Here is a 137,431-nt window from a genome sequence, read left to right on the forward strand (position 1 = left end):
TTAAGCTTATTTTTATTTATTTTGAGAGAGAGAGAGATGGAGAAAGCAGGGCAGGGACAGAGAGAGAGGGGGGCGGAGAAAGAGAACCCCACGCAGGCTCCACACTGTCAGGAAAGAGCCCAACGTAGGGCTCGAACCCACCAAACGTTAGCAGACCTGAGCATGACCTGAGCAGAAGAGCCACTTAATTGACTGAGCCACCCAGGCGCCCAGGAGATGTAGCATTTAAAATAAACGTTTTATTTTGTGAGGCCCCTGGGCCATTGCCCTTGTTGCTACAGCATAACCTAGTCTCCCTACACAGAGGGGGTCTTTTCTTTACATTTATTTTATTATAAACTATTTCTATATAAAAGGTGTTCAGAACAAGGGGTACCTGGGTGGCTCAGTCGGGTACGCGTCTGACTCTTGATTTTGGCTCAGGTCATGACATTCGTGGGATTGAGCTCCGCCCAGGCTCTGTGCTGGCAGAGCAGAGACTGCTAAGGATTCTCTCTCTCCCCCCACCGCTGTCCCTCCCCCCTGCTCCATTTCTCTGTCTCTCAAAATAAATAAACCTCAAAAAATTTTTTTAAAGTAAAAAAATAAAAATAAAAATTTTCTAATTGATTCTGTAATTTCAGTCTAACCTCTTTTTTTTTCTTCTCCCCTTTTTATATTTGTATACATTGATACATGCAGTCTAGTTATTGCTGGTATCAGTGCTGGTATGATATCCCACTGAGGACAATGTCATGTTACATTTATTCGTTCTCCTATTGGTGGACATTGGGCTGGTTCCAAATTTTTATTATTATAAACAGTACTGCCATGTGCATTCTTGCTTGCATGTCCTTGACACCCAAAAGAGAGCTTTCTCTATATTATGCAACTGGGAGTTGAATTTCTGGATCAAAAACTGTTACCACGTTCGGCCACTCTCCTCACTTTGGTTGCTATCAGTCACTTGCTTTTGTAACACCCCACCACTAACTACCTGGGAGCTCTTCAGATCATTTAACCAGTGCTTTCTCCAGTGTGGTTTCACGAACCCTGGCATTTCTGCCTCCGTGGGCCCCTTCGTTTCAAAAACTATATTTAAAATGATATTTTGTGACTGGGTTGGTGTAAAGATGAACATAAGCCAGGCTGGATTACATTTCTGATTTCAACATTAACATATTTTTCATGGGCACCCAAATTGTCATGGGCCCTAGGCACTGTGTGTACCTGCTGTGTCTAATGAGAAGGGCAGTCCATTCTGTTTTCTCGCTTGTAAAGCAAACATAACATAGTAGTACTTATTTAACAGCTAAGTGCTGGGTGCTCTGCTGATCAAATGAGTCATTATATGTAAAGTGTCTTGCAACACAAAGTAGGCACTATGTATTATCTATAATTACTACTGACTTCCACTTCCACCAGCTATGAATGGGAGCTCATGTTGCTTGAAATCTTTACTAATATTTGATAGTCAAACTTAAATTTTTGCCAATCTGATGGGTGTAACATGGTTTCTCATTGAAATTCCTTTTATTAAATGAGATAATTCATGATACAGCGTCTAACACAGAGCTCATCCCTGTTGTCCTTTCTCATGGGTGGGGTCCATTTCATCTCTGCACCCTCAGAGAGAAGACATATACGTGCCTCAGTGAATGTTTGGTGAATGAATGAACAAATGGATGAATGAATGAGTAGCTAAATTAATGGAGATAGAAGAATTTATGTATCAGAGCTTGAGAGAATTAAATGTTTGGAGAGGAGACAGTAGTTCAGTGAGATGAACATAAACTTTCAAGTTGGACAAACCTGGGTTCATATCCATGCATCCATTTGCCATGCAACTTTGGGCAAATGATGTCCCTTCTCAGGGTCCAGTTGTCATCTACAAAGTGGGCAGCATATTGCTACTTGGCAGGACTGTATTGAGAACACCATAGGTGGAGAATGCTACGGGTCTAGCGTAATTCCTGGAATGAACTGGTGCTCAGTTCACGTGGGTTCCTTGCCTTTTCCCCATGTGCCTCTGAATCCATCAGAGCCTGGAACTACGTCAACAGTCTATTGCATGGTCTGATGCTAGAAGGCTATAAAATGGAAGAAAGAGTCCTGAACTTGGAAATAGAAGATGTGGGGTCTAGCCTCGCTTCTTCCTATCCCTACTGTGAGCTCATCACTTCTCCTTGCTTCTTATTAAAAATTTAAATTTTTTTAACAATTTATTTATCTTTGAGAGAGACAGAGACAGTCTGAGATGGGGAGGGGCAGAGAGAGAGACACACACAGAATCTGAAGCAGGTTCCAGGCTCTGAGCTGTCAGCACAGAGTTCAACACGGGGCTCGAACCCATCAACTGTGAGATCATGACCCGAGCCAAAGTCAGATGCTTAACCGACTGAGCCACTCATCCCTCCCCCCACTTTTTTTTTTAAATTTTTAAAAAAATCTCCTTGCTTTTTAAGTGAAGTGGCTGTTAGGATTACCCTATGACCCAGCAATTCCACTCCTAGGGATGTACCCAAGAGAAATGAAAATATTTGTCTACATAAAAACTTGTAAGTACATGCTTTACAGAACCATTATTCATAATAGCCAAAAGTGGAAACAACTCAAATGTCTATCAATTCATGAATGGATATATATATATATATATATATATATATATATATATATCCACATATATATAACACAATAGAATATTAATTTTTATCCCATAAAAAGGAATGAAGTACTGATACATGCTACAACATTAATGAACCTTGAAAACATTATGCTCAGTGAGAGAAACCAGACACAAAACCCCGTATATTCTATTGTTCCATTCATGCAAACTATCCAGAACAGGAAAATTTACAGAGACAGAAACTAGATGTGTGGTTCCTTAGGGCCAGGGGATTGCTGGAGTAGAGTTGAGGGAATATAAGATCAATAGCTAGGGGGCACAGGGTTTATTCTGAGGTGATGAAAATGCTCTAAAATTGTGCTGATGGCTGCACTTATCTGTAAATATACCCCAAACCATCGAATCATCAATTAAATGGGTAAATTGTATGGTATGTGAGTTATGGCCCAATGGAGCTGTTAAAAAAAAGAATTAGCTGACCATGATATTTTAGGATCAAACTGTAGATGATATTTAAAACTTATAAGCCTGTATGGTAGGTATATGGATGTGCAATTCTTCCAACTTTTCTCTATGGTTGTAAATTTCCACAAGAAAATGTGTGGTTGGGGGAACCTGTAGATGATTTTTATTTATTTGTTAGTTAATTAATCGCTACATCCAATGTGGGGCTTGAACTCATGACCCCGAGATCAAAAGTTGCATGCCTGGGGCACCTGGGTGGCTCAGTCAGTTAAGCGTCTGAATTTAGCGGAGGTCATGAGGTTCACAAATTCAAGCCCCACACTGGGCTCACTGTTGTCAGCACAGAGCCCGCTTGGAATCCTCTGTTCCCCTCTCTCTCTGCTCCTCTCCCCCTTTCTTTCTCTCTCTCTCTAAAATAAGTAAACATAAAAAAAAGAAAACATAAAAAAAAAAAAGAGTTGCATGCTTTTCCCAGTGAGCCACCAATGCACCCTGTAGATGATTTGTAAACTCTGACTTTTGAAAACGTCACATCAATTCATCAGACTGTAAGCTTTCTGAAGGTACAGACCATGGCTGTATCATTTCCCACTGCATCTCCAGCACCCACACTAGTGTCTGGGATGTTACAGGTATTCAAAAAACATTTATTAATGAGTCATTACATAAGTATGTGAATGAATAAGTCGCTGGTGATTCTGGCTATCCGAAGTCTAAATCTAATTGTAATCACCCAAGAATGGATCATCCTTGCACCTTCCTATTGGGTCTCCAGATTAAAATAATAATGACAATAATAGCTAGTATTTATTGAGAGCTCACCGAGTGTGAGAGCAGGGGCAGATCCAGGTTTTGTGGGGTGTGAGACTTACAAACTGAGGATACAAAAATGTAAATATGAAATAAGGTATGCATGTGAATATTTCTTTAGCATGAGAAAATAAGTTCCAACCAATTACAAACTTAAAAGGTGACAATGACTACAGACAACCCCCCAATTTAAAAGTGGATATGGGGCGCTCGTCTCTTCTGTCTCTTCTCTCTGCCCCTCACCTGCTTGTGATCTCTCTAAATAAATAAATAAATAAACAACAACAAAAAAGGAGAGATCAGATTATCTTTCTGTTCTGTTGATAGAAAATATTACAAAACTGTTGTCATATAAAGAGCCAGTCAAAGAATATAGGGGGAAAGGATTATAGAGCTGAGTCAGACAGTAAATTCATAAAAATATTGTATCCATTTTTTAAAACGTTTATTTTTTTTGAGAGGGGGGAGAGGCAGAGAGAAAGGGAGAGAGAGAATCCCAAGCAGGCTCCGTGTTGTCAGCACAGAGCCCAAGGTGGGGCTCTATCCCACCGATCAGGAGATCATGACCTGAGCCCAAGTCAAGAGTCAGGAGCTTAACTGAGCCACCCAGGCACTCCTCTGATCTCTCCTTTGATGTGGCTGATCAAAATTTTATTATTGGTAACTTAAGAAACCTTCATTGCAGACTCATCACTATTTTAGCTGTGTTGACAAATTTGGGAAAATCATAAGCAAGTTTCTTTCAAGTCTCAGCTTCATTAGCTTTGCGGTAAATCCACTTGGCGGATTTTTACCCACTTTTAAAGGAAAGAGAAAAAGAAATCAGCTCTGCCATGTGTGAAGGAGAATCCTGGTAGATGAGGCTGGGAACCCGACAGGACCCTGACCGTGAGGGCCCTGCACTGCTCCTTTTAGGAGCCCGCCTGTCACTTTCTACCTCAGCTATTTCAAGGGAGAAAACCCACAGAGATTCCGGAAACTCAGGGGCAAGGGCTTGAGATCCACTTGAGTCCTGGCTGACCACGTCTGAGCGACTTCCTTCCCCATTCTTGGCCGCATTTTCCCTGGTCTGTGTCACGAGGTGGGCGTTTTCCCGATTTCCCTGCGTGTCTCCAGCGCCGTCAGAACAAAAATGAAACAAGAGGCGGGAAGCTCATCTGGAGACAGGGATCTTTCTTGGGATACCCAGTTCCTCAGGGCTGGGCAAGCGGAAAGCGGATCCTTCCTCTGTGCTTCGTGTTTCCAGCCGGAGCATTTTCGCAAAGGGCCTGAACGGCGCGCAGGCTTCCCAGGTTCTCTCCCTGGAAGTCACGGTCCCTCCTTCCCCGGGCCCTTCTTGCAGGCGCTCTCCCAGTGGCCGCCGCTTCCCGCCGGCCAGACCAGAGAGGCTGCCCCAGCTCGTCTTCAACGGGCGCTAGAAGCCGACGGCCAGGATTGAGTTATTTAGAGAAAGTGGGTACGGGGAGCGTTGCGGGGAGGGCGAACCACAGAGAGAGTGGCGACGGGTAGAGAGCAGCCAGGGTGGGAGGGAAACGTGTGTGCAGAAGGGCTGGAGGAACACCATAGAGAGGCGGGCGGAGGCTGGAAGGGCCACGGTGGTGGAGGGAAGGCGATCGGCCTCCGAAGGCCGGAACCAAAGCTATAACCACGGACACCCTTGGCTTAAGGGATTGGGGGGGGGGCGGCGGGAAGCGGAGGGGGGAAGGTCACTACCAGTGTGCGCTTGAGCAGTGAACTCCCTCTCTCAGCCTCAGTTTCCTGTCCTGTAAAGCGGGAATGGTAATGCGTTACCTCGCAGGGTAATCAAGTAGAACCAGGTATGAAAGCGCCAAGTAATGCCTTTGCACGGACATGGTGGGACACGCAGGGGCTAATGCTGTTATTGTTCTCGCGTGACGAGTTCCTCTCTGCAGCTCTGAAGTTCTTGAGGACATTGACATCAGCCTGGGTGGCTCAGTCCGACTCTTGGTTTTGGCTCAGGTCATGACCTCGTGGTTCATGAGATTGGCTCTGCACTGACAGCGCGGAGCCTGCCTGGGATTCATCCGTATTCTCTCTCTCTCTCAATTAATAAGTGAACTTAAGAAAAGAGTCTCTAAAATCAGCCAATGGAATCGGAAAAATGAGAATTTAGGGCTCCTCGTGTAATCGCTCTTGAAATCTCTCTATGTCTACCACCCCTTCTCTAGCTCGGACCTCATGCTTTCTCATGTTTGGATTTCAGCATCGGCCCCTCTCTGGCCTCTCAGTTTCCACTAGCCCACCAACACAGTCTGGCAGAGCTTTCTGAAACTCAGATCTGATCTCATTCAGCTCAAGCCCCTTGCATGGCTCTCTTGAGTCAAGACAAAAATCCCAGCTCCTTGGCTTGACATTTAAAGCCCTTCTATGAAGTGTAGTGCCCACCAAGCCTTCTAGCCCCACCTGTTACTACTTTGTGCCCTGGTCAAACACAGCATTTCATACCCCTCCCCCCCCCCCCCCCCCCCATTGAAATCTCACACTTTCATTCCTCAAGGTGTTAGGTCTCCATCTGTGACTGCCACTCGGGGTAACCCTTCTGGTGGAGACTGGTGGGTTTTTTTCCCTCACAACTTACTTCCTCCGGAAAGCATCCTCTGACTCCTGCCTACCTCTGGCTCCCAGGCCAGGTGATAGCACCACCTTCATCCCAGCTTCTTTCTTGCTGACCTCAGGACACTAGTTTCAGAGAAATCCTAAAGCCCTCACAATGCTAGTGCCTCGCTCAAAACCCTCCTGTGATGGTTGCAGCACATCGTCCAAGTTCCTCAAGCTAGTAACTGTTCATGTCTCCAGCCAGCATTGTACCTGGCTTACTACATTATGCTTAGTCACTCTGGAAGATGGGTAGTTCTCTAGGCTTATTCAGCCCTGGCTGAATAATAAATATCCCTCGGAAAGGATATACTTACATAGGATTGAACTACTTCTCAGATGTTGATGGACATTTGTTTATATTGCCCACATTTTGGCTATTATGAAGAATGTTGCTCTGAACATTTATGCCTAAGTTTTTGTGTGAACATGTTTTCAGGTTTTTTGTTTGTTTTTAAGGATTTTTTTATACTCTCCCTCAAAATCAATAAATATTTAAAAAAGATTTCAGGGGTGCCTGGGTGGCGCAGTCGGTTAAGCGTCCGACTTCAGCCAGGTCACGATCTCGCGGTCCGTGAGTTCGAGCCCCGCATCAGGCTCTGGGCTGATGGCTCAGAGCCTGGAGCCTGTTTCCGATTCTGTGTCTCCCTCTCTCTCTGCCCCTCCTCCGTTCATGCTCTGTCTCTCTCTGTCCCAAAAATAAATAAACGTTGAAAAAAAAATAAAAAATAAAAAAAAGATTTTGTCTTTAAGTAATCTCTCTACACTCAGAGTTGGGCTCGAACACAACAACCCTGAGATCAAGAGTTGTATGCTCTACCGACAGAGCCAGCCAGGTGCCCCCCTGTGTTTTCAGTTTTGTTGAGGATTTATCTGCAAATGGAATTGCTGGGTCATATGGTAACTTTCATCTTTAACTTTTGGAGGAAACACACCACTTCTTATTCCCATGAGCAGCATCTGAGGGTTCCAGTTTCCCTACATCCTCATCAAGCTCTAGTGTCTTTGGGTTTACCAAACACTTTTCCTTTAAGTCCTGCAGCACCTCCCACTTGGACTTGAACTACGCAAGTCCAAGTGCTCTGGAAGTACCCACTGTCATCTGTCCTGCTTCTTTTTCATTCTTGCCCTTTGGAGCACATCTGCTTCCCAGATTCTTGGTAAGTGCCTTCAGTTGGGGAACACTTAGATGGGGCAGTATCTGGCCATATTCAGAGACCATCAGAGACTCAGGACCTAGCGTGTAAGTGCCTGCTTTACTGTTTCCATAGACTGAATGTTTGTGTCTCCCTGTCCGCATTTAACATATTGCAACCTAATCCCCAATGCGATGGTGTTAGGAGAGGGGGCCTTTGGAAATTGACTGGGTCATGAGGGTGGAGGCTTCATGAATGGGTTTAGTGATCTTATAAAAGAGACTCCAGAGAGCTTCCCCACCCCTTCCATGTGTGAAGGTGCTTCTGTGAATCTGGAGGGAGCCCCTCCGCGGACACTGAATCTGCTGGCAGACCTCCAGGACTGTGAGTACATTTCTCCCACCAGGTGTCTGGTATTCTGTGATGGCAGCCTGCTGGACTAGGAATGTTGTGTCACACGAACAAATTGTTCAGCTTTTCCAGACCTTGGTTTCTTCAACCCTCTGGGCCTCCTTCCTGGCCATCGAGAGAGATCCCTCAACTTAAAATGGGCCAAATATTTCAAAAGACATTTCAGAGAAGAAGCTATGAAAGTGACCAGTAAACACAGGCAGAAGTGCTCAGCATCGTTTGGCATCAGGAAAGTATGAAATGTGACACTCTTCCCACCCCTTAGGCTGAGGTTAAAAGGACTTTCGGTATCAAGTGTTGGGGAGGGTGTGAGGCAGCTGGAACCCACGTATGCTGCTGACAGGAATGTAAGTTGCTGCAGCCACTTAGAAGACTATTAATACCTACTGATGCTAAGCGTACATTTACTCCAGGTCCCAACACTTCTGGTCCCAGATACACACCAGAAGAAACAAGTCCTTATATCCACCAAACGACACGTGCAGGAGTGGGTGTATTCTTAGGAGCTTTATACATGATAGGCCAAAACAAATGTCCATTGACAGTTAAAGAGAAAAAAGAAGAGGGGCACCTGGGTGGCTCAGTCGGTTGGGCATCCTTCCGACTTCAGCTCAGGTCATGATCTCATGGTTTGTGAGTTCGAGCCCCGCATCGGGCTCCATGCCGACAGCTCAGAGCCCGGAGCCTGCTTTGGATTCTGTGTCTCCCTGTCTCTCTGCCCCTCCCCCATTCACACTCTGTCTCCCTCTCAAAAAAAAAAATATATATATATATATATTAAAAAAGAAAAAAAAAAGGAAATTGTGGGATAGCCATATAGCAGAACTTACACAACATTGGTGGGGGGGGGGACTATTGAAAACAACAACAGTGTGGCTGAGATATTGATGAGTGAAAGAATCAGTCACAAAAAGGTACAATGCAATTATATTTACGTGAGGTTTAAATTCTAGAGAGAGTGGCACCTGGGTGGCTCATTTGGTTAAGTAGCTGACTTCAGCTCAGGTCATGATCTCGCGGTCTGTGAGTTTGAGCCCCGCGTAGGGCTCTGTGCTGACAGCCTAGGGCCTGGAGCCTGCTTTGGATTCTGTGTCTCCCTCTGTCTCTACTCCTCCCCTGCTTGTGCTCTATCTCTCTCTGTCTCTCAAAAATAAATAAGTGTTAAAAAAAATTAAGTTATAGAGAAAACATGTGCAAGCAGGGGAGAGGCAGGAGAGGGAGAGAGAATCTTAAGCAGGTCCCACGATCATTATGGAGCCTGACTCAGGGCTTGATCTCACGACCCTGGGATCATGACCTGAGCCAAAATGAAGAGTCAGATGCTCAACCGACCAAACTACCCACGTACCACTGTTTATATGAGGTTTAAAAACAGGCCAACGCAGTCTTTGGGAATTGAAATCAGAAAAAGTGGAGGCGTCTGGGTGGCTCATTTGGTTGGGTGACCAACTTTGACTCAGGTCATGATCTCATGGCTTGTGAGTTTGAGCCTTGCATTGGGCTCTGTGGGGACAGCTCAGAGACAGAGTCTGCTTTGGATTCTGTGTGTCCCTGTCTTTCTGCCCTCCCCTTCTCTCTCTCTCTCAAAAATACATATTTACAAAAGAAAAACAAAAAGTGGTTACCCTCCCTGGGGATTAATGGCTGATAGGAAGCATTTTGGGGAGCTCTCTCTGGGTTGCTGGTTATACTGCTACGAATACATGTAAAAATCCACTGATCTGTAACCTTAAGGCTTGTGTACTTTGTGTAATTTATGTCTTATATGTATTAAAACAACAACAACAAAGAATGGTGGCCTCTACATGACAAAGGGGGAAACGGAGTCACCATATGGCCAATGCTGTCACACAATGCTTCTCAGATTCACCCGGAGAGACTTGGAGTCTGATTGTTTGGAGACTCAATTGGGATCCTATCATTGCTAAACTGCTTGATTAAAATCTGAAGTTTGCCACAAAATCATGATGGAATGCTTAATCCTTCAAAACACTTAGCATTGAGTCTAGGTCCCGCCTTCTGTTTTTTCCTTGCCAACACCCACAGCTGGCATGTATTTGGCCAGGATCCACCTCTCTGCGTCACACTCAGGGAATTCTTTCCCGGAGGAAGCTCCCATTTACAATCTGAACTTTCTAGTTTCACCCCTTGTACCTCTCAGGGGCCATGAAACAATTTCCCTATAATGAACATAATGGGATGAAAAATTGTATGGACTCCCAACTTTGAGTTGCCATCCCAGCTCTGGCGTCCACTTGCTGTGTGACCAACATTTCACTTAACCTCTCCGGGCTTCAGTATTCTCTGCAAAACGGTAGGGCTGAGTTTGAGACACTAAAGGACCTTTGAAATTCCAGTCTCCCGTACATAAGATTCATTAGTGATGCTTTCAGTGTCCTGATTGTCATCCGTAACTGCTTCCGTGTGCTTACGTCGCTTGGGGGGCGGGCGGTGACAGGTTCAATGTTTTGGTCTTTGTCGCCCCCACGAGGCCCACGAGAGCGCCTTGCTGCAGCAGGTGCCCGATAAAAATAAGATTTGTCGCCTCTAAAGGGAACGAAGGCACGGGCTACTTCGATCTGGTTTGCTCACTTTTATCCCCAGAAGCTGGCATGAAAGAGACACTTGACAAGTATTTGGTGAGCGATTGATCGAACAAAAGGCGTTTGGAACCTTTCCTTGGAGGGCGTGTGTTTCCGCCCGGACGGTTTTCATGTGAACACCGCTCCCCTCCTTTCCGGTCTGAGTCGATGGCTCCTTGCTCCTAAAAGACTCAGTTGGGCCGCCTCCCGAGAACCTGGGAGCACCCCTCTCCCTTCCCCGGAGCAGGGGCCCCGAAGCATAAGGACACCGGTAGGAATCGGTTGATAGATGCAGGAGGCCCGTGTGAGTCCTGGCAGCGCGGAGAAGTGGTACAGTTAGCCTAGCGTTTGGCGCACATAGGGCCACGGAAAACCCCCCAGCCCCTTGTCAAGATGGGGGGTTTAAGGACTAGAGGATGGAGGATGACATGGGTAAGCCAAGATTGGGGGGATGCAGAGAAGGTCTTTGGTCACCACAACCCTTAGCTTAATTCTCCGTGCCTTCACTTAATGCAGTTTTTCCTCCTTTAGCTTCTCCCCTGGATTCAGTGATGCCCATGGCTTTGTTTTCATCGCGGAGGCTTATGTCCTCAACCAGTACCCGTCCCCTGAGTTTGCCCCTCCTCCCCCCCCTCCCCTCCTCCCCCTCCCCCTCCCCCCCTCCTCCTCCTCCACACCCTTCTCCCCTCTCTCTAGGCTTTCAGGCTCGTTCCCTGCTCTGAGTCAAGGCCAGTACCTGTTCAGTGACCAGAAGGGCATACCATACACCTACATATACACAGTGGGAGTGGAGAAGCCTGATGACAGCCTGGAAGTAAGGGAGCTGACTCCCACCTGGTTTTCAGCTATCCTAAGTGCCTGCAGGTTTTCAAGAATGCTCTCTGTCTCCAGGCTCATGGCCTCTCCCTCTTGGGTGTCTGGAACTTCATCTGTGAGGCTCGTGGCAAGGCCTTCAAGTAATCAGGCTTCCTATAAGTGTTCCTTCTGCCGCTGGTGGTTCAGGATTACTAGGGAGCAGGCTCAGCACATTCTGGTGCATTAGGGGAAGCTGAGTCTCTATTATCGACAGGGACAGAAAACTGATGCCTTTATCTTCAAATTTTTAATTAAATCCTAGTCAGTGAACATACAATGCAATCTTGGTTTCAGGAGTAGAATTTAGTGATTCATCACTTACATACAACACCCAGTGCTCATCCCAACAAGTTCCCTCCTTAAATCCCATCACCCGTCTAACCCATTCCCCCCCCCCCCCCATCAACCCTCAGTTTGTTCCCTATTGTTAAGAGTCTCTTGTGGTTTGTTTCCCTTTCTCTTCTCCCCACCCCTCTCATATGCTCATCTGTATTGTTTCTTAAATTCCACATATGAGTGAAGTCATATGGTATTTGTCTTTTTCTGAGTTATTTCACTTGGCATAATACACTCTAGCTCCAGTCATGTCATTGCAAATGGCAAGATTTCAATGTTTTTTTTTTTTTTATGTTTATTTATTTTGAGAGAAAGAGCACGAGCCAGAGAGGGACAGAGAGAGGGAGAGAGAATCCCAAGCGAGCTCTGGGCTGATAGTACAGAGCCCAAGTGGGGCTTGATCTCATGAACCATGAGATCATGACTTGAGCTGAAATCAAGAGCCGGATGCTTAGCCAGTTGAGCCATCAAGGTGCCCCTCACTTTTTTTTTTTTTGATGGCTGAGTAATATTCTGTTGTGTGTATATATGTATGTATGTATATATATATACATACATATATACACATACATATATACACACCAAATCTTTTCTCGTCCTCCATCAGTGGGTATACGGACTCTCCCCATAGCTTGGGTATTGTTGATAATGCTGCTATAAATATTGGGGTGCATGTGCCCCTTCACATCTGTATTTTTGTGTTCTTTGGGTAATTACCTAGTAGTGCAGTTGCCAGGTCATAGGGTAGCTCTATTTTTAATTTTTTGAGGGACATCCATACTGTTTTCCAGAGTAGCTGCACCAATTTGCATTCCCACCAATAGTGTTAGAGGGTTCCCTCTCTCTGCATCCTTGCCAACACCTGTTGTTTCTTGAGTTGTTAATTTTAGTCATTCTGACAGGTGTGAGGTGGAATCTCAGTGTGGTTTTGATTTGTATTTCCTTGATGATGCGTGATGTTGAGCATCTTTCATGTGTCTGTTAGCCAGCTGGATGTCTTCTTTGGAAAAGTGCCTATTCATGTCTTCTGCCCATTTCTTCACTGGATTATCTGTTTTTTGGGTGTTGAGTTTGATACATTCTTTATAGATTTTGGATACTAACCTTTTACCAAATATGTCATTTGCAAATATCTTTCTCCCATTCCATAGGCTGCCTTTTAGTTTGGATGATTGTTTCTTAAAACTGATGTCTTCAGTGAGCAGTGTGCCGGGAATCTTTCCCCAGCTCTTCCACATCCAGCTTGAGAGATGTCAGTTGCAGAGCTTGGCTCTGGCATCTCTAATAGAAAAGGCAGCATCCTTTTCTGAGTTGTTCTATCCCAAACTGAATGATCTCCAACCTTGAGGTGTGCTGGCCGTCTATAGGTAGTGAAAGCAGGAGAAATAATGAAAAAGATGCTTTCACCTCGTAAGGTGATGAATGATCTTCTTTTTCCCATAGGCCTCACCCAAGAGGGAGGGACCCTGGGTTTTCACTCTGTATCGGGTGCAATTTATGACAGGGGAGTTCACTCTCTGGCTTCAATAATCCCTCTGTAAGTCACCAATGAATTCTCTACTCCCTGTCCTCAACCAGATGGTAATGTTTTGCCAAGTCTGTTAGGACATGTATTTTATTGTCTTGGTCTTTGTTTCTTCCTCTCAGTTTTGAAACTGGGAAAGTCCTGGGACCCATCCCAAACCAGAGCAAGTGGGTCACCTATTCTGTCCTCACTTGTGCCCCCACACCCAAGGAGTCCTTTACTTATTGACTTCCATGAGGTACTCCCCATGTCTTGTGGCTGTAGGAAGCAGCTCAGGATGCAAAGGGAGATGGGCCAAGTTCCCCCAGGGTTCTGGTGTGCTTGCAAACCTGTAAGAACGCATTCCATGCCACCAGCACATGTCTCACACTCGGAATTCTGGCCCTAAGTGTGTGGCCCCTGTGTAAAGACCTTCAAGCGCTCCAGCAACCTCTGCCAGCACTGACTCACCCAGCTGGGGTGGGACTACAGGCCCCCTCTGCCCACCCCTGACCTTCCCAGGAAGTGGCCCAGCAGATCCGGGAGTATTCCTCAGGGAAGGGCTTCCCTGCTGGTTGTGCGGGTGGAGGCCCAGAGTTCAGGTGTGCTCTAGATCTGGGGGTCGTTTGCCTCCAGCGCTCCAGACCTATGGAGGAGCTGGCATTACCCTAACTGGCCCTGAGTAGCGTGTGACCCAGGGCCAGTGACGACCTCTCTCCGGCCTTGGTTTTACCAGCTGCACAGGGGGAATACTATTTTCTTGCCGTGTGAGGTGTTAAGTGTCAAGGCCTGGGTTTCCTCAGCCGCCGCGGGGCATGAATAATTCCGGCCCTCGGTCTTCGCTGTGCGGCAACAGAGACACTAACACCCCTTTTCTCAGGCCGTTTCCCACTGCGCCGCCGGAACCGTTGTTTGGCGAGATCATTTCCGGTCGGGGCGGATTTCCGGGGCGCCATCCGGCCACATGGCGGCGGGAGCGGGCCCGGCGCTGCCGGCGCGTCCCCCCCCCCCCCCCCCCCGCGCGGCGGGCAGTTTTGGGCGGCCCCCGCAGCTCGTCCCGCCGTCCGGGGCGCCGGGCGGTGCAGAGGAACCTGTGTGGCACCGGGTGGCGCGCGGCCGGGCTCGGGGCGCCGAGCCCGGGGCCGCGGGCCGCACAGGCTCAGAGGCGGTGAGTTGCGAAGGGAGAACTCTCCGAACTCCGTCCGTCCTGCCCCGGGTTCGGCGCCCGGAGGTCGGCCTGCCCCGGCTCTCCTCGGGGTGGTCCCCGCCGCTCAGCGGGTTCTCTCCTCCTCCTGCCCCCCCCGGCGGCCTCGGACCCTCTCGGACCGCCGGGGTGCGCCCTACGCGAACGCAGGGAGGAGCCCCCCAAGCCACAGCCCAGGCCCCGCCAGCGTGATCCGGCTCTTCCAGAGCTGCGCGCACCCGAGGAGCCACGGCGCGTCAAAGCCTTCGTCGCGCATCCACTCGGGCGGCGTCGCGCTCGCTCGCCCGGCTCTGCCGGCTCTGTCCGCGAGTGTGAAGGATGCCCGGCAGCCGGCCCCGTACGTCCGGGACGACTAGGCCGAAAGGAACTTCCGGGACGGTGGAGAGGCCACGGAGGCTCCATAGCACCTCTTGTTTTTGGTACATATGGTAGAGGCTTGCTGTGTGACCTGAGCCTCAGTTTCCAAATTCCTGAAATACGGAATGGCTTGTGGCCCCCAGCCAGCTCTGGTCAGGGGTGACAGGCGGGAGCCTCTTGTTGGATCCCGGACTCCGCCACAACCCCCCTTTGTCGCCTGGGATCGATCACTGTCCCGCTCAGGAACTCAGTTTCCCAATCTGTAAATGGGATGGAAGTCTCATAGGCGAGCTACAAGTGTGAGGTACCGTTCAAAGGCAGCAAGTACTGCTCCATTACTTATTTGTGGCAACTCATGGGGCCTGCCGAGACAGACTCAAATCAGTGTGAATTTTGAGTCTTCTTAAGTTGCTGGGGTCGGGCTGGAACCCAAATGGTGTAGGAACATTTCCTTTGTGGGTGTGAGTTCTTGGCCAGAGAGCTTTCTTACGCACACCTCCTTCTGCTTGGGAGGTTGGAAGCATCCTGGAACTCATCGTTGCAGCCCACACTGTTGACTACACCAGGGTAGGATGGCTGGGCCAAGGCTCGGAGCAGTGGGTCGGGGCAGGAGATGTGGCATTGTTAGGATCCTGCCCAATGGAGCGGGCGACATAATGGTCTTGGGGCGTGGGACAGAGTTGCCCCAAGGGCAGTGGGCCTTGGAAATTGAGAAGCCTTGTGAGGGAGGGTGTGGGGACCTGGGATGGGGTGCAGAGAGGAGGGCAGGAAGCCTGGTGAGTGAATTGCTAAGACCCAAATTGGCCCAGAGGCACAGGCTCGGCAGTCACTTTATTCCTAAAGGGGAGAAGGGCTTGTCGCGAGGGAATGCAAGATAATGTGGAATGGATGGTAGACGTTGAGAAGAGATTGGTCCAGGAACAGTTCCTGCAGGAGGCAGGGCTCAGACTGCAGGCTGGGGAGGGAAGTGGGGATACTGGACACCGGGTGTGAGTGCCGGCTCTGTCACTTGGGCTGGAGACGTGATGCAAGCCTCTTGCCCTTCCTGAGGCTCAGTGGAGGGCCTGCCTGACCAGATTACTAAGAGGATTTAGCAAGGCCCCATATGTGCTGTGTGAATGGAAGTTTGGGGACGCGAGGAATCGGTTGCAGATGAAATGGGAGAGATTGCTGAGCGCCAGGGATTTACTTGCTAACAGAAGGGGGGTGAAAATGCCAGACAGTCAGCACGAGCAGAGACACAACGTTCCAAAATGTGAAGCGTGGACCAAGAATGGTTCGGTGCAGCCGACTGGTCAGGGTGGCTGGGGCACATGGGGAGAGGCCTGGAACGCCGGGTGGAACCAGGGAAGGTCCTGAGCAGACGAGGTATAAGAAGTCTCCTGGAGCTGACAAGCAGGGCGTATAGGAGGTCAGGACACACAGGATTCTGGAAGACCGAGGAGGAGGCTGCCAGCAGAGGGAAGGGGAAGAGTTCTAGGTCAAGAAAACACATGAGCCTTTGCACCTGGAGCCACAAAAGCTCGGGGTCTGGTCGGAGGGCTGCGAGGTGCTGTGTGCAGTTGGAGCTCTGGAGGGTGAGGTGAGGTGGCTGGGCCACTTCATGAAGGGCCTCAAATGCCAGCGTGAGGGATGTGGTCATCAAGTTTGACCTCAAACACAGCAAAGCTTCCATGAAGAAATATCTGAGCAGAGACCAGAAAGGGTCCATCCTCGTCAGGGGCTAAAAATAACACTCCAGAGAGAAAGAACAGCAAACAAAGGTCCTGGACATGGGAGAGGCTGGGGGCTGCACTGTGCTTAATGGGTTTCTGGGTTTTCTGAGTGCAGTGAGGGGGGCCTTAAGTCAGGGAATGACATGATTCTGTAGGTTTAAAGAATATATATTGTTGCACTATTGCCATAAAAAGAGGGTGCTGGAGGAGGCAGAGGGTGGGTGGGGGGCTTTCACTGTAAGCAGGGGGCAAACTGGTTTGCAGTGCTGTAGTGGTGGTGGTGGTGGGGAGGTGTGAACTCCTTGCAGACAATGGTCATGAGCTCTGACTGGTGGAGTCAGGCAGAAGCAGGAACTGTCCTGAGGACAGTATGAACCCAGGCCAATCACATGATCTTGCCCAGCTTCAGTTACCCCATCTATGAAAGGCATCTTCACAACCCCTACCTCGTAGGTCTGCTCCGAGGATGCAGTACACTTAGCAAAGGCCAGCGCCGCAGTCCTGGCTCAGTAAATGTTGGTCATTGTCATTTCCAGGGATGGGCGTGGGGTGGGGTGGTGCGGTTCTCATGGACGCAGGTACTATATAGGTCTAAAACTCAGAAAGGTGATCTGGGCAGGAGACTCACTGGGTGGTTGTCTGTGTAGACCAGAATCAGTGTTGCCCTGGGGGACATGTGGCATGTCTGCCCTCACAAGAGGGGGGTGGGAATGAGGGAGGGGGCCACCGGCTTCTGGAGGGCAGAGGCCAGGCATGTTGGCCTGCAATGCAGAAGACAGCCCCTGACACTAAAGGATGATCCAGCCCCCAAATATCAGTAGTGTTGAGAAACCCTGGTGTAGATAGACAGTGTCGTTGCCCTTTGAACCAGACATGCCCTCAGTTCAGGGTCTCCACTGTCCCTACCACCTGGCTCCTTGTGAAATCACAAGGGGAAGAATCTCCAGGACAGCGCTGTCCCGTAGAAACAGAATGTGAGCCACGTTAAAAATCATGAAACCGGTGAGATCAATTTTAATAACATACCTTACTTAAACCAGTATGTCCAAAGTATTCTCATGTCCAAATGCAATCAATATAAAAGTCATTTGTGCAAGAGTTGATAATCTTTTCTTTTGGAATTAGGTCTTAAGAATTTGTTGGATGCCTTGCATTTATTTACAGCACACCTCAATTCAGCCCGGACACTTGTCAAGCCTCCAAAAGCTATGTGTCGCAGGTGGCTGCTGTTTTGGACAGCACAGTTCTAGAGGGTCTTTAATTTTAACCTAATATCACAAATGTTGGGGCATTTGGGGGTTTCTGGAAGGTTTTCTGAAGAATACTTTCTCAGTTCCAGCTTGTTGCCACACCTAGATATTTTTTTTTTTTCCAAGTGTGCCTGGAATTATGAATTTGTGTGTACGTTTTCTGGCTTCTTAAATGTTGCCCCCAGTAAAACACTGAAAAATAGCATGTGGTCCAAACCGAATACTACTGTGAGTCCTTTCTGGCCCTCTGGTCTCCAGTTTCCAACTGGTTGAGGGTGGCTCAGGGGCTGTCTCATACTAGGCAGCCACTAGCCACGTGTGGTTATTTAGATTCAAATTGAGAGAAATACCATTTAAAATTCAGGTCTTCAGCCACAATGGCCACACCAAGGGCACACTAGCTCCACTCGGCTAGTGTCTGTCCCATTGGGCAGCGCGAAGGTCAGGAATTTCTTTTTTGATAGCTCTGCCTGCTTTCCACCTCCTTCAGGTCCTGGGGCTGGGCCCAGCAATAACACCCCTTTCTCCACTGTGCCCTACCCCGCCCTGCTGCTGCTGTCTCCTGTCTCCCGCACCGCTTCCCTGCTCTTTGACAATTCCCTGCATAACTGTAGGACGAGCTGTGGGTGCCCCACATGCGGCTATCGTGCCACCGCATGAAGCTCCAGATGCGGCCTGTGCTGCCCGGCCCCTCTCCGTGGCGAAGCGCACATGCACCGGGGCCCTGCCGCCTGGCCTCGGTTTCCCCCTTGGCACCACGCTTTGTTCAGGCGCCATCAATCCTCAACTTCCCTTCAACTTGACGCGAAGAGCCACCTTTCTCCAACTCCACATTCAGCAACTTCTGGCCTTCTGGCTCTCGGTTTCCCCATCTGCCCAGTGGGGAATGCCCCAGCTCCTCATCTCTGTCACTAGTGACATCTGGTCTTCTGTGGGCCTCGGTTTCCCCCATTTGCTGGGTGGGAGAGTAGTGGCTTGTGGCACATTCTGATGGCTGGCCTCTGGACCTCGGTCTCCCCGTTTACCCGATGGACAGAAACCCCCTCCTTCCACTTCCTGCATCACCGGGCCGGGGGCGCAGGCGGGACGGCCCAGTGGCAACAGGACAGACCTGGGCGCGCCCCTTCCTTCAGGGACATCGGGCAAAGACAGACCGCCTAGACGGTTTATGAGTTGATCTCTGTCGCAGCAGCCGGACAGTTCCTGTCGGGTGCGGAGGGGAGCCGGGGCAGGGGCGGGGCTGTCTCCGTGGAGCCCGCGCCCTCCGCCCGCAGCCGCGGGGCTCACGGCAAGCGGGCCGTGGGAGCCGCCGGCTCACGGCCAGCGGAACCTTCGTTGCGGTGTGCGCGTTTCCGGAGGGTGCCCTTTTCCAGCGACGCCGCCGCCCCTCGCGCCCCCGCGCCCGCGCCCCCCGCGCCCGCGTCCCCGGCGCCGCCGGCCCGGAGCTCCCGGAAGTCTCGGTCCCGCCGCCGCCGGCACTCGCGAGGGGAAGCCCGGGCCGCCCGGGACCTCGGCCCGCTCCTCCGGTCCCGAGAGGCCGCCGCATCGGGTACGGGGGCCGGGACGGAGGGAGGAGCCTGGCTCCGGGACGGCGCGAGGCTGGGGGAGGGGCAGGCGCGCCGGGGGTGGGGTGGAGTGGGGGTGGGGCGCGGCCGGGAAGGAGCCCGGGGCGGGAGGACCGGAGGGAGAGAGGGGCCCCGAGGGTGCGGCGACGAGGGGGACGGAGGGCCTGGGCGCTGGGGCTGCAGAGGAGCGGGCTGCAGGGATGTAGTAACAGAGGTGCCAGATGCTCACGGAGAGGAGGGGGAAGGGGGCTCGGGGGCCCAGGTCAGAGCAGCGGGGAGTAGGAGGAGGCCCTGAAGGGTAAAGACAGAACAAACAAGGATGGGGCGTGGGGGTGGGGGGTTAGATGGTAGGAGGGCTCAGGGTGTGGGGCGCACAGGAGGCAGGCGGTCGAGGCGTCCTAGGGATGTGTACACGAGCTGCAGACAATGGGTTAGGCAGGGGTGAGGGCGTTGAGACTTGGGGGTGGGGGGGATTATGTGCAGGGTTAAGTGCAGGACCGTAGAGAAGCCCAGAGTGGAAAGCGGGAACTGTGTTAGTGGCGTTCTGGACCCGCACCAAGAAAGGGAGCGAAGCGAGGCCACGGGCGTGTCCAGAGGTGGGCAGGCCTTCCAGGGACCCTGGTGCCCCCACCTGGGCCTGGGAAGAGGAGGGAGGACCCGTTAGAAATAAAAGAGGCCACGGAGGTGTGAAGACAGGAGGCCGACTTGGAGACCGGCAGGCTGTGGGGGAGTTGGGGGGAAGGCAAGGGGCGGGATGGAGGCCTCTGGTGCGGCTCGGGGGCTGAGAGGAAGCAGCAGGAGGAGAGAGGCAGGGATGTGCCCGGCCCAGTTGGAGGTGTCCTGGAAGCGGCTTGATGGAACACGCGGTCTGGCCTAGAGTCGGTTTCTGTTTTGCAGGAGAGGTAGGTCAGTGGTGCAGAGGGCATGACAAGCAGTAATAATGGGGACACTTCCTCCAGGAAGCGGCGATTTTAATTTCTCTCCCCTCCACTGCTCCCAGCTGACACCCCAGATGCTGCTGCTGCCGCCTCGGCCGCCCCACCCTCGGTCCTCCTCCCCAGAGGCCATGGACCCACCGCCCCCCAAGGCTCCCCCTTTCCCCAAGACGGAAGGCCCTTCCTCCACTCCATCCTCGGCGGCAGGGCCCCGACCCCCGCGGCTCGGCCGCCACCTGCTCATCGACGCCAACGGGGTCCCCTACACTTACACGGTGCAGCTGGAGGAGGAGCCCCGGGGCCCGCCCCAGCGCGAGGCGGCGCCGGGAGAACCCGGCCCGCGCAAGGGCTACAGCTGCCCGGAGTGCGCTCGTGTCTTTGCCAGCCCTCTGCGGCTGCAGAGCCACCGCGTGTCGCACTCGGACCTCAAGCCCTTCACGTGTGGCGCCTGCGGCAAGGCCTTCAAGCGCTCCAGCCACCTGTCGCGGCACCGCGCCACGCACCGCGCGCGCGCAGGCCCGCCGCACACCTGCCCGCTGTGCCCGCGCCGCTTCCAGGACGCCGCGGAGCTGGCGCAGCACGTGCGCCTGCACTGAGGCCCCGACCCGGGCCCCTGGGCCTCGCGAGCCACACAGCGTCGCTCCCACACACGCTCCCTGCCTCTCTGAGGTTACTGCCTTACCCTGGGCCTCAGTTTCTCCATCTGTCCAAGGGGAGAAACACCGTTCCTTCCTTACCTTCCTGTCTAGCTGTGTGATGTAGACCAAGTCGTTGCCCCTCCCTGGGCCTGGGAACCAGCCTCTGAGCTGGGTTCCGGCCCAGCTGTGCTGTGTGAGCCTCTGCAAGTGACGCGACCTCCCTGAGGCTTGGGCTTCCGCTCCTCCGAGGCGGTGAACGGTTGTCTGCGCGGAAGATTTGACAAAAGAGCACGGCGCGGTCTGGCTCATTTCTGTATATCCTCCTTCCCACCCACAACCCTCACCCCTTACTCAATAAACATTCCACACTCCACTTTAGGGCTTTTATTTGCGTGTGTGTGTGGAGGGGCGGCGGGTGGGCGGCAGGGTGGGAGGGGGCGGCCCGGACCGTTAGCACCCGGGAACCTTCCTCTCGGCGTGTGTTTCTGGCCGGATCCGTTTCCCGAAGGCCCAGGCGCCCCGCCCCCACCTTCCTCCCCTGGACCCTCTTCTCTGGGCCCCGGTCCTCTCTCTTGTTACCGGTGCTACCAGCTCCCGGGGGACACCCAGAGGCGCCCGCCCCGCCATCACTTGCGACCACGGGGGTAGCCCGGGGCCGTTCCGGAGTCGCCCGGACCCGAGAGGCTGCTGCACCGGGTACGGGGGCCGGGAGGCGGGAGGGAGCGGGCCGCGGAGAGGGGCGGGGCCAGGAGCGGGGACCTGTGCGCCGAACGGGGCGGGGCCGCCGCGGGGGCTCGGGAGGGCATGGCCGCGAGCTCGCCGAGAAAGGCTCGGAGGCCGGGCCGCGGGTCGGGGGTGGAGCCCTAGAGAGCGCTGGGATCTAGAGAGAACCTGGTGGGGGGGGGGGGGGGGAGGCAGTGGATGGGCGTGGACTGGAGAGAATCTGCCGGTAGCCGAGCTAGGAAGGGGGGCTCAGGGGTGTCCAGGGAGGTTGTTGGACGGTGAGTCAGGACCAGGGGGCCTCCGAGCTTAGGCGAATACAGAATGGGTAGAAAACACTCCTGGGCGGAGTGATAGGATGGGCTAACACCCAGACCTGGGTCAGGAGCGTAGAGAAGGAGAGACCTGCAGGTCTACGGGGTGGGGGGTGGGGGGTAGTAGAGAAGCCCTGCTGGTGGCCAGAGTAGAGGGGCACCTAGTGACCGGAGGAGGGTACGACTAGGGAAGTTAGAGCGAGGACCTGCTTGTGCCTGTGTTTACAGTGGGTGATGGAACAGGACAGAAGAGGCTTTCCTACGACGGAGACGGTAGAAGGTTCACAGAAGGTCGTAGAGTCCAGGGCAGAAGGACTGGAGAAGTGACGGAGGTCGGGGGGTGCAGAAGTTCTGGGCCGGGCACACAGAAGGTGAAGGAACGGAGCTGGTGCCCTTGAGCTTCCCTCGTCTGTGTTATCTCATCCTGTCTCCCGTCCCCCAGGCCTCAGCCACCCCTCCGGATGCTGGTGTTGCCGTCGCCCCCCTGCCCGCAGCCCCTGGCGCTTCCCTCCGCAGAGGCCATGGAGGCCCCTCCTTCTCGGACAGGCAGGTCCCCAGAGCCCGGACCTTCCTCCTCCACAGGACCTCCCCAGCCTTCCTCCCCTCCGAGGCCCAACCACTACCTGCTTATTGACACCCAGGGCATCCCGTACACCGTGCTGGTGGACCAGGAGTCTGAGAGAGAGCCCGGGGCAGATGGGGCTTCAGCTCAGAAAAAGTGCTACAGCTGCCCCGTGTGCTCCCGGGTCTTCGAGTACATGTCATACCTGCAGCGACACAGCATCACCCACTCGGAGGTGAAGCCCTTCGAGTGTGACACCTGTGGGAAGGCATTCAAGCGGGCCAGCCACCTGGCTCGGCACCACTCCATTCACCGGGCTGGTGGCGGGCGACCCCATGGCTGCCCGCTCTGCCCTCGACGCTTCCGTGAGGCCGGTGAGCTGGCCCAGCACAGCCGGGTCCACTCGGGGGAGCGCCCGTTTCAGTGCCCACACTGCCCGCGCCGATTTATGGAGCAGAACACCCTGCAGAAGCACACTCGGTGGAAGCACCCATGAGCCGGGCTGCCGGGTACCCCAGGTGCCATGGGGTTCTGGGGGGAGCCCGGACTCTTGTGGCCCTCAGACACGTGGCCAGTGCGGAAGGCTGGGTTGCAGCCCTGGACACAGACACAGACACACTTCCTGCAAAGGCCAAGCCCTGCCTGAAGGAGGAGCCCCTGAGTAGCCTTTGGATACTTTGGAGATAAAGGTGGAAAGGAGACCTTACCTTCCTAGGGTGGAGCCTCAGGCTGAGCCTGACCAGGTGCCCAGGAGACAGTGCTATGTGTGAAAATCCTCCAGCCTGAAAATCGTGGTTGGGAGCCATCAAGCATCTGCACCACCTTCCTGACGCCCCCTTGTTGATGCTGGGGGAAGGGGCCCCAGACCTGCCTTGCACCCCCCAGCCAGGACTTGAGACTGGACACCCAATAAACACCTTTCCCATTTTGAGCACTTGAGATTTGTTTTTGGGCACAGCGGTTTGGCCTGCCTGCTGCCCAGCAGGGAGACTCAGCAAGTGCCTGGCCCACCTCTTCTTGGGCAGAAGAACAAATCGGCCATGTCTACTCTCCGGAGAGGGAAAGAGCTTCCCACTGCCTGACCTCAAATAACACTAACAGCGCCCTGGATCTTGAGCGCCGCCTGTGGCCAGGTGCTGGGCTGAGCATTTCACCTGGGTCATCCCAAGTGCATCCGCACAGTGCTTGGCTTGGCTGGCTGGGGATGGGAAGGTTGGCCTTCTGCACTGGGATCAGTCCTAGCTTGACCCCTCACAAAGGGTGTCATCTAGGTAGAGTGTTGTTAAACCTTTTTTTCCTTAAAGCTAGGATCTCCTGTAAGAAACACATTTTATATGGCAACCCAGTAAACATACACAAAATATATGTGCAACAAAAGTTCAGCAGTACTTAAATCTCTGCCACATGCAATTAACTTTTTTCCTTTTTGCTAATTCCATTCTACTATATTGAATTCCCTGCCCATGAACCTGTAGTTTGCAAAATACCTATCTAGGGCAGGTAACTCCCCCTGGACGTTTTGACCCAGGCTACAGTTTATCTATGATGTGAAGCAGGTAGGAGAGGAGTGTGGCCACAGCTTTCTAAATGGTGCAGACCTTTAAATTCTCCTTCTGCAAGGTTACAGCCCTGCTCTCATAGAGCTGGCCAAAATTCCAGTAGCAAAAAAAAAAAAAAAAAAAAAAAAAAGAAAAGAAAGAAAAAGGAAATGAAAAGTCCAGTAGCAACTGGTGACTGGGAGGAGAGGCTGGAAGCCGAATAAACATCTGCCTTCTTAATGAATTTTCTTTGCGCGTCTGTTTTGTGCCAGGCACTGTGCTGGGCCTCATTTCTTCTTCCGACCTCTTTTTGGGTGGAAGAATAAATTAGCCATCTCCACTCCCCAGAGAGGGAAAGAGCCTCCCACTGTCTGACCTCAAATAACACTAACAGCGCCCCGCTGTTGGGCCTAGACTATGGCCAGGCGCTGGGCTGAGCGTTTTGCCAGCACCATATCAGTACATCCTCACAAGGAACCTAAAAGGGATCATAATCTCCCCACTTTGCAGGTGAGTAAACTGAGTGGGGTTTGGGGGAGGAGCGGCCAAGATTGGGTGGGAATGTTCCAAAACCAGCTCGTAATGACTACCACAGGGCTAGTGGTGGTGGTGTTCCAGATCCCCGCCCCCCTCCTCCCGGCCTGGGAACCGTGTGGTCGGGCTGTAATGGTGGTGCACACACGGTGGGAGAAGTGGCGGGTTGCGGGGATCCATATGGCCAGTTCCCAGGGTTTCGTTTAAAAGGATTCTCCCGGCAATTCAACTTTCCTGGTTGTCTCCTTCCCTTTCCCGTGCCCCACTCCGTGCGTCGCCATCCACTCCGGGGACCCCCGGAGCCTGCTGCTCTCCAGGAATTGGGAGTTTCTTGACGTTCCCTGCTCAGGCTTCGCGGAGGGCGGGGTAGCGCGACAAGGGGCCGTCGCGCAAGTGCAGCCCGGGCCTTTGCCGCAAACGGCGGGCCTCACCTGGGGCCGGAGACTCCCGCAGAAGCGCAACGACCCGCGGACCGAGCGAGCGCCGGCGTCCCTGCCCGCCCCTCCGACTCGCCACCCCGCCCCTACACTCGGGGCCTCTGCCGCCCCGCCCGCGGCGGGTGGGCGCTTCCCTCCACTCCCCGCGACACTTTGCAGACGCTCCCCGGCGCCGGGCATGGGCGCCGCCGCCGTCGGTCCCCTGGCCGGATTCCGCGCGCGGGTGGGTGAGCGCGGGGCCTGGCCCCTCCGACCCCGGGCACCTGCGGGCGGGGGGATGGTGGCCACATCAGCACCCGCGGCCTAGCGCATCTCCCGCTGGGACCCCCTGGCAACATCGCTCCCCCTCCCACCCGGGGGACAAAGGGCGGGGGCGGGGGCGCATCCCCACGCGTGACCTTCCCCCGCACTGCGCACGCGCCCCGCCCCCTCCACCACGGGGGAGGGGCCCTGTTCGCCCACACGAGTGCGGGGGAGGGGCGTGGGAAGGCGCTCGCGTGGGCCGGACCCCCACCCTATGCCTGGAAGTTGGGGCACGGTCTCCTCCCCCCCCGCACCTCTCGCCTCTTTTGGCCCCGAGGTGACCCGTGATGAGGGTCCGACCCATTCGGGCCAGGATGTGTCCGCTCTGTCGACCCCGCGGGGAACCCACTCCTTCCCTCAGTAGCCCGGGGTCTGGGTCCCCAGCCCCCTCATTCCCTGGGAGCCCTGGAGTTTGAAACCCCGGGTGTCCCCGCTCGGTCCTGAGGGTATGGGTCCCCTCCTCCCTCAGACCCAGGAGTCCCAGCCTTCAGCACCCCCATTTCCCCAGTCCTAAGGAGTTGGGCCCCACCTCCCGCGGGATGTCCCTCCATCTGTGGCTGCCGTTTCTGTCCAGTGCCCCTGAGGCGCTTAGCTGCCCGGGTCCGCCGGAGGTCGCGCCATGAATGACCGAAACAGCCGGAGGAGGACACGTGAGGAAGCTGGGACCCTGCCCCGACCCTGGTCCCACTGCTGCCCTACCCATCCCTGCCCTTTCCTCCCCAGGGCTGCTGTGGTTGGGGGCTGGTCCGAGGCGCCTGGGGCCTTCCCTGGGGTGACCCCTGGCCTCTCCCCTCCAGTGAAGAAAGACGATGAGGCCTTCGAGATCTCCATCCCCTTCGATGAGACGCCCCACCTAGACCCACAGATCTTTTACAGTCTGAGCCCCTCTCGGGGAAACTTCGAGGGTGAGCTGGGGGGCAGGCTCGGAGGGACCCCAGGCAGCTGGGGTGCAGGGCCCTTGAGGCCTGGGGTGTGACCAAGCCTCCCCGCTGTCCCTAGAGCCTCCGGAAGCCGCGTCCCCGACTGTGGCCCTGATGAATGGGGTCAGGGCCCAGCTGCATATGGCCCTGGAAAGGAACTCCTGGCTACAGAAACGCATCGAGGACCTGGAGGAAGAGAGGGATTTCTTGCGTTGTCAGCTGGACAAGTTTATCTCATCTGCCCGCATGGATGCAGGTGAGGCGCCTGATGATCTAGTCCCTTGGCCCATACCCAGGCCCTGACACCCAACTCCGGCCCTTCCTGGGGATATGGGACCCTCCTCACCTACACCCTTCCTTTTGGTGGCCCAGTGGGGACCTGGCATCGTTATCTCCTTCTTACTTCATGGTGGTCTCCAGGACCCCAAGCCCAGCTTCTTTCATGCTTGATTCCTGCTTCTGCTGATGGGCAAGACCCTGTGGCCATCCCTTGCCCCAGATAGTCAGTGCTTTCCTTTCCCAAAATTTAGCTCCTATTTTTGGAGAGTACAACTCTGTTCCTTTCCTCATGATGTTCAGCTCCTGACTGGCTTCCTCGCAGGACCCCGTATTCCCCTGTGATTCACACCTGACACTTTGGGCAAGGGGTCTGGTCCCTCCCCCCCCCCCCCCCCCCCCAATACCTGTGTTATTGAGGATCTCTCTGGTTTGGAACTCCCTGTGGCCTGGGTTGCTGATGGGAACCTATCCAGGATGTTTGGCCCAAGGGCCTCTGAATTTTCTTGGTGAGAACCCCAATACCGGATGTCCCCCAGCCCACCTTGTGGTGGTGGCCCCTTCATCAGAGCCTCAGATGCTCACACTGTCCAGGTGAAGGTGGGTGCCTGACTTTCCCAGCGCACTAGACCCAGAGCCTGGGATTTCTCTCAGGGTCTGAAACCTCTTCCCCAACCAGGGTCTTGCTTCTTGGATTTCTAGAGTCTACTCTTCTGGAGGTCCCACAGAGACTCTCCTGAGTTCCTGTCTTGGTCCTCTCAGCTCCTCCTCCAGACTTCTTGCTGTCAAGTTGGAGTCAGAGGAGCATGAACCCATGCCCCACTCAAGATCTCTGCCCCCAAATCCAACCGCCCGCACTGTACTCAGCCATCTTGGTGGAGACTGCAACATCTATATGCACTGTCTCTTTGGGGATTCCAGCCCTGGTTGAGGCCCCCCCCCTCTCCTGTGGACCTGTGTGTGGTGTGACATCTGTCTCCACCTTGCAGATGGACTTCCTGCCTCCTCTCCCCTGTTCTGGAAGTTCATGTGTATGTGTCCCTCTCTCTCTACCTCTCTCCAGAGGACCACTGCCGGGTGAAGCCTGGGCCCAGGCGGGCTGAAGGGGATGGCCGGGGTGGGGCTGGGGGTGAGGCCTCAGACCCTGAGTCTGCGGCCTCCTCGCTCAGCGGAGCATCTGAAGAAGGCAGTGCCGTGGAGAGGAAGAGGCAGAAGCAGAAGGGAAGTGCTGGCCGGAGGCGCTTCGGGAAGCCCAAGGCCCGGGAGAGGCAGCGGGGTGAGCAAGGAGCAGGGATGGGGGGAGGGGCCTGCTGTGATGCCCCAGGAGGCCCTCCCTTCTCCCCTAGCCTGGTTGTCCCAGCCTGCCCGTGGGGTCCTGCTCTGCGGTCCCTCCTCACCGGCTTTGCCTCCTGGGGTCACCCTGCCCTGAGCCTCAGGCTCCTCATCAGTAACATGGGGAGGGGAGAAGGCTCCTCCTTTTCCCCTGGTGCCACTGTCTCACCATGGCTCCCAGCTGCTCCTCATCCTGATTCCCATTTTGTTCTGCAGTTCTTCCTGTATTGGGCTCCCCATCTGCCCTTGCCCCATCTGCCTCCTGTGTCCGCCTCTGTCCCTCTCATGTCTGTCTCTGTGCCCCGGCCCGGCCCTGCAGTAAAGGATGCAGACGGTGTCCTTTGCCGATACAAGAAGATCCTGGGCACCTTCCAGAAGCTGAAGAGCATGTCTCGGGCCTTCGAGCACCACCGAGTAGATCGCAACACGGTGGCGCTGACCACACCCATCGCAGAGCTTCTCATTGTAGCCCCCGAGAAGCTGGCTGAGGTGGGCGAGTTCGACCCCTCCAAGGAGCGCCTGCTCGAGTACTCGCGCCGCTGCTTCCTGGCCCTGGACGACGAAACCCTTAAGAAGGTGCAGGCCCTCAAGAAGAGCAAGCTGCTGCTTCCCATCACCTACCGCTTCAAGCGGTGATTCTGCCCCACCTGGCCCGGGACACGCCCTTCGGCCCCCACGTCCCTCCCTCCTCTGCCCCTCGTGGCAGTGGCAAGCGTGTGCATGAGTGGTGTGCTCCTCCAGAGGGCCTGGGGGGTGGGCGGCGTGTTTCTGCGTTCGCCTCCCCTCGTCCTGCAGATCCCCACTCCTGCCCCGGGTCCCTTGTGTATAGATCTGACTCCCTCCTTGCCTCTCACGTTCCTAGCATCCTCCCCTTCCTCTGCATCCCCTGGGGAGGAGTTCCAGTTAGCCAGTCTCCCAAGAGCTACTGCCCAGGGGGTCGGTGTCTGCGCTTTCCTGAACGTGGGCACTCCTCCCCCGTGAGCTGCACCGTCCTGCCCTCACCGGGCCCTTCCTCGTGGAGGAGGGGGTGGGAGGACTGCGAGACTCTGCGGGGCCGGGCCCTGTACATACGCCGTGTCAACCCTCAGCCCCGAGGAGAGGCTGGCCCACTCTGCCAGGAGCTCCCCATCCGCATCCCGGACTGCCCCGAGTCTACGTGAGAAAGAATTATTCAGAGAATTTAAATTAAAGAGAGAAGATAAAATTTGGAATAAAGGAGGCCCGGTCTCTTCTTGGAGGGGGTGGCCGTTGCCTCGGAGACCGTGACGGGGGCTCCGGGGAGCTCCGAGGAGCGGGCGGTCAGGCAGGAACCCGGAGGTTGGGGAGACAGGGTGTAATTAGCACCCCCGGAGGGAGGGCCGGGAGGAGCAAAAGCAGCTGTGCCCCAGGGAACTTGGAGGGGCAGAGCTCGGGAAGGGAGGCGTCAACACCACCCGCGGGCCTGTCTCGACTAGAGGCGCTGGGGCAGGAGACGTGGACTCAATGACGGCTGGCAGGAGCGACCGCAGAAGGGGGAAACTGCACATCCGGGCGGAGGCTCCTGCGTCCGCCCGCCAGGAGGCGGTAGTGCTAGATTACTGCTTTCCGGAAGTGCCCCCAAGTTGCCTGCTGCGCCTGCGCTGCGGGAGGGGGCAAGTGCGCTGACGCGGTTGCCACAGCAACCAGCAGCGAGCGGCTTTGCTTAGCGGTCTGGAGTTCGGTACCCTTCTCGGAGGAAGGGAAAGCCTCGCGCACGCGTGCTAGGGGCTCTGGAACCCACTTGCCTCCCGGAACAGTGAGAAACCTCGCCTCAGACTGATCTCTACGCAGGCGCAGAAGGCCATCTCGCTCCCCTCCTCTTCCACCTGCGCAGGCGCACAAAGCCGCGCTGGCAACCTCCGCAGCGGCCGCGCGCACCCTTCACCTCGCTGGCAGCTTTTGTCTCGCGCAACCTTCTGAGGCCCTCCGCGAGATCGGTCCTTCTTTTCCTCCACTCTCCCCACCCGGAGAGCCAGGTGCAGAGAGCCGGGACTCCGCCCTTTTTCTGTATCCCTTCTCCTGACCAACCTCGCTTCTGTCCTCCCTCCCTTTTCTCTTCCCGAAGCCGGAAGGAGCCGAAGCGCCGCCGGAAAAAACCGAAGCTGTCTCCCGGGAGTGAGGCCTTCCCGAAGTGGTGGCGGAAGGAGCCGAAATTCTCCGGCCGGGGAGGAGCGAGTGAGTGCAGTGTCCGGAAAGAGCCGAACCTTGGCATCGGATTTAATCCTCTGGCTGGGTCCGAGAGCGAGTGCTGGAAATCTACAGAAAGTGCAGAAGTTCCGCACGGTTAGGATTGATTGTTGGAAGTAGCTCGATAGGGTCAGCGGAGAAGAGCGGGGGAAATCTGCTGGAGCAGCCAAAGACTGGGACGGTTTGAATTGTCGGAAGAAGCCGAACCCTTGGGGTGGGGGGGCTGGGCGCAGAGGAACGCGCGGACCTACGGAAACACCCGAACGTTGAGGAGCTAGTTTCCGAAAAGTTACGATAGCCTGGGAAGCCGGTGAAATCCTCGCTTCGGGTGTTTCCGGAATCAGCCGAAGCAGCCGCTCCCGATTTCTTCTACGGTCCGGAAATAGCCGACGCTATTTGGAGCCAGGCTCGGGCAGGGGGGAGGGACACCTCGTGGGCGGGCGGGCGGGCGGGGTGAGGGGCGGAGCCGGGGCGGGGCGGGGCGGGCGGCCCGGGCTTGATTAGGTAGGAGGCGGCGGAGCGCCGGCGGCGGCCGGAAGTAGCCGAAGCGAGCGGCGGAAGTAGCCGAAGCGGCCAGAGCGGGCGGGCGGCAAGGCGAGGCCAGAGCTGCACAGGGCCCTTACGCGGCCGCCTCAGCATGTCGGACTTCGACGAGTTCGAGCGGCAGCTCAACGAAAATAAGCAAGGTGAGGGCGCTGGGGGCACGGGGCGGCGGGCGGGGCGGCTCCGGGCCTCTCTCCGTGTCCCCCGCCATTTTCCCCCCCTCTCTTCCCCCTCCTTTCAGGGCCGCGCTGCGCACCCCCCACCGCTCCGTGGCGCGCGCCTGGTTCACGTGACCACCCGGCGTGCCGCCGCGCGCGGGAGGGGAGGGGAGGAGAGAGGAGGGGGCGGCGGGCGCGGGTCCTGGACGCATGCGCGGCGCGCGTCGTTCTACACCCCACGTGGTCCGCGGCGGAGGCGGCGCGGACCCGCCGGGTGTTCCCTCGCGGACTCCCCATTCTCTTTTCTTTTCCGTTCTTTTTTTTTTTTTTTTTTTTTTTAACTGAAAGATTACAGGTATCAGATCCCGCAAAGCCTCCTTTCTTTCCCGCTGCCCCGGCACTTCCGCTTCCGGCCGGGCCAGCGGCCCGGGTCTCCACGCCCCCTTTGTTCCAAAATGGCGGTTGCTAACCCCCTTCACGTGGGCCCCGGCTGGGTCCCCGCCCGGGTATCGGCAAGCGTGACGCGGTGTGGCTCGTGAGAGAGGACACGCGTGTGTCCTTCCGACACGGGACTTCTGGGAGTCCCGACGGTCGCGGGGTGTTTGCGTCTTGTCCCCTCCCAGCTAGAGAGCGGCCCCCGTGTCCGGTCCAGTCTCAGGGCACAGATTAAGCCTCCTAAATCTGGTCGCCGTGGAGATGAGGGCGGGGGACGTTACCCCCGGTGGTACCGAGTTAGCAAGGCGTGGGGTCGTGCTGGTGCGAAGCAGCACAGGGGCTGCAAGAACGTCCGGACGACGACAGTCGTTAGGCGCTGCAAAAATTCGTCCTGTCTTTAGGTCGTTTTGAGAGCGAAGGTGGGGGGCTTGAGGCAGAAGCTGCCCGCGTTGGGAGGCCTGAACGGGGGGCGCAGCGAACCCTGTCCAGAAGTCGGTCGGGGGTGGCTGGCCTAGGAGACAGCGTCTGGGGAGAGCGCACATGGGGTGTCTGTTTCTACGTGATGTGGGCTTTGGAGTTGGGCGTTCCTGGGTTCGGACACCTCCTTTGTTGCCCAGCAGCTGTGCTGCCTCCGTATTTCTGTGTTAGTCTCGTCGGGGTTTGTACGTTGACTCTTTGTTTTGTCACTGCGATTTTAGAATTAACGAGGATGGTAGTAGCAATCCTTGATAGTTAAACTCTGGGTGCTTGTCAAGTGCCAGGCACTTTGTTAAGCCCTTTGTAATTTTTCTAAGTGGATCCTTGTAATCGCCATGTGATGCTGATGATTTCCTTCCTTTTGCAGACGAGAAAAGTGGCTCAAAGAGTTTAAACGCTTCTCCCAGGTTTCAGCTGGTGAGAGGCAGAGCTGAGGTTAAATGGGGGTAACGTGTACGAACGTGTGGCGTGTGGCTTGGCATGTGTGAAGTGCCTAGTAAGTGACGCCTGTTCTATTGTGCAAATGTCCTTAGTGTAATACTGAGGAGAGAGGCGTGTCTTCACTCTCCTAACTGGCACCGTCAGGGAAAGGTGTTTTTCAGGTGTTTTCTGCCAGGTGCTCACGCACTTGGGGTAGGTACAACCTTTGTCTAAGGAAAGGTTGGTTTTTTCCGGGGTTTTATACACGTTGGTAAGGCAAAAAGCTGAAACCCTCCTGAGTCTGGCTGGCTGCGAGGCCAAGTTGCAGTAGGCCGGGCTGCCAGGTGGAGCTGATTGAGTTCTTCCACGAGGTGCTGGCGCGTGTGTTGCCTGGGTTCTCCCTGGGTGTCCCCACTGGCACTGGGAGGCCACGCTCGCAGCCCTGGCGTGTCCCCTGGGTTAGTGGAGCTGTTCCCACAATGTGCCCACAGCATTTTGAGCGGCGAAGCTCCTTTTCTCGTGTTGGAGGCAGGAAACTCTGTCCACGTGTTGCCTTGCCTGTGGATCTTTGTCTTTGTGGGCCGGCCTCTGAGCTTCAGCCCCTGCCTGTGTGTGCCGCACCTGTGTCTCCAGGGCATTAAGTTCCTTGTCTGATCTCAGCCGCCACCCCTGCAGGCATCACCATTTCCTGTTGGTCCCTCTGCCTGCTTGTCTGTTTCGGAGCCTCAGCCGCAGGAAAAGTGCTTGGGGCTCACACCCTGCTCCTCTTACAAGCGTGAAGCCAGCGGTCCAAGGCCACAGCTCCTCCCTGTGCCCAGTGCCAGGCCTCCGTGTTTGTCTTCTACTTCGTGTTGCTTCCAGTCTTTTTTTTTTTTTTTTTTTTTTTTTTACTTCTTTAGTTTTCAAGGAGATAATGATGTTGTCGTTAGTGGTTCTAGGCAGACCCTAGTGAGTTCTGCCTGCTTTGTGTTAAGATGTGTGCCCAGGTGTTGATAACTGTACTTGCTGATGTTACGTTGTTCACATTCAGGCTTCACTCTTCTGCTGCTTTTTGGCCACAGGCAAGTTACACGAGCTCCTTGTGCCGCGTTTTTCCTATTGAGCGGCCACAGTGTTTTTTCAAAGCAGTGGTGAGGATCGAGAGCAAGTGGGACTAAGTACGGAGCCTGCTCTCAGGAGCATTCTGGTGTTTGCTGCTGTGTGTTTTCTTCTGAGGTGCTTGGAAGGAGCACCTTTCCTGAGTGGTTCAGGAATTGAGACTCAATCTACAGGAAGTTCACATTTAATTGTCTGAAGAAGCGTATAGTATAAAGTAGTACGGGTGAGGCCAAAGTCCACTTTAACGCCCTGTCCTTATTGCCTCTTCCTTTTTCTGTCCCTGGAAATGGGTAGTTGGGGAGTCCGGGGTGTCTTTGAACTAAGGGTGAGGAAATATACTGTGACAGGGCCTGCATCTCCTTCCCAGGTGAGAGGTCTGTTGAGCAGAGGTGTCTGGTTTTACAGGCAAGGCTGTGCTCTGTTCTAGGCGCCACCTGAAAAGTATGAGCCAACTGGGGGCTGGACCCTGGTTTCTCTTGTACTGGCTTTGAGGGACGATGGGCAGGTAGGGGTGGTTTGGGATGCCAGCCTGCGAGGGGCAGTGGGCCGGAGTGGGCAGGGCACACTCCTCCTGGCACCTCCTCTTTAGCCCAAATTCAGGAAGGGGCACCTCCCTAGAGGAGGGACTCTTGTATTCTTCACCTGGTTGGGAAGGGACTGTTGGGTGTCTTGGCTTTCTGGGGCTATCAGATCTCTGTCTGGTGCCTGGGGCCTGATGGTGGGGCTGTGGGTGCCAGCTGGTTGAGGAGGTCTTTCCTGAGGGGTCGCCAGTTTCCTTCATTCAGGAAAACATCATTGGGTCTCTTGATTCCCCAGCCTCTAGCCCTGCCCCTCTCAGGGACGACCCTGGGGTCAGGCCCCTCAGCCCTCGAGGGGGACCAGGAGCCAGCCTCCTCTGTCTTCTCTGGCTCCCCAGCTCCTCCTGAGCGTCCTCAGGTATCTTACACCCCGGGGGCATTTCCAGGCCCTCTCCCCTCAGGTAACCAGCTCCCGTCCCCTTGGTCCCCTAAGGTCCCTGGATTCGCTTGTGGACCCAGGAAGCCTGCTATCTCCCCTCCTCCATCGAATCCCTTCCCCTTGGGGGTGGCTTCCCTGGGGCTTGGGGCATAGCCACCAGTGAGCGGGTGGGCTGGGCCGTGTCCTCCCTCAGCTCAGTCTCCTCCCCCTCCCCCTGGCCCAGAGAGAGACAAGGAGAACCGGCACCGGAAGCGTAGTCACAGCCGCTCTCGAAGCCGGGACCGCAAGCGCCGGAGCCGGAGCCGCGACCGGCGCAACCGGGACCAGCGCAGCGCCTCCCGGGACAGGCGGCGGCGAAGGTACCAGGGCTGGGGTCCCCTGGCTGGGCACAGGTGGGGGTGAGCCAGCGTGGGTGTAGGGTGTCCCTGCACAAGTACCTGGTGTGCCTGGGCCTCTGTGGCTCTTCTCTGTGTCTGGGGGAGGGGTCTGGGGCTTGTCTGTCTTGAGTTCAGTTGTTTCTAGAGTTTAGTTTCTGATGGGTCGGTGGGGGCAGTAGGTTCTTGGAGGTGAGTCTAGCGTCAGGGCATCGACTGTTTCCTTCTTCGTGAGGGCTGCCCCAGCCCGTCTCTTAGGGCTCCTTCCTTTTTCGCCCTCTGCTGTCTTTCTGTGGTTCTCTCGGGATGGTCTTCTGAGGCCTGTGCTCTGCCTTCTGAGAACAGGGAGTTCTTGGGGGGGGGGGGGGCAGTGTCTCCCCCCCGCCCCCCACCTTTAGCTGCCTTCTGCTCTTCTAATGCCTTTTCCCTTCCCAGGGTCCCCTGTTTGTTCTCTGTCCCCTTAGGTGAGGAAGGGTGGGCAGGTGGAAGTTCTGCTTCGTTCCATCTCAGTTTCTCCAAGTAGAAAGTGGTCTGTGTGGCCCTTCTCGCGTAGTTCCTCTTTCCTGGGATGGGGGGGTTGGGGGGAATGGCAGGGCCGAGGGGGCCTGCTTGTTGCTTGTTCACCTCGGCCCTGCCCCCAGCCCTGGGGCTCGGAGCCCTCGGGGAGGTGTGGCGTGTGGGGAAGACAAGGGTCCCCAGTCACCCCTCCCCATACCTTTCCCTCCCACCCCCCAGCAAACCTTTGACCAGAGGCGCTAAAGAGGAGCACGGTGGATTGATGTGAGCTTCTCTTCCTGCCCCTTCCACTCCGACGTCCCCTCCCTTTGCCCTCTCCTCCCTGCACCCTGCCCTGTCCTTGTCCAGCCCTGGCCCAAGCACTGCCTTGAGACCGGCACCTCCCCCAGGCCTGGGCACGGCCCTGACCCAGATCCTCTCCCTTCTGGAGAGTGCTGCACTGCTGGTGGGGGGCTGGGGGGCCTGGGGGGGCTCACAGGCCCACCTTTGGTCAGACTGAGGTTGTCCTGCCCCACTCTCCCCTCCCGCCCTCCCAGTCGCTCCCCCCGCCACGAAAAGAAGAAGAAGGTCCGTAAATACTGGGATGTACCGCCACCTGGCTTTGAGCACATCACCCCCATGCAGTACAAGGCCATGCAAGGTGGGCTGGGGCCGCCGCCTCCTTACTTTAACTTGCTGGGTGGTTGAGGGAACAGACCCTGTTCTCGGTGGGTGGGGTGGTGAGGGACGATGAGGTTCGTGCCCTGGGCTCTCTGGCTTCTGCCTTTCTGAAGCCTCCCATGGAGTAGGTGCTGGGGGCCTGGATGAGGCCTCGGTGGGACTGGTCCATGTGGAGCCGCCCTCCCAGGTGTGCGGTGGTCCCTGAACGGGGTGGGGGGTGTAGGGGATTGCCCTGTTGCCATCTAATCCTGTTGTTCCCCTCTTGAAGCCGCGGGTCAGATTCCAGCCACCGCCCTTCTTCCCACCATGACCCCTGACGGCCTGGCTGTGACCCCGACGCCGGTGCCCGTGGTCGGGAGCCAGATGACCAGACAGGCCCGGCGTCTCTACGTGGGCAACATCCCCTTTGGCATCACTGAGGTACTGCCCGCCCCCTGCCTTTTCCCTGCCCCTACCCTCTCCCCGATTCCCCTACCCATTCCTCCCCTCCCCCCCTTCCCTCCCCCTACCTGCACGGGTCAGATTCTGCTCCTGCAAGGCCCCCCGGCCCCCTCCCAGATGGACCGATGGAGTTGAGCCAGCCAGGGGCCGGGCTGGGGGTGGCCCTCTCCCTCCCTCCTCTTCCCCTCTCCCGTCTCCCTTCTCCCAACCTCCTCCAGCAACCCAGGGATCAAGCACACACATAACGAACCTACGAAAATCCACGAGTCCGTTTCGAGAGAGACAGAGAGGGAGACTCGCACGCGCGCATACACACACACACACACACACACACACACACAGACGCACGCTCCCCTCGGTTTTCTCTGACACGTCTCTGGTTCTCTGCCGCCTGTTCCCATCCTCTCCCCACGTCCCTCCCATGGTCGCTGCTCTTTTGTTTTTGATGGCCCTGACCTCCCCTACCTTCCCCACCGCTCCTCTCCCCTCCCCCTCTCCCCAACCCCTTCCCATGGCACCCCGAGAATCCCGAGATCAAAGAGTTGTTTCCATTTCTCTTTAAAGTGAAATATTGTGGGGCTGAGATCCCTCGTAGCAACAAAAAGTTTGCTACCGTCGTCGAAGGCAAGTAAGGTCCATTCTGACTTTCTCAACCTGCACTTTGCTACGTTTGATAAAGCAGCCCCCGGACTCCAGGGCCAGATCCCGCCACATCACTCTTTTCTCCTCCCCTCCCGCCCGCCCTCCCACCCTTGCCCTCCTCTCCTCCACCTTCCCTGTCCCTTCACTCCTCTTTTTCTCTGACTTGGTGCTCTGTGTCCCTGCTGGGTTTTTCTTTCTTGCTCTCCTACTGCTTTCTTGTCGCTATTGGATGTTTTTTTTTTTTACGTTTCGTTTTCTGTTCTGTCTCGTGCTTTTCGCTGTCTTTTTGTTGTCACTGTCTCCCTGCACTTTTCTTGAATGACGTCTCTTCTCTGGTTGGGGCCCCTGTGGCCTGCCCCACGCTCCTGGCCATTGGCTGTCTCTTGCTTCTGCCTCCTTCCTCCCTGTTCTCCCATTTTTCTACTGCTTCTGTTCCTACTATTGATCTCTCTGCCCCCATCTCTATTTCACTGTTCCCTCCCTTCTTCCACCCTTCCCCACCCCCTCCCTTCCCCTCACCCCCAAACCCGTCTGTGTCTCCCTCTCTCACCCTCCCCTCCTCTCTCCACCTCCCTTCCCCCGCCCCCCCCTGTCTCCTATTCCCTCTGCAGGAGGCCATGATGGATTTCTTCAACGCCCAGATGCGCCTTGGGGGGCTGACCCAGGCCCCTGGCAACCCCGTCTTGGCTGTGCAGATTAACCAGGACAAGAACTTTGCTTTCTTGGAGGTGAGCTGGGTTGCACAGTGGGCTCAGGGAAGTGTGTGTTCCTCCTGGTCCCTGTGGCTCTGTAGCAGCTCTTGTTTGCCCTAGGCCCTTTTGCAGGCTGTTGTCTGCTGGGTTCCCTGACCCTCACCACCAGCTTCTCTTGCAGTTTCGCTCCGTGGATGAGACCACCCAGGCCATGGCTTTTGATGGCATCATCTTCCAAGGCCAGTCGCTGAAGATCCGCAGGCCTCATGACTACCAGCCCCTGCCTGGCATGTCGGAGAACCCCTCTGTCTACGTGCCTGGTGAGTAGGGGACTCGTCCGCCCTTCTCTCCCCAACCCAGCTAGAGCTGCTTGGGAAGTGGTGTGAGTGCTTCTCATCCGTTTCCCCAAACCTTTAGAGCTTGCTGTCCTCCCCGCTTGAGGATGCACAGCTCATAAGTGGCAGAGCCAGGGTCGTGGGAGGCGTCGAGGGAGGTGAGGGGCTTGCAGCCTGCCTGTCGTTCCTTTTCTGGGACCTGGGAAGTCAGTGTGAACACAAGCAGGTCAGCGGTTTGCAATTGAGTTCCCAGTGTGAGGTCGGCATCTGGGTGTTCCCTCCTATTTTGGTCCTAGTTTCTCTTCAGTCTCGTGCTCCGGGCCGTGCCCCATAGCTGTGTCCGGTCCTGGTCAGTAGAGAGCATGGCAGACCTGGGGCCAGCAAGCTTATTCTGCAGAGGGTCGGAGAGTGAATGTTTTTGGTTTCGTGAGCCGTACGTTTTGGTCACGACTGTTCTGTGGCGATGGTGTAGTCTGCACGCAGTCTCCTGTGATACCTAATTGAACGGGTCTGGCTGTGCGCCACATCCTTTATCAGTTACGCTCGGCAACGTTTTGGTTTCATAAAATACCCACGGGTCCTGCAGTAGCGGGAAGTACAGAAACAGACAGCAGGCCTGACTCGACCTCCAGGTTGTTTGCGGGCCCCTGTGGGCAGACGGGTGTAAGTGAGAATTGGGGCCTCTGTGGGAGTGTTGTGGGCTTGGGGGAGCCAGTTCTGTCATCCCAGGCCCCTGGAGTTCTCCCAGGAAAGGTGGGTGAGCACTGGTGCTCTGGGTGGGGAGCAAGTAAGCAGCTGGCCGAGGCTTTGCACCGAAGGACACCTCTTAGAAATTGAGTCCACCCTTGGTAGAGTCAGGGACGTGGAGTCCCAGGGAGTCTGGCAGGCGCCTCAGGACTGGAGGCTGGTTCCCCAGCTTGTCTCCAGTGTCTTCCGCTGTAATAATTTGGTAAATTCAGTGGATTTCTTTAATTCTTTCAAGAAACGACGCGTGACACACGCTGACGCACTCTAAATGCACAGCCTGATGACCTTCTTTTTGTGCACGCATCTGTGGGACCGTTTCCCAGGTGGAGCTATGGAATATTGTTTTTTGTTAAGTAAATTCAGGATGTTATGTTTTTATAACCGGTTGCTGGAGCCTGCTGCGTCAGGCTCTGCCCCAAGCGGGCTGTGGATCATGTTAATATTTGTGACAGCCCTATAGTAAGTACATGGTCAGCAGGTGACAGGTAGGAGGCCACACGTAGCTTTCTGTTTGTTTCTTTAAAGTGGGCTCCTGGGGCACCTGGGTGGCTCAGTCGGTTGAGCATCTGACTTTGGCTCAGGTCATGATCTCACGGTCCGTGAGTTCGAGCCCCACGTTGGGCTCTGTGCAGAGCCTGGAGCCTGCTTTGGATTCTGTGTCTCTTTCTCTGCCCCTCCCCAACTCACGATCTGTCTTTATCAAAAAAAATGAATAAATACTAACAAGGAAAAAAATTTTAAAGTGGGCTTCAAACCCAACGTGGAGCACAAACTCATGCACCTGAAATCAAGAGGCACATGCTCTACCAACTGAGCTAGCCAGGTGCCCCTTGCCTGTTTTTTAACGATTTATTGGCACATAGCTTAGCCCACTCATTGCTTATTATCTGTGTTTTTGTGTTGGAGTGGCCAAGTTGGGTGACAGAGATCCTGTGTCAGGACTGTGTGACAGACTGAAAATATTTGCCGCCTGGTTTTTCATTGAAAGGTTTGCCTGCTGCCATTGTGGAGACTGTGAGCCCATCTCAGAAGGCCAGCAAGGCAAGGGCATGATTAGCGGTCTCCCAGGGGACCTGGCTCGTGTCCAGAGTCGTCACTCTGCCATCTTCTTGTGCTGCCTTCTGCGCGTGTCCTTCACCCTGTGGGAGTGGATATGTCCCATCCAGGGACAGCGGCTCGGGGTGGTCTTCCCCTTGATGGAGGGGCTGTTGCTGTGATTAAACAGCAGAAGGGTCACTCGTGGATCTTCTCACATGAGGTTTGCCTGTCCAGAGGGGCCTGGGCAGGTAGTGGGATGTCGCAGGAAGTGTGAATCTGTCTTCAGGTTAAGCATCCTCCGCTCGGGCTTTTTCCATGGTGAAGTTCACGTTTTGATCTTTGCTTTTCAGAAAAAAGTAAGTCAATCTTACTATGTAAAGAGGCTAAAGGGGAAAGTGTTTGATAAAGTTCAGGTATTTGTGGTTGGAAGAGAAACAATTCAGGAACCTGGAAAGTGACTTCCTTGTCTTGATGGAATTGTGTTGACTTCAAAGTAAATATGCATCACCTGGAGTCATGAAACCTTAAATTCGTTCCCACCAAAGTCAGGCCCAGCTGTTCAGTGCTGATGTGGGGGTCCTGACTGTCCTTTAAGATAAGAAGGGGGAAGGCAGGGAGAGCCAGAGCTGTCTTTGGAGGCAGGAAAGCACAGAACCCTTTGAGTTTGTGAATTTAGTTTGGCCCTCCACACCTTCCCGCTGCCAGGCTTTGTGCTTGGTGCTCTCCCCCACTGGACTCCTGCCAGTGGGGCTTCGCCTCTGCACCTGCTCCCTCAGCAGGGCCCTGCTCTGCCAGGCTCTGTGGTTAGCGCATGTAGCAGGGTCCCTCTGCTGAGGAGGAAGTGCACGAGAAAGGATTGCTTGGTCGTTGGGGGTACAGCATGGCCTTTGGGAGGAGGTGAGGCTTCAAGATTGAGGATGAGAGGGGAGTGCCCCGTGGCCCCTCTGAGGGAAGAGGTTGTGTGATCAGGGAGGAGCCTGCCCGTTGTGTTGGGAGGGGATGTTGCCGAGGGCTTGATTTTGGGCACCAGGACTGACCTGGGCTCCCAGTTGGCATCACCCTCGCGTGAGTCCTTCTGCCCAGCTTCAGAACTATTGTCCACACGGGGTCTGCAAGCCACTGGGGCCTTGGCATCTCTCTGGTCTTGGCCAGCCTTGCCTCAGGCCCCGTTTTAGGTGTGGGTCTTGTGAGTCATTCTCTGTTGTAGGTGTGAGGTTTCTCCCTGGTTCACAGATGAGAACACTGAGGCTCAGGGAGGCTCACTTGGGGCTGCATCCTGGGTTTGAGCCTCCGTCCCCGATGCCCTCGGCACTGTGTGCTTCCTTGGGGTGCCTGGCCCAGCCTGGGCCTGATGGCTGAGGCGCCCCTGGCTCTGGCGCTGCCCTGTTGGGGTGATGAGACTCCTGCCCGTGTGCTTGTCTGCCGTCGGTCAGAGCGGTGGTGCTTGTGTAGGCAAAGCCCGTAGCTTGCTGAGAGCTACCTGTGGGGTCGTGATTGATGGGGGCGGGGGGCGGGTGCTTGGAGGCCCCTTTTTCTGTCTGGGCGAGTGCAGGGGACTAACTCCTTCCTGTGCCTTAGTCTGTTGCGTCTTGCTGCGATACGGCTTTGGAGTGCATCAAGGCATCGGGTTTCACGAGTTTGATGTGCAGGGCCTGGCCTGTGGCCTCTGCTTATCCTTGTTCGGACACCCTGGTGGTGCTCGGCTCTGGTGGTCAGAGTGGCTGGGGTGGTGGGAGAGGGCATACCCTGCTTTGGGTCTGAGGCCCCCCTGTCCCTCCCCAGGTCAGGAGGAAGTGGGGCGCAGCCACTTGGTGCGGACTGCAGAGGAGGGCCAGGTCATGCAGCCATTGAGGGAGGGTCTGGACTTGGAAAGTCAGGAACTGGTCAGGCTGGGTGGGTGGTGTTTCCCTTCCTTCGAGCCCTGGGTAGCTCACACCTGATGGGAGCCTCTGGGAGGTGTTAGGACACTGGGCTGAGCCACCTGGCAGGCCCCTGAATCCAAAGACGAGTGGAGACGGTAGGGTTGGGGTAGACGCAGAGTGGTCGTTAAAGGCACTCTGCTGGTGTGACTGCACTGTGACAGCCCTCCTGGGCTCCAGGGTCTGGGTACTGAGTGAACTGGGCACGTCCCTGCCCTCGTGGACCCTGGACCCTGAGCAGCCGGCCTCTCCGAGGCACTCCCTGGTCTGCTGTGTGTGACAGTGCTGGGCTGTTGTAGTCGTGAAATGTGCAGGACCACAGAGGAAGGGACCGAGGGTCAGCCCGAGACCTGAGCTAGACATCGGGTGGTAGGGAAAGGGGGTGGAGCTGTGGCCTGAGAGATGTGGAAGGGGGGTGGGTGTGCCCGTGGGATGAGCGCAGACATGACCTGCCGTGGTTGGCGGGTTTGGGACATGAGCTTGCGTCTTTGGGGCTCCCACCGGGGCTGTCTGCTGTCGTGCCGCCATGCGCCCCAAGGAGAGCTGCTATTGGGGTGCTCGGAGGCTGGGCAGGTTTGGGAGACCCGTTTCTGTCAGCCGTGGCTGGGCTGCTATGCCTGGGGTAAGCTTGTGGATGGCGGGATGTGGGCCTCTTGTCACCACAGCAGGCGTAATGGGCCTGTCCCTGTGTGCTGGGTAAAGCTCCTGCCTTGGGGACCAAAGCCTACTTACTCCCCTTTTCCCCCAGGAGTTGTGTCCACCGTGGTCCCGGACTCTGCCCACAAGCTGTTCATCGGGGGCTTACCCAATTACCTGAATGATGACCAGGTAGACCCCTCACCTCCTCCTGACTGCTCCCCTCCCAGGCTTTACCCAAACCAGCCCTGACAGAGTTGTGGCCCTGTCTCAGGTAAAAGAGCTGCTGACATCGTTCGGGCCTCTCAAGGCCTTCAACCTGGTCAAGGACAGTGCCACGGGGCTCTCCAAGGGCTATGCCTTCTGTGAGTACGTGGACATCAACGTTACAGATCAGGTGAGCCCCGGGCCCCTGGTGCTGCTGCGTCTGTCCTTGCCCTGCACCTTGCTCTGTGTCCACACTGGTCTCCCCTCCTCTGGATGGGCGGGAGGAGGCCGGCCTGCAGTGGGGCCCTGCGTGGGGGACTTGAGCCCTTTCCCTCGGTTCTGGCTCTTTCCAAGCTCTGACCCCTTTGCCTTCCCCTCTCCCCCACCAATGCCCGGCTCTGGGGTATTGGGGCTTGTGGGGAGGTGTCAAGCTCCTGGCCCCTAACCCGCACCTCTTCGCCGCACCCCCCCCCACCCCTCACCCTTCAAACACAGGCCATCGCAGGGCTGAACGGGATGCAGCTGGGGGATAAGAAACTGCTCGTGCAGAGGGCAAGTGTGGGAGCCAAGAATGCCACGCTGGTGAGCCCCCCGGCACGTCATTTTCCATTGGCTAGAGGGACACCTGGGGGTGGGGTGGGGTGGGTGGGGTTGGGAGGAGGTCCTTCTAAGTCTTTGGCTCTGGCTTTTTGGTGGTGCTGAGTGGGCACCTGAGCCTTACAGGGGCAGGGCCTGGTTTTCCCTGGGTAGGCCTCTGGGCAGCTGGTGTGGCCTTGGCTGTGACTGCTCTGCCCTTTGCCCCACAGAGCACCATCAACCAGACCCCCGTGACCCTGCAAGTGCCAGGCCTGATGAGCTCCCAGGTGCAGATGGGCGGCCACCCGACTGAGGTCCTGTGCCTCATGAACATGGTGCTGCCTGAGGAGCTGCTGGACGACGAGGAGTACGAGGAGATTGTGGAGGACGTGCGGGATGAGTGCAGCAAGTACGGGCTCGTCAAGTCCATTGAGATCCCCCGGCCTGTGGATGGCGTCGAGGTGCCCGGCTGTGGAAAGGTGCGTGCGTGTGTGTGCGTGTGCATGCGTGCGTGCCCACCCTTCCCCCTCACCTTTCCCCGCATGGTGTGGTGTCCCCAGGGAGTGTGGCCCCGCAACTGTCCTAGCTTCGGTCTGTCTCATGACCTCTCGCAAGTGGTTTGGTCTTGTCTGTGCAGTGGGGAGAAAAGTGCTGACCATTGGTCTCGATGGCCGCAAGCACGCTTGTGTCTCCTGGGTGCCAGGTACTCACTAAGCTTCCCTGTGCGACTCTGGACTCCCACAGCAGCCTTCTGGGCCCTACCTCAGAGGACACAGGCCATACAGTCACATTTCCCAGCCCACTGAGGCATGTCACTTCTGGCCCCCTGCCAGGAGTCTGCACCTTCCGCTCCCCTTGGGAGGCATGAAAGAGGGGGTGACTTAGGTTCATCCAGCCACTCACCTAGTGATTCAGGCTTTAGCTGGCCAAGTCCTGGGGCCAGCCTTGTTAGACAACATATCTGCCACCTTAGGTGGTACCTGGGAAGGGAGGAGGAATGCTCTGGATGCAGTGTTGAGATTGGAGGCCAAGAGGCGGTATTAAGCAGGCCCAAGTGACACCAGGTTATCCCAGCAGGCAGGTAGGGTCCCAGCCAGGGAGCCCAGTGAGCATAGATCTCCTGGTATCTTTGGGGACAGTGACCAGGCTGGTGTAGCCTGAGCAGAATAAAGCAGATGGGATTGGGGGCTGAGGCCCAGGGTGGCAAATCAGCCCCAGAGGAATGTTGGGTGTTCTCTGCAGTGAGCAGGAAGCCTTTGAAAGGTCCCAACTGTGGTCTGTGGCCTGGCACATGGAGACGGTTCGTTAGAATAAGGTAGGGGTGGCCAGGGATTACAGAGCCGGTACCTCCTCTACCCTGCAGGGCTGGACTCCGCAGCCTGGGAATTTGGAGGGGGCAGAGGGGATAGTGGTAAGATCTCTGGAGCTTTGGCAAATAACAGCTTGTGATCAGCTCGGTGAAAGATGGTGATCAGGCAGACGGAGAGAAATAAGTCCATGGATCTGAGAAACACATTACCTGTAAATGCCCACTGATTTGAGTTATGCTGCAGGGGGAAGAGGAGTCCAGTAAAATGCTCACACTTGTGGCTTTGGTGATTGGGTGGAACTGGCAGATGAGAAGGAAGCGAGGGAGTTGAGCAGGTTTGTGGGGGAGGGGGTCAGTGTCGATGGGCAGGTTGACACCTCAGCAGCGATGTGTAGGAAGCCGTGAGCAGGACAGAGCTGCGTCCCAGTCATGAGGTCTGATAGAAGTGTAGGTGTCGTCAACATACTGATCCCTGTTTTGGTGTCAGCTGGATGAACTTGCCCAGGAAGCAGTGGAAAGAGCATCGGGGGCCAAGGGACGACAGGGCTTGGGTGAGGGGAGGGGGCGGATGGGCATTATGTCCTCTCCCATTTTCCTGCCCAGTCCTCACTGTGTGGCAGAAACACCCACTCCCCGCATGTCCTTTGCAGTCAGTGCTATGGCAGATGCTGGAATGGAGGCTGGCTCTTGAGGGGCGGAGTAAATACTTGAGGGAAGGATGAATGGGAAGACCTGGCTGGTCTCTGGGATCATCCTGCCTCTTTTGTTTTGAAACTTTTCATTCTTTTCAAACATTTATAAGAGTAGAGTTATCGTAGTGGTGTATTACAGTACATCATTTAAGTTGTATTGAGCATACATAGCAGCGTTGTGATGCCCCATCACCTAGCTTCAGGTTATCCACATCTAGTCATTCTTAATTTCTATATTTAGCTTCCCAGTTTCCCTTTTTTTTCCTAAAATAATTTAAAGCAGATTTCCAAATTTTACCTGTGACAAACAAGGGCGTTTCTATAATATCTGAACTTATTAATATTTGGGGCCTGGTAAAACTTGCTTTGGGTTTTGTGCTGTGTGCTTTTTGGATGTTAAGCTCCATTCCCAGCCTCCACCCAGTAAATGGAAGCACCTCCTAGATGGTAGCATCGGATCCCCCTTTGTGACCACCAAAAACGTCTCCAGACATTGCAGAATGTCGCCCGGGGACACACAAGCTGGTTTTGAGGAGTGCTGCTCTAAACGTTTTAACAGATCATTTCTAAAAAAAATCTTAATGAAGCTACAATACTGTTATTACAGTAACAAAATTATCCTGACTATGTATTTAAGTTTGTGTTCAGATTTCCTTTACGTTTCAAAAGACTTTTTATATTAAGGATCCATGCCATTTTGTTTAATAAAACTTTATCGAAATTTATCAGTTCTACATAATTGTCTCTGCCCCCCCTCCCCCAGCCATTTTGTTGAAGCAATAGGTCAGATTTGTATTAACAGAATCCCATATTGAGAACTAGGCTGGTATTATCCTCTCCCTCCCTCCACTTCCTGTAAACTGCTGGTTTAAACAAGATGAGAAACTTCATTGGGTCAAATATCTGGGATTTTTTTTTTTTTATCACCTTCGGTTTGAATCTTAATTTCTGAGCTTCCCTTCATCTGTCCTCTGGGGAGAACATGGCCCTTGGGGGGAGCTTGGGGAGCACCCGGCACAATGCCCGGTACAGGGAAGACATTCCACACAAGTGACCTCTTTCCTTGGTGAGTGTGCAGGTGTCCCATGTGACTCTTGACTCTAGCTCCCCTCTGTTCTTTCTCACTCTGCATGCCTCTTTGATCCTGGGGTTCTGCAGGACGTTGGCCAAATGCTCCCAAACCTGTAGCGAGGGCCTCTCCCTCCTGTGGAGTTCTGGGTTTTGGGTAGATGCTGGCTGGTTGCTCTGACTGAGCCAGTTTGTCCTTGGAGGCTGAAAGGCCACCTTGCCTTCACAACCGGTCTCTTATCCCCGCAGATCTTCGTGGAGTTCACCTCTGTGTTTGACTGCCAGAAAGCCATGCAGGGCCTGACGGGTCGCAAGTTCGCCAACAGAGTGGTTGTCACAAAATACTGTGACCCCGACTCTTACCACCGCCGGGACTTCTGGTAGAGGTGGAGGGGGAGGGTGGGGGAAGGGCTGGCTGGGGGCTGCTCCCCCTCCCACCCCCCCTCTTTTCTCCCTCTGAAGAAGATGGGCAGAGGAGTGACAGCCGAATGACAGCCGGCAGCAACTGGAATGGCAGCAATTAGGGTGGGGTGGGGGTTGGGGTGGGGAGGGGAATTGGGGAAGTGCGCGCACAGGCCCACACAGACACATGCACCCAGACACAGAGGGAAGGGGTCGGGATGGGGAGGGGGTGCACAGCAGGGCGGGGTAGGACCCCCAGAGCCCCTCCCCAAAACAGCCTCTCCTCCCTTTTACCCTCTTTCTCCCCTTCCCCACCGTAGAAACATAGTGTGTTTATATTTTATGGCCAAACTATTTTGAATTTTGTTGTCCGACCCCCAGAGCCCTGCCTTCTCCCTTTCCAGGACCACAGCTCCCGTCCTCTTGGCCTCTGGTCCTCTCCCTGGTGCCCGCCCTCCCCGGTTTCTTACGTAGTTGATTCTCTTCTCCTTAGTCTTCCCCGACCTGTGCCCCAGCCCCGTGGCCCCGTCCCTCTCCTCTCTGTGGCAGTTTCATATTTGCTAAGACGAATTTGCTCATTAAACATTTTGTTGTATTTTACTTTACGGAGCTACTCTGTGTCCGGTGTGTGTACCCCGCGCCCCCACCCCGGTCATTGGCCCTAGGCTGCGGGCGCCTGGCTGTCCCTGCCCTCCGGCCGCGGCGCCCTTGGCGCGCCCTGCCGGGCACACCCCCGCCTGCGTGGCCGGTTGCCCGGGGCAGGCGCTTGGGGGCGGGGCTCCGCGTGTGCGCCCGCTGGGCAAGGAGAGGGGGCGCCTAGAGCACCGCGGGGTGCCGGGGTTGTGGCCTCGCGGGCCCGGCACGGCGCGGCCCCTTCCTCGCCTCCCCCACCTCCCTCGGCCGAGTTTGCCGGCCGGGCCTCTCTGAGGCCTCTACTCTTTCAAGGGCGTCCCCAAGGCCTCGCAGCCGCGTCTGGCCACGGCGCTCGCGCGCCGGAAGTGACGTAGAAGGGCGGGCGGGGCCGCGGAAGCGGCGACTGCGCAAGCTCCCTGCGGCCGAGTCGCCGGGGCCAAATGCGGCGCGGAGGGCGGGGCGCGCCGCCACTTCCGCTTCCGGTCCGTCGCCTCCTTCGGTTGCTTCCCGTCCGCTCGGCGGCTCCCCTCCCCCGCCCGGCTCTCTGCGCCCCTCCCGGGCGCCGGGGCGGCGGGGCCGTCGGCGTGCGGCCCTCCGTGTGTTCGCGCGTGCGCCCGAGTGCGCCTCCGTGTCCGCCGCCCGCGGCCAGGCGCGCGCCCCGCGACACCGAGGCCAAGCGGGGCAGGGGGCTGCCCGCCATGACCCCCCGGAGCCCGGCGTGAGAGGCCGAGGTGAGCGCGGGCCGGGGTACGGCGGTACGGGGGCGCTCGGGCGTCCGTCGCGTGCGGCCCCTGGCTCATCACCGCGGCCTTTGTGTGTCGGCGCCCGCGCCTTTCCACCCCGCGGTGTCTGTGTTGGTCCGTATCCCGCCGGCCTCCGCCCGGGCCTCGGCGCTGCCCGCGTCCGCTGTGGCGCTTCCACTGGGCGCCGGTCCCCGTGTGTCGACCCCTGTCAGTGTCGGTGTGTGGTGTTCAGGATTGGTGGTCGTGCCGCTGTCTCTTTCTCCCTCTCCCTCTCTCTCTCTTTCCCTCTCCCTCTCCTCTCTGCCTCCTCTCTTCCTCTGGGCCTCCGTGTCTGCATTTCCCGGTGACCCTAGTCCCCGTCTCTGTGCATCTTCCTCCCCTCCGTTTTCCCATTCATCGTCCTCGCGCACATCCCCAACCCCGAGGTCCCTCTGCACGTCTGCTGCTTGGTCTGGAGTCTGCCCCCTCCCCCAGGTCCTGGAGTCTCCAGAGGGGTGGGAGGTCGAGAGCCGGGCTGTAGAATCGAGGCCCACTCCTTGGCCAGCCTGTACTGGTTATCAGGTGACTTCTTTCATTTCCAAACCTTCGCTTCCTAGTGTTTAAAGTTAGGGTCGTTCACAGTTCCTGCATCCTGGCGTCGCTGTGCGTGTTCCTGGAGGCGGTAGCGGTGAAGCTGCTCGCCCCGCAGTCAACTGCTGGGACCCCTGCATTCCGCTCTTACAGGTTTTCAGCTCCGCGCAGCACATGTTTGACATCAGTCATTTGAGTACCCCTTGAGGGTTTTGCCATATCGTTCGTTCTCTACTCGATCTAGTACTTCTCTTTGTGAGTCCGTTTGTGTTGAAAAACTTGCTCTCATTCTGAGCAGCATGCGTGCACTTTCGTGGACTATTTTTTCTAATACAGCTTAGTATAATTACCCGGCGTTAAACTAGTGCGTTTTCCTTTACCGGCCCTTTGGAAATGTTCTTTTTTTCTGATAAGAGCAGGCAGCGTTAATGAGCCCCTACTATCTGTGGGCAGGGCGCCAAGCACTTTATGTACCCATCTTATTTAATCAGCAAGCCTGCCAGGTAGGAATTCTTTCCTTCTTTTCAGAGTTGAGCAAACTGAGTCTCAAGGAGGTTGTTCTGCTGGTAGCTCATGGCCAGGATTTGGGCCCAAGTTACTTGTTCTTTGTTTCACACGTTGGTTTTTCTTTCTCTGATGAGTTTGTAGTGCTGGGTCGTTGTCTCTTTTCTTTCTAGGGCCTTGATCCTTTCTCTTCGTTGTCTCGCCTCACTGTCTCTGGTTGTGATTTGGTCTCTGAGTACTGTCTCTGCCTGGGTTTCTCTGTGCCTCTTTCTCTTCTTGTTGGTCTTGTTCCCTTCCCTCTGTCTCTTCTGTGCTGGTCACATCAGCTCTTTGTCCTGGTGCATCCAGCTGGCCTGCTGGGCCCCCTGACCGCCTCACATCTGCCTCCCTGTGCCTGGGCTCTCCAGCTGGAATTCAAAGCTGGGGCCAGCTGGCCGTCCCAGGACGTAGGTAGGTTGTGGGAGGGCTTATTGGAGTGGATGTGGACCGAGGTGCTCAGTCTGCTCTGCAGCCAGGGTGAGGCCTGTGTCCCAGGGCAGGGGAGTCTCTTTCTGTGCCTCAGTTTCCTCCCCCCGTGAGGTGCTGTGAATCACGGAGTTGGGAGGATTAATTGAGTCACTGTGTGTAAAGCATGGAGAAGAATGCCTAGCACGGGGTAAGGCTCGTGCCACCGCTTGCTGTGATAGTCACCTTCCACCTGGTTCCCGCCCTTCTGTTCCTTCCCGTCATCTTGCTCTCAACACAGGTTAGTTTAAAAGTGTAGGTTTTGGTGTCCAAGCAGCCAGAGGTTGAGTCTGTGCTGCTGCGCTTAGTGTGTGACCTGGGCTGAATTGTTTGGCCTCCGAAAGCCCCGCTGGTGGTGTTGAGATAGTGGGTATCTCCTGGTCAGCGAGCACCTGGCATGCGGCTCAGACCCAGCGGGCAGCCGGGCTCATCCTTATCTCTCCTCCCCGAGCCCCCGCCCCCCCCCCCCCCCCCCCCCCGGTACGCCTGTCCCCCTGGCGTTCCCTGCCTCTTGCTCCATTCCCTTTAGTGGTCTCCCTGTGTGTCCTTGTTTCTGCCACAGATTCTGCTCCTTCCACTCCAGCCCTCCCTCCTTCCCTTCTCCCTAGCTGTTCATTGAATGGCTCTTCCGGGACGGCTGTCCCCAGAGACGTGGTCTCTGTCCCCATGGGGCTATTGGGTTGGCCTCAGCCACAGAATCAGACCCACGGGTATAAAATACTGATGGGGCCCCTGGGGAACCATGACTGTGGCATTTGGGTGTGTAACATCTGGGAAGCTTAAGCAGAGCCCTGGGGGTGACGAGGAGTGACCTGGGTGCTGAGGAAGAGCAGGATGACCATCTCGTGACACCACCCACGTTTATAGTGCACTGCCCACGCGCCGGGTTCTTAGCCCCCTGGGTTGGGGAACAAAACCCCACTCTACAGGGGAGAAAACAGGTGTGGAAGTTCCTGGCCCACCCAGGGCAGCGGGCTCGGAAGTACCGAGCTGCGGTGTCCCGTCTGTGATCCATCACTGCACACCCTGCCTCACCGAGCAGGGCCCCCAAGCAGGAAGGAGCTGGGCATGTTTGAGGAACTGAAAGACGGACCGGGTGACTAAGACGGGGGTTAACGAGGGCCAGAGCCTTCTAGGCTATGGTTAGGACCTCATCCTTGACTCCAGGGCGGGGGTGGGGGGCCACGAGGGCGGAGCTGCAGGCTGGACAGCCCCAGGTCCCAATTGTGTTTCTGAAGGGCCTTTCTTCCTCAGATGCGGTGACCCCCAGCCCCTGCTGCTGTCTTTTCCTCCAGTCGCCCCTGTCTCGCCACATCCCGGGGGGCCCACCCCCCTCACCATCACCCGCCGCCATGTCGACCTCGTCGCTGCGGCGCCAGATGAAGAACATAGTCCACAACTACTCGGAGGCCGAGATCAAGGTCCGAGAAGCCACGAGCAACGACCCCTGGGGCCCGTCCAGCTCCCTCATGTCTGAGATCGCTGACCTCACCTACAACGTTGTCGCCTTCTCCGAGATCATGAGCATGATCTGGAAGCGGCTCAATGACCATGGCAAGAACTGGCGGCATGTCTACAAGGTCAGTGCCCGGGCCTGCAGCCCGGCCCCCACATGCACGCGTGCTCGAGGGCGGGCGGGTGTGCGCGCGGGGCTCCGGTGGGGGTGTGCCCGAGGACTTGGAGTTCTGGGTGTTTATGTGAACCTCTCTCCCTCCCGCCCTCCTTTTCACCTAACGAAGGCAGCAAACGGGTAAGGGTCTTAGGAGTTTTGAGTCATAGGGTTTAAACTTCTTGAAAACGTGGCACAGTTGCAAGATTCATCCGCACAGAAGGCCTAAGCAGGTGCACGGTGTGCGTCCCTCTGTGTGCCCAGAGCCCAGGTCCCTCTCAGAGGCAGCTGGTGTCCCCCGCTTCTGTTTTTCCTCCGGAACAATCTGTGTGCACATGTCCCCTGGCACCAGGGAGTTTGGGGGGCCGTGGAGCCGCAGTACCACTGCAGCACTGGATACGTGGCTGTGTGCAATTATCAGGGCTCAGGACTGCAGTGGAGGACGGTGGGTTGTAGCAAGTGTAAATCGTACCCCAGTTTTAAAAAGGAAGGTGAAGCCACATCTCAGAGGTCATTCCTCTTTAGGGTATAAAAGATTCGTTACTTTATTTTCTTCCTTTTTTTACTTTTTCAACAAGTGCTACCTGGTGACGGATCGTTAAGTGATCTGTGACGTTTTGCTTTTGTGAACAAGACTGCCGCGAATCCCCTTGTATGTTCACCATTTTCTAGAACTGGAACTTTTGGGCGGAAGGACACACGCAAGTGTCACGTTGAGAAACGTGGACACAGTGCCCACCACAGAAGTGGTTTGTTGACTGGTTCCTGGTGGCGGATGTGTGCGTCTTCACCCAGCGAACAGACAGATTGGAGGCTTTGGTCAAAGGGAACGTGTCTTTGGGGAGTGCCCGTGAGCGGTTTTTCAGCTTACTGGTCTGGGGCCTGGCATCTTCCCCTTGGGCCAAGAAGCGGTGGTGGGCACAGGCTGACACAGGTGGCCGGCCCCCACTCCCAGCAGTGGGGCTCGGGGCGGCCTGTGGACGTTCTTGCGTGTGAGGGTCCGGCTGCTGGGGTGGGAGCCGGAGAGCGAGGTTCAGGCAAGTCCTCTTGTCGACGTTTGTTTGGGGACCGTTGGCCAAGGGCCTGCTGTATCTGTGGTGGTGGATGAGGCGGCCGAGGTCCCCGGTCTCATGGACTCCGGCTGGGACCTGCGCTGTGCCCCAGGGCACGGTGCTCCCTCGTTTCTCAGACCTGGAAATACTGTGTTCTTTCTCACACCCACCCTGACAAACCCGGACTGGGGCCTCAATCCCATGGACCCGATGTTGGGTCCGATATTTGGTGGTTTGTTGTGAAGGACTGGGTGGCATATTTGTCTAGCTGAGAATTGGGGAAGGGGTGGGGGGTCTGGGTGAGCCCTTGTGTGGAGGTGAAGGGAGGGGATGGGATTTGGAGGGCCTCTTGAAACTGCAAGGGAAGCTCACTGGGGCTCATGGACCAAGTGCAGCCGGAGAAACACTGCTGTATGCAGAGAACCACGGAGTACTTTTCCTGTCCCCACTTTTTAGGTGAGGAAACTGAGGCACAAAGAGGCTCGGGGCCACCCGGGGGCAAGGGGTGGGAGGGGAGCCTTGGAACCTGTTCTCTTGACTGGGTTGTGTCACCTCCCTGCTCCGAGGAATGCAGGGTCTCAATTTTTATCTTTTAAATGTTTACTTATCTTTTAATGTTTATGAGAGAGAGCGCGAGCATGGGAGGGGCAGAGGAGGGAGACACAGAATCTGAAGCAGGCTTCGGGCTCTGAGCTGTCAGCACAGAGCCCAACGTGGGGCTCGAACCCACAAACTGCAAGATTGTGACCTAAGCTGAAGTTGGACGTTTAACCGACTGAGCTACCCAGGTGCCTCTCAGTTTTTATCTTTTAAAACAAGAGGTCAACAAACTGTGGGCCAGAGGTTGAATCTGGGCAGCCACCTGTGTTGGTGGGTGAAGCTCTGTCCGTCATGGCCAGGCCCGCTCATCTGCGGCTGCTTCCCCTATAGCATGGGGGCCATGTGGCCTGAAAAGCTGGGTTATCTAGCACCTGGCCCTTTGAGAAGTTATTTGTGGATTCCCGTTTTTTTGTTTTTTTACTTTTGTAAACATTGATTTTTTATTTAAGTTTATTTATTTTGAGAGAGAAAGAGAGCCCAAGAATGCAGGCGCATGTGACCAGGCAGGGGAGGAGGAGGAGCAGAGAAAGGGGGGGAAAGAGAATCCTAAGCAGGCTCCATGCTGTCAGTGCAGAGCCCGACACGGGGCTCGAACCCACAAACCGCGAGGTGATGATCTGAGGCGAAGCCAAGAGTCAGACGCTCAACCAACTGAGTGCCCAGGTGCCCCGTGTGGCTCCCTGATGCGTGTTCTGGTGTCCTGGGGGATCCAGGAGCAAGCTGTTTCAAAAATTAGCAGGGACTATTGGGCTGTCCAGTTGCTTACTTTTAAGAATAGGTTCACGTTTTCTGTTGTGACACGTGTCACGAGCGTGCAGCCTGGTTAGTGCTCACGTGTACGCTCACCTGTGTAGCCACCATCCCGATGGAGAGAGAGAGAGGATGTCCCCGCCTCCCCCAGCAGCATCCTGTCCTGCCTTCTGTCTGCCACGTTTGTTCTAGAACTTTCCACGGACCCATGCTCCTGGTTCTTTGCACCTGCGTATGTTGCTCACGGCCGCATCTGGGAGGTTGGCGTGTGCGGCATCCGCTTACGTGTTTACGTTACGTTGCTGTGCGTGTGCTGCTCCCGCACCACAGGCCCGCTGTGCTTCACACGTATGCGTGTTACCCGTGGGGTGTTTGGATTCTTTCTGGGTTCACAGGCCATTCAACTGCAGCTCCAGAGCTTTGAAAACGAGTTTTCGTGAGTTGTTGGGTGCAAGTCCCATCCCAGGCTGAGGGGAGGTGGTCTGTCTGCCATCTGTGGGTCTCGGGTAGCTTGACTGTTGGTGGGACCTTCTGCTGGAAGATCCTGTTTTATGTGTCGTGTGGCCTTTCTGGTCTGAACCCAGGAAAGCTGAATTCCAGAGCACGGCTGGCCCAGGACCTTGGGAACCTGCTTTCCACCCTGTCCCTCCTACTGTGATGCGTAAACACCTCGAGGGCTGGTTAAAGACTAACCTCTGATTACTGGCGTAAATACCGTTCACACACCTTCAGGAAGCCTGTGAGATTCAGGTTTGGCTCCCCAGGAAGGTTGGGGAGACGTCAGGCCCCCACAGCGGGGGTTCCCTGGCAAATCGCGTAGCTCTTCAGACAGCTCAGCCGAAGCAGAAGGTCCTCTCTCTGTTGCTTTGCAGTGGTCTGGGTGACCTTCAGGGGCTCCGGGAAGCCCCCGGAGTCCCCTGCAAACCATAAGGTGCCCTGTTGTCTGACGACCGGAGTCTCTTCCCCCGTTTTGTTTTAACTTGTTGGAAAGAGAATTTGTTCTTACCTCTTAAATGCAGAAGCTGCCACAGGGTGTTTCCTCCTCCCTGTCCCTTTGTTCCTGCTGTCCCAGTGCACGAGTGCCCTGCAGAGAGCCCTGCCTCAACAGGCCCCTCGGGCCCGGTGCCTCCTTCCCTCCCTCCCTCCCTCCCTCCCTCCCTCCCTCCTTCCCTCCCTCCCACCTCGAGGAGCAAGTCGCTTCCTTGTCTGCAGAGGCACAAAGCTCTACACGGGTGGTAATGACACACGTTCCAGATGGACAGGACGGGAGAGAAACCAGTCTGGCCGTCCGAGCACTGGGTGCTGTCGAACGTGACTGAACAGGCGTATTTTTGTGGTTTCAGAGAAATAGAGTGGGGTCTGCTTGGCTCGGGGAAGCCTGGGAGGGGCTGCAGCGACCATACCTGCCTTTTCCCCGTTTCTGGTTTTTTACTGACCTGCACACAGATCCCGTGCCGTACGGTTCACCCTTGTAAAGTGTGCGGTTCAGTGGCACAGAGCACCGGCCCGGGGTTGGGCGACCACCACCACTGCCTGGGTGTGGAGTATCTTCGTCACCTGCACACAGATCCCGTGTCCACCGAGAGCCTCCCAGCCCCGGCAGCCCCGAATCTCCTGTGAACCACATCCTCCGTGGATGTGCCTGTCGGGGACGCCCGCCTCGCATGCTCATTGGTGTCTGTGGGGTCCCTCCAAGTGGCTGCACGTGGCCGCGCTGTGTCCTCTCTCGCGGCCACGTAGTCACCTGCTGGGCTGCGCGTGTCTGTCCGTGTGCGGCTGACGTGAGGGTTGGCGCCGGGACTGGGATCCTGGCCGCCGTGTGCGTGACCGGTGTGCCCCCCGCCCTGAAGGCCATGACGCTGATGGAGTACCTCATCAAGACCGGCTCGGAGCGCGTGTCCCAGCAGTGCAAGGAGAACATGTACGCGGTGCAGACGCTCAAGGACTTCCAGTACGTGGACCGTGACGGCAAGGACCAGGGCGTGAATGTGCGTGAGAAGGCCAAGCAGCTGGTGGCCCTGCTCCGTGACGAGGACCGGCTACGGGAGGAGCGCGCCCACGCGCTCAAGACCAAGGAGAAGCTGGCGCAGACCGCCACGGGTGAGGCCTGCCTCGGGAGCCCCCCGCGCCTCTGTGCCCTCACTGCTCCCTCCAGGCCCACCCCCCTCCGTCTTGAAGCTTCCTGTCGTTGCCAGGCACCCTGTGCCCAGCTGCTGGGCTCTCCCCGCCCCGTGCCATCCTTTCTGTGTCCTCATCTGAGGGGTGACGGGCCATGAGCCTCCTCTGCACTCCTGTGTCCCTTCCCTCTTGCTGTGGGACCCTAGAGCTGGGAGATACCCTGTTCACCTGCAAATACTAACCGAGGGCCGCCTGAGGGCCCAGGTGTGCCCCTGCCTGAGAGCGGGCAGTGCCGAAGACGGAGAGGAGTGACCTGGAGGGGGTTGCCGGAGGTCTGAGGTCAGGGACGGCAGGCACTCTGGGGGGCCTGCCGACAGTGAGGGGCCAGCTGCGAGCAGCAGGCAGGTGGGCGCTTCCCCTGGCTCAGCATTAGGCCCTGCACCCTGTCTGTGCCTCCTTCCGGGTAGTCACCCCCTTCCGGGTCACGTCTTGTCTCCGCCACACCCACGGTGGGGGTGGGGGCCGAGGGTGCAGGTTCTCTTCTTCCCCCGACACCCAGCTGGTCCCAGCCACGCAGCCCTGGACCAGTGGGAGCATGTGGGCCTGGAGACCGGTGTGCCCTGGGGCTCTGAGCAGACCCCGGGCATGCAGCTCGGGAACCAAGGTCGTGGGCTCTGAGGCTCCTGCACGTCCTCCCTCTGCTGCTGGCTTTTGTTCTTGGGCCCACGGGGCTGTCCTTCCTTGGACCCCCCCGCTCCTTATTCCCTGTTCTCCCCGGGGCGGGGGGAGGGGAGGCTGGACAAACCCGGCTCTCACAGTCTGCCCCCCCCCCCCCCCAGAAAGGAAGCCTTCCCCGCCTCCCCCCACCCCCGCCTGGGCTGTGTGGTCCCTTCTCTTTGTCCAGCCGGGTCTCACTGCCCCTCCCCACCGCAGCGTCCTCAGCAGCCGTGGGCTCGGGGCCCCCACCTGAGGCAGAGCAGGCGTGGCCACAGAGCAGCGGGGAGGAGGAGCTCCAGCTCCAGCTGGCCTTGGCCATGAGCAAGGAGGAGGCCGACCAGGTACTGGGCCCGGCCGGGCGCACCAGTTTGACTCTGGGGGTTTGACTTCCGTTCTCATCCCATCTCATGCCTCAGCCCCCGCCCCCCCACCTCCTGAGGGCCTGTGCCCTCTCTCTCCCCACCCCCAGCCCTCTCTCTGCTGGCCCTCCCACCTGGTCTTCCTGTGTCCTCGTCCTGACCGCTTTCGTCCCCTTTACTCGGGTGTTTGTCCTGAGTGGCTCCTTCCCTGCTAGTCTTTCTGCTCTGTCTCTGCCCGTCCCTCACCGGTTTGGGTGACCATGTCTGTGCCTTTGGTTCTGTCCGTCCTGGCTCTGTTTCTGTTTCCTTTCCTCTTCTCCTTCTCTCTCTCCCCTTCCCTCCTCCTCTCTCTCCTTCCCTCCTTCTTTCACCCGCCCCCCACCTTGTGTCTTGCCCTGGACCCCTCACACTCTTTCCGTCTCTTTCTTCCTCTCTCTCTCTCTCCCGCCCCCTCGCCTCCTTTTCTCTCCTTCCCTCCTTTTCTCAGTCTCTTTCCCTCCTTCTTTATCTCTTCCACCCCCACCTTGTGTCCTGTCGTGGACCTCTCACACTCTCTGTCTCTCTCCTCCTCTCTCTCTCTCTCTCTCCTTCTCTCCTTTTCTCTTTCCTTCTCTCCTTTTCTCTCTCCTTTCCTCCTTCTCTCTCTCCCTCCTTCCCACCCCTCACCTCATGTCCTGCCCTGGACCCCTCACACTGTCTCTGTCTCTCTTTTCCTCTCTCTCCGTCTCTGTCTTCTTCTCTCTCTTTCTTTCCCTCCTTTTCTTTCTCCTTCCCTGCTTCTCTCTCTCTCCTTCCCTCATTCTCTTTCCCACCCCCCCCCCCCCACCTCATGTCCTGTCCTGGAACCCTCACACTCTCTCCGTCTCTCTTCTCCTCTCTCTCTCTCTCTGTCCTTTCCTCCTCCTCTCTCTCCTTCCCTCCTTCTCTTTCTCTCCCACCCCCCACCTCGTGTCCTGCCCTGGACCCCTCACGCTCTCTCTCCCCCAGCCCCCATCCTGCGGCCCTGAGGACGACGTCCAGCTCCAGCTGGCCCTTAGTTTGAGCCGTGAGGAACACGACAAGGTCAGAAGAGCCCCCTCCCCTCCCTAGGGCTCCCCTCAGACCCTCCTCAGGTCCCCGACTCCTTGCACCCCCTTGCCCGCCCCACAGCAGCCCTGCCCCTGCCGTACACACGTGTCAGGTGGGTTCTCTGACGGTGCAGTCGCAGCATGGGAAGCAGATGCCTTGTGGCCACTCTGTCCCCTCTGCCACAGCCCAGGCCTTGGTCACCTCCACCCAGCGCAGCAGACACTGCAGAGTCAGACGCCTGGCCCCCGCTTCCCGAGCCTGTCAGAGCAGTGCCTGGCCAGGCCCGTGTCCCCAGCCCAGACTGCACGCGCCTCCCCATCCTCCCCTCCCACATCGTCCACATCCCATTTTAATTTTCAGTCACCTTTGTCGGGTCGGGGGTGGGGGGCAGCCGTGCCGCTCGTATTCTGACCCTCCCTTGTCGCCTGCCTCCATGACCCAAACAGGAAGAGCGGATCCGCCGTGGCGACGACCTGAGGCTTCAGATGGCCATAGAGGAGAGCAGGAGGGAGACTGGTGGCCAGGAGGAGGTGAGCACGGGAGGCCGTCCTGCCCTCAGGCGCCCGGGGCCTTGGGCAGGGCCCTAGGCGGCTGTGGCTGTAGCTGCAGGGAACCGTTTTCTCGTGGAGACGTGTGGGGGCTGGAGGGCGCTCGAGTGTGACCCCGCCACGGAGATGTTTCGAGTGGCGGTCGGTGCCTGTAGCTGAGTGAGACCAGAGCGAGATACAGTGAGAGCACCGGTCTGATCGGGCAGGAAGGGGGTGGCTCACGTGTGCCCAGGCACCTCCTGAGCATCCGCCTGCGCCCGGGACACCGAGGGTCAGCGGGCAAGCGACACAGGGCTGGTCCCTGGCCTCCGGGGGCCCCAGTCCCCCAGTGCAGACGTGATGTTTGCTGGCAGTTCAGCTTGTGCTCTTGATCCCGCCTCTCTTGGCCTCACGGGTGAATGAGGCGTGGCCGTGCACATTGAGTGGCCAGGGTCCCTCGCGTGGCCGGGCATCCAAGCCGGCCTCGTTCCGTGGCCTCACTCGGGTTGCTGTCCCGAGCGTCTTCACTGTGGGACCGGCCTCAAGGATGGTGGCCTGGGAGGGTAGCTGCCTTCCTGATGGGCAGGCGGAGGGCGGGTGGCCAGGTGGCCAGGGCTGGCCCCGCAGCCACAACAGGGCACTGGATAGAGGAGCCTGCTTGGGCTAGCCTCAGCCGGAGGGTCTCCCTGATGCCCCACTTCTCGAGAGCCTGGAGGACGGGGGCGCCAGGCCTGCGCCCGCTGTCCTGTGGGGGAGGTGGGGCACCTCCTTGTCGAGAGAGGCGTGTGCTCTTGGGACACAGGGTCATTGTGTGAGAGTGCGCGCACGCGCGTGTGTGTGTGTGCGCGCGCGCGCGCGCATGTGCGTGCTCACAGGTGCTCCAGGCTTCCAGGGCTATGGGTGAGCGCCTGTGAGCGTGTGTGCACACTCACACACACACGGCCCTGGAAGCCTGGAGCATGCTCCAGGTGACGTGGGTCGTGTGCTGGGCTTGAGGCCAGGACTGTTCAGGGTGACCCATAATCACCTAGCACTCAGTGGGCGACCCCAGTGGGCCTCCCATGGGCAGGGCTGGGGGGGCTCCTCTGGGCTCTGGTCGCTTTCCTTGTTCTGGCGGGAACTGGGGAGGGCTGAGTGGTGGGGGGTGGCGGACAGCAGGGGTGTAGTGGGTGGGAGATGGGGAGACTGCCTTCTTTGGTCTCATGACCACAGCACCTGGCTCTTGCTTCTCTCTTGCGCTGCAGCCGTTCCCCGCCCCAGGGCCCTCCTCCCGGACCCCTGGGGTCCCCTGGCCCAGCCTGCTCGGGCCTCATGTACTTTCTTTCCTCTGTACCCTGCAGTCCTCCCTCATGGATCTTGCTGACGTCTTCACGGCCCCGGCTCCACCACCAGCCACGGACCCCTGGGGAGGCCCCCAGGCGGCACCCATGACTGCCCCCACCTCGGACCCTTGGGGAGGGGCCCCCGTTCCTCCAGCTGCTGATCCCTGGGGTGGTCCGGCCCCTACACCAGCCTCTGGGGACCCTTGGAGGCCTGCTGCCCCTGCAGGGCCCCCGGTTGACCCTTGGGGTGGGACCCAGGCCCCTGCAGCTGGAGAGGGGCCCACGCCTGACCCGTGGGGGAGCTCTGATGGTGAGTGCTGGCTGCCTGCCTGCTCTGGCCCCACATCCAGTGTGTGATCCCGGGCTTGCCTTAGGGATTGGGACAGATGCAGTACAGTGGGTGGCTGTGGGGGTCAGATAGAACAGCCCAGAGGAACCGGCGTGAGGGCGCCTGCAGGACCGTGGCGGGGTGCCAAGGGGCGCGGGGTAGAGAGGTTGCTGCAGTGGAACCAGGGCGGGTGGCTGGTGAGGCTGGGTGCAGGAGGGCTGGGACGGGGCTGGACGCCCTGGGGGGTCTCAAGGGAGCCATGGGGTTTGGGCAGGTCTGGGTGAGCCATACCGCCTTACCCAGCTGGGGTGCTCTTTGGGGGCTTCCCAGAGGCCTCACGGCCGAGGAGGGACGTGTGGGCAGAGGCCCCGCAGTGTGTGTAGCCATGGCTCATTCGTGGGGACGAGGCGGGAAAGGCTGGGGGTGGGCCCACGCTGGGGTGCCCAGCTGCGTCCCAGGACACGGCAGGGCAGGGTGAGGCTTTGGGGAGGTACGGGCCTAGGAGTGAGGCTGGAGGGAGTGGGCACAGGTTCTCAGAGGTAAACCCTCCACCCAGCAGCCGCGTACATGCCTCCTTCCTCACTCAGGTGGGGCTCCGGTAGGCGGACCCCCAGCCTCTGATCCCTGGGCTCCAGCCCCGGCCTTCTCGGACCCCTGGGGAGGGTCACCTGCCAAGCCCAGCACCAATGGCACCACAGGTACTGGGTGGGTGCTGGGGTCAGGCTGACGGGGCCCAAGGGTGTGGCGGGTGTGTGGGGGAGCTTGGGGGTATCTGGTCTCTGGAGTGCCGGGGGCTGGGGAGTGGGAGGTGGGTCCCCATGGGGAGCTGAGTGGGCATCCTGGACCCCCACAGCCGTCGGGTTTGACGCGGAGCCAGACGAGTTCTCGGACTTTGACCGCCTGCGTTCGGCCCTGCCAACCTCCGGGAGCAGCACGGGTGAGCCACCCTCTGGGCTGTGTGGGCCGGCACCCAGACCCTCTCATTGTGGTTATAACTGATCCTGAACATCTTCAAAAGAAAGTTTGATCTTGGTTTTGAATAATTTCATACTCAGAAGAGCTGCAGAAGTAGCATAAGGAACTGTGTTTTTGCAGCTTCCCTAGATTCCAAACTCTGACTTCTGTGTCCCTGGAATGTTCCTCTGGTGTTTCTGGGGGCCCGGCCGGCTGTGTCCTGCATTACCAGCAGTGTGGTGACTGCGGGGGCCCGCCCCCCTGGCCTGCCCGCTGGTGCCTCAGCGCCCAGCGCCTTCCCCACCTGGCGTCCCGTCTTCGGGGCACCTTGCGTTTGGGCGTCCTGGCTCTTGGGTCCCTCCCTTCCCGGCACGGACTGGACTGGCTTGTGTCTGGAGAACATGCCGTCTGTGCGAGGTGTTGGGAGGGCACTGAGCCTGTCCCCAGGAGGCGCCGATGCTTCCCGGGAAGCAGAAGCAGGAATTCTTGGGACTGACTGGGCAGGCCGGGCACCAGGGATCCCCTCCTCCCCTTGGGCCCCCTGAGGTTATTGTCCAGTCCCCCATCCGTCCGTGGTTTGCTACCTTCCCAGGTCTGTTTTCCTCTCTCCCTGCCGGTTTCGTGCATTTCCCAGCAGCAGGAGGGATTCTCAGATCTCAGAAACAAGCAGTCAGGCTCACAGATGCTCTCCCGTCTGCGGGGCCATTGTGCTTCTCCGCCGTGATGTTTCTGTTGGGGACGGACGCTGGAGCCAGTGGGGTTTTGTGGGATTGCGTGAACGTCCCTTGGTAGTCTTCTGCCCTGGAGGCTGTCGGCCGGAGTTCCCTGAGTGGGTCCCCCTGGCTGGGCGGTAGGCTGGGCCTCCCAATTTGAGGCCCCCCGCTGCCCGCCCTCCCCTGACCCCTCTCTGGCTCCTTGTAGGGGAGCTGGAGCTGCTCGCTGGAGAGGTACCCGCACGCAGTCCCGGGGCGTTCGACATGAGTGGGGTCGGAGGCTCTCTGGCCGAGGCTGTGGGGAGCCCCCCGCCGGCGGTTGCCCCCACCCCGCCGCCGCCCACGCGGAAGACGCCAGAGTCATTCCTGGGGCCTAATGCAGCCCTCGTGGACCTCGACTCACTGGTGAGCCGGCCGGGCCCCACGCCGCCAGGAGCCAAGGCCTCCAACCCCTTCCTGCCAAGCGGTGAGTGCCAGCCTCCCGGACGGATCCCACCCGTTGACCTCCTACCCGGGCAGGCCCCTGACTCTGCTCTGCTGTCTCCTCTTCTCTTCTCTCCCTGTAGGAGCCCCGACCACCGGCCCCTCCATCACCAACCCCTTCCAGCCCGCGCCCCCTGCGACGCTCACCCTGAACCAGCTCCGGCTCAGCCCTGTGCCCCCAGTCCCCGGAGCACCACCGACATACATCTCTCCCCTTGGTGGGGGCCCTGGCCTGCCCCCCATGATGCCCCCAGGCCCCCCAGCCCCCAACACTAACCCCTTCCTCCTATAATCCAGGAGGGAGGGGGATTTGGCCTGGCCGGGCTTCCCCCATTTCTGCTCCCTGGGAGACCAGTGTTGTGAGTGCATGTGAAGCGGGGGACCCCTGCCCCCACCCCAGCACCCTCCCCTCCTGGGGCCCACTCACACTACACCCTCTTCCATGTCCCCCACCCCACCTCCCCGGAGAGAAACTGGACGTGACATGGGGGATGGGGAGGGGTGCTGGCCGGAGGAGGACCCCTTTCCTGTGGCATTAGAAAGGGGAGGGACAGCTGGGGGTCCCCCACCCATTCCTCTCCCTCCCAACTCCTGACTGGCCCCTCAATCAGTGTTTGAGCCTCCTCGTCCCTATGCGCACCCCTTGGTGAATCCTTGGTGATCATTTTGGCAACTTCGGGAATAAATGGCAATTCTCATGGGTGTCATTCCCCCAAGTTCCCATCCGTGGTTCACACAACCTCCTCCCCCGAGGGACCCAGGGCTCCGGGCCTCTTTGTTGCCCCTTGGGGCAGCTGAGAGCCGGTGCGTCTCAGAAGTGTCGGTTCCGGAGGCTTCAGTTCCGGTGGGCAGCCGTGTTGGGGCGTGGGGGGTGCCTGAGTCCCCGTGGGCGGCAGCCCACTCGGGGCTGGAGAGCTTAATGAGGTTCTTGGGTGTGGGTGCTTCACACATGCTTGTGGCCAGTGGACCCCACGTGGGGGTCGGGGGTCGTGTAGGGCTGGGTGAGCTGTGGATGAGCAGGTGAGGGTTCCTGAGACGATGGCGGGGTGCACTTGACACGCGGCGGTGCTGCCGTGCTGTGACCAGTGCACATGCCCATCCGGGTACAGCCGGCAGTGGTCTATGCTGCTACCGGAGCAGAGGGACACCGGGTCTGAGCTCTTGCTCTTCCGCCCCCCGCCCTGCCGTGGGTCCCTCTCCCATGGTGGTGAGGGCTGTCTGTGTCTCACACTCCAAGGAGGCGGCCGACATGAGGGGATGGCTTATGAGCCCCAGGGACAGCCACGGGGACGGCAGGTCAGAGACAGATGGCGGAGCGGGAGTGACCTTGCCGGCAGGGCGGCTGGACTTCTGTCCTTGCTGTCGAGGGGTGCGGTGGCTGAATGCATGGGACAGCGGCAGCTTCCGCACCCAGAGAAGGGAGGGCCTGGGGTGCTGGGAGCACGGGGGCAGGTGGGCGAGCCCCGGTCTTGGTCTTCCCGGGGCTCCAGGGACCCGGCGGGCTGGACCCTCCTTCCATGGGGCGGGGAGGGGCGGGGGGAGATAGAAACACGACCTGGGTTTGTTGTCCAGAAGCCCTGAGGGTCTGTCCCCAGACGGCGGCCGCAGCACTTAGCACGTCCCCTTTCGTTCCCTCGGTATGAACGCACGTCAGCTCCAAAGCCCCGGTGCCCCCGCCTCGTCCCTCTAAGAGCCCCGAGCCCTGATTAGGCCTGCGCGCCGGGTTTGTAGAGACCGGCCCCCACCTGAGCGCTGAGGAGCCCAGCCGGCCGTTCCTGCCTCACTGGCTCGCTCCTCCTCCTCCTCCTCCTCCTCCTCCTCCTCCTCCTGTGAGTCGCTCGGACTCCGGCCCCAATGTTGTGGGGGCTAATGAAAGTCCCTGTGGGTGTGTCTGCAGGGGCTTTGGGCCACCTGTGCCAGGGCCGGAGGGGACAGGCCGGCCGGGGCTTGTCTGGGGGGTGAGTGTGTGGGTCTGTGACCCGCCCGGGCACCGGAGGCCAAGATGGAGGCAGAGGCCCCGCCTACTCGCAAGCCTGCCCCCGCGTCTCAGGACGTGTGCTCGCCCGGCCCACTGCGCTAGCTGCTAGCGCTCAGGCTCCCTTGCGTTCGGTGTCCCCGCCTCTCACCTGTGTCCTAGAAGCACGACCCAGAGCCTTGCCTCGGCCAGCCTCTGCCTCACCTTCCCTTCAGAACTTGTCTGCCCTCGATGCAGAATCCTGACCTACTTGGCCCCCCATGCCGCCCGGCCCGGCACACGGGACCCCGCACCCCTTCCACGCTCTCAGTGTGCACACGCCCCGCTCTGTGCTGCACGGGACCCATGTGCAGTCAGCGCATGACGCCCCAACTCAGGTGGGCAAACTACGGCCCCGGCCGCTGCTTATTTTTGTAAATAAAGTTTTATTGGAACACAGCCGCTGTTGTTTTCCTATTGTCTGTGGCAGCTGCCACTTACACAGGCAGCCTTCCGTACGTGTGGGCGACACCACGTGGCCCGCGAGCCTAGTGTACTCACTGCCGACTGAGGAAAGTTAGCTCCCTGCACGGCCTTGTGCTTTGAGTGACTTCCAGCCCTGCAGGCCCGTCGGGCCCCAGCCCCTGGGACAAGGACACGCCTGCCGTGGGCCGGTCTCTGCCCTCTGTTGCTTCCTACTGAGTATTTCTGTTTTTTCATTCTGTGTGTAAGGCTAATTCTTTTTCATCACTTATGTATTTTAGTTTGCACATTTGTAATTTCAGAGTTCTATTTAATGATTCCTTCTTAAACGCGTCTTCTGGACACTTTCGAGCAAACACGACTCTAGACAACGGTGCTCTAACCTGCTTGCCAACCCTTTGATGCCGGCCTGGCTGTACCATCCGTGCTGAGGGCCGGCCCCCCTCATCCTCGGCACCCTGGAGGCCCCTCCTGAGAACTGCACACGGGTGGCCCCCTCTACTGCCGGGGGATGTGCTAGCCTGCGTTGATGTGGGGCCCTGTAACAGTTAACCCCAGTCCCGTGCTCTCCAAGGGGAGTGGACTGCAGGGGGAGAGGCCCTGTGTGGGGTGTTCTCACCGGTTCACTTACCGTCACTCCAAGCCTAGCCCTAACTAGGCAGCGATAACTGAACATTAGAAAATAAAGTAGGATGACTTCGGCACACAAAAAGGAAATGTTAAAAATGGCGCTGTATTGGAAAGGGGTGGATCCTGCCGGGGTGGCACAGCCCCGCCCCCTGCCCGCAAAGAACCTCCCTGGGCTGACAGTGGTATGTTTGCTGTGTGTGGAAACCCGGGGGGGGGGGGGGGGGGGGGGTGCTGCAGCCCAATGCAGAGTGACCAGGGGCGAACCTCTTGCTTTAAGCTGGCACTCCGGTGGTACCAAGTGCATCCGAGCCCCCGTGATGCCAGGCTGCCACCTCCTGGACGGCCCTGTCTGCCTCCTTCCCGCGTTCCCGGACTGGTGTGCACTTGAAAGGAATGTGTGCCTTTCAGCGGTTGACTAAAACCGAAAATACACACACACATTTTTACTGTTTACATAGGTCTTGGCCCACATATCACCTAGAAAGTCAATTAACCCGTTGGGTCACATCCAAGTTTTTACTTCGTTTATAACCTCCATTGCACACTAAGTTAATACTGCAGAAAATAAAAAACACTCAGAAACTGATGTGAAAACCCAGAACCCAGTCATCGGAACCGAAATAGGAACGAGTCCCCAGAGAAACAACTGTGCTGACGCTTAAATGCTTTCATGTAATTAGCGTTCACGAGTCACCAGCCGTTGCGTGTTTTCCTGCCACGTCTGCACCACGCACGTAACCCGCAGGAGAGTTCCCGGCTCCAGCTGTGAGCACACGGGAATTCTCTACAAATGTTCTGCATCGGAGGTTCGTTTGCTCTGCCCAGAACCCGCGGGGTTGCTGGCAACGCCTGGGCTCCTCACAGGGCAGATTCTCAGGACTTCTTGCCCGTCCGTGGTCGGATTCCCAGGAGCAAAAAACGGACGCAGCGTCTCCGCGGCAGGAATTTCAGTGAATGTGAAAATGTGGGATCCGTCGCTAACGTGGTAAAAGGAAACGGTGCCAAAATTCCTATCCAGGAAGACCCCTACGCGGTGTAACCGGGGGCTCACCGAGAGAACAGTCACAGGCATGGTGCCGGCTTGGAAGAGATCTGTCCTCAGACCCACCGTCCAGAAGCCAAACTCTGAGGACAGCAGAACCGGCCCTTGCCGATGAGCAGAGTCTCTGCAAACACCCACGTCCCATTCCTTGCTGGTCCCCACGTCCACCTCCCAGTAGTGGCGGCCAGAGGAGAACCCAGGGGAGCCCAGCACACAGAGGGCATAGTCGAATCTCTCGGCCCGGGGCGTCCGGTTCTGTCTGGAATACCCGCAGTGGACACTCTTCAGGTCCTCAGAAATGACGAGGTAGCCGTTGGCCGTGTCAACGTCCAAGGTCACGTCCACTGTGGGAGAGAGAGAAGCCAGTCAGCAAGCACACGCGCCCGGCGGCCCTCTGCACGTCTGCTGCAAAGGCCCAGACGTCTCGGCCGTGGTCACCCCTCCACCCTCCGCTCCGTGCTGCTCGGAATTTCCCCGGGGAAACTTCCCTGGCCCCTGAGGAGGTCGACTTTATAGACAGAGTGGGTGACAGAGTGGGTGACAGAGTCAGAACTAGTCCCTCTGACTCCTAGCGTGTGTTCTCTTCACACCAAGTGATCCGACCGAAGACGCCGGGCAGCATGGTCTCAAATTATCATGCAAAGTAGTGTGGGCCCTGCTGACCTGCAGGCATCGGGTGAATGTGTGAAGGACGGAAACTAGTGCACTTAGTGCAGAATAACAGTAAATATGCACGTTTTTCACATATTTCGTTGTCTTGGCCAGTACCTTCCTCGTCTACCGATGTTGAGCAGACAAGTGCATCCTGGGCCCTTGCTCCCTGGAGTTGTAGTCACACAGAGGAGTAAGGCCGGGGGTCCCGAAGGAGACGGGTGAACTCTGGACAGTCCAGGCAGAGGAAGGGACCCCTGTGGACACCAGTGGGGACGTGCTGGGCTCTGGCAGTGACAGAGACACAGGGCGGTGCCAGAGGGGCAGGGGGTGGGAGGAAATGGACTGTGGGTGCCGCCCTGTAGGGAGGCCAGGTGACCGTGTGGGTGGAGCCAGCAGCCTTGGAAATAAACCCTCTGGACCAAACACCAACGGCTGCACTTGGCGTCCCAGCACACAGGTGTTTGGAAGATGCCCAGACCCTCCGACCGTCACAGGGGACGTGTTGAGACCGGTCACGTTTCTGGGACACGGCTCACCGTCTCAGATTCAGGTTGCAAGGAGCTGGAAGTAAACTCCGGGAACACAGAGACCCGTGTCCTTGGCACGACACTGTGGGCTGGTGTGCCCACCCCAGCACCCTCCTCACAGCCCATCCACACCCACGGGACCCGCCACCCCTCAGGACCCAGCACAGGGGAGCCGGGACAGAGTCGGGACAGAGCCAGGAGGAGCAAGGGCTCTGCGAGCTCCAAGGAGCCTGGGAGGTCCCTCCTGGCATCCTTGAGCACGTTAGACGCGCAGCTGAGCCGTGAGAATCCATGGTAACCCTGACTTGGGAGAGAGTCAGGCGTGACTCCTCTCGGGTGCAGGCCACGGCCGGAAGCTGAAATTGTTTTCTCATAGATGGCGCTAATCTGTACTTCCAGGAGAGCACGACCGGGCCTTGGAAAGCTATGTTTCAGCTCATCCCCTTAAGAAATGGGTAGGCAGGGGGCGCCTGGGTGGCTCAGTCGGGTTAAACGTCCGACTTCGGCTCGGGTCATGATCTCATGGTTTGTGAGTTCGGGCCCCGCGTCGGGCTCTGTGCTGACAGCTCGGAGCCTGGAACCTGTTTCAGATTCTGTGTCTCCCTCTTTCTCTGCCCCTCCCCCATTCGTGCTCTCTCTCCCTCTGTCTCAAAAATAAATAAACCTTAAAAAAAAAAAAAACATTAGAAGAAACGGGTAGGGAGGCTGCGTCTTCCAGGGCATTTACGTGTGGGGACAGGCTGTACCTTGGAACTTGCGTATCTTTGGGTTCATCCGTAGAACAGCTCGCAGCTGGGGCTCTAACTCCTTGATCTTTGCAACCAGCCTCCCAAGCTGGCTTCCGGGCCTGATGTCCTCCTTCTGAGAGACCACAGAGCAGGAGGGGCACAGTAGGCCCACCCCGTCGGGCTCTCTCTGCAGCGAATCCAGGCACCGCAGGCAGCAGACGTAGCCACATTTCAGGTACATGGGCGTTTTGAGGTAGGCCAGGCACACGAGACACCTGCTTACTTCTTTAAAGTGTTCGGCCATGGCCCCTGTCTGGGGAGAGACGTGCACGTTGGAATTTTCCATGAGGCCTTGGGCCACTCTCCCCCTTACACCCGCGGTGCTTTGCAGTCACTACTAACCGGCGGCAAAGGTCCCGCACACGTACAAACATACGGGACTCGCGGCCCTTGGGTTCTGAGGTTTAAGATGCTAGATGGGATGAAGGACAATATTCGCCCTCAGGCCCTAAGTGCGTGGTGAGAGGGGCCCTACCGCACCCGAGCTGTCCCAGCTGGTGGCCGGCCAGCCACCCCTGGCTAGGAGCACCCGGGGTGGGGCTTGTCCACACAGAACAGTGCCGCGAGCGTGAGACACGCACGCGTGTAGCGGGGAAGACCCGACGAGACACACAGAGCGTGTATACCATCTCATGCAGAACTTCCAGAAACCAGTTCATGCTGGGAGGCTTGCATTTTGCTGAGGTCGATTAGATTTGCCTCATTGTCTGTCTGTGAGGCTGCCAGAGAAGGAGCTTGCCGTTCCACAGGTGGGTCAGCTCCTGGGCAGCCAGGACCGAACCCCGCTCCCCCCCAACTCCCACCCCCACCCCCCTCAACCCCCCCCACTCCCACCCCCCTCAACCCCCCCACCCCCCCCACCCTCCACCCCCCCACTCCCACCCCCCCTACCCTCCCCACCCCCCACCCCCACCCCACCCCCCTCAACACCCCCCCAGCAGCTACCCCACCTGCACAGGACAGAAGCTGCAGCCCAGCGTGAGAGGTAGGATGTCAGTGGCTGGGGCTTTGCTCACCACGTCTGCGTTGGCCAAGCTCCGTTCTGGCCCAGCACGGGGCGACCGTCCCGAATCTGCAAGCCGGTGTGGGGAACCTACCTTCTGCCTGCTGCTCCCTTCAGAGGGGCCCAGGACCCCAGGAGCACACGCTGTGCCTGCCCTGAGTTGGCATCAGACGGCACTGGCTGCATTTATCGATCGCTCCCTTCTGAGACTTTGCTTTCTCCTATGAGCTCTTGTAGATATTTAACATTTTTCAAGTTTTTTTTTTTTTAAATTTATTTTGAGACAGCGTGAGCAAGGGAGGGGCAGAGACAGAGGCAGAGAGAGAATCCCCAGCGGGCTCCGCACTGTCAGCACAGAGCCCGATGCGGGGCTCGAACTCCCAGACCGTGAGGTCTGACCTGAGCTGAAACCCGGGTGCCCCCAAAGTTTGAAAAAATTAAAAAAATTGGCTACAGTTGGCACGCAAAGTTATGTTAGTTTCAGGCGTACAACATAGTGATTGGACGGGTCTGTAGTTACGCTGGGCTCAGCACGAGGGTCCCCCGACCACACTGTCAGAAGCTCACTGACCATGTTCCCTGCACCTGCCTTTCCTCCCCGTGACTCACTCCCTAACTGGAAGCCGGGACCCCCGTCTGCCCTTCACCCGTGCCTCCCACCTCCACCCCAACCCCCCTGGCAACCGCCCGTTTGTCCTCCGTAGTTATAGGTCTGTGTAGACACTTGGGAAATAAGAAAGTTGTACGCACCTCTTCTGCTCTGGCCCCAGGTCTTGTCCCAGCAGCAGTCCTGAAGTGAGATCTCCCAGGAGGGGCTTTTATTAGCACTGCTCCCCGCCCATCCCACCCATTTCCTCCCCTCTAATCCACTCAGAATTGGATGAGTTCTAGCATCCCTGGGACTTTTCTCTGTTAGAGAGGCCACCGAAAACAAAGGAGGTTAACTTCAAAGTGTTACTTTTAATGTGATAAGACCACAAGGTTGCCTAGGGATCATTCTAGACAAATGTTGCATCTTTCCTCTGTGGGTGATAAGAATTGGGGTTAGGGTTAACATTTTTTAAAGATACATCGTCCTTATTGATCCCTATACATGAATGAGGCTAGTTTCAAATAGTTTTTTTTTAAACATTTTCTTTTTTTTTTTTTGTAATGTTTATTTATTTTTGAGAGAGAGAGACAGAGCTGGAGTGGGGGAGGGGCAGAGAGAGAGGGAGACAGAATGGAAGCAGGCTCCAGGCTCTGAGCTGTCAGCACAGAGCCGGACGCGGGGCTCAAACTCACAAACTGTGAGACCATGACCTGAGCCAAAGTCGGATGCTCAACTGACTGAGTCACCCAGGCACCCCATCAAATAGTTTTGGTCATGAAGGTGAATTCCCCCATTTTGGTCCACACAAATGGTTAAGCCCACTCAGAAGTCTCTCCCCAAATCACACGGACTAGGTCACGGCCACTTCTCCACAAGTGTTTTCTCCACAAACGTGAGGACCCTTGCTTAGAAGTTCGGTAAACATGGGGCACCTGGGTGGCTCAGTCGGTTGAGCGTCCAACTTCGACTCAGGTCATGATCTCATGGTTTGTGGGTTCAAGCCCCTCATTGGGCTCTGTGCTGACAGCTCAGAACCTGGAGCCTGTTTCTGCTTCTGTGTCTCCCTCTCTCTGACCCTCCCCTGTTCATGCTCTGTCTCTCTCTGTCTCAGAAATAAATAAACGTTAAAAAAATTAAAAAAAAAAATTCGGTAAACAGGGGCACCTGAGTGGCTCAGTCGGTTGAGCGTCCGACTTGGGCTCAGGTCATGATCTCACGGTTCATGGGTTCAAGCCCTGCATGGGGCTCTGTGCTGACAGCTCAGAGCCTGGAGCCTGCTTCCGATTCTGTGTCTCCCTCTCTCTCTGCCCCTCCCCCGTTCATGCTCTGTCTCTCTCTGTCTCAAAAATAAATAAACATTAAAAAAAAAAAGTTCTGTAAACAAACCCCAAAGCTCATCCCTGAAGACAAGTGAGCCCGTGAAGGTCTGGCTTCACGTTCTTTACAGAATCAAAGACTGAAGATGTTTTACAATTATTACCATGGGATGTGCTCCATCACAACAGAGATGAGATACATAGGAGGAGGCTTTTCTTTTCAATCACGTGCAAAAGCTGTCCCTTGCAGTTTAGAGGACTCTGTGTTGATCACAGATTAAGGGGCAGGATGAGAAAGTGGGAGACAGCGGGGGTGGGAGGGGGTTAGACTGTGTCTATGTGGTTACGTTAAGTATCATTCAGTTGCTCACTTCCACAGAATCCCTTGCTGGCACCTACTGGGCGTCCCTACCGCTTCTCATGGAAACTGAGGCACGTCCCCCAGCCCACGTTTGCCATCCCTCCTCCTCAGGGTCCCGGGGACCCAGCCTGAAGGGAGACCCGTGCAGATGACGGGGGGGGGGGGGGGGGGGCGGGGCAGCAAGGCCCCCATGTCTGCTCTTTGTTTCCTCACAAGATACTTGACGTCATTAACATTATCTTGTCTCTTTTTCTTAGACTCGCGGGGAAAAGAAATCTCTGTAATTCTAATTCGTGGTTAAGCGTCTGATTTGGGAAACAATTCAGTCCAGTTAACACGAGCCGTTAACTCAGTCCTGGCTCCGGAGCCAGGAAAGATTGCTGCGGCAAAGCTTTGGCAACCACAGCCAGACAGACGGCAGACCAGATGAAGTGCATCGGGGGCATTTGGGCCATGGGGTCTGCCCACTCGTGGAAGTGCTTCCTTCTGTCCACAGTGGATACGACCCTGCCTGGGGCACAGAAACCCCCACCGGGTCATCTCTGATGGCCCAGGAGTGTGCCACGCGGGCATCTCCTCCCGATTCCAATAAAGCACGCGAGACTTCAGTATTGTACTCTGTGCCCTGGACTTTGCTGGGTTCATCTCAGACACCACCGGGGAGGTGGGGACCAGCCATGAGTGGGATTGTGGCCTTTGCAAATAACATGTTTCCCCACGTGTGAAAGTCAACGCGTCTTTGGGAGTTGGGACTCTGGGCGGTGACGGGGACTGTCCTGGACGGGGACCCCAACCTGCGCCTGGTGAGGCTTCTCCTTTGGAAATCATTATTTTATTTCAACATTAGCAATGGATCTCATACCTTCACCTTGACCGCATTTTCTGCTCCTGAGGAGATATAGGTCCAAGCTGACAGAGGAACAACATAGTCGCTAAGTAGTCACGTTGTACTGTGGTCCAGAGCAAGGTGAAATGGAATTTCGCTGCACATTATCCCCTCGTAGGAGATCCCCTCCTCCCCCCCGACCCCCCGTATTACAGCCAATCACTGACTAGAGAAAAGAAATCCCTTCTTGTCATCTGTCTTTAATGCACATTAAAAACATTTTTTAAATGTTTATTTAGTTTTGAGAGAGAGAGAAGGAGAGAGACAGACAGAGAGAGAGAGACAGAGCATGAACAGGGGAGGGGCAGACACAGAGGGAGACAGAATCTGGACAAAACAGGCTCAGAGCTGTCAGCACAGAGCCCAAAGCCGGGCTCCAACCCACGAGCAGTGAGATCATGACCTGAGCTGAAGTCGGACGCTTAACTGACTGCGCCACCCAGGCTCCCTACTGCACATTTAATTAAGTAAAAAAAAAAAAAAAAAAGTAAATTGTGTGAAAAATCATTTAAAATATTTTTGAAATTAAAGATGAGTCATGGGGCACCTGGGTGGCTCGGTCGGTTAAGCGACCGACTTCGGCTCAGGTCGGGATCTTGCCGTCTGTGAGTTTGAGCCCCATGTCAGGCTCTGTGCTGACAGCTCAGAGCCTGGAGCCTCCTTCGGATTCTGTGTCACCCTCTCTCTCTGCCCCTCCCCTAGTCACGCTCTGTCTCTCTGTCTCTCTCTCAAAGATGAATAAACATTAAAAAAAATAAAAAAAATAAAGATGAGTCATAACAAATAGCTCATAAATATAAATATAAACATAAATATAAAACATATATTTTCGCAATGAAATTTGGGGTTTGGTTTTTGTTAAATATTCTCCTACTTATTTCGTCCTTGATTCTCCATATATAAAAAGCCTGGGCAAGATTTGCTTTGTGAGTGTCTTAGGCTTCTAACAACCTCTGATAAATGAAGTAATTCTAAAATCTGACTCGGGTCAGCTCGCCGCCACCCCCCAGGAGGCCCCCTGGTGCAGGCTTCCTGCCTCCACCCTACTTTCCCAGACAACCTGGAGAGGCCCGGGACTCCCCTGCTGCCAGGCGGCTCCGTTTAGCAAACGTCTATGCCTCCTGCTGCCTCGGGACACCTTGACTACCTGCTCTTCACAAGACTCTTTAAAATCACCGCAGTGTAAACTCACAGGTACATGATGTCCCATCTTTCTTTCAGCGTGGAAATACTTCAGCATGTTTGATCTGGCGAAACTCCAAGAAAGTCACAGCCCCTTGGTTGTTCCTTCCTATCGGGACCTTTCCTCTGGTCCCAAGACAAATCTTTCCTCTACCTTGTGTTCCCAGGACAGTTTGTAAACCCTTCTCCTGTAAGGGTTAAATTGTAGTGTAGGGCTAACGCTTAGCTTGAAAAATAACAGCTTTGTTCTGACACTGAAGGTCAAAAGATAACAGCCTTGTTTTTACTCTGGTAAATCAACGCTTCATACTCTTGTAAATCAGGCTTCACCAAGGAAGGAAACAAAAGCTCAAAGAAAAGAGCATCAGAGACAAGGTCAAGGAGATCCACTGGTTGCAACTTAGGGGCAGAAAGTCTAAAATAAACACCTCATTCGGCAACTGTTTCTAACTCATCTGGCAACTGTTTCTAACTCATCTGGTAACTGTTTCTAACTCATCTGGGAACTGTTTCTCTGTTCTGTTCCCAGGTAATGATAAAACGATGTGATTGGCTTTAAAAACTCTGTACCCCAGCTGTTCCGGGCTGCACTCTTATCAAGAGTGTTGGTCCCGATCAGTCGGCCTTGCCTCTCATTGTAATAAACTTTGTTGTGACTGTCACTGGTGCCTGTAGCAGTCTGTTTCAGGAGTCGTGTGGATGCAACACTCCTAGAATCGTTCTCCGCAGACTCGTGTGTTGATCTTCAGGTTTCTTTGTTGAGACAGCCGCTCGTGAAAGCTGGTACCGTGGCCTTGATCTTTGACATTAAATAGCAGAGTATTGGCACATCATTGCATAGGAATGACGCACAATGTCATTTAATGCTTGAACTGTGATCATTTACACTTGATTTAGTCACTTAAACTTTAAATGACTTTAAAGTCTAAACTTTAAAGTCTAAATTTTTTTTTATTATTTAAAAAAAATTTTTTTTCAACGTTTATTTATTTTTGGGAGAGAGAGAGACAGAGCATGAACAGGGGAGCGGCAGAAAGAGAGGGAGACACAGAATCGGAAACAGGCTCCAGGCTCCGAGCCATCAGCCCAGAGCCTGACGCGGGGCTCGAACCCACGGACCGTGAGATCCTGACCTGGCTGAAGTTGGACGCTTAACCGACTGCGCCACCCAGGCGCCCCTAAAGTCTAACTTTTAAAGTCAATCTTGTCTTTTTCATTTTTTTTCCCTGGATTAAAAAAAATTTTTTTTAATGTTTATTTCTGACAGAGACAGTGAGTGGGGGAGGGGCAGAGAGAGAGGGAGACACAGAATCTGAAGCAGGCTCCAGGCTCTGAGCCGTCAGCCCAGAGCCCGACGTGGGGCTCGAACCCACGAACCACAAGATCATGACCTGAGCTGAAGACAGATGGACACTCAACTGACTGAGCCACCCAGGTGCCCCAGAAAAATGGCTTCTTAAATCACATGTAAAAGCATGGGAAATTCCTCTGAGTTTGGTAAGGCATGGTAAAAAGGAAACATTAAGAGTACATGGAAGGTATTTTTGATACATGTCTCGGGTGTAAAGATTACATTTCACATGAGGAAAAGGAAGGAGAGCTTTGAAAAACAGATTTGGGGATGTCACAAACTGCACGTAGTACAATGTCATTGAAGGATACTCACCAGGCTTCTGACAGCCCGAAGCCCAGGAGAATCAAGGTCTTACTTTATCCTGTGTTGAATCTCACTGTTCTGTAAGGTGCTTACTGCCACTGAGCTTTGTTCTTTATTTTAATGCCTCCGTTTTCCTCCTTATATAAATAATAATTGTTCATTTGTGAAAGTTTCCAAACCCAAGATAAGCAAATAGAAAATGCGAAACAGACAAATAAAATATCAAACAGGAAAAAAAAAAATGGTCACAGTGGAATATCATTTCAATCTATTATAGATACATGAGTTTTATAATTTTGTAAAGTTAAGGGGTGCCTGGGTGGTTCCGTTGGTTGAGCGTCCGACTTCGGCTCAGGTCATGATCTCACGGTTTGTAGGTTTGAACTCCAAATTAGGCTCTGTGCTGACAGCTCGGATTCTGTGTCTCCCTCTCTGCCCCTCCCCTGCTCACGCTCTGTCTCTCTCTCTCTGTCTCTCAAAAATAAATGTTAAAAAAATTTAAATATCTTTTGGGGTGCCTGGTGGCTCAGTTGGCTAAGCACCTGACTCTTGATTTCCACTCAGGTCATGATCTCACGGTTCATGAGATCGAGCCCCGCCTCGGGGCTCAGTGTGAGCCTTCTTGGGATTCTCTCTCTTTGTCTCTCTCTACCCCTCCTCCCCTCAAAATAAGTAAGAACAAAAAACTTTAAATATCTTTTATTTGGAGCAATATTTATGGCAAAAAAGAATCAAAGGAATGTTCTCATTGACCTAACAAGGCATCCCAGATAGTTTCTAGTTTGTTTAATTAACCACTAAAAATAAATTTCTGCAAACATAGAGAAAAACATGTCTGAGGAAATGATTCTGTTCACTGACGAGGCTTTACAGAATGTTCTGAGTAGGCTTTATTCATTTTCTTTGTCTGAATATAAGGCATTTTATCACTTTAGGTATCAAAAGAGCTTACAACTAAATAAGTTTGTTACATGGGGGTAGGACATAGTTTCTCAGTTCTCACCCACACCCTTAATAGGTGTGGTCTGAGTAATATAACCTCTGCCTGGGTGGGAAATTCCAACTTCTGCTCGGATGAAATAAAAATAAACCAGATCAGAGAGGCATGGTGGGTGTGCCCAAGGGGTGAGGGTAGGAGAGAGTGTCCAGTGGAGGGCCAGGTGTTTGTGCATTTCCCACCAGAAGGGGGCGTCCTTTGTAACCTTTGGAGGCCCAAAGACAGAAGCAGCCAACAGGAGAGGTGAATCTGGAACCCAACAATGGCTTTGCTTTCGAACTTCTGCAGAGTTCTAGAAAGGATGGCTGGAGGTAGCTAGAGGGAGAGAGTTTACTCACTCATTGAGCTGTCATTGGCAGAGCTTTGACTATCTGCTTTGATTATCTACACACTTTTTTAAAAATGCTTTTTTTTTTTTGAGAGAGACACTGCAAATGGAGGAGGGGCAGAGAGAGAGGGAGACACAGAATCCGAAGCAGGCTCCAGGCTCTGGGCTGTCAGCACAGAGCCCAATGGGGGGCTCGAACCCACGAACCGTGAGATCATGACCTGAGCCAAAGTCAGACACTTAACCGACTGAGCCACCCAGGTGCCCCTCTAAATTTTTTTAATGTTTATTTTTCGAAAGAGAGAGAGAGAGAGAGAGAGCACGAGCAGGGGAGGGGCAGAGAGAGAGGGAGACACAGAATCCAAAGCAGGCTCCAGGCACTGAGCTGTCAGCACAGAGCCCAATGGGGGACTCGAACCCACGAACCGTGAGATCATGACCTGAGCCAAAGTCAGACACTTAACCGACTGAGCCACCCAGGTGCCCCTCTAAATTTTTTTAATGTTTATTTTTCGAAAGAGAGAGAGAGAGAGAGAGAGAGAGAGCACGAGCAGGGGAGGGGCAGAGAGAGAGGGAGACACAGAATCCAAAGCAGGCTCCAGGCACTGAGCTGTCAGCACAGAGCCCAATGGGGGACTCGAACCCACAAACCGTGAGATCATGACCTGAGCCAAAGTTGGACACTTAACCTACTGAGCCACCCAGGCGCCCCAGAACACTTTTGTTACAAGTCAACTCTCCCCTGTAGGAGGGCTGGTAGACTTGATCTTCAGTACCCAGACTGGAGTCATGTGTTTACGTAAAATAAAGCATAGTCTGATACTCCAAGCATGGTTGGCCAACACCCTCTATGAAAGTCCAGATAGAAGATGTCTTTGGGGGCGCCTGGGTGGCTCAGTCGGTTGACTGACTGAGGACAAACACTGCATGATTCCACTTGAATGGGGTATCTAAAAGAGACCCAAGGAAGCAGAGTAGATTGGTGGTTTCTGAGGGTTGGGGGAAGGGCAAGGATGGCGTTACTGTTCCGGGGATATAAACGTGTGGTTATGCAGGATGAGTGAGTTCTAGGGCTATGCTGTGCAATGTTGTGTCTACAGTTAACAACACTGTATTGTGCACTGAAGACTTTGTTAAGGGTACAGGTGTCATCTTAAGTGTTCTTATCACAGTAATAAAAAGAAAGACATTCCTAAGATCTAACTTCTGCCTTTTCCATCCCTGGCGAGTTATTTGAGAATACTCATCGGTTTCCTCATCTATAGATGCTCCTCATTGTAGGTGCTGTTGTGGAAGTTTAAGAACTTGCACAAGATGATGGGACAGCAGAAGTCAGATATTCAGATCAGGAGAGAGTGGCTCCTGTGGGAGAAGATTGCCCACAAAAGCCCGGCGGTTATATCATACAGGGGGATGTAATTAGTAGTGTCATCAGAAAATCCATCAGTAAGCAGCCGTCAGCAATGCCTGAAGGAAGATTGCTCACACCTGAGGTGGAGAGAACATGCCTAAATGGTTTCCCATCACCTCCAGAGTGTAGGTGATCAAGAGTCATGCCAGCCAATGGGGAAGGAGAGATTTTATGGCCAATCAAAGTTCAGGCACAGACTTTTAGTGTGGCTTCCACAGCTGTTCTTTGATGGAGACCAGCCAGGAGGACCAGGGGCCAGATTGGGTGAGGACGTCTTCTCCTTGATCTTTCTTTTTTCCTTAGTTTGCCCCTTTCAGCACTTAGTGTAGATCTGGTATGCATAAAGAGCCAGGTAGAGGGGTACCAGAAATGCTCAAGCCCTGCCCCCTAGTTTTGGCAAGGATGTACCAATGTGACAAGCATTTTAGGTCACAGACAGGTTGTCTATCCCCCCCCAACTCTAGGTGACAGAACGGGGCTCTTCAGGCTGACCCGGGGCCCCCTGTATTTCTAAAATGTAACTGGGGACATGGAGAATTGGAGAACCTCACGTATCAGATAACTAAGGAGAAAGGGTGAAAACACCAGAGAGCTATTTCTCAGACTCGGTTGGTCTGTCGGTTCTGACTTGTGAGATGCACATGACCTGGGGAGAGATATGAAAAACAGAATTTTAACAAGGGGGATTTATGAAAGAGGGAGGAAACTCTGGGTGCCCCAGAGTTTATTTTATTTTATGTTTTTAATTTATTTTGAGAAAGAGAAAGCGAGCAGGGGCGGGGCAGAGAGCGGGAGAGAGAATCCCAAGCAGACTCTTGGGAGTCAGTGCAGAGCCTGACTCATCGCTTGATCTCAGAAACTGTGAGATCATGACCTGAGCCGAAATCAAGAGTCTGACATAGTCGTATGCTTAACCCACTGAGCCACCCAGGTGCCCCAGCAGGATTAGCAATAATTTTAAGCCACTCTCAACTGCAGATTTATCTCTGTAATCACATCATTCTCCCTCAGGTACTACTTATTCCTTGTTTTTGAAGAATTTTTTTCTCTCTGGAGATTTCCAAGTTCACAACCCCAGGGCAAGATGGCTGAATCCTTTTTTTCGGACTTTGGCTTATTGTGGTACCTGGAGGAGCTCAGAAAGGAAGAGTTCTGGAAATTTAAGGAACTCCTCAAGCAAGAACCTCTGCAACTTGAGCTCAAGCCAATCCCATGGACCGAGTTAAAGAAGGCTTCAAGAGAAGATGTAGCAAAGCTGTTGGGCAAACACTACCCAGGAAAGCAGGCATGGGAGCTGACACTGAACCTGTTTCTACAGATTGAGCGGCGTGACCTCTGGACAAAGGCTCAGGAAGAGATCAGAAGTAAGTGTAGGAGGATAAAGGGGGCAGGGACCCGTGGAAGAAGCTTGGTTCACTGGAACCTTGTGAGAATGAAGGGGATAGTATTAAATTAGTGGCTACTCTCCATCAGTTGAGAATGCATTGTGGGTCAAGGGAGCCTTGGAGGTCATGGAATTGTAAGGCAACTCTGGCCATGCATGGGCCAGTGATGGCCTGTGGGCGGGTAGTGTCCTGTTCATCTAAGGGGTGTCTCCCCATTTTCCTGTCAGGAGCTGAGCCCGTGCTCTTACAAGGGATGCTCCGGGTCGGGTGTTCATCACCAGGTGTGCTGAGATAGAGTTGCATTATGGTAGTTGACTGTCCTTTTGACTAGACCTGCTCCAGGGATGAGGCAGAATCCTAACATTAGGAAATAATCAGAGACAGCTTATGTCCCCGGCACTACAGTAAGTGCCATTGATGCCTAATATCTTTTTATTCCCACCACTATCCTGAGGTTTACAAATGGAAAAACCATGGTCCCAACAGCATTTCCTCATGTTAGATGTCTTTTTCAGCAGGGACAGGTCTGACTTGACATCAGTTATTTTTTTTTAATTCTTTTTTATTTTTATTTGTTAACATTTATTCATTTTTGAGAGACAGGGAGAGACTTGAGAGACAGGGCGCGAGCAGGGGAGGGGCAGACAGAGAGGGAGACACAGAATCCGAAGCAGGCTCCAGGCTCCGAGCTGTCAGCACAGAGCCCGACATGGGGCTTGAACTCATGAACCTCGAGATCATGACCTGAGCCAAAGTTGGATGCTTAATCGACTGAGCCACCCATGTGCCCCCAAATCAGTTATTTTTTAAAAAAATATAATTTGTCAAATTGGTTTCCATACAACACTCAGTGCTCATCCCAACAGGTGCCCTCCTCAATGCCCTTCACCCACTTTCCCCTCTTCCCCACCAGCACCCCCCATTCACCCTCAGTTTGTTCTCTGTCTTTAAGAGTCTCTTATGGTTTGTCTCCCTCCCTCTCTGTAACTTTTTTTCCCCCTTTTCCTCCCCCATGGTCTTCTGTTAAGTTTCTCAAGATCCACATATGAATGAAAACATGTGATATCTGTCTTTCTCTGACTTATTTCACTTAGCATAATACCCTTCAGTTCCATCCATGTTGCTGCAAATGGCCAGATTTCATTCTTTCTCATTGCCAAGTAGTATTCCATTGTATATATAAATCACATCTTTATCCATTCATCAGTTGATGGACATTTAGGCTCTTTCCATAATTTATCTATAAAGAACTCACCAAACTCCACGCCTGAAAAGCAAATAATCCAGTGAAGAAATGGGCAGAAGACATGAACAGACACTTTTCCAAATCAGTTATTTTTTGACTCATTGATGGCTCATTTACACCCTCTGCTGGAAGGATACTCCTTAAAAAAAAAAAAGAGAGAGAGAGACAAAATGTCAGACATTTCAAAAAAAAAGTATTTCTTTTTTTTAAAATTTTTTTTCAACGTTTATTTATTTTTGGGACAGAGAGAGACAGAGCATGAACGGGGGAGGGGCAGAGAGAGAGGGAGACACAGAATCGGAAACAGGCTCCAGGCTCCGAGCCATCAGCCTAGAGCCTGACGCGGGGCTCGAACTCACGGACCGCGAGATCGTGACCTGGCTGAAGTTGGACGCTTAACCGACTGCGCCACCCAGGCGCCCCAGTATTTCTTTTTTTAAAAAAAGTTTATTTATTTATTTTGAGAGAGACTGAGACAGCACGTGCGAAGAAGGGGCAGAGGGAGAGAGAGAATCCCAAGCAGGTTTCGCACCATCAGTGCAGGGCCCCTCGTGGGACTTGAACTCACAAACCATGAAATCATGACCTGAACCAAAACCAAGAATCAGTTGCTTAACTGAGCCACCCAGGTGCCTCCAGACAAGTAATTTTTTTTTTCATTTTTAAAAAATTTATTTTTTTAAAATTTACATCGAAGCTAGTTAATATATAGTGCAATAATGACTTCAGGAGTAGAATCCATTGATTCGCTACCTACATATAATACCCAGTGCTCATCACATCAGTGCCCTCCTTTTTTTTATTTTTAAATTTCTAAAAAAATGTTTTTATTTGTTTTTGAAGGACAGAGACAGAGCATGAGTGGGGGAGGAGCAGAGAGAGAGGGAGACACAGAATTTGAAGCAGGCTCCAGGCTCTGAGCGGTTAGCACAGAGCCCGATGCGGGGCTTGAAGTCACAAACTGTGAGATCATGACCTGAGCTGAAGCCAGATGCTCAACCGACTGAGCCACTCAGGCGCCCCTCAAGTGCTCTCCTTAATGCCCATCACTCAATTAGCCCATCTCCCCACTCACCCCTCCTCCAGCAACCCTCAGTTTGTTTTCTGTATTTAAGAGTCTCTTATGGTTTGTCCTCCTCCCTGTTTTTATATTATTTTTGCTTCCCTTCCCTTATGTTCATCTGTTGTATTTCTTTTTTTAAAAAAAATTTTTTTAACGTTTATTTATTTTTGAGACAGAGAGAGACAGAGCATGAATGGGGGAGGGTCACAGAGAGAGGGAGACACAGAATCGGAAGCAGGCTCCAGGCTCTGAGCGGTCAGCACAGAGCCCGACGCAGGGCTCGAACCCACGGACCGTGAGATCATGACCTGAGCTGAAGTCGGACGCTTAACCGACTGAGCCACCCAGGCGCCCCATCTGTTGTATTTCTTAAATCCCACATATGAGTGAAATCATATGATATGTATCTTTCTCTGAGTGACTAATTTTGCTTAGCATAATCCACTTTACTTCCATCCATGTTTTTGCAAATGGCAAGATTTCATTCTTTTTGGTTGCTGAATAATACTCCATTGTGTGTGTATATGTGTGTGTGTGTGTGTGTATACACACACACACACACACATATACACACACCACATTTTCTTTATCCATTCATCCACTGATGGACATTTGGGCTCTTTCCATACTTTGGCTATTGCCGGAAAAGTCATTTTTTAAAAATTTACCTTTGATACAGTAACTCAAAGTTGCAGGATGCTTTGCCCAATTTTACATGTTATTCTCTCATTGATTTTTATCTACTTGTGGGAGTAGACTTCCTATTCTGGTAAGTAAGCCAAGATTCAGATGGATTATAATAGTCCTAAAGTCTCACGACGCAAAGTAGTTGAACCAAGGCATGTCTGCTGGGTTGCGGACCCATCACGCAGTGGCTGGACTGTCAATTGCCACGGCAATTCCTAGGCAGCAAGCTGCTGTTGGGCCAGAGTGCCACATGTCCATAAATGTGGTCCGTGAGGACAGAATAAGCCCAGATGGATTTAGAAGATTCATTGCTCCCTGAATAACAGGAAATGAGATTTATGTTCACATTAGTTCTTCTTGTCCTTTGAGTCTCCCTGGGGGTGCGGAGGGAGGGTTTGGAGGTGGGCTCAGATAGATCTGAGACATAGTTGAGGAACCTGGAGAGTCAGACATCCCGACCTTACCTAACACCCGTTGACAGCCCTGCCCTCTGCCCTCCAGGGACTGACACTAGCTTTATTACCCTGGCAAGTCTCCAGGGAGCGAGAGACATGTCTAAATTTCTCCAGAGGGGAAAGAAACATCCGTTTTTATTGTGAAAACATTTTTAATTATCACTTTTTAAAGTTTGTTGATTTTGAGAGAGAGAGAGAGTGCAAGCAGAGGGGGAGAAGAGAGGGGAGTGGGTGGAGAGAGAATCCCAAGCAGATTCCGCAATGTCAGTGCAGAGCCTGATATGGGGCTTGAACTCACTAACTGTGAGATCATGACCTGAGCCGAAATCAAGAGTCCGATCCCTTCTTTTTTCTTTTCGTGCAAAAAGGTGATTTTATTAAAGCACGCGGACAGGACCCATGGGCAGGAAGAGCTGCACTATAAGTGTGGGGGGCACTGTTGATGGAGTCCAGGGAGATAAAGTCTAGGGGGAGTTTCCAAAGAGACTTTCACATGCTACAGACTTCCTGGAGGCCTAGCTGTTGTCAAGCTAAGGTTGTTTTTCTCTCTAGCAAGGCATTGACATTGAGACAGTAGGGAGTTCCTGGACTTTAGGCTATGATGGGATTGCCTTTTTCTGGTAAGCTGGTGGAGACTTGTTATCAGTTTCACCATTTGTTTTTTTGTCCTTTCTTGTTTTTGGGTAGCTGGGAGTGTCCAAGGAATATCACATATGTCCCACCTGGGGGAGGGCAGTGCTATCTTGTGTTTTCCCTCAGCCTGCTTTACACTCTCTCGACCTTTAAATCTTTAAGGTTGTTGAAGGTAGAAGCTCTCATCTTCCATAGCTTCTTCCTGCTGAGTAGGGGCATAGAAAGAGTCAGATCCTTAACCGACTGAGCTACCCACATGCCCTGAAACACCTGATTTTAGAAACAAATCTTCCTTTGCCCCAGAGAGAGGAAGGGCCGTCGCTACATTCCAAGAATGTTATCTAGTCCTACATCCTTGGACAAAACCATCAGTGCCCTTTGCTTGGAAAACATGCAGAAGAACCTCCCCTACTGTGGTGTAGATTTCTCCGATGCAGGCTATGGTCCTTGACCACATTTGTCATTTTATTTAACCTCCTGTAATGTGTTGCCTTGAACATGGAAGGTACATCGTAAGGGTGGGTTGGAAGAATGATGATTCCGGGGTGCGTTTCTGAAATTAACCTGCAGTCAGCATGGCAGAACAGAAATAGCTTAGACCTTATGGTTTCAAATCAGACAGATGTGCGACAGGCACCTGACCCTAATAGTTATTCACTGTGCGCAAATTAATCAAGAGACACATTCTGCCTCTCTGATTTTTTTGGGTAAAGTGGGAGTAGAACAAATCTCGATGGGTTGTTGACATGAAAGACATAGTAACCATAGTAACATTCTCAGCCCTGGTTCCTGGCGGACACTCGGTAAATGATAGTGGTTATGGGATTCTTCACCGGGGAGATTTTGAATGTGACTCTGAAGCATTCACACAATATATTGCCTTGTAGCTCTGAGATAGGCTTCTGGTTTGGGCTAGGTGCTTACATGGATGTGATTTGAGATAGCTTATGGTCCTAATAAAAACTAAGTTAATTAGCCTGGCCATCCATGGACATACCGTAGTCTTCATACAGGTGCTCAAGTAAATCTCTAGGGATCATTCTGGGTGTCAAAGAATGAGTGCACTTTTTAAAAAAATTTTTTTAACTATCTGGTATTCTACCCCTGTCTACTCAGATAAACCAAACCCATACAGAAATCACATGAGAGAAAAATTCCGTCTCATATGGGAGAAAGAAACCTGCCTTCCAGTTCCCAGTGATTTCTATAAAGAAACCACAAAGAATGAGTATGAAACCCTGAAGGCTGCATATCCTGCCAGCCAGGCTGGAGAGCCCACACCCACGGTGGTCTTGCAAGGTCCAGAAGGGATTGGCAAAACAACCCTTTTGAGGAAAGTCGTACTGGAATGGGCAGAGGGCAACCTTTGGAAGGACAGATTTACATTTATCTTCTTCCTCAATGGCTGTGAAATGAACGCCATTGCAGAGACCAGCTTAGTGGAGCTCATCTCCAGGGACTGGCCTCAGTCTTCAGAGCCGGTCGAGGACATTTTTTCCCAGCCAGAGAGAATCCTGTTCATCATGGACGGCTTTGAGGAACTCAAGTTTGATTTGGAGATTACGACTCAGCTGTGCGATGACCAGAAGCAGCGGAAGCCAATGCAGATTATCGTGAGGAGTTTGCTGCAGAGAAAAATGCTTCCAAAGTCTTCTCTGCTTGTCGCATTGGGAACAGTGGGCATGAGAAGATATTATTTCCTGTTGCAGCATCCAAAATACATAGTCCTCCCAGGATTCTCTCATCATGAAAGGAAGCTGTATTTCTACCATTTCTTCCGCGAGAGGAGCAAAGCCATGAAAGCCTTCAGTTTCGTGAGGGACAACGTCCCGCTCTGTATGTTCTGCCATAATCCTCTTGTATGCTGGCTGGTCTGTACTTGTATGAAATGGCAGCTGGACAAAGGAAAAGAGCTTGAGGTTGCGTCCGAAAGCACCACTTCTTTGTATGCATCCTTTTTAATGAACGTGTTCAAGTCAAGAAATGAAAACTGTCCCCCCAAGCAGAGCAGAGCCCGACTGAGAGGCCTGTGTACCTTGGCTGCAGAGGGGATATGGACGCGCACATTTGTGTTTCGCCACGGGGACCTCAGGAGGAGTGGGGTATCTGAGTCCGATACCTTGATGTGGGTGGGCATGAGACTCCTTCTCAGGAATGGCGACTGTTTTATCTTCATGCATTTGTGCCTCCAAGAGTTTTGTGCCGCCATGTTCTATCTGCTCAGACAACCCGAGGACAATCCTGACCCGGCCATTGGGAGTGTGACCCAGCTTGTAACAGCAGGTGTGAGTCGGGTCCAGAGCCACTTGTCCCAGATGATAACATTCTTGTTTGGAGTTTCAACTGGAAAAATAACCAACATGCTGGAGACGGCCTTTGGTTTTCTCCTGTCCAAAGAGATAAGGCAGGAAATAACCCAGTGCCTTAAAAGTTTAAGTCAGTGTGACACCAATCAGGTTGTGGTGAATTTCCAGGAATTGTTCAGCGGTTTGTTTGAGACCCATGAGAAAGAGTTTGTAAGGCAAGTGATGGATTTCTTCGAGGAAGTTGATATTTACATTGGTAACATTGAAGAATTGGTAATATCAGCATTCTGTATGAAACATTGCCAGAATTTGCAGAAACTTCACCTGTCTATAGAAAATGTCTTTTCAGATGACTCTGGATCCATCACAAAGTGAGTCCCTCTATTAATCACCCCTGTCCCCACCCTACACACACCATACTTGTATCTTGTTTTAGTTCCCAATGGGTCCTCCATGGATGTTTACATTGAAAAAACATGGCTTTTGCAATCAGATTTTTCACGGTCACAGTTTTGGTTTTTAGTTTTTAAATTGAGGTATAATTGACATATAACATTATATTAGTGTCAAGTGAACAACTTCATGATTCAGTATTTTTTTATTTTTATTTTTTTAAGTTTATTTATTTACTGAGAGAGAGAGAGAGAGTTGGGGGCGGGAGGGCAGAGAGAGAGAGGGGGAGAGAGAATCCCAAGCAGGCTCGCACTGTCAGCACAGAGACCAACACGGGGCTCAAACACATGAACTGCAACATCGTGACCAGAGCCTGAATCAAGAGTCAGATGCTTAACCAACTGAGCCACCCAGGCACCCCATAATTCAGTATTTTTAAAAAAACATTTTATTTTATTAAAAAAAAATTTTTTTTTCAACGTTTATTTATTTTTGGGACAGAGAGAGACAGAGCATGAACGGGGGAGGGGCAGAGAGAGAGGGAGACACAGAATCGGAAACAGGCTCCAGGCTCTGAGCCATCAGCCCAGAGCCTGACGCGGGGCTCGAACTCCCGGACCGCGAGATCGTGACCTGGCTGAAGTCAGACGCTTAACCGACTGCGCCACCCAGGCGCCCCTTTAAAAAACATTTTAAATGTTTGTTTATTTTTGAGAGAGAGAGGGCACAAGCAGGGGAGGGGCAGAGAAAGAGGGTGACAGATATCCAAAACAGGCTCTGCACTGACAGCAGATAGTCTGACACAGGGCTCGAACTACAAACCACAAGATCATGACCTGAGCTGAAGTCAGACGCTTAACCCACTGAGCCATCAGGGGACCCTCAGTAATTTTTTATGTTGCAAAATGATCACCTCAATATGTCTAGTTAACAGCTGTCACCACACATAGTTACAAAAATTTTTCTTGTGATGAGAACTTTTTAATTTTTAAATTTCTTATTTTTTAAACAATAAATAAAAAAATATTTATCTATTTTTGAGAGAGAGAGCAAAAGTGAGAGCAGGGGAGGGACAGAGAGAGAGGGAGACACAGAATCCGAAGAAGGCTCCAGGCTCCAAGCTGTCAGCACAGAGCCTGATGTGGGGCTTGAACCCGTGAACTCTGAGATCATAACCTGAGCTGAAGTTGGATGCTTAACTGACTGAGCCACCTAGGCACAACTTATTCTTATTTTTATTTTTTAAAGTTTATTTATTTTTGAAAGAGAGAGAGAGAGAGGAGAGAGAGAGAATCCCAAGCAGGTTCTGCACTGTCAGCACAAAGCCTGATGCGGGGCTTGGACTCCCCAACCTCGAGATCATGATCTGAGCTGAAACTAAGAGACGTTTAACCTACTGTGCCACCCAGGTGCCCTGAGAACTGCTTTTTAAAAGTGAACTCTACACCTCACATGGGGCTCAAACTCAGTCCCAAGGTCAAGAGTCGCACGCTCTATGGAATGAGCCAGCCAGGCGCCCCATGATGAGAACTTTTAAGATCTGCTCTCTTAGCAACTTCCAAAAATGTAATACAGTATTATTAAGTGTAGTCACACCCATGCTGTACATTACATCTCCATGACTTTATTTTGTACCTATATGTTCATATTTTTGGATGTAGTTTCCTGTTTTACTGATGGATCACCAAATCTCAACCTTCATTCATACAACAGTCAGGTATTGTTGCCTAAAACTGGAAGAAAAGGAGGCTGAATAAGCCTGAATAACTTGTCTAGGGTCACTTAGCTAAGTGGTTCAACTGGGGTTTGATTCCCACTGCTCTGGCCTCAGGGTCCTTTCCTTAGCCACTTGACCTGTTAGCTCAGCCAACCTGGCCTTCCCTCTCCTTATTCGGGCCCAGGTGTCTTTTGGGGAGCTTTGGAGGCTCTGGGGATGGTGTTCTGCCTGTTTTGAGAATGTGTTGAGTTGCACTGAGCCACTGGAGAGTCATGGTCTTTGTTCTCCCACAGTGACGAGGAGAAGCTCTCCTTCTGGAAGGACCTTTGTTCTGTGTTCACGGCCAACAAGAACTTTCAGATGTTAGATCTGGACAATTGTATGTTTGACGAGCCCTCCCTGGAAATTCTCTGGAAAGCCCTGGCTCATCCTGTTTGTAAACTCCAAAAGTTCGGGTAGGTTGGATGTTGACCTGTAAACAACTGAGTTTCATCCTTTCTCCTCTGGATTTTTTGGGAAATACCAATGCACAGAGCTGCAGTCCAATGGCTCAAGAAAAATTTGGGGAGCACTTTCCTTGATACCAATATTTTATTGACGAGAAGCAACTGTGAGCAAACTGGGGGACTTTAGGATTGAACATGGTCAACAGGGTAGGTCCCCAGCCACTATAGGTCAGTTTCTATGCACAAATGGGGAAGTGCTTTGTTTTCTGGGGTGGGTGGCCAACATTGGTTCCCCCTTCTTTTTTTAATGTTTATTTACTTGAGAGAGAGAGAGAGAGAGACCGTGAGTGAGTGGAGGGCGCAGAGAGAGAGAGGGAGACACAGAATTACTTACAAGTAGGCTCCAGGCTCTGAGCTGTCAGCACAGAGACCGATGTGGGGCTTGAACTCATGGACAGCGAGATCATGACCTGAGCTGAAGTCAGACACTTAACCGACTGAGCCACCCAGGCGCCCCAAAACCTTAGTTTTTAAACAAATGGATCCTTTCCTTGGGAAACATGGTTCTTCTTGGAGAGTTAACTCAAATACGTGCATCCCCATTGTATGTTAAGCTCCGGCCTGGACCTGTGGGTGCAAAGATGCACAAGCATCATGTCCCCATCCTGACGGTGCTTAGAATTTAAGCACCCCTTCCAGTATGGTTCACTCCCTTCCAGTATGGACGGTGGTGTGTGGCCATGCAGGGACTAGCAAGAAAGGAGAGAACCGAGCAGCTGAGCCTCTGTGTTTGTCTGCTGTCTGAAAACCCCGGGTAGAGAGAATTTACAGGTGGCAGTAACGGGATATCTACAAACAGTGTTGTGAGCCTAAGCATGGTAGACAGGTGGGAGGAATTGTGTAAGATGTATCTTCCTTTGTGCTTGGACTCTGCTGCATGAGTTTCCACATTTTTTCTAGGTATAATTTTGCATCTTATGTTGGAAATGGCCCAGATTTCTTTGAGGCCATTCTTCACAACCCTTATCTGAAATGCCTGAACCTGCACGGCACTAGACTCTCCCTTGTGAACGTCAGGCAGCTGTGTGAGACGCTGAAGCACCCCGTGTGCATCGTGGAACAGCTGATGTGAGTCTTGGCTTGTCCGCACTCAGTGATGTTTCTTGTCCAGCATGGAATTTTCCGTGGAATGTGCCCATTTCTTTCCTGCATCAGTCTTTTGTCTCTTACATGGTACATTTTCCATCTCAGCCTCTCCAGATCTCAGAAGAGTGATCTTCAGACCTCTCAGAAGGCTTGTTACAGCTTTCCCTCCTTTGGTAGTCACTTGGATTACTTCTCGTGGACACCTTACCTTCCTCTTCTTGGTTCTGTCCTCAACCACCTGTGCCAAAACCAAAACTCCATTTTTTCCCCTGAAGATATTCATAGACACTTAAAATGAGAAATCATATCAATGACCACAAGTGTACTTATGTCAATCTGGTAGGTGACAACATGGAAGCCAGAGGGAAAGCATTTTGCCTCAGATCATTTCTTCCTCTTGAAAATTATCTGGGATGCCTCTACCTACCATAGTTGGGTGGTTTCTAGACAGGATTGATCCATCTTTTTAGCAGAAAGAAAAAGGGGGGTGTAACTGAGAAACAACTCATTAAACCCACCTGGAGAATATGCTCTTCTCTCCCCTGCTTCAGAGTCTCTTCTTTGCTGGAAAAGTTGCAAATGTAATTGACAGATTCACATACACTTGGTTAACTGTAACTTGGCTGAGATCCATCAGGAGAGAGAGGTGCATTCCGTGCATGAGTTGTTTGAACACACAGGCTTTCTGTAGATCCTTTTCCTCATTTGAACTCTTTCCATATCATGACTTTTTTTTTTTCAACTCTAGCTCTCTCTAGTGATGGGGAACTTAGAAAATTCCTGAGTATTTTGCTCCATTTCATGTTAGGCCATTTGCACAGGGTTTTAATATTCCACATTAGCATAAGAATTGGGGAACAGATCTAGGAAACCAGGGGTCATTTGTAGACATTTACTGAGGGAAACTTTGCCTCTTTGGGGCAGACCAATTGTAATCTTGACTTCAGTTTGGTATTAGGGGTGGGAAGTCCCCCAAATCAGGTTCCCCCCAGACCATTAGTTCTCAACAGAGGGCAGTTTTTTCTCTTAGGAAATGTCAGCATCTGGACGTTTTTAATGGTCATCATTGCCTTGGAAGGATGCTACAGGCATGTAGTGAGTGGAGGTCAGGGGTGCTACTCTTAGCATCCAATAACATCCAGGACAGGTCCCACAACAAAGAGTTTTCCAGTTCAAAATGTCAATAGTGCTGAGATTGAGAAAGCTGCTCTAGCCTATGATATGTCCTATTTTCTTAAAAAATATTTTTTATTTTTAAGTCATCTCTACACCCACCAGGGGGCTTGAATTCACACCCCTGAGATCAACAATTGCATTCTCCACCAATTGAGCCAACCAGGTGACCCCACAAGATGCTCTTTTCAGCTGTATTAAGGCTTCTCAACCTTAGAACTATTGACAGATAATCAGATTTATTGAGCTCCAGATCATTCTTTGCTGTGGGGGGAGGGGCTGTCCACAACAACGTAGGATGTTGAACAGCATCCCTGGCCTCCATCTACTAGATGCTAGTAGCACCCCTCTTCCTAGTTGTGACAACCAACAATTTCTCCAGACACTGACAAATGTCCCCCTGGGGTAAAAAATCATCCCCCTGTTGAGAACCACTGGCTCTGATTTTTTTTTTTTAATTTACATCCAAATTAGTTAGCATATAGTACAACAATGATTTCAGGAGTAGATTCCTTAATGCCCCTTATCCATTTAGCCCATCCTCCCTCCCACAACCCCTCAGTAACCCTCTGTTTGTTCTCCATATTTGAGAGTCTCTTCTGTTTTGTCCCCCTCCCTCTTTCAGTATTATTTTTGCTTCCCTTCCCTTATGTTCATCTGTTCTGTGTCTTAAAGTCCTCATATGAGTGAATTCATATGATGTTTGTCTTTCTCTGACTGACTAATTTCGCTTAGCATAATACCCTCCAGTTCCGTCCATGTAGTTGCAAATGGCAAGATTTCACTCTTATTGATTGCTGAGTAATACTCCATTGTATATACATACCACATCTTCTTTATCCATTCATCCATTGATGGACATTTGGACTCTTTCCATACTTTGGCTATTGTTGATGGTGTTGATAAAAACATTGGGGTGCGTGTGTCCCTCTGAAACATTTCTGTACCCCTTGGGTAAATACCTAGTAGTGCAATTGCTGGGTCATAGGGTAGTTCTATTTTTAATTTTTTGAGGAACCTCCATTCTGTTTTTCAGAGTGGCTGCACCAGTTTGCATTCCCTTGCATTCTCTTGGAAAAGAGATCCTCTTTCTCTGCATCCTCGCCAACATCTGTTGTTGTCTGAGTTGTTAATGTTAGGCATTCTGACAGGTGTGAGGTGGTATCTCAATGCGATTTTGATTTGTATTTCCCTGATGATGAGTGATGTTGAGCAGTTTTTCATGTGTCGGTTGCCCATCTGGATGTCTTCTTTGGAGAAGTGTCTGTTCATGTCTTTTGTCCATTTCTTCACTGGATTATTTGTTTTTTGGGTGTTGAGTTTGATAAATTCTTTATAGATTTTGGATGCTAACCCTTTATCTGATATGTCATTTGCAAATATCTTCTCCCATTCCATTGGTTGCCTTTTAGTTTTGCTGATTGTTTCCAGATTTTTTCCTAACTTCAGTGGAAAGCAATAGGGATAAATAAATAGAGTCATGTAATTACATTTGTGCTTTTATTTTTATTTTATTTAAAAAAAATTTAAATACTTCTTTATTTTTGAGAGAGAGACACACAGAATTTGATTGGGGAGGGGCAGAGAGAGAGGGAGACACAGAATCTGAAGCAGCCTGCAGACTCTGAGCTGTCAGTACAGGGCCCCATGTGGGGCTCGAACTCATGAACAGTGAGATCATGACCTGAGTCAAAGTCGGATGCTTAACCGACTGAGCCAAGCAGGGGTCCTGCCACATTTGTGCTTTTCAAGTCTGGAATGTAGATGGTGGATTTGCTGGTGTAAGACTGGAAGCTGGGATATGGTCCGTGGCCGCTCAAAGCCTGTGGTCACATCCTGCAACATGTGTCTCACATGCAGGCTGGGGAGGTGTGACATCACAGCAAAAGCTTGCAACGATATTGCCTCGGTCCTGGTCTGCAACAAGAATCTGAAGCTTCTCTCCCTGGTGGAAAACCCTCTGAGGAATGAAGGCATGCTGATGCTGTGTGATGCCCTGAAGCACCCAGACTGTGCCCTGGAGACACTGCTGTGAGTCCATCTGGGGAAAGTGGGCTCTGGGGAGACTGTCGACATGTACCTGTGGACCCATCAATAGTGGAGGTAATCAACTGCTCACTGAGGGAGACTGCAGAACGCAGAGTCTATAGTCAGACCTGCCTTTCCATGCCTCAGTTGCCCTGTCAGTAAAATGGAGCTAGTACAACACCTCCTCCATAGCGGCACCATGAGGTTGAATTCGAGAGTTGGAGACCCACCCTTAGGTACCTCATGTCTACTTGAGAGCCCAGTAAATCCTGGTTATTGTGAACAAGGACCATGCTTTAGATACAATTGGTGCTGGGGAGAGGGAGCGTGTAAACATCTAAGACAAGGCATTCATTTGGTCTGTTTTAGGAGCAAGGTTTGCACGTTCTAGGTTATTACTGGGGCCCTCCAGAGCTGCCATTTCTCTCATGCTGCAAATATGCACAGTGGAGTTCTTCCTCTGTGGTGGGCGGTTGGCCAGGGCAGCGGTAGAGTGGGACCCCTGTTTGCCCAGTGAGGCCACATGGGAAACTTAGTGTTAAATCAGGTGGAATGTCGTGGTGCTTCCACGTGGGGGCAGGTGCAAGAACGCCAAATCCGTGGGTGTGCATGAGCAACCCAGAAACAGCTGTGTTGTGTGTGCACACACATGCATGTATGTGTGCCCATAGGTCTGTGCATCACACACTCACACACACACACACACACACACACACACAGTGGCATCTAAGACAGGAAAGGGAAAGAATACTACCACTGAGATGACATTCTAGACTGTATAGGAAAATCAACAGTGAAATATGTTCCAGGAACATTAAACACTAAAACCAAACCATGAAAGAAAGAACCACCCCCCCCCAACTTTGATCTATAAAGATTAGAATGAAAAACCATTGGGGGTACAAAAGAAATGACATATTGGAAGGTGGAAAGATTTGGCTGTGAAATAAGTGGCTGATGTTATACAATGAATAGAATTAACATGTACTTGATGACCAGCAATTAAAATGGGCTGTATTTTTCTTTCTTAAAAAAATTTTTTTTAATGTTTATTTATTCTCGAGAGAGAGACAGACAGAGATGGGGTGTGAGTGGGAGAGGGGCAGAGAGAGAGGGAGACACAGAATCTGAAGTAGGTTCCAGGCCCTGAGCTATCGGCGCAGAGCCCAATGCAGGGCTTGAACTCACAAACTGTGAGGTCATGACCTGAGCCGAAGTTTGATGCTTAACAGACTGAGCCACCCAGGTGCCTCTCAAATGGGCTGTAGTTTTCTAAAGGGTTCTTCCAGATCCATCACTTAACATGGTTTTTTTGTTTATTTGTTTGTTTTTACATCATAATCAGTATTCCTTAAAAATAGGTGGAATTTGGGCCGTCTGGGTGGCTCATTTGATTGAGCATCTGACTTTTGATCTCAGCTCTGGTCTTGATCTCAGGGTTGTGAGTTCAGGCCCTGTGCTGGGCTCCATGCTGAGCGTGAAGCCTATTTAAGAAAGAAAAAGTGGAAGTTAAGAAACAAAGCAAACAAACAACTGAATGAAAACAGAGAGAAAATGCCAGACTCTTAAAAAAATATTTGTTTATTTTTGAGAAAGAGTGAGAGCATGCACACAAGTGAGTAGAGAAGGGGCAGAGAGAGAGGGAGACACAGAATCCAAAGCAGGCTCCAGGCTCCGAGCTGTTAGCACAGAGCCCGACAGAGCGCTTGAACTCACAAATCATGAATTTATGACCTGAGCCAAGGTTGGATGCTTAACTGACTGAGCCACCCAGGTGCCCCCAGATTCTTAAATACCGAGAACAAATTGGTGGTTGCCAGAAGGGAGGTAGGTGGCGGGATGGGTGAAATAATGAATTATGTGATGGGGATGAAGAATACATTTACCGTGATGCTCACTGAGTAATTAATATACAGAATTGTTGAATCATTTTATTGTACATCTGAGGCTATTATAACCCTGTATGTTAATTATACTTCAATAAAAAAAAACTTTTTTAATGAAAGACTGCTGAACATGTACAAATGTCACTAGTAATTTTAAAAGTAAAAATGTTCAACAAAATAATGCTCTTTATAATGAATGCTCAAAAATTTTAAATATATTCCACTTGGCCAGGATTCTGCCAAATGGACAAATTTATACAATGATTGGGAGTATTCATTTGTTGAAGTTTTTTGCAAAGTATGTTAGCAAATAAAGTGAAATGAAAAGTCTTAATAGAAAGCCTTAAAAAAGCACTAAAAAAAATTAGAGGCAAGGTAGTAATTCAATATAACTTAAAATGGCAGAAAGTATAAAGAATACAAGTGGAGATATTTAGGAAATATATACAGTAGTGAAGCCACTGGAGATTATCTTATGCAACCATTAACGTATTAATGAATTTTCAAAATACGTATCAGTGAAGTTTCAAAATTCAAAATACTTATTTCATCGAAAAAAGTATGAAGTACGTGCCATTGGCTGATCTTAAACACGAGAAGATGGGAAGAAAAATCCATCATAGATGAGCAGTGTTTGTTTATCAGAGACTTGTGCTTGCTTCCTGCCAGAGGTCATGCTCAGGGGTCCCCTGAAGCCCAGGCAAACAACCAGAGTGAGTGAGGGGCTGGGTGGAGGTGCTGGTGAGTTGGACAGTGCCTGCCCCTGCCACATGGGAGTTTCTGTTCCCCGCTGTTTCTGTTCCCCGCCGTGTGTCTTTTGCTGCGTGACCACCTGCCACGGAGTTTCAGGTAGCTGGCTTGTCTGTGGGAGGTAGAGGTAGGAAATTCCCTGTGAAATCTCTTGGTTCTTACATGTTGACCGCTAATTAAAAACAAAACAAAACATGTCAAACATAATAGCAACTAAATTCACTACATCCAGGGGTAACATTCACTCGTGAGCTGCTGGTGTCTTACGCTTCCCGCTGCTTTCCAAATTTCCAACAGTGGGTATAACCAGAGAAATCATGTTAAATACGATGTCATCCAGCACATTCCACCACATGATAAGCACAACAAGTCCCTAGAAGGGATGACTTTGGCTAAGGTCACCTAGCCGGTGGTGACCTGAGTTGAAGCTGGAATCTGAGATTCTGTTGTCCAGTTTGGGACGCCCCATTCCAGATCCCACATTCTTGCTTCTGTGTTTGTGCAGCTGTCGGGTGTTCTAATTCTCTTACTTTTCTCAAGTGACTCTGGAGTATGAGGAATAACTTGCATGTGGCTTCATGAAAAGGTTACCAGTTGGAGCCTGAGCGGGTTGACAAGTTGAATGTGTGTGTGTGTGTGTGTGTGTCTTTGCAGGCTGATGTGCTGTGGCCTCACCTCTGTGGCTTGCGACTACCTCTCCCAAGCCCTTGTGTGCAACACATCCCTGTCCGTGCTCGATCTGGAGTCAAATCTCCTGGAAGATAGTGGAGTGGCATCTCTTTGTGAGGCACTGAAGCATCCAAATTGCAACATCGAGCAGCTGTGGTAGGTCTGGCTATGATTTGCATGAATGTCAGAGTATCCTTTTTGGATATCAGCACCCTGAAAAGGAAACAGGAAGGGGGAACATCACGGGGTGTGCTGAAAAAAGCAAGGCCCTGCCTGATACTTGCAGGGGTGTCCAGTGGTACTCACGTGTGTCTTGACCAAAGAGCTTGACAGGTCTTGGGTAGGACACACTGCTCTGGAGTTGGGTCTCTGACCTCAGGAAGGCCAGAAATGGAATCTCCTGTGCCTTAGGCTAGCCAATGAACATGTGAGGATGCCTCACCTCTCCTCCAGTGTGACGTGAGGATAATTATGTTTCCCATGTCAAAGAATTGAGGTGACCAGCGGGAATAGTGCACATAAAGAACTATTACCAATGACTTACCCAAAATAAACAATCAATAAATGATGGCAGGAGGCATAGCATTATTGCTTCTACTGGGCACTGGAAACTCTTCTGGGTAGATAAGATGATGAATTAGTAAATGAAACACTCTAATATCTCTGTTTCCATGGAAGTCAATTTTATGGGGTCTCTCTCTCTCTCTCTCTCTCTCTCTCTCTCACACACACACACACACACACGCACACACGAGTGTGGGCTGCAAGTATGTGTGTATATATCATGGTTTATCAATCTTAGCACTATGACATTTGACCTGCATCATTCTTTATTGTGGGGACCAGCTGTCCTGTAGGATCTTTTATAGGATGTTTAGCACCATCCCTGGCTTCTACCCACTAGATGCTGTTATACCCTCTTTCCCAGTATGGCAGACCAACATTGTTTGTGGACATTGCCCAAAGTCCCCTGGGGCAGGAGGGAGGGACAAAAATCATTCCTGCTTGAGAACCACAGAAACACATACACACATATATCAGACAGATACATACACACACACACACACATATATAACATATGTATGTCTAGGTATGTCCATACATGTGTATGTGTCCATACAGACTTATGAATATATGCATACATTATATAAGACTTATGAACATATGTATACATATGTTGTGGGTGATAAATACTGTGGAGAGCTTGGAGGTAGGACAGAGACTGGGGACATGATGCTATATAAAATAGTGAGAAAGGTCCTCACCAAAGGTGATGTTAGTGCAGGGAGTTGAAGGCAGTGAGGGAGTAACCCCACTGATACTTGGGCAGGAGCATTCAACCAGCAAGAACAGGTACAGAGGCCCTGGGAGAGCAGAGACAGGCAGCAGAATCACAGCCGAGCATATTGGGCAGGAAGGCGGAGGAAACATCACCATCGTCATCTCAGAAATACTCAGGGACATCTTCCTTCATATGCATAATTGAAAATAAGCTAAGCTGTGCAAGATGGGACCTCATGATTGTATCTCTTGGTGTGTATTTTCTCCCCAGGTTGTCGGATTGTTACCTTACTCCTCTTTGTTGCAAGCACCTCTCTGCTGTTCTTGTTTGCAATGAAAAACTAAAGACCCTGAAACTAGGGAGCAATGACATACAAGACGCCGGAGTCAAGGAATTATGTGAAGCTCTGAAGCATCCGAACTGTAAAGTAGAGACTCTTGGGTGAGCGTCACTGATTATCTTTATGAGAAGTCTTGCCCATTTCAAGAATAAGAAAGGCTTGAGGATTAGTGGTACTTAGGGGAAGCAGGTTTAAAACCATGTGTGTCTGGAATGATCTGATTAGCAAAATGCCGTACTGTGAAGCCAGGGCTTACTCAACTTTGGCTCCATTGACATTTGGGACTGAGTAGTTCTTTGCTGTGGTGGGGAAGGGGCTGTCCTGTTCACTGTATGATGTTCAGCTGTATCCCTGGCTTCTTTCTACCTGAGAGATGCCAGCAGCACTGTCCAGGTGTGTCAGATGTCTTCCCATGTTGCCACATGTCCCCCAGGGGACACAATGGCCCTGGTTGAGAACCAGTGGTCTAGACTCTAAAGTTTCCTGCTCAGAGGCGTGGAATTGGCATCTCACGGTGGTGTGCCTTCTGGCCTGCCAAAGCTGCTGTGTTTCCCTGTTGCAGGCTGGAAATATGTCACCTCACCACTGCCTGTTGTGAGGCCCTGGCCTCGGCCCTCACTGGCTGCAAATCACTGAGGAACCTGAACCTGGATTGGATTAGCTTGGACCATGATGGGGCAGTGGTGCTTTGTGAAGCCATGTGCCACCTGGACTGCACCCTGCAGCGGCTTGGGTGAGTGGACGCCATTTCCCTTGTTGGTGAGACACCTCAGAGTGAGTGAGGTTAGTCTACGGTAGGTTTTTCTCACTCTTGGCGTGACTGACATTTGGGTTGGAGGGTTCTTTGCTATGGGGGTATCCTGTGCATTGCAGGATGTTAAGCAGTGTCTCTGGCCTCTTCCTGCCCGTTACGTGCCCGTAGCACCTTCCTCTGGTCATGATGATAAAAAGTGGAAACGTTGAGGTTGCTGAGAGCCAAGATTTTAATTGTTCTCACCACAAAAAAGGAAATTATAATAATGTGACATGATGGATGTTGCTAACACTAAGTTGGCAATATATAGATGTATCAAACCAACGTTGTACATTTTAAGCTTATCCAATGTTATGTATCCATCGTATCTCAATAAAATAATAATTTGAAAATTAATAATTTATGAAAAAAGAATAGCTATGACATCCGTTCCTTGAAGTAAAACACAAATGTCTCCTGACCTTGTCACACGTCCTCTGAGAGGCAAAATTGCCCAGGTGAGAACTGCCACCTTCCTATAAACACCATCTCCTGGCTTGTATTGCCCGTAAAGATGTAACCTCATCATGGACATGACAGATGGGTCTATAAAGGGCTGAGCAGTTTTGACCCAGAAGCACTTTCCTAGAAGAGTAGCAGTCAGTGTTATTCTGAACATGATATTTGCATGTACAGTGTATGTATTTGGCATCTGTAGAATGAATATTTGGGTACCCTCCATATGCCAGGCCCCTGCATGATATGCTGATGAGGAACAGAATGATTCACAACCTATGCAACTCTGCACATTCCTACCCTTTCTCCACTCATTCACAATGATTTTCCCAGTCACTTCTAGGAAAGAATGGATTGGGAAGCAGCACTGGGATGTAGAGAGGCAAACGATGATGCATGAAGTCAAGAAAATGTGCTTTCTGTTTTCCCAGGCTGGACAAATCTGCGTTTGATGAGGAGACTCAGATGCTACTGACTGCTGTGGAAGAGAAAAATCCCCACCTGACCATTTCCCACCAACTTTGGGTCAACGAAGAGTACAGGGTCAGGGGTGTGCTCTCTTGATGGGGAGCACCTCAAGTAAATGTCTCACAAAGGCTTCTCCTTAGTCACAGTGGGTGTTCTCATCCTGACATACCCTGTCCTATAAACTGTAATTCATGGCTGTGGGGGATGTGATTTCAGACCTGTCCCTTTACAGCGTCCTAGCGATGTGACAGTGGAATGTGACTCAGTTTATAAGTGTCAACTGTGCCTAAGTCCCCACCCCCATCTTTAAAATTCCCACCCTCCCTTGCAGTATTTAGAGGAATACATTAAATGGATAAACACTTTGGAAAGCATGACTTTATTTTCTTAGTGGGTGTCTTGGGATGGAGGTAGGCGCTTGGATTTGAAGGAACCATAATCCTCTGACAATTTTGACTTAGAAGTGATGGTAGAATGTGTCAATAGATTTTAGGTTTTATTTGCTGTCCCTACATCCAGCATCCACCCAAACTTTCCATTTTTAGTTTGTACAAATTGAAATTTGATCAGTTTTGTGGTCAAATAATAAAAATACATTTCCAAATCTCGACATATCTTTTATTTTTATTTTTTCAAATATTTCTTTATTTTTGGGGAGAGTGCAAGCAGGGGAAGGGCAGAGAGAGGGGAACAGAGGATCTGAAGCGGGCTCTGTGCTGACAGGTTGACAACAGCAAGCCTGATGTGGGGCTTGAACTCATGAACTGTGAGATCATGACCTGAGTTGAGGTTGGATGCTCAACTGACTGAGCCACTCAGGTGCCCCTCTACATATCCTTTAGAATATGCTACTCCAACAGCTTTTAAAAAAAATTCAATATTCTTCAGGTGCCTGGGTGACTCAATTTGTTAATCTGACTCTTGATTTTAGCTCAGGTCATGATCTCACGGTTCATGAGATCTAGCCCTGTGTCAGGCTCTGCACTGATAGTGTGGAACCTGATTGGGATTCTCTCTCTTCCTCTCTCTCTCTGACCCTCTCCCTCCCTCTCAAAGTAAATAATAAACATAAAAGAAAATTCAGTATTCTTTTTTTCACTTGCATCTACAGACTTTAATTCAGTGTTTTCTTTTTCAAATATACATAAATACATTGCTTAATTAAATATGGCCTAGTTTTCTGTTGCCTCTACCATAAATTATTCATGCCTTATTGACCCTATATAGAACTCAATTTTGGTTGAATATTAAAAATTTATTTATTTTTAATTTTTTTCAAATTTATTAAAAAATTTTTTTTCATTTATTTATTTTTGAGAGAGTGAGACAGAGCACAAGCAAGGGAGGGGCAGAGAGAGAAGGAGACACAGAATCTGAAGCAGGCTTCAGGCTCTGAGCAAGTGTTCAGCACAGAGCCCGACATGGGGCCTGAACCTACAAACTGCAAGATCATGACCTGAGCTGAAGTCGGTCACTTAACTGAGCCACACAGGTGCCCCTAAAATTTATTTATTATTTAATTTACATCCAAGTTAGTTTGTATATGGTGCAACAATGATTTCAGGAGTAGATGCCACTTACCCATTTAGCCCATCCCCCCTCCCACAAACTTTTAGCAAACTTTATTTTTCAGAGCAGTTTTAGGTGCACAGCAAAATCAAGAGGAAGGTACAGAGATTTCCCATACATCCCTTGACCCTATTTATGCCCCCATAAATTGACAAATCTCAGTCCTGACTCTCTCCCACTTGTGTTGTATTTGTTGTTGCCATTGTTGAAATTGGCAAGCTTATTCTAAAAATGTTAAAATGCAAAAAAATGTAGAATATCCAAACCAATCTTGAAAAGCAACTAATTGACTTGCCATAATTAACGTTCATAGGATTGAGGGCCATCTTCTCATCTTGTGAATTTTCTCTTTAATGTTTTGCCCAATTTTCTATTTGCTTTATGGCCTTTTCCTTGATTTTAAAGAATCTCATGCTACCCTACCATCTGTCCTACATATTACTTCTCCCTGAATCTTGTGTGTACATCTGGGAATACTTCTTCCCAAGGCAAAGTCTGAAAATAAAGGACAGCCTGGTTGACTGATGAGAGACGAGGGAGCAGTGCCCTCTGGATGATTTGGGAAGCAGGTCACAACCTCCTGTGGAGGTACATGGACATTGGGGCTGCCCATGGATTCTGAGGCAGGATAGACTAGCTTCAAGTGGGATATTCTCCAGGAGTAAAAGACATGGGGCCATAAATGGTAAGAATTGTGGTATTTAAGTCAGAGGAGAGACTAGGTACCAGATCAAAGAGAGATGCTCAGTATGAGCCAATTGTGGTGTTGGCCCGATTCTGGAAACACGAGAGCATTGAGGAAAATACCCATTTGGAGATATTATGAAAGAGACCCTTGACCCAGCCTTGAGTTTCAATTCTACTATGGATGGCAATGCTGACTCTGAACTTAGATTTTTCCACAGGGAACATAGAAACAGCTACTCTTCAGGAACTTCCCATCAGTTACCAAAAATTACCATTAATTACCAGAAGTGGCTTGTAAAGACTTGCAGTGGGGATAAAATCCTCTCATTAGAGATGCCCCAGACTCTCCATGCAGACAGTGTCACCTAGACTACACATGACATGGTAATGGCATCTCTGTGGGGAGATCAGGTCTAGGGGCCCTATAACTATGGCTCATCCTGGTTGACACTTCTCTGCACAAAGCTCTGGAGCAAAGACAAGCCAGGTGAGTGCTTCTTTATGTTCAGTCTCAGGGCAATAACCAGGAGACAAGGAGTCTGCAATAGGACAAGAATTCAAAACTGGGTTTGTGTAGTAAGGTTGTAGAGGTGCTCTGGCTGGGCTGGTGACTAGTGCATATGTGCTGGGGAGTGTCCCTGGGGGGGACTACAGTGGGGAGATTCACTGCAGATCTCTGTATGCTAGGGTCCCTGCCAAGGAGAGAGAAAGAAGATGGGGATCTCGTTGGGCTCTGAGCCAAGCTTTGGATGAGCAGAGCCACTGACCTTAGCCATGTTCAAAAGTCTGCTAATTTTCTCAGACCTAACAGATTTTTAGGCTTGTGTGTATATACAAGTAGAAACTTCATGTGTAGAGCTTAGGTTATAACTTCAAAATCCTGACATTAATAAGATCCGTTGACACACACATTCATGTACAAACAGATATTCCGAGAGAAAAACAGTCTGTGGTGTAATGATAGTATGATTTAATGACCCTATTTTTTTTTCTTTCTGAAATCCTACTGCTAGAGGATGCAATTGCCTCTTTTATTCCTCTTGAGATTTTTGGGGGGTCATTTTTTTGGTTTTGTTCTGTATTGTGTGTGTGTGTGTGTGTGTGTGTGGCATCAAGAGAGAAAAAATGTTAGATCAATTATATTTAATTTTCAACTCTCAGAAGTAGTTTGGAGGAACATACCTGATCTGTTCTTCCCATTTAACATAGTAATACATTTTCTTCATATCCCTGGTAGTGGTAGATACTCAAAACAAGGGAAAGAATACTACCTACCATAATCAAAATTTCTACTCTTACCACTTTTAAAAAAATTATTTAATGTTTATTTATTTTGGAGACAGAGAGAGACAGAGACAGAGTATGGGCAGGGGAGGGACAGAGAGAGAGGGAGACACAGAATCTGAAACAGGCTCCAGGCTCTGAGCTGTCAGCACAGAGCCCAATGTGGGGCTCAAACTCACAAACCACGAGATCATGACATGAGCCAAGGTCAGACACTTAACCAACTGAGCTACCCAGGCACCCTGTCTACTTTTAACACTATATGGGAACTAACTTTCCTCTGGTCACTGTGATCAACACTTGACATGGAAATCACATTGTGTGTTCACTCTGAGGACATTTTAGGGTCATATTGTATATTCAGAAGGCTACTGATTTTTTTCCTTCTGTCTAATCACTCTGATGAATAACGTTAAGAGTTCTTGAAAGCTGACAGTTGATTTTCTTGCAATTTTAATGAGTTATATTATCTTATACATTTGAACATGGGTTTGCATTTTCCTGCTTCATTATCTTAGGTTAATGAATTGTGGTGACAGGATAATTGTGAACTCTAAAAGGGGTACAGTGTGCCTGTCTCCTCTCACTCATTTATTCACTAAATGTATATTTATTTAACACTTTTTGTGGGTCAATCACATTTTTTTTAAACAAGGCAGGCATGGTGCTTAGATTCATGGCAACTTACATTTTGGCGAAGAGTCAGATTATAAAAGTAAATAGAAATACAAAGTAATAATGTGAAATTGTGAATTGGTGTCCATGACATGCTCTCAAGGTTGAGTTGCCTGTAGGATATGACTGTGTCTCCCTTTTCAGAAGGAGAAAAGGCCCAGGATCCCTTCATGAGGTCATGTAAGTATAAGAAGAGTCCTTATGCCAGCACTAACACAGCCTGCTGTTCACTCCAGACCGCCCTGAAGCATTCACCATGTCTTTTCAGAACAATGTCCAAAGAACCACAGGGGAAATGGCTCTGACAACCATCTTGCTTTTCCAGATGGGCATTGGGACTCTGGCCAATGTCACCCTCTTCTTCTTTAATGTTTCTCCAATCTTGTGTGGACACAAGCAGAGGCTCCCCAACACCATTCTCACCCACAAGGCTGTAGCCAATCTCTTAGTTCTTCTCTCTGCTGGGATTCCCCACAAGATGGCGGCTTTTGTTTTGAGGAAACCCCTGTCCAGTCTTGGGTGTAAATTTGTATATTATGTACACAGAGTAGCTCGCAGCACCACCATGTGCTGCACCTGTGTCCTGAGCACCCATCAGTTCTTCATACTCATCCCAGAGAAGGCGGTGTGGACGATGCTCAGAGGAAGAGCCCCCAAGATCATTGATCCTTCCTGCTGTATCTGCTGGATGTTCAGTGTCTTAATGAATATCTATGTTCCTGTGAAATTCACTGGTTCACAGGACACAGGAAACAGTAGTGACATCCTCGGGAAGTGGTTCTGCTCATCCTCCACTCTGAGTGCAGGCACTGTCATTCTGTGGTTTGTCTCCGATGCCATGTTTATTGGTCTCATGATCTGGTCCAGTGGCTCCATGGCGCTGTTCCTGTACAGGCACCACCAGAGAATGCAGTATATTCACACCCCCAATGGCTACCGCAAATGTTCCCCAGAGACCAGAGCTGCCCACACCATCCTGATGCTGGTGGCCACCTTTGTGAACTTTTATGTGCTGAATTCCATTTTTGTGTTTTATGTTGCTGCCTTTTTAGATTTCCGTCTATGGTTGATAGAGACTTCTAATATTTTGGCTTCATGTTTCCCCACTTTTAGCCCCTTCTTGCTGATCCTTCGGGATTCTGGGGTTCCTAGGTCCCACTCTTGAGTTGTTAGAAATCAAATGTAAATATGCAGAAGACAGCTTTGATAACTACCATGATCACTGTATTCAGTGACCGTTTACTCAGCACTGTTTTTTTTTACATAATATCCACAGTGATCTTAGAGGGTGACTTTGATACTGGGGTTGCACCAAGAGACCTCAAAGTCAATATGCAAATTATGAGCTTGAAACAGACACACAAAGTTGTTGAGGAAACATGTCTTCCCCTTGACCACTGCAGCTGCTGAAACGAATCTGTTTTCTTCAGGAGTATTCGAAGTGTTTCTGCAAATTTTATCTCAGTGTGGGCATGCCGGACACACTGGCATACATTGGTACATAAATCCAATGTTTATGTAGATAAATACAACTCCAGAGGGCAGAGGGCAGAGGCTTTATTTCATGGATGCAGGTAAGAAACCTGGCAGATGGAGGAGTTTTCTATGTGACTTTCTTACTGTATTTCACTCCTGTTTCCCTAATATGCTGTAGTATTACACAGAAAATCAATGTTGTCCAATGCGTTGCTTTGCCTTTGAACCTTGCAGATTTTCTTTACATGGTTGAGTTCATTGATCAGATAAACAAAGTAGGAGTGCCTGGGTGGCTCAGTCGGTTGAGCATCGGACTTCAGCTGAGGTAATGATCTCACAGTTCATGAGTTTGAGCCCTGAGTCAGGCTCTTTGCTGACAGCTCAGAGCCTGGTGCCTGCTTCAGATTCTGTGTCTCCCTCTCTCTCTGCCCGTCCACTGCTTGGACTCTGTCTCTTCAAAAATAAATAAACATTAAATACACTTAAAAAAAGATAAAGTAATATTGAGGGTTAAAGCTACCATTTGTAGATTTGTCATTCAGATTTTTTAGTTTACCACTGAAATATAGAAACTGGGGACTTAATTTTGTCTTTGTCCCATCTGCTTTTTTCTTTGTTTTTCCTTTTGCCTCTTTTTGGGATGTCTGATATTTCTAATAGTCCCCTTTAAAAATTAGTGGTGACAGGGAGCCTGGGTGGCTCAGTTGGTTAAGCGTCCAACTTCGGCTCAGGTTATAATTTCATGGTTTGTGAGTTCAAGCCCCATGCTGGGTTCTGCTCTGACAGCACAGAGCCTGCTTGGGATCTTCTGTCTCCCTTTCTCCCTGCCCCCTCCCACTTTCACTTTCTATCTCTCTCAAAAATAAATAAAGATTGAAAAATTAATGGTGTTAAGGTATAACTATTTTTAGTGGTTGTTGTAGCTGTTTTAAAGCGGCTTTCCAGGGCACCTGGGTGGTTCAGTCATTAAGTGTCCGGCTTCAGCTCAGGTCATGATCTCACAGTCCATGAGTTCGAGCCCCGTGTCAGGCTCCGTGCTGACAGCTCAGAGCCTGGAGCCTGCTGCGGATTCTGTGTCTCCCTCTCTCTCTGCCCCTCCCCCACTCACACTCTGTCTCTCCTCTCTTTTAAAAATAAATGAGCATTAAAAAAATAAAAATAAATAAAGTGGCTTTCCAAAATGTTATATCCTAGTTAGAACTACTATTGACCATTTCATAGAATATGTAAGAATTTTACAATAGTGTAATTCCATGTATCTTATAATTTTTATATTATTTTTATAAATTTTTATTCTACATATGTTATTACCCACAATTAATGCTATTATTTTTTGCTGTCACGAGCCAGTTGTCTCTTATAGAAAATAAGGAATTATAATATAGTACAGATTACACATGTATCCATATGATTGCCAATTCTGCTGATAATAATCCTTTTGTGTGTATTTTCCTCTGGTAGAATTTTCCTTCAGTATTAAGCACCTCCTTCAGCTGTTTTGGAATGCAGGTTTGCTCTTTGTGAATTGTTTCAGTGTTTATTTATTTAAATATATATTTATTTCACTTGCTGTTTTTCCTATTGTACAAAATGTCTATTTGGAAAAAAAGTAATAAAATATGATCAATGATAAAAATATTTAGCAATATCCAATCTCATTTTAAAAATTGAGAAATTCAATGCCTTTGAATTATTTTTATTTTTAAAATTATTAATTTGAAATAATTTCAAATATACATAATTTTCTTTCTTCCCCAGATATCCCAATAGTTAACATTTTACCACACTTATTTATCAACTAATTTCTGTGTGTTATATTCTGTTATCACTTTTTTTTTTCTGACTCACTTGAGAGCAATGTACATACAAGGTGTACATCATCCCAAACTCACTAGTGTGGTTTTCCCTCAAACAAAGACATGACTACATAACAATATTCTGTCCTTTGATTTAGAAAATCAATGTAGATACACCACCACTGCTGTGTCCACGGGTCATACTCAAATTTTCCAAGAGATCCAAAAACATCTCCTTTTCCTTTCTGGTTGGGATTCCCAACTGGGAATGTGTGCTATGCTTCGTTGCCCATCTCTCTTCCTTCTTCTCCAGGCTCAAACTGTTAGGATGACTTTCCCTTTCTTTTATATTCTCACCCTGTTTTGTTCTGTTGAATGACACTCCCCTGGGTCTCTCTGGGCTTCTTACGACCAAACTCAGCTCACACTTCCTTGGTAGCAGGACCTTGGAAAAGAGGCTGTCCTCTTCCCAATGTTTCTCATCATGGCACATTATGGGGAGATGTCTTTCCTTTTTTAGGTTTATTTATTTATTTTTAGAGAGCAAGAGAGCTCAAGTGGGGAAGGGATAGAGAGGCAGAGAGAATCCCAAACAGGCTCCACATTGCCAGCACAGAGACTGATACAGGGCTCAAACTCACGAACTATGAGATAACCTGAGCTGAAGTTGGACATTTAACTGACTGAGCCACCCAGGTGCCCATTTTTTTTTAAGTAGGCTTCATACCCAGAGCAGAGCCCAACAGTGGCTTGAGCTCAAGACCCTGAGATCAAGACCTGAGCTGAGATCAAGAGTTGGATGCTTAACCAACTGAACCACCCAGGCGCCCCAATGGGGAGATATCTTGAGACTATCCTAATATGCTGTTCCTCGTCACCTTATACTCACCTGCCTTAGCTGTCACAGCTCCCATGGGAATCAATAAACCATAGGAAGGTTCTCTCATATCAGCCCTCAACATTAGTAGGAATCTACTGAAGAAAGAGGCTTCCCTTCACCCCATGTATTTATTTAATCATTCATTCATTTATTCATTCACTTCTATTCCTCAAAAAGATCCCTAAATTCTTGTATGATTTAATAGATTGCATTCTGATACAGTCATTTATCTGTTTTTACGTTCATGTAGTCCCAGATTGGCCAATAGAAGATCTGTATAGCTGCACGGTTTAACAAAAGGAGTCGTTGTAGGCTCATCTTGTGCTGTTCTCCATGTAGCCCTTGCATCCATCATTTCACCAAAGAATACCGATGCCTTCAAATGGAGGTTGGTTGCTAGACACTAAGAACTGTTTTTAGCTTTGTACATTGCTCCTAGTATGCCATTCCTTATGGGATCTCCCAGCAAAAAGCTCATGATTAGGTTTCATACACATGCACACATGCATGTCCATAATGAACTATGAGTTACTCACATTTGAATTCCTCCAAATCAAAACCAACCCCCAGGATTAATTCTAGCTTCTCTCTGTTCTCTGCTTATAAACAGTGACAAAACTGTGCTACATTCACTTCAATATATTTCTTATTTGCTCAACCGTGATTTACATGCTCGAGGATCCCAATCTCGTAACTACTCTGCTTGCGTCCTCTGTCTGCTTTCTCCCATCCCCCCAGCACTCTCATGCAATGCAGGTTTCTTGCTACTGTTCCTGACATGGCTCTCCTATCTCCTCACCACCTGCGTCCCTGGATTGGTGGTGACTAAAACACTCAATGACATGGTTGCTTTGCCTACTCCTGCCCTCACTGCCCTGCATTCTAGAAGGATTCCTTCTACTACCTCTACTCTATTCATTCTACCTACTACCTCTGCAGTTCTGCCAACTGCACGGCAGCCCGAGAGGGGAAGGACATGGCAAGAGGGGGATGAACATGGGAAAGAGGAGAGAAGAAGGTGTCACCCGAATTTCTGAAGGGCTTTCTCACTGGATGCAAAACTGTACACTGACCCTTGGCTTCTTTCCTTTCATTTGCCCAAGATTGCAGAGCTGGAGTGGGACAGGCTACAATCAAAGAGAGATGGGTCTGGCAGCAACTTGGAAATGTAGAAGAATGATGGAATTAGAGTATTGTTGACTGGCAATTGCCATAGAGAAAGATTATTTGATAGTTGCTTTTTTGCTTTTGTTTTTGTTTTTGTTTTTTTAGTTCTCTGGCATTTTCATGTGGCCAGATCCAGAAGGATCCCACTTTACTTAAGCCCAAAGTTGTTTTTGGTGGGAATTCATTTCAGTCCCCCAAAGTCATGACAGTTTCTGCCCTGACTTCCACCCTCTTGCATATCCTGCACTTTCCAGTCTACAAAATATGCTGCTTTGAACCATCCAAGGACAGGTCTTGGGCTTAGCATTTTTGTGTGGCTGTGACAGGCAGGCTCTCTCTTGATTCCACACACAATTTTACTGGAACCAGAGGCCTTAACTCTTGAAAGAATCCATCACTTCAAGCACCAGGGGAAGCATACATGGAGGTCACCAAATCTGTGGCACAAGCAAATGACTTGGATAATATAAGTATCTGCAATTGACACCAAATCCTCTCTCTGAAACTCATCATTTCTGTAAGAAGGAAAATGAAATGGGAGTAGCTCTGTGGAAAGCAAGTGAAGGGAACTGAGGGGGGAAGGCAGAGGGTCTGAACACATCAAATGTTCCCACAGGAAAATCAACATCTGCAGAATCTAAATCATTGCTGTCAACTTAGATAAGTACAGGTCTACAATTGTTGGGGAAACTGTTCTCTTTACAGTGACTGTAACAAATTACTTGCTTGTTTATCCTTTTTATCTTTTTAATATATTTTTTAATGTTTTATTTATTTTTGAGAGAGCAAGCAGGGGAGGGGCAGAGGGAGAAAGAGAGACAGAGAGAGAGAGAGAGAGAGAGAGAGAGAGAGAGGATCCCAAACAGGCTCTGCGCTGTTAGCACAGAGCCTGACATGGGGCTTGCACTCATGAACTGTGAGATCGTGACCTGAGCTAAGGTTAACTCAGAGGCTCAACCAACAGGGCCACAGATGGCTTGTTTATCCTTTCTATTAAAGCATACAAATTTACTTCTGGGCTATGAGATCTTATGCTCCTAGCAACCTGTTGGGTCATTCAACATTTTATGAATCAGAGCAGACATCTAATCACATCCACCACGGTGCCATTTTTAACATTTCTGCTCTATCCGTGCTCTTATATAGTCATTATCTTCATTATAATGCTTGTGGTTAATGAGTCTACAGGCTTGTGTGCTTGAAAACATCCATTAAAATTTCTATTTTAATGAGCAAATGTTAAATAGTGCTCTTTGAAATGATAAATGTTCAAACTGGTATAAAATATTGTGGGTGAAACATAGTGTTAGAGAATTAGCCCTAGGGGCACCTGGGTGGCTCAGTCTGTTAAGCATCTGACTCTTGATCGCAGTGTAGGTCTTGATCTCAGTGTTGTGAGTTCAAGTCCCACGTGGGGCTCTGCACAGGGGGTGAAGCTTACTTTAAAAAATTAGGGGTGCCTGGGTGGCTCAGTCACTTGAGCATCGGACTCTTAATTTTGGCTCGGGTCGTGATCCCAGGATCATGGGATCAGGACCTGTGTTGGGTGTCACACTGAATGTGGAGGCTCCTTGGGATTCTCTGTCTGTCTCCCTCTGCCCCTCTGCTCCTCTCCCCTTCTTGTCTTCTCTCATTCTCTTTCTAAAATAAAATTTAAAAAAGAATTAGCCCTAAAAGTAGAATAAAAACACGAAGACATACTCGATAGTAAACAAAAGCTGGTAAAAAAGAAAAATTTCTGGGTGAAAAGACTGTTGGAAACCCATGGAGGGGGTGTAAGGTTGTCCCAGAGGTTGGGGGCACTACAGGCTTTCAGATACAGGGTGGGTTGCTGGCACTGGAAGTCTGAATTCTTTTGTTATCATATTATATTTCCTATATGGCTTTGCCCTAAGCCCAATGCATAGATAAAGGAATGCTTTATCCCTGTGCAAATGATCCAGGAAGGGAGTCTGGTTGCACAATGAGAGGCTCAGGAGGCAGGGCTGAGTGGGTACTTGGAAGGGAAATTATCTTCCTTTGGAGTCATGTGGGCATTAGGGATACCCGTATTTTGACGTGGGGAAGACGGTTTGAAAATGGGCTATTTTCCAGACTGAAAAGCCATAGGGTCATAAATAGCAAGAAGCATGGAATTTAAAGTCATGTTAAGACCAGAGGCCTGACCCAGTGATCACGGTCAGTATTTTGGAAAGCTGAAAAAGCACCGAGGAGCACGCCCCCTTGGAAATCCAGCAAAGGGAGTCCTGTAGAGACTTTCCTAGTGTAATCTGAAACTGGCCCCCATACATAGAGGGCAGTGAGAGACCAGAGAAAGACGCAAGCACCTCCAGGTTGGTAGGTGGCCATTTTAACAGCAAAAGGAACTTAACACACGAGACTTGTCTTGGGCAGCAGCAAGACTAACGAATCCCCACATCTGCTCTCCAACCCTTAAAGGTTTGTAAAGAGGCATTAACTGGGCTCAGGCATGTGTACTGTGCAGGTGTTTTGAACATCACATCACTCTGTCAAGGCTACATCCTTGGAGCAGCCTCTGGTGTGGGAAAACCAAGCGGATCCTACATTCCAAGGTCAGAGGAGAGAATGAAGTGCCTCTGAGTATCTGGGTTCAGCTCATGGGTAAGTCACTAGTCACATCTTCTTGATCATGTTCCCTGATGCACCTTTGGGTATCCCTTTAATGCCAGGTTACAACTGGTTCTGAGCTACAGTTTTCCACAGAGAATGTAGACAAATTTTCCGGCTAGCTGTTTGGCTACCCATCCCCCCCATGGGGATCTTCTCATTAATTGCCAGAAGTTGTCCTTAATCATGAAAAGAGGATGGTGGTGATTTGCACTGGGGATAAAATTTATGCTCTGTTGGAGACACCCCTGATGTTCTATGCAGGTAGTGTTACCGAGACAGCAGGTGACATCTGTGTGGGGAGATCAGGTCTAGGAATCTGTCTCTATAACTATGGCTAGTCCTGTCTGACACTTCTGTGCACAGACTCTGGAGCAAAAACCCGCCAGGTGAATGCTTTCTTATGTTCAGGGCAAAATCCAGGAGAGCAGGGTCTCCAACAAGAGAGGTACTTGAGGGTGTGGTTGTGCACCAACATTGGGCAGGACACATGCCCACCGTGTCTCACTCTGAGGGTCTGTGTCTGTGCCACAGCTGGGTGGAGGGTGTGTGTGTGTGTGTGTGTTGGGAGTGTCTCAGAGTGGGACCAGATTCGTGTGGTTCATTGCAAATCCTGTGCCTTGGGTCCCTGACCATAAGAGAGAGGAGGCCCTGGTCTCTTTGGAATCTGTGCCAAGCCCTTGATGACCAGAGTCACTGAGTTCTTTCCCATTGTTTTTTTTTTTTAATAAAATTTTTTTTAACATTTATTTATTTTTGAGACAGAGAGAGAGCATGCACAGGGGAGGGTCAGAGAAAGAGGGAGACACAGAATCTGAAACAGGCTCCAGGCTCTGAGCTGTCAGCACAGAGCCCGACACGGGGCTCAAACCCACGGACCGCGAGATCATGACCTGAGCCAAAGTCGGATGCTTAACCGACTGAGCCACCCAGGCGCCCCTCTTTCCCATTGTTAAAAAGGAATTATTTGGGGCACCTGGGTGACTCAGTCAGTTAAGCATCTGACTTCGGCTTAGGTCACGGTCTTGTGGTCTGTGGGTTTGACCCCATGTCCGGCTCTATGCTGACAGCTCAGAGCCTGGACCTGCTTTAAATTCTGTGTCTCTTTCTCTCTCTGCCTCTGCTCTGCTCATGCTCTCTCTCTCTCTCTCTCTGTCTCTCTCTCTCTCTCAAAAATAGACATTGAGAAAACATTTTTTAAAAAAGGTATTGTTTTATTGGCCCTGAACAGATTGAGGCTTGCATGTGAAGCAGCTCTCAGTGTCTCTCTATCCAGGGCCTTTTTCCCTGTTGTCCACAGCACATGATGATGCCTCTAGGAGGCTCTTCTGGGCTCTACGTTATCACTTTACTACAAAGCAGCTCTAGGGTCTGCGTTCATCTGTGATGAGATGGGGTGCACACCCCTCTGCTGGCTCAGCACCACAGTTAACTCTGGCTGCTTCCATATACTGTATGCACCTAGTCACAGAAGCAAGAAGATTCTGGAAAATACGAGGAAGCTAGTGGAATAGAAAGTGTGGGCACAAGAGACACAGCTGCCTTTAGATTTCTTTCTTTCTTTCTTTCTTTCTTTCTTTCTTTCTTTCTTTCTTTCTTTCTTTCTTTCTTTCTTTTTTCCTTTAAACTTTGTTTTAGTGAAAGCGGAGCTGTATCATCGGAAATGTTGTTGCAAAAATAGGGCTTCAGGGTCTTTTCTTTCTTTTTAGGACCGGCTGGCATGCAGTTTGTCCTGTTATGTGGCAAGTGAGTCACTGAGGCTACAGTAAAACCCAGCACCCTGGCATGCCAGGGAATTTTCAGGTAATTAATTGTAAGTCAAAGGAGACACCAGAAAGCGTTCTGTCTTCCCTCCTGCGATTGTGGCTCACCGTGTCCAGATGGTACGGTTTGAGCATCTATCAGGAGCATCTATTAGGAGAATACTTCATGCCCTCACAAAGCTCAGTGCAGGGGTAGAGAGAGAATGAAGGAGTAAATAAGGCAAGGGATATGCCCCACTTTGAGATGAAGAGAAGAAGCAGGTGTGGTGATGGAAAAGGACCGTCAGGTGTCTGAGCAGGTGAAGTAGAGTGCGTTGCAGCTAGAGGCGGTGGGAGATGTTTGGGGTGTGGGGCGGAGGGGCATCCAGGAGGAGAAGGAGGAACGTGGGTTCCTTGCGTGATGAAGTGAAAACACGTTTCTGGTTCTTTCTAGGGAAGTGAGTTCAGCTGGCTCCTGTAAGAAAAGGGATGGAGGGCGCGATAGGTTGGAAATGTAATCGGCTTCCTGGCCAGAAATGCAGTTGTCCTCCTGTGTGTCCCTGCCAGCGGTAAGTAGTGACAGCTTTGGGCTGCACTTCTCTTTTCTATTGTTTTACTGGCTTCTGTTTCGTTATTTATGTTCTGCTGTTTGTTATTTGCTTCCTTCTACATACTTTGGGCTTCATTTGTTCTCTCTCTCTTTTTTTTTTTTTTTTTTTAGTTCCTTGAGGTATAAAGTGAGGTGGTTTATTGAGCTCTTTCTTTTTCCTTAAGGTAGGCGTTTATCCCTATAAATAGCCCCCTTAGAACAGTTTTTGTTGAATCCCATAAGTTTGGTGTATTGTGTTTGCGTTTATGTGGGTCTCACAACCGTTTTTTGGCTTCCCTTTTGGTTTCTCCTTCGCTCCATTGGATGTTCGGGAGTGTGTGGTTTAATCTGCACATAAATGTGGATTTTCCAGGTTTCCTGCTGTTACCGATTATTAGTTTCATGTCATTGTTGTGGCTGGAAAAGATAGTTGATGCGATTTCAGTCTTTGCAAGTCTGTTAAGATGTGTTTTGGGTGGCAACCTAGGACGTCTCCGGGCAGATACTCTGCATGTGTGCATGGAGGTACGTGTATCTGCTGCTGTGGGCAGGTGGTCAGGATATCTGTAGGTCTAGCTGGTCTATATTGAGCTCTGGGGGCAATGCTTCTATTGAGACTCTGTCTGGCGACCTATCCACTGAGGAACGTGGGGGCATTGCTCATACTCTAAATGAGTAGAAAAGGGCCCTTCTACCTTTAACTTGGTGCAGGAAGAGGAGAGAGAAAATTTTAGTGAGATGACCTCTGGTTCATTTTCAAGTCTCACACAATAGTGTGAGTGTTGGAGTATAGTTGATCTGTTCATTGCATTTTCCATGTTATTATTCTTCCCTCCTATCCCTCGCTGTGGCAGGAAATTAAAACAAGGGAACAAATAACACCTGTTATAAAAATAGTTCCTACCACCACTTGAGAACTTTGTTCTACCTGTTGTCATCTCAGACATGAAATTGACCTTGCATATCTACATGTGGTTTACGAACGCTGGTCTGGTGTTGATGCAGACTTTACTTTTCTATAGTCTTTAAAAATTTTTTTTCATGCTTATTTATTTTTGAGAGAAAGAGCACAAAGTGGGGGAGGGTCAGAGAGAGAGGGAGACACAGAATCGGAAGCAGGGTCCAGGCTCTCAGATCTCAATGCAAGGTTCAAACCCATGGACCATGAGATCATGATTTGAGCTGTAATCGGATGCTCAACTGACGGAGTCACCCAAGTGCCCCATCCAAACTTTACTTTTAAGTGAGAAAACAGATGCACAGAGGGTGATGCTCCCAGGTGGGATTAAGCTCATAAGTGGATAATTATAACACACCATAAGAGCTTCCAGGATGCAGAGTTTGGAATCTTCCTCTACTCAGAGATTAAGCCTCTGACCCAAGGTTATGTCATTCCCATACCCCCAATGATGGAACAGGTTCTCAGAGCTCAAGGCTGTGTTCTAATGTCCCAGCACCATTAATTACCATTGATGACTGGGGAATAAGAGATAAGACCTGAACTGGGTGAATCCAAAGCAGATGGTAACAAACTTTTCATGGTGTGGCTTCTTGTGCTGTTTTTTGTTTTTTGTTTTTTTTTTGTTTGTTTGTTTGTTTGTTTGTTTTTTTTTTTTTACACAGTAGTTCCATAACATGGTCCCAATTTTCCCCTAGAGCAAGAAGGATTAGTACCTCAGGGATTTTTAAAAATTTATTTTATCTTCTGACAGTGGGTTCTCAACTCTGCAGTAATAATTAGGATTATTGCTTTTAGAAGGCTTCACACCTTTTCTTGGAATAAATCCATTTTTCTGTTGTAGGTAACAGAGTCTTCTTTTTCACTCATAAAGCTTCAGATCAGTCTTTATTTTAATGCACCACCTAATGTGTGCTATGGTTGCTTTTGAGCTCAAGTACCTATTTTGATTCTCATTTATAATATCTAGAACGAGGACGCGTGGGTGGCTCAGTCGGTTGTGCATCCAACCCAGGTCGTGATCCCAGGGTCATGCCCCTCCTTGGGCTCTGTGTGGAGTGTGAAGTTGGCTTGAGATCATCTCCATCCCCCCTCCCCCTCCCCTCCCCTCGCTCCCCCTCCCCTCCCCTCCCCTCCCCTCCTCTCGCTCCCCCTCCCCTCCCCTCCCCTCCCCTCGCTCCCCCTCCCCTCCCCTCCCCTCGCTCCCCCTCCCCTCCCCTCGCTCCCCCTCCCCTCCCCTCGCTCCCCCTCCCCTCCCCTCGCTCCCCCTCCCCTCCCCTCGCTCCCCCTCCCCTCCCCTCGCTCCCCCTCCCCTCCCCTCGCTCCCCCTCCCCTCCCCTCGCTCCCCCTCCCCTCCCCTCGCTCCCCCTCCCCTCCCCTCGCTCCCCCTCCCCTCCCCTCGCTCCCCCTCCCCTCGCTCCCCCTCCCCTCGCTCCCCCTCCCCTCGCTCCCCCTCCCCTCCCCTCCCCCTCCCCTCCCCCTCCCCTCCCCTCCCCCTCCCCTCCCCCTCCCCTCCCCCTCCCCTCCCCCTCCCCTCCCCCTCCCCTCCCCTCCCCTCCCCCTCCCCTCCCCTCCCCTCCCCTCCCCTCGCTCCCCCTCCCCCCCTCCCCTCCCCTCGCTCCCCCTCCCCCCCTCCCCTCCCCTCGCTCCCCCTCCCCTCCTCCTGCTCTCTCTCTTAAAAAAAATTAAAAAAAAAATCCAGAACCAACTAAAGAGTCAGACAAAATGCAGGAACTCAAAAACTACTGAAGATGTAAAGCAATCTGTGTGTGCAACGGTTTAAGGATACTCTTTTACTAGCTTTACTGAGGTATAATTGAGTAACAAAATTGTCTCTACTGAAGGTGTACAACTTGATGTTTTGATCGGCTGTTTTGAGTAGTGTTTACTTTTTGGTGTGGACTGAGGTGTGCTGAAAAATCTCTCCAGGAACAGACTTCTCAACAAGTTACAATCTGTGGAATTATTAATAACTAGAATTCTTTGGCCACTAGGGATATTTTCTATACTGAGTACCATATCTGAGGACATTTTAGGGACATGTTGTGTATTCAGGTGGCTACTGATTTTTTGAAAATTGCTTTAATATATAATACTGAGTTCTCAGAAGTTGAATGTGTATTCTTGTAATTTTTAGATAATCTTATAATTTGTGTATTGTTTTTGCATTTCCACTTAACTTTATTTTTTTAATGTTTATTTATTTTTGAGAGAGAAGGAGAGACAGAGTATGAGTGGGGAAGGGTCAGAGAGAGAGGGAGACACAGAATCTGAAGCAGGCTCCAGGCTCTGATCTGTCAGCACAGAGACCGAGGCAGGGCTCGAACTCACAGACTGCAAGATCATAACCTGAGCTGAAGTCCTAGACTTAACTGACTGAGCCACCCAAGTGCCCCTCCATTTAACTTTATTAATGCGTTATAATGGCAGACAGGATGATAATGAATTATAAAGACCCTACAGTAACATTCTTGTTGCCTCCTTTCACATGTTTATTTACAAAGTACACATTTATTTCATACTCATTATGTGTCAACCATATTTTTGACCAAGACAGGCATGCTTCTTATGTTCATGGATTTTATATTTGGGCAGGGGGTCGGAGCATGAAACTAAAGAGACATAACTACAAAGTAATAACGTGAAATTGGGAAATTGGTGTCCGTGGTATGTCATCCAGGTTGAGTTGCCTGTGGAATATGGTCACATCTCCCTTGTCAGAAGAAGAAAAGCCATAGGATCCCTTTATAAGGTCATAGAACTATGAAGAGCCACCAATGAGCCTACTCTTCACTCCAGGCCACTCTGAAGTGCTCACAATGTCTTTTCAGAACAATATCCTAAGAACCACAGGGGAAGTGGCTCTGAAAACCATCTTTGTGGTATAGATTGGAGTTGGGTCTTTTGCCAATGTCATAACATATCTTCAATCTTGCGTGGACACCAGCGGAGGCTCCCCAACATGATTCTCCCCCACATGGCTATAGCCAATCTCTTGGTTCTTCTTTCCACTGGGACTCCACATGCTATGGCATCTTTTGTCTTAAAGCAACCCCTGTCCACCTTTGGGTGTAAACTTGTCTGTTACACCCGCCAAATGGCTCGCACCACCTCCCTGTGCTCCACCTGGGTCCTGAGCACCTTTCAGTGTGTCCCTCTCTTCCCTAGGAGAACAGGGAGGATGATGCTCAGAGGAAGAGCCCCCAAGGTCCTTGGTCTTTACTCTTGAATCTGCTGGATTTCCAGTGTCTTAATTAATATCTACGTTCCTGTGAAAATCACTGGTTCACAGGACACATAAAACTATACCCAAGGCAAATGGTTTTGTTCATCCATAGGTCCTACTACAGGAGTTGTCTTTTTTTTTAAATGTTTTATTTATTAAAAAAAATTTTTTTAACATTTATTTATTTTTGAGACAGAGAGAGACAGAGGATGAACAGGGGAGGGGCAGAGAGAGAGGGAGACACAGAATCAGAAGCAGGCTCCAGGCTCTGAGCCATCAGCCCAGAGCCCGACGTGGGGCTCGAACTCGCGGACAGCGAGATCGCGACCTGAGCTGAAGTCGGATGCTTAACCGACTGAGCCACCCAGGCGCCCTTAAATGTTTTATTTTTGAGAGAGAGAGAGAGAGAGAGAGAGAGAGAGAGAGAGAGAGAGAGAGAGAAAGAGAGAAAGAGAAAGAGAGAGGCAGAATCCGAAGCAGGCTACAGAGCCCAACACGGGGCTCCAACTCACCAACCGTGAGATCATGACCTGAGCCGAAGTCAGACACCCAACCGGCTGAGCCACCCAGGCGCCCCAGGTTTTTTAATTCTTGTTGTCCGTCTCTGATGCCATCTGTATTGGCCTCATGGTCTGTTCCAGTGGTTCCATGGTGCCACTCCTGCACAGGCATCACCAGAAAATACAGTATATTCATAACTGCAAAGGCTACCACAAATGCCCACCAGAGACCAGAGCTGCCCATGCCATTGTGATGCTGGTGGCCATCTTTGTTGTCTTCTACATGCTGAATTCTATTCTTGCTTTTGATATCATTACTTTAGTAGGCTCTTACCTATGGTTGATGTATACTTCTCATACTTTGGCTTCATGTTCTCCTACTATTTGTCTCTTACTGCTGACCCTTAGGGATTCTACAGTTCCGAATTTCCACTCTTGAATGTTGAAAATGGCTATTAAGAATCTAAGTCTATAGAAGTCAGCTTCAACAATAGCCATGATTATACTGTTCAGTAAAATCATTCCCTGAACACCAGTTACCAGTTTTTTTTAACATAAAATACACAATGATCGTTATATCTTTAATTGAAATATAATTGACACATTATGCAAGTCTAAGATGTGTAACATGTAAATTTGATATATTTACATATTGCAATATGATTACCAAGGTAGCATTAGCTAACACCTCTATCATGTAATGATCATTTCTTCCTTCATAGTGGGAGCAATTAAGATCTAATCTCTCAGCAATTTTGAAATTTGTAATACAGGATTGTTGATTATAATCACTATGCTGTGCGTTAGCTCTCCAGGACGTCTTTATCTATGTGTTTTCAGTTTGTACCTGTAAATAACATATCCCTAATTTCCCTACCATCCAGCCTCTGTTAACCACCATTCTATTCTATGTTTTTACAAGTTTGGCTTTTTCAGATTTCACATATAAGTGTCATCATATGGTATTTATCATTCTCTGTCTGACTTATCTCACTTAGCATTCATGCCCTTAAGATCCATCTATGTTGTTGAAAATGGCAGGATTCCCTTCTGTATCATGGCTGAGAAATGCTCCATTATGTGTATATGTATCACAACATGTTTATCCATTCATCTGTTGGACACTTAGGTTGTCTCCATGTCTTGTCGATTGTGAATAATGCCGCAATAAACATGGGAGTGCATATCTTTTCAAGTTCCTGTTTTTTATTTCCTTTGGATACACACACACACAAACATATATGCCTATGTATATATACATATATATGTATATACACACACACCCATAATTGTTGGATCATACTGTCATTCTATTTTTAATATCTTGAAGAAACTCCATATTGTTTTTCATAGTTGCTATACCAGTTTACATTCCTACCAATAGTGCACAAGGGTTCCATATTCTCGAAATCCTCAACACTTGCTATCTCTTTTTGATAATAACCATTCTAACAGGTGTGAGGTGACATCCCCTTGTGGGTTTGATTTGTATTACCCTTATGATTAATGATATTAAGCATCCATTCATGTACCTGTTGGCCATTTGGATGTCCTCTTTGGGAGAAAAATGTCTATTCAGTTCCTCTGTCCATTTTTTAAATTGGATTTTTAAAAAATTATTGAGATGTAGGAATTCTTTATATATTTTGGGTATTAACCCCTTAACCCGTATGGTTTGCAAATAGGATGCCTTTTCATTTTGTTGTTTCTTTTGCTGTGCAGAAGCTTTTAAGTTGGTGGTACCATTTGTTGATTATGCTTTTATTGCTTTTGCTCTTGGAGTCTTATTAAAAAACAAAAAAAATATTGATAAGACCAATGTTGAGGAGATTCTCCCCTACATGTTCTTCTGAAAGTTTTATGGCATCAAGTCTTATGTTTAAGTCTTTAAACATAAAGTTCATTTTGAGTTGATTTTTGTGATTGGAAAAGGGGTCCAATTTCATTCTTCTGCATGCTTTTACCCGATCTTTCATTTGCTGAAGAGACTATTTCCTCAATGAGTGTTCTTGGCTTCCTTGTCAAATATTGGCTGGCCATGTATGTGGGGGGTTATTTTTGGACTCTGTCTCATTGGGCTATGTGGATATTTTTATACTAGCAACGTACATAAAACATTTTTTTAATGTTTATTTATTTTTGAGAGAGAGAGCATGAGCAGGGGAGGGGCAGAGAGAGAGGGAGACACAGAATCTGAAGCAGGTTCCAGGTTCTGAGCTGTCAGTACAGAGCCTGATGCGAGGCTTGAACCCACGAACCACAAGATCATGACCATAGCTAAAGTCGGATGCTTAGCCAACTGAGCCACCCACGTGCCCCAGTAATGTACTTTTTAAATTTCTATAGCTTAGTAGTATATTTTGAAATCAGAAGTGTGATGCCTTTGGCTTTTTTGTTCTCATGATTGCTTTGGTTATTCAAGGTCTTTTGTGGTTCCATACATACTTGAAGAATTTTTTTCTATTTCTGGGAAAATGCCATTAAAAATTTGATAAGGATTTCATTGACTCTATAGACGGCTTTGGGTAGTATGGACACTTTATTAATTTTTCCATGAACATAGGATATATTTCCATTTGTGTAGGTCTTCAATTTCTTTTATCAAGGTCTTGTAATTTTCACTGTATGGATTGTTCACTTCCTAGTTAAATGTATTCCTAAGTATTTTATTTTTGATGCTGTTGTGAATGGGATAGTTTTCTTTTTCAGAGGTTTCACTCTTAGTGTATAGAAGCGCAACTGTTTGTTGTTTTCACACCCTGTAACTTTAGTGAATCCATTGATTAGTTCCAACAGTTTTGTTAAGTCTTTAGGATTTTCTATATAAAAGATCATGTCGTCTGAAAATAATGACTGTTTTGCTTCTTCCTTTTCAATTTGGATGCCTTTCTTTCTTTGTCTTGCCTAATTGCTCTAGCTGGGACTATATTAAATAACAGTGGTGAGAGTGGGCACAGTTGTCTTGTTCTTTTTGAAGCATTTTTAGGGGCGCCTGGTGGCTCAGTCAGTTGGGAGTCCAACTTTGGCTCACAGTTCGTGGGTTTGAGCCCTGCATTGAGCTCTGTGCTGACAGCTGGGAGCCTGGAGCCTGCTTTGGAATCTGTGTCTCCCTGTCTTTCTGCCTCTCCCCTGCTCGTTCTCAGTCTCTCAAAAATAAATAAATGTTAAAAAATAATAAAAATAAATTTTAAAATGTTAATTTATTTTGAGAGAGAGAGAGAGCATGCGTGCACGAGCTGGGGGGAAAGGACAGAGAGAGAGAATCCCAAGCAAGCTCCACTGCCAGCCCAGAGCCTGATACAGGGCTCAACCTCACAAACCGTGAGATGCAGACCTGAGCCGAAAACCAAGAGTTGGACGCTTAACTGTCTGAGCCATCCAGGTGCCCCCAGTTGTCTAGCTCTTGATCTTAGAGGAAAAGCTTTCACTTTTTCGCCATTGAGTATAATGTTAGCTTGGTTTGTTGTATATGGACTTACTCATGTTATGGCGTGTTCTTTCTATACCTGATTTGTTGAGGTTTTAGCCATGAAAAGATGTTGTGTTTCCTACAGCAATATGTCTTTGTCCAAGTCCAAGGTCTCTGGGTGCAGCATCAGTGATAGTAATGCTTTTTGATTCCATCTTTTTGGTTTTGACAGAGAAAATTTCTTTATGTAGATGGGGTGTCGGTTACATGAAAGAATTCATTTGTAACAAATTTGTAAAAGTTGGTTACATGGTACATTTAAGATCTGAGCATATCATTACATGTAAGTTATACGTCAATAAAATTTTTATACTAAAAACTAAGATACTTGATATTCACTCTATAACTCATTGTATGTATTTTTACTGTATTTTCATAACATGGAGAAAAATAACTTTATAAAATAACTGTACTCATAGCTTGGAAAGAAGACATTCTCTTCTATTTTAAATAAAAGGGAAAAGCAAAAACCTGTCTGTAATGAAATTATGCAGCTGCTACTAAAAATACAACCTTCACATTTATGTCTTATTCATGATGAGAGAGAAAAAAAATTTCAAGGCTGGGTAATGCCTAAATATATTTAATAGAGTCTTTGCCTTTTTTTTAAACTTTTTTTTACATTTTTATTTATTTTGAGAGACAGAGCACACGTGGGGGAGGGTCACAGATAAAAGGAAACACAGAATCTGAAGCAGGCTCCAGGCTCCGAGCTGTCAGCTCAGAGCCCGATGCGGGGCTCAAACTCACAAACCGTGAGATCATGACTTGAGCTGAAGTCAGATGATTAACTGACTGAGCCACCCAGGTGCCCCTAGAGTTTTTGCCTTTAAAAAAGTATTCATATTAAAAATTTCATATTTATTCCAAGTCAAATTACAAGGTCTATGTTAGAGAACATCTCCAAAAAATATTTTCAAATCAACTTACATATTAAAAAGAGATATACAGAAGACAAACTTTTGAAAAAACCCTACATGTACTTTTTAAATTTATTTTTATTTTTATTTTTAAATTACATCCAAATTAGTTAGCATATAGTGCAACAATCATTTCGGGAATAGATTCCTTAGTGCCCCTTTACCCATTTAGTCCATCCCACCTCCCACAACCCCTCCAGTAACCCCCAGTTCTCCATATTTATGAGTCTCTTCTGTTTTGTCCCCCTCCTTGTTTGTATATTTTTGTTTCCTTTCCCTTATGTTCATCTGTTTTGTCTCTTAAAGTCCTCATATGATTGAAGTCATATGATTTTTGTCTTTCTCTCACTAATTTCACTTAGCATAACTCCCTCCAGTTCCATCCATATATTTGCAAATGGCAAGATTTCATTGTTTTTGATTGCCCACTAATACTCCATTGTATATATATACCACATCTTCTTTATCCATTCATCCATTGGTGGACATTTGGGCTCTTTCCATACTTTGGCTATTGTTGATAGTGCTGTTATAAACAGGGGGGTGCATGTGTCCCTTCGAAACAGCACACCTGTATCCCTTGGGTTAATACCTAGTAGTGCAATTGCTGGGTGGTAGGGTAGTTCTATTTTTAGTTTTTTGAGGAACCTCCATACTGTTTTCCAGAGTGGCTGCACCAGCTTGCATCCCATTTTTTATTCCATCTTTGTAATTTTTACAGACAGCTGTAAATAGGATATTGAGTCAATTATTGTAATACCTGACCCAGAGGAGAGTTTGTTCTGATTGTTCATTTGCATTTTACACTGAAAATCATTCTTGGAACACTAAAAAGTAGCCCTCTTTATAGTTTTTCCAATTATTCTGTGAGCACTTAATTTCTTTCCAAAGATCTCAAATCAGTGGAGAAAAGAAGGAATTCATTAAAAAAAAAAAACAAAACACTTGTTTGCACACCTGAAGAACAATAGGAAAAAGCTGGACCCATCTCCCACACTCTTAACTAGAGCTTGGTGCCCAGGTGATCAGAGGACCTCCTAATTCAAAAGGGGATGCCTATGGAGGGTACCCTGGATCTCCCAGCAGATGGAATTGGAAAAAATTTTAGGGCAGGCCTTCAGTGTCCCAACCCTGTCAGGGACTGTGACTTACCATCTTGTGACTTTTCAGTAATCAAACACTCTTTAAGAATAGATAAACTTTATTAAATGTTAAAATAGTGGCAAATGTAAGGAGATGGGAGAATAGAATATGGGCCTCCTGAGTGAATGACCACATACTGATAATGTTCTCATGGCTCTGGAGTGGAAAGTGAAAAGTTTAATAATGAAAAGATTTAGAAGAAGAAAAGTTATGGAGGGAGAAGGGGCGGAGATGTCTGAATGCAGGACTCAGGTACCAGGGAGATCTTGCGGGGGGGGGGGGCAGTGGGGTGAGGGGAGGACTCTGAAGAGGAGAGTCAGGAATCCTGTCCCGTCCTACTTACCACCCAGACCCCACCCACTTCCCGGGCCGCAGAATTTCAGAGCTGAGGGAGGCTCCGTGCCTACCCTGGCCATGGTTATCCACTATGCTGGAGTCCTGCTTGGTTGGACTCCTGTTCCGGGTGCTCCTCACCATACTTGTCTGAAGTCTGCCTGTAGCAAACCTTACATACCTACTGCTATCTCTGGTCCATCAGTCCCACTGCTGGGATGACTATGTGGCCAATTCAGCCCTCAGAAGCACAGTCTAGTTGGGACATTTGGCCATCCCACCAGTACTAGCATCTGACCAACTTCCCAGTTTTATCATCTTGTGAATTCTTGAGTCTAGTCATTGAGCATGCTTGGAGCTGCATAGACAGAGACTAGGCCTTCTCACCCACCTAGCACTGGATGCAAATTTTCCTCTCACAATACAACCAAGTCACCATCAAACAGTGACCTGAGTCACCAACTTGAGCCTCATAAAACATCTTGTGAGTGAGTATGAGAGAGGGAGAGACTGAGAGAGGGAGAGAGATTGGGAGAGATGGGGGGAGGGAGGGAGAGAGAGATTGGGAGGAGAGACAAAGCGATAGAGAGAGAGAGATTGAGAGCTAAAGAGACTGAGCAAGCGTGTAAGACAGTGACATGGAGAGACAGACATGGAGAGAGCAAACAGAGTGAAATGGAGAGAGACAAGACAGAGACTGAATTGAACAGAAGGTTGACCCAGGCCCCCTGAGGTTCCCATACCCACCTAGTGCCATATCTGAGGTCCTTACATGTGGGAAGAAAACTTCAATTCCACATAAAGATCAGAGGCCTAGAACAAAGTCTCGTCTCCCCAACATCTAGTACATGGAGACACACACACACACACCTCAGACAGCTGGTAAACCTAGCCCATAGGAGGGGAAATAATCCTTCTGTGCATGCCCCATTGAAAAACTGATCCAGAAATGGATGCAGATAATTGATCAGAGCTCTTCAGGGATAGGGACAAGGTCCTGGCTTGCACAGGACATCTACACAATGTTGGGGTGAGAGACATACAAGCATACATGGAAGGTTATCCAGATAGCTAGTCAGCCTGGTCTCTCAAAGGCAGGAAAAGCACTTCATGACTGAGTTGTGAACAGTGCTAGTCACTTTCATGGAACATCACTTTGACTTGAATAAATTGCCAACAGGCTATTGTCATTCAGAGTTAAGTGTTTGGCACACATTTACTTGAAAATGAATGGAGTCTGTCATCTCAAGCAGAATGATGGACAGTATTATTTTGCCAATAGTAAAATTGGAGCCTTCAAGCCAAAGTGGTAACTGGAAAACTTATATCTACCGTCTGGTGCTTTGTATTTTCTGAATACTGACTTTTTAAGGGGAAAAATGATGATATTAATATGAGTAGCTTTAAAAATATTGTACAAAATATGAAAACATTCAGAAGGTCTGCATAACTATGTGAAATAATATTTTCCAAATGACAAATACAGATGTTATATAATTGTCCATGAGCAAAAATTCTATTCAAATACAGGATAGCCCTATAGATTTTACCTGACAGAGATCACTGATCTGATTTCCAATTCTACATTTTAAGTAACCATGATGAAGTTACCACTTTTCAAGTGTTGGTGTAATAGCAAAGAGGATTATCCAAAATTACCTGAAAAGAAAATTTAAAATGCCCCTCGTCTTACTGGCTACATAGTTGTGTGAGGCTTGAAATTTTTCATTCACTTCAACCAAAACAAAATACCACAATATATTGAATGTGAAGTAGATATCAGGATCCACATGGCTTATATTTAGCTAGACATTAAAGAGATTTGTAAAAATATAAAATAATGCTATTTACCATGATTTAAAAAAAGGTTTTTATGGGGGGGAGGGAGGGAGAAAGAGGGTGAGTGGAGGAAAGGCAAAGAAAGAGAGAGGCACGGAATCTAAAGCAGGCTCCAGGCTCTGAGCTTTCAGCACAGAGCCTGATGTGGGGCTTGAATCCATGAACCATGAGATCGTGACTTGAGCTGAAGTTGGATGCTTAACCAACTGAGCCACCTAGGCACCCCTGAATTTTTTTTAAACAGTTATTCTACACAAAATTTTTTATGTTAAAATGGAATGAATTTAAAGTTATTGAAGATATAAGTAAATATTTGAAAATTTCCTCAGGTTTAACTTTTGTTCTTTCATTTGTTTTGTTTTTATTTTATTTATTTATTTATTTTTATTTTATTTATTTTTTAATATAATTTATTGTCAAATTGGTTTCCATACAACACCCAGTGCTAATCCCAACAAGTGCCCTCCTTCCTGCCCATCACCCACTTTCCTCTCTCCCCTACCCTCCATCAACTCTCAGTTTGTTCTCAGTCCTTAAGGGTCTCTTATGGTTTGACTCCCTCCCTCTCTGTAACTTTTTTTCCCCCTTCCCCTCCCCCATGGTCTTCGGTTAAGTTTCTCAAGATCCACATATGAGTGAAAACATAGGAGGTCTGTCTTTCTCTGCCTGGCTTATTTCACTAAGCATAATACCCTCCAGTTCCATATATGTTGCTGCAAATGGCCAGACTTCACTCTTTCTCATTGCCAAGTAGTATTCCATTGTATACATAAACCACATCTTCTTTATCCATTCGTCAGTTGATGGACATTTAGGCTCTTTCCATAATTTGGCTATTGTTGAAAGTGCTGCTATAAACGTTGGGATACATGTGCCCTTATGCATCAGCACTCCTGTATCCTTTGGGTAGATTCCTAGCAGTGCTATTGCTGGGTCATAGGGTAGTTCTATTTTTAATTTTTAGGGAACCTCCACACTATTTTCCAGAGTGACTGAATCAGTTTGCATTCCCACCAGCAGTGCAAGAGGGTTCCCATTTTTCCACATCCTCACCAGCATCTATAATCTCTCAATTTGTTCATTATAGTTACTCTGACTGGTGTGAGGTGATATCTCATTGTAGTTTTGATTTGTATTTCCCTGATGGTGAGTGGCATTGAGCATCTTTTCATGTGTTTGTTGGCCATATGGATGTCTTTTTAGAAAAGTGTCTATTCATGTCTTCTGCCCATTTCTTCACTGGATTATTGTTTTTGGGGTGTGTAGTTTGGTGAGTTCTTTATAGATTTTAAATAGTAGCCCTTTATCTGATACATCATTTGCAAATATCTTTTCCCATTCCATTGGTTGCCTTTTAGTTTTGTTGTTTGTTTCCTTGGCAGTGCAGAATGTTTTTATCTTGATGAGGTCCCAATAGTTCATTTTTGCTTTTAATCCCCTTGTCTTTGGAGATGGGTCGAAAAAAAAATTGATGCAGCTGAGGTCAAAGAAGTTGTTGCCTGCTTTCTCCTCTATGGTTATGATAGTTTCCTGTCTCACGTTCAGTTCCTTCATCCATTTTGAGTTTATTTTTGTGTATGGTGTAATAAAGTCGTCTAGTTCCATTCTTCTTCATGTTGCTGTCCAGTTCTCCCAGCACCATTTGTTAAAGAGACTGTCTTTTTTTCCATTGGGTATTCTTTCCTGCCTTGTCAAAGATTAGTTGGCCATACTTTGGTGGGTCCAATTCTGGAGTCTCTATTCTATTCCATTGGTCTATGTATCTGTTTTTGTGCCAATACCATGCTGTCTTGATGATTACAGCTTTGTAGTAGAGGCTAAAGTCTGGGATTGTGATGCCTCCCGCTTTGGTTTTTTCTTCAATATTACTTTAACTATTCAGGGTCTTTTGTGGTTCCATACAAATGTTAGGATTGCTTGTTCTAGCTTTGAGAAGAATGCTGGTGCAATTTTGAATGGGATTGCATTCAATGTGTAGATTGCTTTGGGTAGTATTGATATTTTAACAATATTTATTCTTCCAATCCATGAGCATGGAGTATTTTTCCATTTCTTTGTATTTTTATTCAATTTTCTTCATAAGCTTTCTATAGTTTTCAGCATACAGATATTTTACATCTTTGGTTCGGTTTATTCCTAGGTATTTTATGATTCTTGGTACAATTGTGATTGGGATCAGTTTCTTTATTTGTCTTTCTGTTGCTTCATTATTAGTGCATAAGAATGCAACTGATTTCTGTACATTGATTTTGTATCCTGAGATTTTGCTGAATTAATGTATCAGTTCTAGCAGAATTTTGGTGGAGTCTGTCAGGTTTTCCATGTATAATATCATGTTATCTGCAAAAAGTGAAAGCTTGACATTATCATTGCCAATTTTGATGCCTTTGATTTCCTTTTGTTGTCTGATTGCTGATGCTAGAACTTCCAACACTATGTTAAACAACAGCAGTGAGAGTGGACATCCCTGTGGTGTTCCTGATCTCAGGGAAAAACCTCTCAGTTTTTCCCCATTGAGGATGATGTTAGCTGTGGGCTTTTCATAAATGGCTTTTATGATGTGTAAGTATGTTCCTTCTATTCTGACTTTCTCGAGGGTTTTTATTAAGAAAGGATGCTGAATTTTGGCAAATGCTTTTTCTGCATCAATAGACAGGATCATATGGTTCTTTTCTTTTATTAATGTGATGTATCACATTGATTTGTGAATGCTGAACCAGCCCTGCAGCCCAGGAATGAATCCCACTTGATCATGATGAATAATTCTTTTTATATGCTGTTGAATTCGATTTGCTAGTATCTTATTGAGAATTTTTGCATCCATATTCATCAGGGATATTGGCCTGTAGTTCTCTTTTTTTTGCTGGGCCTCTGTCTGGTTTAGGAATCAAAGTAATGCCGGCTTCATAGAATGAGTCTGGAAGTTTTCCTTCCCTTTCTATTTTTTTGGACAGCTTGAGAAGGGTAGGTATTATCTCTGCTTTAAATGTCTGGTAGAATTCCCCAGGGAAGCCATCTGGTCCTGGACAGTTATTTGTTGGGAGATTTTTGATAACTGATTCAATTTCTTCGCTGGTTATGGGTCTGTTCAAGCTTTCTATTTCCTCCTGATTGAGTTTTGGAAGTGTGTGGGTGCTTAGGAATTGGTCCATTTCTTCCAGGTTGTCCAGTTTGTTGGCATATAATTTTTCATAGTATTCCCTGATACTTGCTTGTATTTCTGAGGGATTGGTTGTAATAATTCCATTTTCATTCATGATTTTATCTATTTGGGTCATCTCCCTTTTCTTTTTGAGAAGCCTGGCCAGAGGTTTATCAATTTTATTTTTTTCAAAAAACCAACTCTTGGTTTCATTGATCTGCTCTACAGTTTTTTTAGATTCTATATTGTTTATTTCTGCTCTGATCTTTATTATTTCTCTTCTTCTGCTGGGTTTGAGGTGTCTTTGCTGTTCTGCTTCTATTTCCTTTAGGTGTGCTGTTAGATTTTGTATTTAGGATTTTTCTTGTTTCTTGAGATAGGCCTGGATTGCAATGTATTTTCCCCTCAGGATTGCCTTTGCTGCATCCCAAAGTGTTTGGATTGTTGTATTTTCATTTTCATTTGTTTCCATGTATTTTTTAATTTCTTCTCTAATTGCCTGGTTGACCCATTCATTCTTTAGTAGGGTGTTCTTAACTTTCATGGTTTTGGAGGTTTTCCAGACGTTTTCCTGTGGTTGATGTCAAGTTTCATAGCATTGTGGTCTGAAAGTGTGCATGGTATGATCTTAATTCTTGTATACTTATGAAGGTCTGTTTTGTGACCCAGTATGTGATCTATTTTGGAGAATGTTCCTTGTGCACTCGAGAAGAAAGTATATTCTGTTGCTTTGGGATGCAGAGTTCTAAATATATCTGTCAAGTCCATCTGGTCCAATGTATCATTCAGGGCCCTTGTTTCTTTATTGATCCTATGTCTAGATGATCTATCCATTGTTGTAAGTGGAGTATTAAAGTCCCCTGCAATTACCACATTCTTATCAATAACGTTGTTTATGTTTGTGATTAATTGTTTTATATATTTGGGGGCTCCCGTATTCGGCACATAGACATTTATGATTGTTAGCTCTTCCTGATGGATAGACCCTGTGATTATTATATAATGCCCTTCTCCATCTCTTGTTACAGCCTTTAATTTAAAGTCTAGTTTGTCTGATATAAGTATGGCTACTCCACCTTTCTTTTGACTTCTAGTAGCATGATAGGTAGTTCTCCATCCCCTCACTTTCAATCTGAAGGTGTCCTCAGGTCTAAAATGAATGACTTGTAGACAGCAAATAGATGGGTGTTTTTTTTTTTTTTTATCCATTCTGATACCCTATGTTTTTTGGTTGGCGCATTTAGTCCATTTACATTCACTGTTATTATAGGAAGATACGGGTTTAGAGTCATTGTGATGTCTGTAGGTGTCATGCTTGTAGTGATGTGTCTGGTACTTTGTGTTTATTGCAACATTTCACTCACAGAATTCCCCCTTAGGGGAATTCTGGTAGGTCTGGTTTAGTGGTGATGAATTTCTTCAGTGTTTGTTTGTTTGGGAAGACCTTTATCTCTCCTTCTATTCTGAATGACAGACTTGCTTGATAAAGGATTCTTGGCTGCATATTTTTTCTGTTCATCACATTGAAGATTTCCTGCCATTCCTTTCTGGCCTGCCAAGTTTCAGTAGATAGGTCTGCCACTAGTCTTATGGGTCTCCCTTTGTAGGTTAGAGCCTGTTTATCCCTAGCTGCTTTCAGAATTTTCTCTTTATCCTTGTATTTTGCCAGTTTCACTATGATATGTTGTGCAGAAGATCGATTCAGGTTATGTCTGAAGGGAGTTCTCTGTGCCTCTTGGATTTCAAATGACTGTTTCCTTCCCCAGATCAGGGAAGTTCTCAACTATGATTTGTTCAAATACACCTTCAGCCCCTTTTTCTCTCCCTTCCTCTTCTGGAATCCCTATTATACGGATATTGTTACACTTGATTGCATCACTTAGTTCTCTAATTCTCCCCTCATACTCCTGGATTTTTTTTTTTATCTCTTTTTCTCAACTTCCTCTTTTTCCAAAATTTTATCTTCTAATTCACCTATTTTCTCCTCTGCCTCTTCAATCTGAGCTGTGGTCGCCTCCATTTTATTTTGTACCTCATTTATAGCATTTTTTAAATCTCCTCATGACTGTTTCTTAGTCCCTTGATCTCTGTATTAATAGATTCTCTGCTGTCCTCTATACTTTTTTCAAGCCCAGCGATTAATTTTATGACTATTATTCTAAATTCTTGTTCCATTATATTGCTTAAATTGTTTTTGATCAATTCTTTAGCTGTCACTGCTTCCTGGAGTTTCTTTTGAGGAGAATTCTTCCGTTTCGTCATCTTGGATAGTCCCTTGAGTGGCGCGGAACTGTGGGGGCACTTCCCCTGTGCTGTCAGGAGTAACTTGTGTTGGTGGGCAGGCCGCAGTCAGACGTGATGTCTGCCCCCATCCCACCGCTGGGGCCACAGTCAGACTGGTGTACCTTATCTTTGCCTCTCCCAGGGGCAGCACCCACTGTGGAGTGGTGTGGCCCCTGTCTGGGCTACTTGCACACTGCCAGGCTCATGGTGCTGACTCGATGGGATCTGGCATATTAGCTGGGGTGGATCCACAAGGTGCACAGGGGCGGGATGGGTAGGTTCAGCTTGCTTTGCTGTGGTGGTCCCCTGCAGGAGGGGCCCTGCAGCCCCGGGAGGGAGGCAGGCAGACCCATCGGAGTGATGGATCCACAGAAGCACAGCGCTGGGCGTTTGTGCGGTGCAAGCAAGTTCATTGACGGGAACTGGTTCCCTTTGGGATTTTGTCTGGGAGATGGGTGAGGGAGATGGTGCTGGCTAGTGCCTTTGTTCCCCGCTGAGCTGAGCTCTGTCTTCAGGGGCTCAACAACTCTCCCTCCCGGTGTCTTCTTGCCCTCCCGCTCTCTGAGCAGAGCTGTTGACTTTTAACGTTCCAGATGTTAAGTCCTGCTGGCTGCCAGAACTTATGGAGTCTGGCCCCTCTGCTTTTGCAAACCAGACTCGGGGGGCTCTGCCTTGCAGAGTGGGCTGCCCCTCCACTGCTCCGGCTTCCTCCTGCCAGTCGGTGTAGTGTGCACCACTTCCCCACCCTTCCTACCCTCTTACGTGTGCCTCTTGTCTATGCCTGGCTCCGGAGAGTCCCTTCTGCTAGTCTTATGGCAGTTTTCTGGGTTATTTAGGCAGATGTGGGTGGAATCTAAGTGATCAGCAGGACGCGATGAGCCCAGCGTCCTCCTACGCCTCCATCTTCTCCTCAACCTCTTGTGACTGGGTTCTTCGAACTTATTTCTTTTTAAGTATTTTTTTTTTTTTTTTGGATTGAAACCCAGGAGTGAAATTGGTAAATCCATAGGGTAGTTCTAATTTTAATGTTTTGAGGATCCTGCATGCTGTTTTTCATAGTGATTGAACCAATTTATGTCCTTAATGACAGTGCACACGTGTTCCCTTTTCTCCACATCCTTGCCAACACATGTCTTTTTTTTTTTTCAACGTTTTTTATTTATTTTTTGGGACAGAGAGAGACAGAGCATGAATGGGGGAGGGGCAGAGAGAGAGGGAGACACAGAATGGGAAACAGGCTCCAGGCTCCGAGCCATCAGCCCAGAGCCTGACGCGGGGCTCGAACTCACGGACCGCGAGATCGTGACCTGGCTGAAGTCGGACGCTTAACCGACTGCGCCACCCAGGTGCCCCACATGTCTTTTTGATAATAGTCATTCTAACAGGTGTGAGGTGATATCTCATTGTGGTTTTGACTTGCATTTCCCTGATGATGAGTGAAGTTGAGTATCTTTTCAGATACATGGTGGCCATGTGTATGATTTAAAGAAATATTTATCCAGTTCCTTTGCTCATTTTTAAATTGGGTATTTTTTTCTTTTTGCTATTATAGTTCTTTTATATGTGCAATATATATATTTATATATATGTGCAATATATATATACATATATGTATATGTGTGTGTATATATATATATATATATATATATATATATATATGCAATATTAACCTCTTACCAGATAGAGGGTTTACAATATTCTCTCCCCTTCACTCTCTGGATTGTGTATTTCTTTTTCTTACCTGATTACTCTGGCTAGGACTTCAAGTACTATGTTGAATAAAAGCCTGCTGGGCTTCATAGCCAAATGTTATGGGTATTTAGCTTCTCAGTGTGGGTCCCCACTGCCTGGGGTAGCTGGGGTGGGGGTCGGATACACTCCTCCATGCTTGTGATGTCTCTCCCACCTGTGGCTAGTTGTGCTGGGGTTTTAGTTCCCAATGGAATCTCTGACACTCCACCCTTTTCAATGTGACCTTCTATTCATGATTAGCTGTGGAAGATCTGTCCTGCAGTTTTCAGGTCACTTTCAGAGTCGGTTGCACAGATGTGGTTATGTCATTGTGTCCATAGGATGAGGTAAGTTCAGGATCCTCTTACTCCAGTATCTCCCCCCAAAACCTCAACAGACTTAAAAATGTATAATATAGTACGTTAGCTGTAGGCACAATTTATTTGTCTTGCATAACTAAAAGTTTATATCTGTTACACAGTAACTTCCAGTTTGCCCATCCCCACAGCCCTGGTAACTGCCATTCTTTGTTTTTCCAAGTTTTACTCTTTTATATACCTCATAAAAGTGGAATCATACGATATTTGTCTTCCTCTGACTGGCTTTTTTCACCTAGCATAATGTCCTTCCAATTCATCCACCTTGTCCCATATCCAGACTTGCCTTCCTTTTTAAGTCTGAATAATCCATTGTAAGTATATACCACTTTTTCTTTATCCATTTATCTGTCGAAAGATGTTTAAGTTGTTTCCATATCTTGGCTATTGTCAATATTACTTCAATGAACATGGGAATGCAGGCATCATTTTGAGATCCTGATTTCAATTCTTTTGGATATATACCCACAACTGTGATTCCTGGATCATATGAAAATTCTATTTTTAATTTTTTAACGAACCTCATACTGTTTTCCATAGAGGCTGCATTAATTTACCTTCCTAAAGATAATATACAAGGGTATCAATTTCTCTACATCCTCATCAATAGTTGTTATTTTTATTTTTATAAAGCAGCGGCTTTAACAGGTATGAAATGATTCCTTGTTGTGGCTTTGATTTGCATTTGCCTGGTTTTTAGTTATATTGTGCATCTTTGCATATACATGTTGTGCATTTGTAGGTCTCCTTTGGAAAAAAATCTGTTCAGTTCCTTGGTCTATTTTTCAATCAGGTTTTTTCTACTCAGTTCTAGATTTCTTATATATTTTTATATTAAACCCTTATCACATATACAGTATACAAATATTTCATCCCAATCTGTAGATTGCCTTTTTCAATTAATTGATTTTCTTCACCATGCAGAAGCTTTTTAGTTTGTGTCCCATTTGTTCATTTTTGCTTTTTTGGCCTGTTCTTTTGGTGTCCCATCAAAAAATCATTGCTATGGCTACTGTCAAAGATCTTCTTCTCTGTTTTCCCTTAGGAGTTTTATGGTGTTGGGTTTCATTAAGTCTTTAATCCATTTTGCTTTGATTTTTGTGTATTCTGTAAAATATGAGTCCAGTTTAATTTTCTATGTGGATATCCAATTTTCTTAGTTCACTTGTTGAAAATTATTTGAATGTATATGCTTAGGTGCCTCCCCCCCCCTCCAGGTTCTCTATCTTGTTCCATTGCTCTGTTTTGTGCCAGTACCATACAGTTTTGATAACTGTAGCTTTATAATTTGAAATCAGGAAGTGAAATGCCTCCAGCATTGTTCTTTTTACTCAGAATGTCTTTGGATATTTGGGGTCTTCTGTGGTTCCATATAAATGCTAGAATTGTTTTGGGGTTTTTTCTATTTCTGTGAAAAAAAAGACATTGGAAGTTTGATAGGGATTGCATTGAGTCTGTCTTCTGTAGCTTGGAAATTTTAATATTTTTCTAATCCATGAACGTGGAATAGCTTTCCACTTATTTATGTCTTCAATTTTTCTTTCATCAGTGCTTAATAGTTTTCACTATACACAGCTGCCATGTACAATATTCTTGTTTGACTCCACCTGACCTGACCCTAATCCAATACTTTGAATATATCACCCCATTCTTTTCTGGCCTGCAAGGCTTCTGCTGACAATTCACTAAGGGTTTTATTGGTATTACCTTTTTATGGGACAAGTCACTTTGATCTTGCTACTGTCAAAATTTTCCTTTGCCTGTAACTTCTGACAATTTGATTACTATGTGTCTCACTGTGAGTATCTTTGGGTATTTTGGGCTTCCTGAATCTGGATACCTATTTCTTTCTCTAGATTTGAGATGTTAAGCCATTATTTCCTTGAATAAATCTTCAGGTCCTTTTTTTTGTCTCTTTGTGCCTTCTGGTGCTCCCATAATGCATATATTGGTGCACTTGAAGTATTCTGTAAGTCCCTTAAGGAATCTTCACCATCCTTTTTTTCCTTCCTTCCTTCCCTTTCTTTTTATTCCTTTTCTTTCTCCCTTCCCTCCCTCTTCACTCCTCTGACTGGATAATTTCAAATGACCTGTCTTGGAGTTTGCTGGAAGATGATTTCTCTAGTCTGCTGTTGACCCCCTCTGTTGAATTTTTCAGTTCAATCTTTAGCTGTAGGATTTCTGTGTGATTCTTTAAAAATAGTTCTTTTGTCATAGGTTAATTGACTATATAAGCATGTATTTATTTGGGGGCTCTTTATTCTCTTCCATTTATCTATTTTTGTGCCTGTACCATGCTGTTTTAATTATTATAGCTTGAAATCCAGGATCATGACACCTCCTGCTTTGTTCTTTTTCTCTCAAGACTGGTTTGGATTGCAAGCTTTATATCAAGAGAGAAAGCATTTGTATTTCATTCTACAGCCATTGAGCTAGAAGAGGTTGCAGCTATATCCTCAACCCCACATTTGGATTTATGAATAAGAGTAAATCAGGCTTTATTTTCTGAAAATGACCTGGCTCTATCACCTGGATCGCACTTACTACGCAAGGGTATTGTCACCACTTAAGTTAATCTAGGAAAGGAGAAATAACTTGGTAGAGATAGAAGAACGAATCTTTAGTGTGAAGGTAGTCCAGGAATGGACTAATAAGTCAAAAATGGAGGTAAATGTTAAATACAGGAAGGACTGGGGCACCTGGGTGGCTCCATTAGTTAAGTGTCCGACTTCTGCTCAGGTCATGATATCGCTGTTCATGGGCTCGAGCCCTGCAATGAGCTCTGTGCGGACAGCTTGGAGCCTAGAGCCTACTTCAGATTTTATGTCTTCCTCTCCCGCCTTCCCCCTGCTCTCTCAAAAATAAACATTAAATTTTTTTAAGAACATGGGAAGAAGTCTAGGAATGGCCAATAACATCTGGGTTGGATGATAGGATCAAGGATGCCATCAAAAATGCCATCAAAAATAGGATGAGAACTCTAAGATGATAAGCATTTATGATATATATCATGTTTTGCATTCTTCTTAACCAAATACCCATGTACTCAAAAGCATGACACTGGACATGAGATATTTTTGGTGAATGAATGATACCTCTGAAGACCATCCCTCATCTAGGTCTGGTGGGAATACAAAATGGTATAGCCCCTCCAAATATTTAGATTCTTTTTGAAGAATTGAAAAACATACATTTACCATATGACTAGCAATTGTATTCCTGGGCACTTACCCAGAGAAAAAAAATACATGGCCAAATTGGGGTGCCTGGGTGGCTTGGTTGGTTAAGCAGTTCACTCTTGATTTCGACTTTGGTCATGATCTCATGGTTCATGAGTTGGATCCTCACATCACACTGTGCTGACAGCATGCAGCCTGCTTGGGATTCAGTCGCTCTTAAATACTTTAAAAAATACATGTTTAAATAAATAACCATGTATGATTGTTAATAGTGGCTTTATTTGTAATAGCAAAAAAAGGAGTAAACACTCCAAATATCTTTTAATAGATCAATAAAGAGTGATACATCCTTACCATGGGATCCTCCTCAGCAATTAAAAAACTGAACAATTGATATACATAAAAATTTGGAAGCATCTCAAGGGTATTATGTTGAGTGAAAAAAGCCAATATCAAAAGGTACATTATACATTGCTTAATTTATATAAAATTCTCAATCACAAAATAAGTATGTTGAATACATTAGTGATCACTGAGTTATGGATGGGGCTGGGAGAGATGTGGGTATGAATATGAAGAGGTGTCATAAGGAAGACATTGGTGGTGATAAGAATCTACATATGTGATAAAATTTCATGTAAATACACAAATATCTGAATTCATGTAAAGTTATACAAAGAAATG

At 50.2% G+C, this 137,431-nt stretch overlaps 8 protein-coding genes and 1 pseudogene across 25 annotated transcripts; 8 read left to right on the top strand and 1 right to left on the bottom strand.

The window, feature by feature from the left end:
* The first annotated feature begins 5,203 nt into the window (after positions 1-5,203).
* ZNF580 (zinc finger protein 580) lies at positions 5,204-21,357 on the top strand. Of its 4 annotated transcripts, none has more exons than XM_027037404.2 (2): positions 5,204-5,332; positions 20,412-21,357. In XM_027037404.2, the coding sequence occupies exon 2, from the start codon at positions 20,424-20,426 to the stop codon at positions 20,940-20,942; it is 519 nt and encodes a 172-aa protein (XP_026893205.1). In that variant the 5' UTR covers positions 5,204-5,332; positions 20,412-20,423; the 3' UTR covers positions 20,943-21,357. The 4 variants fall into 4 exon arrangements, with proteins under 4 accessions (XP_026893205.1, XP_026893202.1, XP_026893203.1 ...); XM_027037401.2 differs by lacking the exon at positions 5,204-5,332 and adding an exon at positions 19,224-19,395; XM_027037402.2 differs by lacking the exon at positions 5,204-5,332 and adding an exon at positions 19,500-19,625.
* ZNF581 (zinc finger protein 581) lies at positions 5,213-24,284 on the top strand. Of its 2 annotated transcripts, none has more exons than XM_027037398.2 (2): positions 5,213-5,332; positions 22,461-24,284. In XM_027037398.2, the coding sequence occupies exon 2, from the start codon at positions 22,480-22,482 to the stop codon at positions 23,074-23,076; it is 597 nt and encodes a 198-aa protein (XP_026893199.1). In that variant the 5' UTR covers positions 5,213-5,332; positions 22,461-22,479; the 3' UTR covers positions 23,077-24,284. The 2 variants fall into 2 exon arrangements, with proteins under 2 accessions (XP_026893199.1, XP_026893198.1); XM_027037397.2 differs by lacking the exon at positions 5,213-5,332 and adding an exon at positions 21,468-21,680.
* A 142-nt stretch (positions 24,285-24,426) lies between these two features.
* On the top strand, positions 24,427-29,148 carry CCDC106 (coiled-coil domain containing 106). Of its 9 annotated transcripts, none has more exons than XM_027037370.2 (6): positions 24,427-24,628; positions 25,901-26,042; positions 26,190-26,297; positions 26,392-26,568; positions 27,652-27,864; positions 28,240-29,147. In XM_027037370.2, the coding sequence occupies exons 2-6, from the start codon at positions 26,012-26,014 to the stop codon at positions 28,554-28,556; spliced, it is 846 nt and encodes a 281-aa protein (XP_026893171.1). In that variant the 5' UTR covers positions 24,427-24,628; positions 25,901-26,011; the 3' UTR covers positions 28,557-29,147. The 9 variants fall into 9 exon arrangements, with proteins under 9 accessions (XP_026893171.1, XP_026893173.1, XP_026893174.1 ...); XM_027037372.2 differs by having other exon boundaries at positions 25,967-26,042; XM_027037373.2 differs by lacking the exon at positions 24,427-24,628 and adding an exon at positions 24,687-25,312 and having other exon boundaries at positions 25,967-26,042; positions 26,394-26,568; positions 27,758-27,864; positions 28,240-29,148.
* Positions 29,149-30,591: 1,443 nt separating this feature from the next.
* Positions 30,592-47,072, top strand: U2AF2 (U2 small nuclear RNA auxiliary factor 2). 2 transcript variants are annotated; one of them, XM_027037330.2, is made up of 12 exons: positions 30,592-30,811; positions 34,437-34,572; positions 35,323-35,367; positions 35,640-35,743; positions 36,032-36,183; positions 37,458-37,574; positions 37,720-37,858; positions 42,326-42,405; positions 42,488-42,610; positions 42,916-43,014; positions 43,227-43,475; positions 46,315-47,072. In XM_027037330.2, the coding sequence occupies exons 1-12, from the start codon at positions 30,763-30,765 to the stop codon at positions 46,447-46,449; spliced, it is 1,428 nt and encodes a 475-aa protein (XP_026893131.1). In that variant the 5' UTR covers positions 30,592-30,762; the 3' UTR covers positions 46,450-47,072. The 2 variants fall into 2 exon arrangements, with proteins under 2 accessions (XP_026893131.1, XP_026893132.1); XM_027037331.2 differs by having other exon boundaries at positions 30,593-30,811; positions 42,916-43,002.
* Positions 47,073-47,571: 499 nt separating this feature from the next.
* EPN1 (epsin 1) lies at positions 47,572-62,723 on the top strand. 2 transcript variants are annotated; one of them, XM_027037289.2, is made up of 11 exons: positions 47,573-47,831; positions 50,676-51,001; positions 55,283-55,532; positions 56,484-56,608; positions 57,614-57,688; positions 58,141-58,224; positions 59,562-59,853; positions 60,459-60,569; positions 60,725-60,808; positions 61,747-62,004; positions 62,105-62,723. In XM_027037289.2, the coding sequence occupies exons 2-11, from the start codon at positions 50,774-50,776 to the stop codon at positions 62,311-62,313; spliced, it is 1,716 nt and encodes a 571-aa protein (XP_026893090.1). In that variant the 5' UTR covers positions 47,573-47,831; positions 50,676-50,773; the 3' UTR covers positions 62,314-62,723. The 2 variants fall into 2 exon arrangements, with proteins under 2 accessions (XP_026893091.1, XP_026893090.1); XM_027037290.2 differs by lacking the exon at positions 57,614-57,688 and having other exon boundaries at positions 47,572-47,831.
* A 2,823-nt stretch (positions 62,724-65,546) lies between these two features.
* On the bottom strand, positions 65,547-73,592 carry RFPL4A (ret finger protein like 4A). Of its 4 annotated transcripts, none has more exons than XM_053210675.1 (3): positions 73,450-73,592; positions 68,058-68,352; positions 65,547-66,474 (listed from the first exon to the last, which is right to left on the bottom strand). In XM_053210675.1, exons 1-3 carry the CDS (start codon positions 73,495-73,497, stop codon positions 65,873-65,875), a joined length of 945 nt encoding a protein of 314 aa, XP_053066650.1. In that variant the 5' UTR covers positions 73,498-73,592; the 3' UTR covers positions 65,547-65,872. The 4 variants fall into 4 exon arrangements, with proteins under 4 accessions (XP_053066650.1, XP_053066652.1, XP_053066651.1 ...); XM_053210677.1 differs by lacking the exon at positions 73,450-73,592 and adding an exon at positions 69,116-69,718; XM_053210676.1 differs by lacking the exon at positions 73,450-73,592 and adding an exon at positions 69,050-69,718.
* A 5,220-nt stretch (positions 73,593-78,812) lies between these two features.
* On the top strand, positions 78,813-99,725 carry NLRP9 (NLR family pyrin domain containing 9). Its single transcript, XM_027037417.2, has 9 exons — positions 78,813-79,196; positions 84,418-85,978; positions 88,011-88,172; positions 89,124-89,291; positions 92,343-92,513; positions 95,801-95,971; positions 97,368-97,538; positions 98,000-98,170; positions 99,118-99,725. The coding sequence occupies exons 1-9, from the start codon at positions 78,917-78,919 to the stop codon at positions 99,248-99,250; spliced, it is 2,988 nt and encodes a 995-aa protein (XP_026893218.2). The 5' UTR covers positions 78,813-78,916; the 3' UTR covers positions 99,251-99,725.
* Positions 99,726-103,625: 3,900 nt separating this feature from the next.
* Positions 103,626-104,867, top strand: LOC106980920 (vomeronasal type-1 receptor 1). The gene has a single exon (XM_015079009.3). It carries the CDS (start codon positions 103,626-103,628, stop codon positions 104,532-104,534), a length of 909 nt encoding a protein of 302 aa, XP_014934495.3. The 3' UTR covers positions 104,535-104,867.
* Positions 104,868-117,424: 12,557 nt separating this feature from the next.
* Positions 117,425-118,842, top strand: LOC106980894 (vomeronasal type-1 receptor 2-like; annotated as a pseudogene).
* Positions 118,843-137,431: the final 18,589 nt, after the last annotated feature.

The sequence above is a fragment of the Acinonyx jubatus genome, chromosome E2, assembly GCF_027475565.1.
Source record: "Acinonyx jubatus isolate Ajub_Pintada_27869175 chromosome E2, VMU_Ajub_asm_v1.0, whole genome shotgun sequence".
Taxonomy (NCBI): Eukaryota; Metazoa; Chordata; class Mammalia; order Carnivora; family Felidae; genus Acinonyx; species Acinonyx jubatus.

What these genes read in the sequence shown, in the direction of transcription:
- EPN1 (XM_027037289.2), top strand. Translation starts at nt 50,774, where the DNA reads ATGTCGACCTCGTCGCTGCGGCGCCAGATGAAGAACATAGTCCACAAC. An exon ending in GCCGTGAGGAACACGACAAG is followed by an intron (nt 57,689 to 58,140) that starts GTCAGAAGAGCC and finishes TGACCCAAACAG; the next exon opens with GAAGAGCGGATCCGCCGTGG. An exon ending in CCCGTGGGGGAGCTCTGATG is followed by an intron (nt 59,854 to 60,458) that starts GTGAGTGCTGGC and finishes TTCCTCACTCAG; the next exon opens with GTGGGGCTCCGGTAGGCGGA.
- U2AF2 (XM_027037330.2), top strand. Translation starts at nt 30,763, where the DNA reads ATGTCGGACTTCGACGAGTTCGAGCGGCAGCTCAACGAAAATAAGCAA. An exon ending in GCTCAACGAAAATAAGCAAG is followed by an intron (nt 30,812 to 34,436) that starts GTGAGGGCGCTG and finishes CCCCTGGCCCAG; the next exon opens with AGAGAGACAAGGAGAACCGG. An exon ending in GAGGAGCACGGTGGATTGAT is followed by an intron (nt 35,368 to 35,639) that starts GTGAGCTTCTCT and finishes CCGCCCTCCCAG; the next exon opens with TCGCTCCCCCCGCCACGAAA.
- NLRP9 (XM_027037417.2), top strand. Translation starts at nt 78,917, where the DNA reads ATGGCTGAATCCTTTTTTTCGGACTTTGGCTTATTGTGGTACCTGGAG. An exon ending in TGTAAACTCCAAAAGTTCGG is followed by an intron (nt 88,173 to 89,123) that starts GTAGGTTGGATG and finishes CATTTTTTCTAG; the next exon opens with GTATAATTTTGCATCTTATG. An exon ending in TGCACCCTGCAGCGGCTTGG is followed by an intron (nt 98,171 to 99,117) that starts GTGAGTGGACGC and finishes CTGTTTTCCCAG; the next exon opens with GCTGGACAAATCTGCGTTTG.
- LOC106980920 (XM_015079009.3), top strand. Translation starts at nt 103,626, where the DNA reads ATGTCTTTTCAGAACAATGTCCAAAGAACCACAGGGGAAATGGCTCTG.
- ZNF580 (XM_027037400.2), top strand. Translation starts at nt 20,266, where the DNA reads ATGGAACACGCGGTCTGGCCTAGAGTCGGTTTCTGTTTTGCAGGAGAG. An exon ending in GTTTCTGTTTTGCAGGAGAG is followed by an intron (nt 20,314 to 20,411) that starts GTAGGTCAGTGG and finishes CACTGCTCCCAG; the next exon opens with CTGACACCCCAGATGCTGCT.
- CCDC106 (XM_027037370.2), top strand. Translation starts at nt 26,012, where the DNA reads ATGAATGACCGAAACAGCCGGAGGAGGACAC. An exon ending in AAACAGCCGGAGGAGGACAC is followed by an intron (nt 26,043 to 26,189) that starts GTGAGGAAGCTG and finishes TCTCCCCTCCAG; the next exon opens with TGAAGAAAGACGATGAGGCC. An exon ending in CTCTCGGGGAAACTTCGAGG is followed by an intron (nt 26,298 to 26,391) that starts GTGAGCTGGGGG and finishes CGCTGTCCCTAG; the next exon opens with AGCCTCCGGAAGCCGCGTCC.
- RFPL4A (XM_053210675.1), bottom strand. Translation starts at nt 73,497, where the DNA reads ATGCTGAAGTATTTCCACGCTGAAAGAAAGATGGGACATCATGTACCT. An exon ending in AGATGGGACATCATGTACCT is followed by an intron (nt 68,353 to 73,449) that starts GTGAGTTTACAC and finishes GTCTCTCCCCAG; the next exon opens with ACAGGGGCCATGGCCGAACA. An exon ending in AAAGATACGCAAGTTCCAAG is followed by an intron (nt 66,475 to 68,057) that starts GTACAGCCTGTC and finishes TCTCTCCCACAG; the next exon opens with TGGACGTGACCTTGGACGTT.
- ZNF581 (XM_027037398.2), top strand. Translation starts at nt 22,480, where the DNA reads ATGCTGGTGTTGCCGTCGCCCCCCTGCCCGCAGCCCCTGGCGCTTCCC.